General features: G+C 33.7%; 17 protein-coding genes and 1 long non-coding RNA gene across 23 annotated transcripts; 8 read left to right on the top strand and 10 right to left on the bottom strand.

Annotated features, from left to right (window-relative positions):
* Positions 1 to 3,337: 3,337 nt before the first annotated feature.
* Positions 3,338 to 5,026, bottom strand: LOC125577778 (adenylyl-sulfate kinase 1, chloroplastic-like). The gene is made up of 5 exons (XM_048739590.1): positions 4,582 to 5,026; positions 4,107 to 4,397; positions 3,900 to 4,018; positions 3,684 to 3,815; positions 3,338 to 3,604 (listed from the first exon to the last, which is right to left on the bottom strand). The coding sequence occupies exons 1-5, from the start codon at positions 4,763 to 4,765 to the stop codon at positions 3,509 to 3,511; spliced, it is 822 nt and encodes a 273-aa protein (XP_048595547.1). The 5' UTR covers positions 4,766 to 5,026; the 3' UTR covers positions 3,338 to 3,508.
* A 4,928-nt stretch (positions 5,027 to 9,954) lies between these two features.
* Positions 9,955 to 13,411, bottom strand: LOC106366369 (vacuolar-sorting receptor 3). Its single transcript, XM_013805968.3, has 12 exons — positions 12,936 to 13,411; positions 12,069 to 12,761; positions 11,907 to 11,995; positions 11,754 to 11,823; positions 11,603 to 11,686; positions 11,349 to 11,425; positions 11,206 to 11,287; positions 10,964 to 11,046; positions 10,816 to 10,882; positions 10,599 to 10,727; positions 10,404 to 10,513; positions 9,955 to 10,329 (listed from the first exon to the last, which is right to left on the bottom strand). Exons 1-12 carry the CDS (start codon positions 13,225 to 13,227, stop codon positions 10,231 to 10,233), a joined length of 1,875 nt encoding a protein of 624 aa, XP_013661422.2. The 5' UTR covers positions 13,228 to 13,411; the 3' UTR covers positions 9,955 to 10,230.
* A 3,675-nt stretch (positions 13,412 to 17,086) lies between these two features.
* On the bottom strand, positions 17,087 to 19,775 carry LOC106362760 (peroxidase 32). Its single transcript, XM_013802607.3, has 4 exons — positions 19,482 to 19,775; positions 18,363 to 18,554; positions 17,759 to 17,927; positions 17,087 to 17,639 (listed from the first exon to the last, which is right to left on the bottom strand). Exons 1-4 carry the CDS (start codon positions 19,713 to 19,715, stop codon positions 17,170 to 17,172), a joined length of 1,065 nt encoding a protein of 354 aa, XP_013658061.3. The 5' UTR covers positions 19,716 to 19,775; the 3' UTR covers positions 17,087 to 17,169.
* A 4,923-nt stretch (positions 19,776 to 24,698) lies between these two features.
* Positions 24,699 to 28,754, bottom strand: LOC106366368 (probable protein S-acyltransferase 23). Its single transcript, XM_013805967.3, has 13 exons — positions 28,427 to 28,754; positions 28,193 to 28,333; positions 27,923 to 28,035; positions 27,538 to 27,617; positions 27,108 to 27,271; positions 26,544 to 26,682; positions 26,349 to 26,448; positions 26,078 to 26,135; positions 25,815 to 25,889; positions 25,628 to 25,726; positions 25,450 to 25,528; positions 25,214 to 25,362; positions 24,699 to 25,114 (listed from the first exon to the last, which is right to left on the bottom strand). The coding sequence occupies exons 1-13, from the start codon at positions 28,670 to 28,672 to the stop codon at positions 24,938 to 24,940; spliced, it is 1,620 nt and encodes a 539-aa protein (XP_013661421.1). The 5' UTR covers positions 28,673 to 28,754; the 3' UTR covers positions 24,699 to 24,937.
* Positions 28,755 to 30,777: 2,023 nt separating this feature from the next.
* LOC106366366 (methylmalonate-semialdehyde dehydrogenase [acylating], mitochondrial) lies at positions 30,778 to 34,963 on the bottom strand. Its single transcript, XM_013805966.3, has 19 exons — positions 34,759 to 34,963; positions 34,609 to 34,676; positions 34,451 to 34,522; positions 34,093 to 34,254; positions 33,823 to 33,901; positions 33,589 to 33,743; positions 33,435 to 33,498; positions 33,272 to 33,351; positions 32,939 to 33,004; positions 32,722 to 32,772; positions 32,496 to 32,647; positions 32,107 to 32,197; positions 31,939 to 32,019; positions 31,727 to 31,804; positions 31,608 to 31,643; positions 31,469 to 31,512; positions 31,310 to 31,388; positions 31,139 to 31,229; positions 30,778 to 31,057 (listed from the first exon to the last, which is right to left on the bottom strand). Exons 1-19 carry the CDS (start codon positions 34,784 to 34,786, stop codon positions 30,951 to 30,953), a joined length of 1,584 nt encoding a protein of 527 aa, XP_013661420.1. The 5' UTR covers positions 34,787 to 34,963; the 3' UTR covers positions 30,778 to 30,950.
* A 412-nt stretch (positions 34,964 to 35,375) lies between these two features.
* On the bottom strand, positions 35,376 to 46,412 carry LOC106366364 (callose synthase 5). The gene is made up of 40 exons (XM_048739588.1): positions 46,296 to 46,412; positions 46,168 to 46,200; positions 45,663 to 45,861; positions 45,467 to 45,567; positions 45,226 to 45,347; positions 45,020 to 45,116; positions 44,801 to 44,911; positions 44,586 to 44,714; positions 44,394 to 44,486; positions 44,118 to 44,209; positions 43,889 to 44,015; positions 43,640 to 43,777; positions 43,483 to 43,559; positions 43,314 to 43,392; positions 43,101 to 43,226; positions 42,912 to 43,026; positions 42,462 to 42,796; positions 42,098 to 42,150; positions 41,835 to 41,977; positions 41,691 to 41,740; positions 41,524 to 41,610; positions 41,274 to 41,396; positions 41,091 to 41,185; positions 40,931 to 41,015; positions 40,692 to 40,852; positions 40,294 to 40,417; positions 39,861 to 39,955; positions 39,633 to 39,750; positions 39,386 to 39,537; positions 39,006 to 39,115; positions 38,795 to 38,920; positions 38,649 to 38,717; positions 38,351 to 38,540; positions 38,122 to 38,233; positions 37,906 to 38,025; positions 37,702 to 37,817; positions 37,529 to 37,612; positions 37,302 to 37,414; positions 36,981 to 37,210; positions 35,376 to 36,888 (listed from the first exon to the last, which is right to left on the bottom strand). The coding sequence occupies exons 3-40, from the start codon at positions 45,853 to 45,855 to the stop codon at positions 35,608 to 35,610; spliced, it is 5,772 nt and encodes a 1,923-aa protein (XP_048595545.1). The 5' UTR covers positions 45,856 to 45,861; positions 46,168 to 46,200; positions 46,296 to 46,412; the 3' UTR covers positions 35,376 to 35,607.
* Positions 46,413 to 47,085: 673 nt separating this feature from the next.
* LOC106362759 (cation/H(+) antiporter 15-like) lies at positions 47,086 to 50,693 on the bottom strand. The gene is made up of 2 exons (XM_048739586.1): positions 49,824 to 50,693; positions 47,086 to 49,733 (listed from the first exon to the last, which is right to left on the bottom strand). The coding sequence occupies exons 1-2, from the start codon at positions 50,031 to 50,033 to the stop codon at positions 47,499 to 47,501; spliced, it is 2,445 nt and encodes an 814-aa protein (XP_048595543.1). The 5' UTR covers positions 50,034 to 50,693; the 3' UTR covers positions 47,086 to 47,498.
* Positions 50,694 to 51,539: 846 nt separating this feature from the next.
* On the top strand, positions 51,540 to 52,750 carry LOC106364178 (nuclear transcription factor Y subunit B-7). Its single transcript, XM_013803805.3, has one exon. It carries the CDS (start codon positions 52,029 to 52,031, stop codon positions 52,686 to 52,688), a length of 660 nt encoding a protein of 219 aa, XP_013659259.2. The 5' UTR covers positions 51,540 to 52,028; the 3' UTR covers positions 52,689 to 52,750.
* A 282-nt stretch (positions 52,751 to 53,032) lies between these two features.
* On the bottom strand, positions 53,033 to 58,556 carry LOC106366363 (NAD-dependent malic enzyme 1, mitochondrial). The gene is made up of 19 exons (XM_048739587.1): positions 57,846 to 58,556; positions 57,671 to 57,767; positions 57,479 to 57,597; positions 57,228 to 57,395; positions 57,007 to 57,135; positions 56,860 to 56,920; positions 56,257 to 56,360; positions 56,096 to 56,179; positions 55,702 to 55,808; positions 55,317 to 55,428; positions 55,045 to 55,158; positions 54,861 to 54,926; positions 54,540 to 54,612; positions 54,359 to 54,445; positions 54,144 to 54,198; positions 53,971 to 54,042; positions 53,619 to 53,681; positions 53,423 to 53,537; positions 53,033 to 53,259 (listed from the first exon to the last, which is right to left on the bottom strand). The coding sequence occupies exons 1-19, from the start codon at positions 57,999 to 58,001 to the stop codon at positions 53,185 to 53,187; spliced, it is 1,857 nt and encodes a 618-aa protein (XP_048595544.1). The 5' UTR covers positions 58,002 to 58,556; the 3' UTR covers positions 53,033 to 53,184.
* A 3,535-nt stretch (positions 58,557 to 62,091) lies between these two features.
* LOC111200456 (putative defensin-like protein 62) lies at positions 62,092 to 64,560 on the bottom strand. Its single transcript, XM_022691651.2, has 2 exons — positions 64,059 to 64,560; positions 62,092 to 63,869 (listed from the first exon to the last, which is right to left on the bottom strand). Exons 1-2 carry the CDS (start codon positions 64,144 to 64,146, stop codon positions 63,691 to 63,693), a joined length of 267 nt encoding a protein of 88 aa, XP_022547372.1. The 5' UTR covers positions 64,147 to 64,560; the 3' UTR covers positions 62,092 to 63,690.
* A 1,160-nt stretch (positions 64,561 to 65,720) lies between these two features.
* Positions 65,721 to 66,201, top strand: LOC111200486. Its single transcript, XR_007316167.1, has 2 exons — positions 65,721 to 65,874; positions 65,957 to 66,201. It is a non-coding gene; the product is annotated as an uncharacterized LOC111200486 (long non-coding RNA).
* Positions 66,202 to 68,040: 1,839 nt separating this feature from the next.
* LOC106366361 (protein CHROMATIN REMODELING 5) lies at positions 68,041 to 78,751 on the top strand. Its single transcript, XM_013805961.3, has 31 exons — positions 68,041 to 68,275; positions 68,590 to 69,270; positions 69,422 to 69,489; positions 69,704 to 70,123; positions 70,247 to 70,471; positions 70,658 to 70,741; positions 70,991 to 71,050; positions 71,196 to 71,299; positions 71,450 to 71,501; positions 71,913 to 71,976; positions 72,440 to 72,533; positions 72,619 to 72,706; positions 72,827 to 72,961; positions 73,133 to 73,324; positions 73,410 to 73,477; positions 73,731 to 73,824; positions 73,923 to 74,047; positions 74,126 to 74,189; positions 74,365 to 74,571; positions 74,985 to 75,227; positions 75,312 to 75,422; positions 75,604 to 75,690; positions 75,763 to 75,942; positions 76,104 to 76,184; positions 76,277 to 76,519; positions 76,607 to 76,762; positions 76,848 to 77,025; positions 77,108 to 77,289; positions 77,371 to 77,712; positions 77,824 to 77,917; positions 77,994 to 78,751. Exons 2-31 carry the CDS (start codon positions 68,634 to 68,636, stop codon positions 78,362 to 78,364), a joined length of 5,049 nt encoding a protein of 1,682 aa, XP_013661415.1. The 5' UTR covers positions 68,041 to 68,275; positions 68,590 to 68,633; the 3' UTR covers positions 78,365 to 78,751.
* A 1,150-nt stretch (positions 78,752 to 79,901) lies between these two features.
* Positions 79,902 to 82,121, top strand: LOC106366360 (serine--glyoxylate aminotransferase-like). Of its 3 annotated transcripts, none has more exons than XM_013805959.3 (5): positions 79,902 to 80,131; positions 80,390 to 80,910; positions 81,001 to 81,367; positions 81,599 to 81,809; positions 81,881 to 82,121. In XM_013805959.3, the coding sequence occupies exons 2-5, from the start codon at positions 80,421 to 80,423 to the stop codon at positions 82,016 to 82,018; spliced, it is 1,206 nt and encodes a 401-aa protein (XP_013661413.1). In that variant the 5' UTR covers positions 79,902 to 80,131; positions 80,390 to 80,420; the 3' UTR covers positions 82,019 to 82,121. The 3 variants fall into 3 exon arrangements, with proteins under 3 accessions (XP_013661413.1, XP_048595538.1, XP_048595539.1); XM_048739581.1 differs by having other exon boundaries at positions 80,129 to 80,215; XM_048739582.1 differs by lacking the exon at positions 79,902 to 80,131 and adding an exon at positions 80,133 to 80,202.
* A 1,268-nt stretch (positions 82,122 to 83,389) lies between these two features.
* LOC106365199 lies at positions 83,390 to 85,171 on the top strand. Its single transcript, XM_013804648.3, has one exon. The coding sequence runs from the start codon at positions 83,583 to 83,585 to the stop codon at positions 84,804 to 84,806; it is 1,224 nt and encodes a 407-aa protein (XP_013660102.2). The 5' UTR covers positions 83,390 to 83,582; the 3' UTR covers positions 84,807 to 85,171.
* Positions 85,172 to 86,505: 1,334 nt separating this feature from the next.
* Positions 86,506 to 88,251, top strand: LOC106366358 (beta-1,4-mannosyl-glycoprotein 4-beta-N-acetylglucosaminyltransferase). 3 transcript variants are annotated; one of them, XM_048739583.1, is made up of 3 exons: positions 86,506 to 86,748; positions 86,855 to 86,894; positions 87,034 to 88,251. In XM_048739583.1, the coding sequence occupies exon 3, from the start codon at positions 87,039 to 87,041 to the stop codon at positions 88,128 to 88,130; it is 1,092 nt and encodes a 363-aa protein (XP_048595540.1). In that variant the 5' UTR covers positions 86,506 to 86,748; positions 86,855 to 86,894; positions 87,034 to 87,038; the 3' UTR covers positions 88,131 to 88,251. The 3 variants fall into 3 exon arrangements, with proteins under 3 accessions (XP_048595540.1, XP_013661409.1, XP_048595541.1); XM_013805955.3 differs by having other exon boundaries at positions 87,021 to 88,251; XM_048739584.1 differs by lacking the exon at positions 86,855 to 86,894 and having other exon boundaries at positions 86,528 to 86,748.
* Positions 88,252 to 91,712: 3,461 nt separating this feature from the next.
* On the top strand, positions 91,713 to 93,964 carry LOC106364177 (glutathione S-transferase F14). Its single transcript, XM_013803804.3, has 3 exons — positions 91,713 to 91,967; positions 92,071 to 92,119; positions 93,176 to 93,964. The coding sequence occupies exons 1-3, from the start codon at positions 91,812 to 91,814 to the stop codon at positions 93,733 to 93,735; spliced, it is 765 nt and encodes a 254-aa protein (XP_013659258.1). The 5' UTR covers positions 91,713 to 91,811; the 3' UTR covers positions 93,736 to 93,964.
* Positions 93,965 to 98,519: 4,555 nt separating this feature from the next.
* On the bottom strand, positions 98,520 to 106,075 carry LOC106364176 (protein RGF1 INDUCIBLE TRANSCRIPTION FACTOR 1-like). Of its 2 annotated transcripts, none has more exons than XM_048739579.1 (4): positions 103,132 to 106,075; positions 100,408 to 100,644; positions 100,162 to 100,302; positions 98,520 to 99,011 (listed from the first exon to the last, which is right to left on the bottom strand). In XM_048739579.1, exons 1-4 carry the CDS (start codon positions 103,153 to 103,155, stop codon positions 98,652 to 98,654), a joined length of 762 nt encoding a protein of 253 aa, XP_048595536.1. In that variant the 5' UTR covers positions 103,156 to 106,075; the 3' UTR covers positions 98,520 to 98,651. The 2 variants fall into 2 exon arrangements, with proteins under 2 accessions (XP_048595536.1, XP_013659256.2); XM_013803802.3 differs by lacking the exon at positions 103,132 to 106,075 and adding an exon at positions 100,922 to 103,060.
* A 2,928-nt stretch (positions 106,076 to 109,003) lies between these two features.
* On the top strand, positions 109,004 to 111,902 carry LOC106366357 (serine carboxypeptidase-like 42). The gene is given in 12 exon segments (XM_048739578.1): positions 109,004 to 109,394; positions 109,500 to 109,758; positions 109,875 to 109,982; positions 110,069 to 110,161; positions 110,236 to 110,328; positions 110,411 to 110,496; positions 110,584 to 110,844; positions 110,930 to 111,063; positions 111,169 to 111,197; positions 111,200 to 111,242; positions 111,329 to 111,446; positions 111,544 to 111,902. Coding segments are annotated over 11 exon segments (1,389 nt in total). The 5' UTR covers positions 109,004 to 109,394; positions 109,500 to 109,502; the 3' UTR covers positions 111,712 to 111,902.
* Positions 111,903 to 112,152: the final 250 nt, after the last annotated feature.

The raw sequence follows: 112,152 nt of genomic DNA, 5'->3' as shown, positions 1-112,152 counted from the left end.
ATCTATTTCTTTTGGTTGAAATACATTAAATCAAAGTCGATAAAATTAAGAGAAAATTTTGTTAGGTACGTAAATACAACACGTAAAACTAAATAATATTTATTAAAAAATAGATATTAAAAAAACTGATGGTATTGGGATTATAAATTTTATAATTTTTTAAAAACTTCATAAATTTTTGAAGATTTATTTTTTGTAGGAAAAAATTTAAATTATAAAATAAAATCCCTTATATACTAAAGCACAAGTCACTTGACGAATCAAATTTTGACATGTGGCATGTTAAAAAAAATAAAGGAAAAAGATAAAAGCAAAAGAATTTAAATGCAAAAAGAAAACCAGTTTCGTGACTTTTGCGTATTTATCTTTTAACTGTTTTCAATTTTGAAAATTTTCTATATAAACTGTTAATAAAGCATCCCAAATATTTTTCAACTACCCATGATCTCACGATCTTTGAAACTGTTAATGTTTCTTTTTAGAGAAGATTTAACTCACGATACCATTAACAAATTCAACTCAATTTGCTCTGAGAAACTGTGAATTCCTAAATCTTTGTAACAGCTCTTAATTCTCTTGAAAGTGTGGTAAAATTTCAATTTCTGACCAGATAAATCAAAAACTTTTAGTGAGCGTATTCAACTATCGAGTCTACAATTCTGAATTCATAATTGACATAGTCTTTGGGCAAACGGTGGCAAGTGGCAACAATAGTCTTCAGAAAGAAAAAAACACAGATTTGTAGAAGACAGATGGATGGGGCATACTCCAAAGGTGGCAGATGAACGCTAGGTTAGTAACTTTAAAAATGCCCAAACTTTTAATGCTCAAATTATACTTGCGCTATATTGAGTTGTGTTTTCGTAAACCCTTTCCTCTTTTAATTTACATTTAGCTTTTCTGATTTTGCTTTTACAGAAATAAGCAAAAAGCTACATACTGCACGGTAAAATAGATAAACGTAAGCAAAACAAGTTCATAACATTTTCAAAGATTTGCTGGAATATGCTTATTTTGTATGGTAGTTTTTGAAAATAGAGTAACAGAGACTCGCCTTAAAGCACATACTGTTGTAAGATATAAACAACAAAAAAATAATTTTTTTTAGTTTTATTAAGAATAAATTATTATTCTGGGTATATATAATATTAGTTATATATATGAACAATATCCGGTGATGTCGTGCGTAGCACTAGAATGAGACACATCAACATTGTTTAGGCAAGTTATACTAAATGAATTACTAAATGAATTTAGTCAAAGAAACATAAATTGCATGTCACGGTAAAAAATTAGGAAAAAATAATGAAAGCAACAAAAAGTTGTAAAACGGAAAAGCTTTGACTAATATTTATATCAAACTAGCTAACTAAGATCAATGTAAAAAATATTTAAACAAATCTTACTTCATTTTATAGTATGTTTGTTGTTAAATAATGATAAGTGTATTAAATTTTTTTTATATATACACATATCCTTCTGATTTATCAAAGGTAAATAATAAATGTTATTTTTAGTTATATATAATTAAATTTTATTTTATTTGTAAGTAAAAATATTCCCATGCGAAGCATGGGCTCAATACTAGTTAAATAATAAACTGAGTGAAATGTACGAATTTGCAAACATAAGAATCAAAAACTATTTGAAATCAAATTTGTAGATACAACAAACATATGTATATCATATTTTATATCAAAATATGCAAGTTTCACCATGTTCTTCTTGTGTATGTGATTACAATTGCTCTATTTCTTGTAATATTTTCATTTCCATATCAAGAAAATGAACTTTGAGGCGAGAAACCTACTAACCAGCACTAGAAAAACACAAATCAAGTATTGCCACAATTAAACTAGTAATAGTACTACTGTAGTTAAACCGGTTAAACTATTATTGTTATAGTCCAAATACCAAATATTAATGTTTATGTATTTTTTTCAAACTCGTGATGGCTTATGCACTATCTTTTGGCAGATGCAAGCGGGAAAGATTAAACTAGTATAACTATGTACAGACGGTACAACTCAAATACTAGTACAACTATGTTATTTCATCACGATTAAAACAATTATTTGCAAAAAAAAACACAAAAATCATACATCAAACCCAATCTTTTTCTTCTTACCGGTGACTCGCGTTTTTAGAACAATGTTTGAAGAATTTTCTGGCTCTGCATCTAGCTTTTTGGCCTCAAGACCAAAAAGATGAAGATGATCTTTTTCCGAAAATCGTACAACTAGTATAACTAGTACAACTTGTAAACGTATCAATTTCAAATCAAATATTATTAAAAATATACTATTCATATATTTGACACATGCATGCGGGGTAGATTAGACCAATATGTCTTATTGGTTCTACATCATTCTCTTTTCTAGCATCTTCGTATGCCGAAAACAATAAATATATGAAATTATTATACATCTCATAATTAAGTGATGTCATTTCATAATTTCTCAAAGCCATGTCATCTTTTTTTGTGAGAATGAACATGGTGATGATACATAAGAAAATGATTTTTCAAATAATAAATATGACATAATCAATATGTACTAGTTGTACTAATTCGAGTTGTAGAAGTTGTACTAGTTTGAGTTGTACTAGTTGTCCTAGTTTGAGTTGTACTAGTTGTACTAGTAATACTTTTCGTTCTTCATTATTTTGGATATCGGATGGAAAAGATAAAATTTGACTCTGGATATGATATAATTGATTAAACATGATTATGGGTTGATCGATTTGAGATAAGAAAGAGAAAATTAGTGGATGGGGGATAAGAAAATTTTTGATTTTGTATTATGGTGGAAGAACTATGAATGGGGAAGAAATGGGGGAAGAAGAAGGAGATTGGGTCGGATTTTGGGTCTGGATCTGGGTCGGATATTGGGTTGGATAGTAATGGCATAGGTTAGTAAATATGTTTAACTCTTTAGGTTTTTCAGTTATTTAACATAGATTTCTATTTAAATTTAAATGCAAAATAAATAAATAAAGTGATGGGTCTGATTGAGATTTTTTGGAGACCAAGTGGTACATCTCAGCATTTGATCCCCGTTATGAGGAACACGAACCAAAGATTTTAACGAGGAAACGAGTTGTTATATGAAACTTCAGAGTGTCTGAAAGACAACATTCGTTCTTTCCCTCACAAGAAATCATAATTAAAAAAAAAAAAAAGAAATCATAATTATCCGCCGCGAGACTGGGACATGTCTTCAGTGATACTAGAGAGATGAGGCATAAAATTATATTGGAGCCATAACAGTAAATAAAAGTTGAGTAGGATTAGCTCTTCCCTCATAATAGTACAGAGCCATAACCTTGACATTTAAAATACAAAACAGACAAGTGATTATATTTATTTTATTAAACTTTGTGATTCCATAAAAACAGCCATGAATTTGCTTGATTTTGTACTCTTGGCTTGTTAAACAGAAGCTAAAACCATTGGCATAACAACAAATGTGTGCGGTTGAAAAGGTAACCCTTAATCTAAAGTATTTTTTTATGCATTAAGGTAACCCTTGTGTTCTAAGTATGCAACAACTGTTTCCGCCATTTCGATCGGTGAAGTTCCTGTTCCTTCTTGACCTAGAGAAATCTTCATATCACAAAGAAAAACAAGAACATAAGGTCCAGACACGAAAAATCTTCATATTACAATATTATTTAACATTTACCTCGCAATTCAATGGTGGCTCATAAGGGTCATCAATCCCGGTGAAACCTTTGATCTTTCCTGCACGAGCAAGCTTGTAGAGACCCTTTGGATCCCTAGCCTCACAAACCTCGAGCGATACATCCATGTACACCTACTTAACCAAAACACAAATAGCGTGAAAAACTTTCAACAGGCTTAGAGACAACAAAACCAACCCTTGTTTCTTCAAATTTACCTCAACAAAGTCTCCTTCAGGAAGCAAAGTCCGACAAATGTCCCTGTCGACTCTGTAAGGAGAAATTAAACTTGCAATGCAGATGATCCCAGCGTCAGCGAAAAGCTTAGCAACCTCTCCTAAACAAAGCAATCAAAGGAGAGATAGATTCGTTGTTAGTTGTTTAGATACACAGAGAGATATTGGTTCGTTTGTTAAAAAGCTCACCGACTCTACGAATGTTCTCGGCACGATCTTCCGCTTTAAAGCTGAGATCACGGTTTAAACCATGCCTTACGTTATCACCGTCAAGAACATAACAAAGCTTTCCCTTTTGGTACAACTTCTGGTTCAAAGCACAAGCCAAAGTGCTCTTCCCTGAACCACTAAGACCAGTGACCCAAATCACACATCCTTTCTGGTCAAGCAACCTCTGTCTATCAACTTTCTCGACAGGACACTCATGCCACTTTATGTTCGTCGAGTTTCCGACCGTAGACAACGGTCCTTGTTTTTGTCCTAATCCAAAAACAATTTAAAAAAAAAATCAAATACAGAGAAACCCGTAGACAATAGAACATGTTCTTGTCTTAATGCAAAAAAAAAAAGAACATGTTCTTTTGTCTTAATGCAAAAGAATGACAAAGCAAGTCGAGTCCTTTTCCGCAAAACTCGCGACCCATTTTGAGGAATTGAAATTTACCTGTGTGGCCATTAACAGCTTTAAGCTCAGGAATAGATCCGTTTTTGTTATGGCTCATCGTTTGGGATCCTTCCATGGAAACACAAGCACGAAGAACACCGACAGATCTCGAATTGCTGTCGGAAACTCCTTTGGGAGATGCAATTGAAAGACCTAGCATCGATTTAGCTCCGGCAGCAATCATAATGAATATCGGAAATTAGAAGATAGATTGATGAATCGAGAAAAAAGTTTAAAAATCAAGTTTTTTGTTGTTGTTGTGATCGAAGGAAGATTATAATTAAGAAAAGCTTATAAAGAGAAATGATTGGGTAGGTGAACTGGTGAAATGAAAATGTTGTTGGCTCCCCACGTTTTTCTTCAATCGATCTTTCTATAGTTTGGTTATTGCAACGATGTCGTTTTCGTGTTACTGTTAAGCAAATGAACTTGACATCGATTTGCATCTAGATTCTTAAAAAGCTGAAAAGTGTGGTACATATTAAAGAGAGAGAGAGAGAGAGAGAGAGAGAGAGAGAGAGAGAGAGAGAGAGAGAGAGAAAGACGCAACAAATATGTTTATGTTAAGAAAATATATGTTTTTCTTTGATTAATTTGGGTATCGAATATGGAGGGGGTCCAAGCTAATTTTCAAAAAATGTGTATCCAATGAATAGAAACTCCTTTTTGGATATTTGAAAGAGGCTTAAATCCCAATCTTATACTAGGTTAAGATCCGCGCCTTGCGCAGAATGAACATATATATATATATTTTTTCTATATTATATATTTCTAACATATTATGAAAATAAAATATATATATTGAATAATTAAAATGACGGTAACTATTACTTATATAATTAAATTGGTGAGAACATATAAATAAATTTGATTAATCCAAAAAATATTTTTTTCTATTTGATATGGTATATAATTAAATTTAAATGATAGTAACATATATATAGTATATTTTAATATTAATATTTATTAAATGTTAATTTTTGCTCATATATTTTTTTATCATTTGTATGTGTTATAGCAAAAAATTTAAATTACTGATAACAAATTTTCACTGTGAGATTAATAGTTTAAGTGATTTATAATAGTTTTAAAAAATAAGTTGTCAATATTTTTCAAACTTTTTATCAAAAAAAATTGTTCACAGTAAATTTCAAAATTAAGATATTTATATATTTTTATATGGTCATATAATTTAATTTAAAATGATATATATATATCTTTTATTTTTAATACTTATTAAATGAGTCTTTCAAGTTATATGATTTTTTAATTATTTGTATCAAGTCATAACAAAAAATTTAAACCATGGATCACAAAATTTGAATGTGAAATTTTTAACAATTTTAGTAATTTATAATCGCTTTTAAAAATTTAAAATATAACATACAAATAAAAATTTTAATTTTTATTATATGGTTACTATGGTTTTTTAATTTATTTAAATAGTTTAAAATTAAACAAATATAATATAAGACACCCTTATTTTTATCAAATCTTTATTATTCAAAATCATTAACTGTCATATATATTTTAGCCACATTAGGAAATTCCGTAATTTTATTTAAGGAAATAATGAAGCACATTAATAATGTATTTATGGTTAGTTTAATAAAAAGCTTATTATATATTTAGATGGACCAACTTATTTCTCTAAAAATTCTAAGAATCATTCTAGTGATGACACATGGCTACAAAAAAATGTTGTAATGCTTTTCAAATAATATATAGGGGATATGCGTTATAAGGTGAAGTATAGTATGATCACAAGAAATGATATCTTATGTTACCAAATCATTGAACACTTCTCTAATTTTTGAAGTCATAAGATTTATTTTCTTCTCTAGTTTTTACGTCTATAAATAGATGTACTTTGCATAAATATATACACAAGAGAAAAAAAAAAGAATAAAGAAGAAGAAATAGTTTTTTCTCTTTCTTTTTCTCTTTTAGTGGGATATGAATTTGTGGGTGTTAGTGGGATATGAATTTGTAGTGTTACCAAATCTTATAGTATGATCACAAGAAATGATATCTTATGTTACCAAATCATTGAACACTTCTCTAATGGTGATTTAGAATAATTTTATTTTGATGAATTTTAGATTAGTTATGAAAGTCATAATTTTAATTAAAACAGTTAAGAATATTATCCAAAACCATGTATGTTGAATTTTATCCAATTTTAAATAAAACAATCCAAAACACTTTCAAATCACCACAAATCTCTTTAAAGCCATTACTTAAAGCGTTTTTATAACATTAATTTTTAAATTATATTAAACTTACAGTTTAATAACACTAGGTCTTAAAAATATGTTTTCAAATAATGTTTGTATAATATATGGTTTGTTATTTTAATACAAATCTGTTTAAATTACATATACATCTTTTTGTTGTTTTCCTTACTCTTAGAGTTCAAAACAAAAATATTCCATTACTCTCCTCATTTACAACACATTGTTAACATAAGTGTTGTAATTCATTTTTAGATGTATAATTAAATTTTCTTACAAAATTTATTTTAAATATATTTTTATGGACTTGTAAAATTACATCTCCTCTTTATTAGTATGTTTATGCATTTAAGCATCTATAGAGTTAGTGTTTAAACCTCATAGAGTTATGCATTTAAGTTTTCGAAGTTATATGATATTTATATCTAGTGCTGTGAATTTGATTTAAAAATTGTGGGTTCCATCTCTATTTAATCTCTCAATCCACTGCTCCACATCGGATCAAACGAGATACATCTTGCACTTTCTGCTCATATAAATCAAAAGTAATGATTTTAAGTTTCTTCAAATTTGACATGAAAAGTAAGAGCAAAACTTAGCATTTGAATTTTTTTTATAAGATTCCTTTTCATGTTTCCACGTAAAAAAACTTTGCATATAATTAAATGCAGAAATTAAAGAAAATTTACAAAATATAGGAAAGTGGGTAAGATCTGTTCCGCTTGACCCCATGTCCCTCCATCCCTTGCGGAGGGTTTTTTTCCGTCAACAAAAGTTTGATCCGCATAACTAGCTGATAAACTTTAGTATATCCGCATCTGCCCTACTTGAGTTTTGGGTTAACCGCACATTATAATAATCGAAAAAATAACTTATATCTTTTAGCTAAAAAATATATATGTATATAGTTAACATATTTTCTTTCAATTTAGTCAAACTAATTGAAAACTCTAAAATCATCTTCAATGTATTTTGCTATTTTTTCTAAAATAGAAAAATTCTATAATAGAAATATGATTTGCTTCATATAAGATCTGAAAATTAAGAATATAGTCATCAAACAATATTGGGCGATTGATGGGACAATTAGGCCAACAAATTTCTCCTTATTAGGCCAAAAAAATTCAAATTTATATCTAGTGCTGTGAATTTGATTTAAAAACTGTGGATTCCATCTCTATTTAATCTCTCAATCAACTGCTCCACATCGGATCAAACGGGATACATCTTGCACTTTCTGCTCATATAAATCAAAAGTAATGAACTTAAGTTTCTTCAAATTTGACATGAAAAGTAAGAGCAAAACTTAGCATTTGAATTTTTTTATAAGATTCCTTTTCATGTTTCCATGTAAAAAAAATTTGCATATAATTAAATTCAGAAATTATAAAAATAATTAAAGAAAATTTACAAAGTGTAGGAAAGTGGGTAAGATCTGTTCCACTTGACCCCCTTTCCCTCCATCCCTTGCGGAGGATTTTTCTATAATAATCCTCAAATATAAAATAAAATATAGAAAATGTTATTTATTCATCTGTAAATAGAGAGAAAAATAACAATCTATTTTTTAAAAGAAAAAATAGAAATATGTTGAAGATGTTCTAACAACTAGTTACAACATAAAAGCACATCTTAGAAGAGTAATCAGCACAAGTGCACTTCTAGAAGTTGATACCTCATCTTTTTAAAAACTTGAAAGAATGACACATTAATAAATGAAAAAAACTAAGAAAACTAATTAAAATTGTATCTGATGATTATACAGCGTGCGAAATCAGGATCATATGCTCTTCAGGATCATATGCTGTTCAATCTAACCAGATTATTTTGATTCGTTCGTTTTGATAGCAAATCAAGATCCTTTGTAAAGTTTGTCGTGAAATTTAACGGCTCCGTGATTTTTGGTGATGAAAAAAAGTATAGAAAAAAATAGAAAGAAGAAGCACGTGTGTTAGTTGGTAAGAGATGAAGATAATTTTGTATATATTATAGATAATATATAGTATATCATAGCACATACCTTATACTGGTTATGTACTTAATTTATCTTATGCTATGGTCATGTCCCCTAATTTTTCATATAATAAACCAAGATTGTTGACCAAAAAAAAAACTAAACGTGAGACGGAGAATTAAATCAGAATCCTCTTGCATTTCCTCAGTCGACGGTCTATATAACTACAATTCAAAGAGATTATATTATGATTTTAACAGGAATCAACGAAATTGAACAATGATTTTAGTTATAATAAAAATCTAAATATATGCTCTTGAAAACACACAACTTTTTAAAAAATTATCAAAATCAGATGAAAAGTTAATGTAAAAGAGAATTGTTATTATAAAATAATAGTCATTGTATTACTAACTTCAAAAGTTAATAGCAGTTTTTTAGTATAATTTTATTCTAATTTTTAGTACTTAATAGCAATGTTTATATAATATTGATTTTCTCAAAAAAGGTTAACTTATAAATATTTAAATAAGAAAATTATCATTAATATTGATATATTTATTTATTTATAAATTATTATTATATTAAACAATATATATCTAAATTAAAGAATAAATTCTGCGGTGCAGGGGTGATACTTAGTTTAGTCTTAAATTTAGAAAAGGACATCACAAAACGCTCGAAAGTGGGGATAATTGTTTGCGGCTGTAAATGCTCTAGACAGCCAAAATTTAGTCAACTAATCGAATTTTCTTTTCTTTAAAAAACTCACAACAAAAAAAAATCTACAAAATTAAAATATAATTGTAAAGAGCTTTATTTCCATAGCAAGAAAAAGACTACAACAAAATGATCTACATCAAATAAATCTACGGCTACAGCCAAATTCTTTTCTTTTGCTGTGAGTTTTTAAAAAAAAAAAAAATTCGAATAGTTGACTAAATTTTGCCTGTCCAGAGTATTTACAGCCGCAAACAATTCTAATTCTAGAGCCAAAAGCATAAAGGTACATGTCATTCCAATCACCCATGTATCTCATGCACAATAAAAGTGTGCTACAATTTAATCCACTCCTTTTTTCTGGTAGGACTGCAGAAGTTTTGTGGATTCCTAATATATCTGTAGAGTTTCACATTTCACAGAATCGAATGTTTGTAAGGACTAATCTTGGAAAACAAAACCAACAAACTGAACTTTGATTCTATCATCTTTCTTTTCTAAATCTCCAAAGCTAAATCAAGTTTCCCTATTACATAAGTCCCATGGACATAAGTAAAAGACATACGAGTAAAAAAAAAGTATAAGCCATTTAAAGTAAAAGACATCAAGTTTCAGCAAAGACACTATTTAGTAAAAGAGTTACAGAGATACAGAGGCATCAAGGGCCAAAACGGTTAAAAGAACATGTCACCTTGAGCCCTTAACGAGGAATAAATGGATGGATCATCATTCCGCTCTCACTCAGGCACGTTCATCATTCACATGGTTTGGAACCTCCGGTTGGCTGTCCAATGGCATGTACTGTGCCATTATTGCTCTTATCTCTGAGTCCATGTATTGCTGTGAAACAAAGGACACAAGAAAGTTCAAAATAAATTCACCAAGCAATAGAAAGGCACAAGTGTATTGCTTACCCTTAATCTATATTTGTAAACGAGGTACGCCCCACCGGCTGCAAGTCCCAATGATAACATTATAAGCCAAACGGCCGCCCACGCTGATCTCACTTGTGAACCCGTCTTGCCTATATTTCAAACAAAAGAAACTTAAGCGAAACTGCTGAAGTGTATGCTTTAAACTCTACGACTTCCAACGGTACGAAAACTCACTGATGCAAGTGTCATGGTCTCTCATGTAGAGAAGGTCCCCGCTACAAGAGCATTCATAGCTTCCCCAAGTGTTCTTGCAGCTACATTCCGGGCACTGACACGCTTTCTTCTCTTTGCACTCATTGATGTCTGTCGAAAGAAGCATTGAAAATGCTTAAAACAAGGACTAAGGAGTATTATTGTAAATACAAGTTTGACAAAAAAAAAAGAGTCTAACCTTCACACTTCTTAAAACCGTCTCCTTTGAATCCTGGAGGACACTCGCACTTAACACTGTCCTTGTCCTGAAGGCATTATAAGTTGAAACATGGGTTTCTTACTATACAGTGCTAAAAGGTGAAGCAATGTACAGAAGAAAAACTAACCACACAAGCAGAGAACGCATGTCGATCTCTCTCTTCATGCCAACATCCTCCATTGTTGATCGTGCATCTCCCTGGCCCGCTTGCTGCAATGCAAAAAATACCAATTAAGTGTGAAAATGTGACATCCAACAGAAGCACATCAGCAAAACAAGAGAAAGCTCAAAGGAGACGTTTATACTATATTAATTGTTTGCCATACTGAGATAGGTACTGAATAACACAACCGCAAAAATAGCACTCACGTTCACAATGGCTGTATCCATCCCCTTTGAATTGCACACCATCAACTCGAGGACACTCACATACTCTTCCACGGAAGGTATCCTGCAAATTAAGCAGATTATAGTATATAACAGACTAGTACATTATGATTATCACAATATACCTTGCAAGCAGTTATGTTGGCTGATTTATCTTGCCAGCATCCACCATTGTTATCTAAGCACTCGTTTGACTCCACCTCTGTCATCGAAAGGTATTAACCATAATAAACTTAACAGTCAAGTCATAGACTAGTTAGGATCAGCTTTGGCTGGTTAGGATCAGGTGAACCCAAGCTTTGTATACTTCAAACCACAAAGGTTCACCAGATCGGATACAGATTCAACACGTTACAATAAACAAACCAACAATGCATACCTGTGCTAAGGCATATAGCTGGTTCAGTCGTCTCCTCAAAACCAGAACATAGAGCCTTGAGTACTGCACCCTTCTCCAACTTTCCTGCAAAGAAAAACATTTATTTTAACAATTCTAAAGTACATGTCTTGAAAAACACTGCAAGACAAACCTCGGTACTGTCTGTTGTTGACAACCAATGTAGGCAATATGGTAACATCGCCCCTTGACCCCTTGCCAACCTAACACAACCCCAAAACGGATATCATTCGTGTTTCTCAAAGAATATAACCGTAAAGAAAAACACACGCAACTTCTTTTATACCTGTGCATCTTGTTCTTCCTTTAGAACTGGATTGTCCGAATCAGCATTAGGGTCTCCCATACACTTGTCAAGTTTTCTACTATCAATTCCTGCAACAGACATATAGAAATATGACTTAATTCTCCTTGGAAAAAAAAAACAATTTTTCTACAAAAGACTCACCAAGAGATTTGATAACAGAATCAGCACATTCCTTGTTATACTTCTTCTCTTTCATGGGGCATCTAATCTGAAAATCAGTAACATAATCCCACCACACCCAGGGCTTCCCCGTTTCATTCGCCACCTTAAAAACGCAAAGCTGCCTCAAATTCTCCACCACCACATCTTTCCCATCATACCCGGAGCTAAAGTCCTGCTCCGGATCAGGAGCACAATACCTCCCCTTGTTGATACACTGAGACTTACACTGCCTACTCAGCGTAAACGCGTGAGGACAATACCAAGTAATATAATGCGGCCTAAACTGCGTGTACCCTCCCTTCTCAAGAATCTGCGCGGCGCCCTTGAAATCCTTAACAAACTCCATCAACATATCGCACTTAACCCCGCACTCGTCGTTGCTATTGGTCCAGAGCTCGTACTCCACGCGCGCGTCGGGGTGAGGGACGGCTTCTCTCCAGTCGAGGTTCAAGTTGACCATGTCCCCTCCGCTGATAGCCTTCTTCAGCTTCTCGCCGAAGCTTTTGGTGACGAGAGCTGAAGGGATGGTGATGTTCTCAATGTACTTAGCTGACGCAGCGTCCTCTTCAGGAGTGTCCATAGTGATCAAAGGCTCATCGACATTGTCCGCCACTAGGACGGCGGATGCGCCTGCTTTCTGCGCGTTCCATACCTTCAACGCGAAGAAACAATCTACTCACAAAAACCATCGAATCAAATTAGAAATGAGTAGTACGATATCTCAATCAATCAATGGATCAATTGATACCTCAATTGATCCATCAATTAGAAATGAGTAGTATGATATCTCAATCAATTAGAAATGAGTAGTACGATATCTCAATCAATCAATGGATCGATTGATACCTCCGCGATCGACTAAGAGGAAGGTGGGGAGGGCGCCGGGCTGAGACTTGAAGGAGATTGAGAAATCGCTGAACTCTTTGCACGATTTCTGATTCTCTTTGGGGTAAACGACGGTGCCGGCCATGCTTCCGCCGTACTGAGGGATCCCGAAGTTGCCGATTGCGCAGTCGTGGGCGCCCTTTATGCTGTCGGGTGACGTCACTGATAAGCTGTTCTTCTCGACGACGAATCGAGATTCGCAAAGGAAGGGTATGGAGAGAAGGAGAAGGAAACAAAGGAACTGATGCTTCATCTTCGAGATCTCCGCCTCTACACCAGGCAAGGATTAAGCACAAATTGGATTGAAGTAAGGTTGAAATCAGTCCTTGTCTGAGCTTGATTGTGGAAAGGTTTTATGGTGGTTGAAGGGTAAGTAATGCGATTTGCGGGTGTTTCTCGAGAAACAACAGATAAAATTATTAAAAAAATGTTTGTTTTTTTCTTTATAATTTCACGTTTCTGGTGCGATTAGAAGACTATAGGTGACGCCGAGTCAAATAAAACAGATAAACCTTCTTTGGGGGTCAATTGTAACTAGAGCACACCTTGCTTCAATTACAAATCCACTTAAGAGAGTATACTATAGTTGATCCAGAACTCAGTAAACAGATTCTACTAAACAAAATTATTGCTTCATTAATAAAAACAGACTTGTACTAAACATCTTGTTAGACACTATATTGATCATGTTCGTTTACATGTCACTGCGACCTACAACTGGTTGTTTTTTAAAAATTAAAATAAGGTATTCTAAACCTATGGTCTGGAGTATTTCCAATTAGACATATAATTTACAGATAAAAATTTTCTTCGAGTATTCAAATGGATTGTAAATAATGGGCTCATATTCACGTGAACACACTATAGAATTAAGTAAAATGTCTTCGAATCTAAGCTACTTATTAATTCAAAACTCGTCTGCCATTAAAACATCATCATTGGTTGTTTTGTCACAGTTTAATCGGTAATCAATTGGTAATCGAATATGTATTAGTGATATAATAATTTTTCTTTCTATTTTTTTTTAATATTCACTAAAATAATATATGAACTTACCCTCTAAAACGTTTTGAAAATTGTTTACATCTTATAACTCTTATTTGTTTCAACTAAATTTTAACTTTAACTAACTTTTAATCTCTTCCTTTGAGCTTTAGATTTCTTTTTATGAGCTATATTGTTTGATGTTACAAATAAAATTCCAAATGTCAGCAAAAACTTAGCAAAATTTTAAATGATATTTCCAAATATTTAAATCCTTAACTTTAAAAACTTTGTTGAAACCCATCATCACCGAAACTTGCCGCAACTTTCTCTCCTTTGTCATGTGCACAAAAGTAATCGCATGGAAGGTAGATACGCATGGAAGGTAGATACGAAAGAGTGAAACGTGAGAAGATGACACATTCCTTTTTTTTTGTCATCAGTTGTTTTTATATAATAAAATTTCTGAAGTTACGATGTTGGAATCACAGAGATATCCCCTAGTACATCCAGGACACACACTACAGTCTACAGACAAGAGTTAATCCTGAGCTTACAAAAATCACAAAAGACCAGCTCATACATAACCAATAACAAAACTCCTTTGCTTCATCAGAAAATGATACATTCCTAAAATCGTTAATTTCTAGCCACTTCTCGATTTGTATGTGTGTCGTCTTTGGGCCAATATTTCATACGGTTTTCCTATATATTCCCTCTGTTTTATAAGTAGTTTTCGACAAAAAAAAGTTATATAAGTAGTTTTCATATTTTAATGTAATTTTTAAAAGTTATTGGATATTGTGTATCTAATTAAATAATATTTATTTTTATAACTGATTGAATTTATTGATTGAATACTACTTTAAAAAGTATTAATTTTTTTAATACTAGTGTTTTTAGGTTAAATTGGTTACTTTATGAAACAGAGGGAGAGGGAGTAAGTTTCAGATAGTTTCGACTAATGTTTCTGATTACATTCTTTATCAAATAATATGGTATTGGTGACTCCATTTCAGCGAAAAAAAACAATGGACATTGTCACGTGGCGAAAGAGGCAAAAAGAAAAGTATAATAGTTGTCACAGTAAGATATCGATTTTGATCGTCACATGCATTCTGTGAATGTATTTATTACATTAATGACACTGTTCATATAATATACAATCACGCCATTCAGATTAGTAAAATGAACCATTAATCTCCACGACTAAACCCCCCCCCCATAAAAGATACCTTGTTCATATAATATTTTTTTCCCATTCACTATGACGCATTCCTTCCAATTGTATAATAGAGGTGCTAAATCTAAGTTCAACCCTTCTAAAGCTGACAAAAATTTGATGAGTTTATAAGAATTTTCGTTTTATCAAAGTTGGACCTCGGGGGGATACTTAATTTTTATTTTGTTGGTTATAGATGAACTTTATAAGAGTTTTTTATGTATCGTTTGAGAAGAGATTTTCTATGTATATTTTGAGAAGAGTTCAAATTGTTCGTAGTCTCTTTTTTTTTTCTTTTGGGAGCAAATTCGTAGTCTTCTTACAAGAGAATTAGATCATTAGAATGATGAGCTTATGTAGAATTATGTTTTCTCTAAAATATAGAAAGAATAAAATATTTGATGATATGATTTTCCCTTTAGATAACTCCTTATTTATACATGTGTAGGTTGACGGTCTTTTTTTTTTTCTTATAAATCTTTTATTTTGTTTTCTAGTTTGCATTTAACTTATTCATTTTCGAAAAATACAGACTTTTAGCTAATCTAAATAAATAACTAACTTACTTTGATCAAATTGTTACATATTGTAGAGACTATTGTAATAATGTGACACTATAATTGGCTTACTTTTATTTATTATTTAAAGTTTTACATATATAATTAAATAATAATAAATATAATCATGAGAGACTAATGATGCTCTAAACCAGAACGTAAATATGGTCTTGTGCTTGAAGTGTTAAACGGCTTGAAGAGAGAGGAAGGCTTCCGACGCGTGCCGCCTCCGCCGTCCGGCCGGCTCGGCTCGGCGTGGGCGTAAGCGTGAGCTTGGGCTTGGATCTTGGGTCTTGAGTCTTGGTGGAGGGTCCTAATCCCAAATTGATTCCTCACCTCTCTACTCCCTCTCTCTCCCCTCATCAGACCCTAAGTTGAGTCGCCCAAACCTGAAATCGAGTCTCATATAAAAGATTATCCATATATGGAAAGGAAAAAGATGCATGTCCTTCGTCTGAAGGCTAGAGAACCCGAACCTCCACATGTGGTTGAAAGCAATGAAATGGAGGGTCACAAAGAGGAGCATGAACCTGTAACCGGTGATGACTGTGAAGCTGTTGTTGATGATTCTGATAATGAGTTGGTAGAAGAAGTTGAAGAAAATGATGTTGAAAATGAAGAAATTGGCAGCGTTGGGATTGAAGAAGAAATTTGTAAAGTGTTATCCGCACACTTTGGAGATATCGCAAAAAACGATGAAAGAAACGATGATGAGAGCCAAGATAATGATTGTTGGAAGGAGAATATACCTTATCCTCTATCATCTGTTGATGAGGAAGAGGATGCGCAAAGGGAAGCTCATGAGGATGAAGCATCAAGCGATAAAAATCTGGCATTAGGGATGCATTTTCTTCTTCTGGTGAGTTCAAACAAGCTCTTATGAGGTATTCATTGAAAAAAATATACAGCATTGAGCTATACATTTCAACACACCTGAAGCGTGGAGCTGTACTGCTCAGATATTGAGTATGATCATCCTTGGAGAATGTACTCTTAGTATGAGAAGAGGAAGCATAAGCTGCGATAAGGGCTATATGTCAATGAACATGCTTGCGTAAGGTCTGATTACTTGGAAATGTTGAAGATTTCATCAACTGCGCAACTAATTGTTGAAAAATTAAGGTTGAATCCAAAGCTTACAACTAAGGAAATTGGTGAAAAGATCAAACAAACCTATAACTTGACAGTAACTGAAGACCAAAATATCGAAAGGTGAAGACCAAAATTACTAGGGAAAGACAAGCAAGCCATGAAACTTAGGTAAATAATATTGTTATGATTCTTAAATTAGTCATGTGTTCTTTTGTTTTAATTGTACTAACAAAATAAGGGAGAAAAAAAACATGAAATATCTTTAATAAGATTCGGAGAACGTTTTATTATTTGTATCAAACGTACATATTAGTTGCCACATATATTGAGCCAACTATCATTACATAGAGCTGACAAAGTCAACGATTTCAACAACATCATGGAGCAAAGAGTTGGAGTTCACCACCCTACAGTTTTGTCTGATCTGTCCTTGAGATCCTGTGAGAGGTGTAATGTTTCCCATTCTATTCATCGCCGTTATAAACGCATTGAAGAATTTTTGTGTACCATCAGCGTATTCTCTCACCAAGGGGATAGTATCAGTGGCATTAGGGCTTGAGAACAGCTCTTGATCGGTTTGGATAAGTCCTTTGTGCTCTTTCAGATTCACATAATATTTGTTGTCAAAAACTGTCGGTGTACGTAGATCGAAATCGACTAGAACGCTCTGGTTACCATTACGAGGGCATAGTCCACGAAGCGTCTGGAGATAAGTAGTGTTGAGGGTAGGGTCGGGTAAACCAGTGTTGCTGAAGTTGTATAGCCTGTCCATAATAAACTGGCATTGGTTTTTACCAAAAGTGTGACCCCCTAAACAAAAATAACATCGTTAGACTAATTACACCGAATGTGCGGTGTTGTTATTATATATTATATCTAAAGCATTTTTTTTTTGTTGAAAAAGAGCTTACAACTAAATTCATACTTACCGGAGAGAGCAACGAGATCAGACGGAAGGTTAAGCCCAACATTGCTGAAACTGGCTTTAAGTTGTGGAAGCGTGAAGAATGGAGCAGGAAGATTGTTATTAGAAAGATCAAAGAAAGCTTGTAAGCTATCTCGTCTCCCCAAAGGAACCCTCCATGAAGGACCTCCTGCCTAAAATATTTATATTTCAAAATAATTATTTGTTTTGAAAAAATAATGTTGAAGATAAAAAATTGTTGATGGTTGAAAAAGAAAGCCATATCATGAAAATCCAACAACTAAATAACTTAGTAAAAAAGAACAAATTGTCTTATCTTTTTATTATTGCAATAATATATTATCTTCTTGATAATATATATACTGGTCTTTTTGTAAAGAGGACCACGCGTTTCTAATAATTTCTCAACTAATCGTCAATAAATGTCTAATATTTTAAAAGGAGGAAAACAATAAATATAAAATGTCATGTTGTCAAACAACCTTCACTATTCAAGTTCTCTCTTCAATCATGCGTTGCCATGTTTGATAGTATGTTCAGTGACACAATGAAGGAATTTAAAACAGTCTTTGTCATGAATGAATTAAAGAGGGTTCAATAGAGCATACCAACTCGACTGATTGTTGAGCAGCGATAGTTAGAATATCTGCACATGAAACGGTCCTCGGGCAAGCTGCCTCCACTGCTGCTTTCATTCTGTCAACCACTGGAAATCCTCGAGCCGAGTTTGCATTTGGCGCAGCATCTTTTTCCGTTCGAAACGATGTTGTGTTGTCTAACAAGATCGATGCATCGCAACCCTTTTACAAACCAAAAGACTAAGTGAGATTGAGTTATTCATTAACCAAAACAATTTGTTCAAGCAAGACCTGATACATTACACACATATGCAGTTTATTTTACAGTGTATAGATCTTCCAACACCAAATTCACAACGTTATTAAGAAACATCACACGTTATAACAACTCCGCTAACAACACACCATCTGACTCGAGGATTGAAAATTTATTGGAAATAATAAAAATAAAAGATTTTGTGGGTTTTCGGGGTTCATGGTAAATGTGAGATGTCTGAATGTTTTCTAAAATGTTTTTTTTTTCTTTATCAATAATTGACTGATAAAAATTCATTACGTGTTTGGTACGGGTTCAGGTTCTTCATTAATAGTATAATACAAACAATTCATGTTTGGAATCATATTTCTATAAAGTCGTGGTTGACGACAAGAGCTAAGATATTCGACAGTAAGAAAACAAATCTTAGTATGTCATACTTTTTATCGATAATTTTTCTGGATCAAATCCGTTAGCCACGGACTATTATTGTACATAACGTATCGTCTTAACTAATACCACCTATATATATATATATATATATATATATATATATATATATATACAATTAAACATTCTACACAGTATAAACTATAAGGGAAAATACTGCAAGCGACATGTTATGTTGTCTTTGCCGATGTTTATAAGTGACAAAGACGTATTTTGATTTTCTTGAGTGTTTCCAAAACCAGATAAGTTGTTTCAGAAATCAAGTAGGTAAGATACATGTTGACAACAAAATTTAAGAATCAAAAGACTGCTACAAAAAACTAAGAAAGTATTGTAGCAAAACATAGTCATCTTTAAGTAAATTAGTATAGTTCTACGATACTACTGTACACGTAAATATTATGAGTGAAAGTCCACTACTAAATTGAGAATTATTAACTTACATTAACGAAGCAGTCGTGGAAGTGAAGACGAAGGAGGCTCGCGGCAATACGAGGATCCGATCTTAGCTCGTTTACGATGATTCCCCGGACGATGGTAGACACGTTACGGCATGTATTATCGTAGAAAGTAGGAGTTAGTACTTGAGCACTGGAGAAAGATGTATGGAGCATAAGGCATCCCACTGTTATAAGGGTTGTCCAAGTTGACAACGAAGACAAAGAAGAGGAATGCATTTTTTCTCCGAAGAAATTCTCTGATTGATTTTACTAGAGAAAGATGAGGAAACTCCATATCACAAAGAATCCTTTTATAGACAAACGGGGTCTAACTTGTAGGCTTTTATATATATATATATATATATATATATATAATGATTGCTGTGTACATTTTTATGCCAACAACTATATGAAGAATTTCTATACTTTCTCAAATATGTATAAAAATTATCAACTTTTATGGCGACAACAATATATATATATATATATATGAGATAAAACTGTCAAAATTACCATGTGATTTTAATTCGACTAGAATAATATTACAGAAGACGTCTTGAAATTGCATGATCAAATGTTATTGTGAAAATAAGACCATATTATACAACTTTTTATGAGAAGTTCCACAACCTCTTGTTTTTGAACACTGAATAACCTGAAAGTCTCTAATCACTGAAAATATCTGAAAAAAATATGTAAACATGTTGAAAAATTGAAATGAAAATCAAAGATTAAAAACCAAAAAATTAGAATACTGATACATCCCTGTCGAAAATGCGAAGTCTCACTCCTTGTTGATCGAAAAGATGAAAGCCATATCTATCACCACGTCAGTCTCTAGGGGGTGGGGGAGTTCTGGTTAAACTTAAACCTTTAGGACTACAAAGAGCAATTTCATATGCGCCACTTGGCTCTGAAATGTCTTACTGGAATACCAACAATATTTTCATCAAGTAGCCGTGATAAAAAACTAAAAATAACATATATGTACATGGATGGTACCCAAAAAAAAAAAAAAATATGTACATGGATCTGAAAATTTGAGAGCTATAAACATTTTTAAAAAAGATTTATAAAATTGTTTTCCATAATTTGAGGGTCTATAAATAACATATAAAAAATTTGGAAGTCAATGTCAATGTTTCGTTAACCCAGATTCAGCCATGTTTGTATCCAAGCTAATGAGGTATCTTGGAGTCTTGTGCTGCCCTTTGAGGAGCCTAGAGAGAGAAACACTCAATACTACTATATGTTTGCATCTAAGTCTCTCTTGGATCGTATGACTCTAGTATAGAAGAATTTTCAGAAAATACCTCCTAATGTTTCCCAAGGCGTTGATAGTTTTCTTTGGGTACGTGTCCATTTAATTACTTCCCAACAACTGATCCTGATGCCTGCGAATGGCAGGTTTCCAAATATCTACACGAAGACATAAGTAAAAATAGTTATATATATTTTATTTTTTGAAGTTATATTTCTTTCAAAGCATTCCATGAAAAACCTGTGTCAACAATTATATCTCTCCTTGTTTTTCTTTATTAGTCTAGAGATATTCCAAACCTATTAAAAGACTCAAACTATTAAAGGAGGTGGAATATATAAACTTTTTTTGGTATTCAAATGAAAGTTAAAGTATGACGTTATATTCACATGGACATAAAGTAAAATGTAATGGGTGAATTCAAATCTGGATTACTTAGATTCCTAAATTCGCATACTACTACACCATCTTGTGATTATCTCCCCGTTTTTTTTTTCCAGTCTTGGATTACATCTTGAAGCGTAGTTCAGCGCGTAACTTTTAAATTTTGTAAACCAAAAACTGTAAGAGTAATTTTGTTCATTCATATAATACACAATTTAGCCTTTAGTTACTGCTAATAGTTATCATAAACATTTAAAAAGCTTACTTTAGAGTATTTTGGGAGTTTTGTCCAAATCATTAACTCTTTGTAAAAAAGCCTATTGTACATTTTTTAACTATTTATTATTTCATTTTAATTTAAATAATCATCCTTTTAGATTTGCTATTGGGCAGATGGGAAAGTCATAATTTATTATATTTTTGGACATAAGTGGCTTTTGTTTGTTGCTAATGTCCGTGTCCAAATGTTACATAGCCAGTGTCTGGACATTTAGTGTTTGGTTCCAAAGATTGTAAATATCTTTTCTTTTGAAACAAATAGGGTAAATGACTAAGAGATATGACAAATAAATAAAATAATCCAAACCATAAAATAGTTTTTGGTTTTACAGTGTGATCTTTTTTCGGCTGTTTCATGATGCTTCGCATTTCGCACATATGGGTATATTCGGACTGTAAATGACTAAACTGGTCACCAAATTAATAGTTCAAATGTGAACATAGTTTCAAAAGTATTTAAAATATTTCAATGAAGAATTGCAAGTTTCAATTGCTCACTATTTCAAGGAAACTAAAATCAGGAAATAAAATATGTTAACGTGTAGCAAAGAAAACGCTTGTGACATTGACCTTAAGATATTCAATTTTTATTTGATCGAAAAAAAAGATATTCAATTTTCATCGCCCGGACAAACAGGAAATGTACGATTTTAAAAAAAAAATTAATGAAACCGTTCACCTAATTTAATGACTAATGAAATTCAACGATCGCTTGCAGCTGTCTTTTTGGACTCTAATGTAGATTGCTTTATGGTATTAGAAAAATAAAATTGTGTATTACAGTTACAATGTAAAATTACATGTTTGTTCACCAGTTCATGTTTGTGGATGGGGTTCGCTCGCTGCTCGCAAAGAGCAATAGGGCGTCTAGTTGTCGCTGGCCCAAAGCAGTTCGGTTAATAAACTGCAGTTAACCAACTTAGAATAGAGCGGATGAGTGCAAAATCGGAGGAAATAGAGAGAGGAAGCGAGAGGTTGGATCAGTGTAACATTCTAATGTCATCTAGTAGATTGCAGATGAGATGGGTCAAGATGTATCCATACTTGATGAGGAACTCGTAAAATCCTACTGTTCTCAGTTCAGTTTCAAGTCGAAACCTTCACAAGCCTCCACCAAATCCAACACCAATTGATGACGTACATACAGAAAAGTTAACAAGTGGTCTCAAAGTCAAATTAAGGCGAAGAGTTAAGATTCGCATAGACAAGGAAATCCTCTTTTTTTTTTTTTTTTTTTTTTTGTCAACGATTATATTAAAACGAAAAGGTCTAAACGACTACATCCGGAGCTATGCTCAACGGTAACAAGATAATAACCGGAGGGATCCTCCATGGTTTGATGAATAACATAGTGCATAAACAAAACAACATAACAAGAGATACTTGCTCGACAACAGGAGAACCATGGGAAATCATCAAATGCATCTCTGAATAGGTTACTACCACGAGCACGGAATATCGGAATCGACGTTGAATAAACCAAACAGACAAGGAAATCCTCTAGTTTTACCTTTTTGACATTTTCTTTACCTTTTAGGCTTTTACTATGTCTCTAAGAACATCTCCAAAAAACTCTCTATTTTAGAGTTTATAAAATTCTATATTTGAAGTTTCAAAGAATTCTTTTCCAAAAGTGAAACTTCAAATTTAACTTCAAAATTATTTTTAATTTACACTATGGTCTTTATATTTGTCATAATTAATATAAATCCATAAAAGTTTTATAAGTAACTAGCACATATATACAAATATTACAGTAATATTAATTAATAAAATATTATACTAAAATATAAAATTATAAATAGAAATGCATAATTAAATATTAAAATACATGCAAAATACCACATTATTTCATAAAATTATTTCTGTAATGCTTCATCTTCAGTTACACAAAATTTGGTTGGACAATATTTAAAAGTTCCGAAAAACATTTATTCGACTATTAGTGCTGTTATAATATTTAAATTTGTATAATAATTATGTCTTCATGTATTTTTTTTAAAAAAGTTTTAAAAAGTTTCTTTTGTAATATTCTTGTAGTATAATTCTAGTTTCAAATATTATAAATCATATTTAAAAAAAAATATTTAAATTTTATATGTAAAATTTGAATTTTGTAAAATAAATTTAAAATATTTATGACATAAAAAAGTTTTAAAGAATAAAACGATAAATGTGAAAATACTTGAAAATCATAAATGTGATGTGTAATTAATTATAAAGACCAAAATGCAAATAAAAAGATGAAACTTCAAATTTGGAGTTTTGAGTAGTGAGTTTTTGGAGAGAAATCCGACCCGCACAACCCGTGAACAAATAAATTTGTACCCACACCCGTCCCGCTTAATTTTGCGGGTAACCCGCGGGTTATATTTTTATTTTAAAAAATATTTATTTAATTTAATTTTTGTAAAATATAATATAAATAATATATTTATAATTAAAATTTTAAATATTTTAAAATATTTTGATTATTATTTTTTAAAATTCTCATATTTTCATTAAAAAAATATACATTTTTACAAAAAGAAATATATTTTTTAATTTTTTCTTTTGAAATGCGGGTTGGCGGATACCCGCATTTCAAAATCTACCAACCCGCACCCGTCCTGCATAAAATGCTCATAACCCGCATCCGCGAACAAATTTTTCTAAATTGTTCGACCCGCACCCGCTCCGCGGTGGGTCAAACGGGCCGGGTCCCACAGATAAAGACTCATATTCCCAGGCCTATTTGCTAGCAATAACCAAAAAGGAAATTATAATTATTTTTCTTTTCATTGGTTAGATTATCATTCAAACTACATCTGTTTGATTTTGACAAGGTTACAGATTAGAAACCAGATTTACAACATAATTATACCAGCCTTAGAATCAGCATTCGGTTTCAAAAGACCTCCACCAGTTGCAAGCACCCAATGGTCATCATTTTTTACAGAGAAACATACCTAAACAGAGGGATCTCATTCTCGAAAACATGTCATTAGCTACGCCGGAAATAATCTGGCAACCTAAGATTGCCATCTTCTTTCCTTTGTCACACTTTGAGCAATCAGATTAGCTACTCTATTTGCTATCCTCTCCACCATTCTCCTTACCTTGCCACTTGAATGATGGCGCCTTAAATTATACACTGAAACTGTTTTCCACAGTTTCACCTCTTTGTACTTTCTTCGTCCTACATATCATTTATCCACTTTTCAACGACCGGTCATAACATTTTGACCTGTTGAAAGATTTCCATATCTTGCTTTTTCATGCTATGTAATCGGTTTTATATTCTACACGCCGTACGCTCAACCACAAACCCGTCCGATGGACAATTATATCATAAACTGAAACATAACCAACGAATAAGATTGGAGAACAAGGGGTTTAAGTAGCATGTGGTGAAACTGGAAAAATATTGATGGCTTCACAGGATTATAAGGAGAAGGAACTCGCGCCCTCTTGGGAACAATATCAATCGAGGAGAGATCCCATATACACAGTACACTGAATCCAGATGTGTACGCCTATAATAATGTGATGTAATTCAGAGAATTGAAGATGGGACAACCTCGTCGTCTCTGGTGTAGCCATTAACCAAGAAATCAGAGCAGTTTCTTTGCCACCCATGGTTATAAGGGTTGTAGAATCTCCCATCAGGTCCCCGCAAATAACTGAATCTTCTCGTGTTCCACAATTCGTTCGTTGTAATATTCCGAGCTATCTGCATGCACCAGACAACAACAACGACAACAGCTGTTATACAATCTTTTCCCAGAGAGGAGAGAGTAAACTCTTTACTTTGAGGGTGAGAGTTCCTCACCATATACGCCTGTGAGATTGTCAACGTCATTGTCGCAATGAAAATAAGCAAGTCGAAAAACAGAAACACGGCAGCACCGGGATGTTCAATGAGTACATGTTGAATCAATGAGTCACTGGGGTGTATATGTGGGTTGCTTCTCCATATTCCTATTAACAGAAACAGAAGATGCTTTATAATAGAAACATTAAATCTCATTGGCGGAGTTGCGAGAAAGAGTTGTTTCAGTCCATTACTTTGAACAGCAGTAGAGCCACCAACGAATGATGTTAAACCTCCCATGATCACAAAAACTAAGAAGTCCCGTTTATTCTTCTGCGAGATGATTAATATGGTATACGCATTAAGGATGTTTCATTACATTAATTTGCATAACGACTAGTCAGAGAGACGGGTAATGCAGAAAACTCTTACCTTACCAACACAGTTTGAAATCCAAGGGCAGTGATGGTCAAACTGCTCAACGCAGCGCTTGCAGGTAGGACAGTGCTTAGATCGTACCGGTCTAATTACCTGAAGAAAAATGTCATAATGATAGTATGAAAATAGAGTAAATGCCGATTTTCCCGCAAAATAAAGATTGGCTTCTGAGGAAAATAACCTTGCACGTGGGGCAGAGTTGGGACCAGTTTCCTTTCCATGAGGGGCTGTTGAAATTAATATCAATCAAAGGATCCTGCAAACATCAAAAATTTATTGTGAATCAAACCCCTCAGAACAACGTCTAATGACTGTAGAATTGATGTATAATAATTGGTGTTTACTTAAATCAAGTATAGTTCAGGCGAAAAGGAAAAAACTTAAACAAGAAACAGTTACACTCAAAATGTTCGCATTGAAACAAGAGAAGGAAGTTAAACTTACGATGGCAGTGTGATCGCTGTCAACTTCATTGCTTCTTTTAACGTACCCGGGATCTTTGCTGTACAGAGCAAACAACTCATTAACAATTCCAAGAGCATTACAAACAACACACTCAAGACGCTACTAAGAGTATATGAAGGAGTATAAATAATAGTTACAACCTCACAAGTCTACCTCATTTCTAGCATCTGAGTAACTTACACCAAACTAAATATACACCATATGACATAGGCAATGGCTTAACAGAGTATAGTTACAATATTAAGAATACCTGCTACAACGACGGAAAGCTATTAGTGAGCAAACACCACACGAAAGACCGAACCATGCCCACAGTCCAGCCATAGCAGTTATCTTAGGGAGGTTCGAAGCTACATATATAATTGCAAAATGTCAGGTAGAATAATGTAATCATAGTAGGAAAATAAACACATACTCTACCCATTATGTTGCATGAGACATTCACCTGCGACAATGGATGTGAAGAACAGGACCATTTCAGACACTATTAAGCCGAAGAGTAGAGGAGCATAGCTTGTCTCTCCCAATTTTCCACAGAAGAGCTTGTTAACGAAACTACTACTACGAGTTTGCATTGCCTTCGACTGAAATTTATCAAAAAAAAATTGGATTCTAAAAAAGCACATCATATCAAATGGAAACTTTTACAAAAAAACAACAACAGTGGCCGCAAACAACATTTAACACATTCTACCACCAAAGGTATCTCTCATACTGTGAACACTAACATCTACGGTGGCCCTACGATAGAGAGTGGAACATGTTTTACCAAAATGATACTTCACTATATCTGAAAGTCAGAGCCAATTAAGAAAAGGATTGTATAATTACAAATTTACAGAGCTTTCAAAGCATATTTCGAGGGGAACTTCTGCAAATAGCCTCCTTAATCTACTAATCTCTAACTAATTAAAAAAGAACATAAAAATAAGAAGGAGATATTGATTAAAGGAGAAAACCAGCAAGTAAATTTATCAAATGATAGCAAGCAACACTAAACATTACGTACAAGGAAAAGAGTGAGCTGCCTGTGACCTTTATCAGATGCAAGCTTAAGTGGGGTGGCTCCAGTGTTATCCTCCAATATCAGTTCCTCCTTGGTTCCAGCATGAACTAGCAGAGTACAAGCCTCAACATTTTCCTTAATAACGGCCCAGTGCAAAGGTGTGCAACCTGACCAGCAAAGTGATCAGTGTAAGACTTCTGAGTTTTAAAAACTGAAGTAAAATACACATCACCGTATCAAAATTCTACAGATTTTGCTAGTCAGAAACAGTCGGGAATGCGATAACAATCCCTTTGTATACAATTCATCAGCACTCAGTGACCGAAGAAAGTTTTTTCCAGTTTTGCATTTATCTTTACACATTCGGTGGTAAATCATTCTTTTGAAAATCTAGAGCAGACAAATAGATACATCTTAAGAGAAAGTGATTTGCCTGTGTTGTCTTGTCTATTTTGACATGCATCGCGGAAGAGAAGTAACCGGACGGTTTCCGTGAATCCATTATAAGCAGCCCTGAGCCATACCAGGCAAAGTAAAAAAATACAAGTTCACTTGCTACTCTTCTTAAATTGTCAACTCAATGCCAAGTAACAGAGTACCACGTGCAACTAAACAATGATGAGACATACTCAAGATATATAAAAAAGAAAATGATATGTCAAGCATTTGAAATATCATCTTCCATGAATATAAATAACAAACAATGATTAATTATTTCATTCATGTATGTCAAATATCAACAGTTCCTAACAATTCATGCCAATAAAAAGTTTATGCATCTCCAAATCAATTGACCAGTGTTAAAAGGCTATTCATACCAATGTAGCGGGCTCCTCCCTCCATTATCTAGAGCGTTATAGTCAGCTGCATATTCCACAATAAGGTGATTCAAGAAGGCTGTCTGTCCATATTGAGCAGCAACATGCACTGCCTGCACAGAAAAAAACAAAAAAGAAGCAATGTTCATCTAAGCTAACGCAAGCAACTTATAAACAAGTTTTGGCCTAGTGGTAAATGAGTGTCTAGTAGGCACTCCGCCACTCAGGTTCAATTCCCGTTGGGAGAGACTATGAAGAAATGAATTTTACCCTATAACCATTCACATCAACTGCTTCAATTCGAGCCCCACGTTGCAGTAGAAGGTCTGCAACCTCAACGGAGCCCTTAACCGCCGCCCAATGCAATGCTGTCTGTTGCACATTATCCGCCGCATTAACATCACCGCCGTGCTGCAGATAATCAATCCCCAAAAAGATGATCAGATCTAAGACTGAGAGGAAATGGTCTCTAGACACACAACAGACAAAACGACGTAGTAGTACCTCGATGATGTATTGAGCGACGTGGAGGGAGTTGTTGAGCGCAGCCCACTGGAGAGCGTAGTAGCCGTTGGCATCGGGGAGAGAGACGGAGGAGCCGTTGTGCTCGACGAAGCGCTTGAGACGGTTGAGATCGCCGTAGGCAGAAGCGGAGAAGACGTCTGTGATGGCAGGCGGCGATTCGGTGGGGGTTTGGGGAGTGTTGGTGGAATCTAAAGGCACCACTTCGATCTCCGACGAGGAGTCCATCGTCTCTCCGATGAGGGATCTTGTCAAAGTCTTATCTTAGTCTTTTCGCTTCGTCAACATCTTTTCACACGAGTGTTGGTTCTCAAGAGGGGTGTTTAACCGAATTCTTTGAACCGGGGTCTGGTCTGGTCTGGTCTTTGATTAGTTGGTTTGGTTGCCTGTTACACTATATGGAAACAAGCGTTTTCTTGATTTGGCTCACTTCATCAAAACTATTTATAAATTTAAATCGAGAATTCGGCCAAAAAAACCCTCAACTTTTGGACTGACCAAAAAAACACCAAACTTTTATTGGCTTAAGAATTAATTAACAATGTTTTCGCTGACTTGCCAATTTAGCACGCCGTCAACAAATTTAACAGAAATATTTGACGTCGTTTATTGTTGGCGTTAAGTGAAACGACGTCGTTTTCAAATGATAGATCCCTGGATTCGAACCCAAGTTGATTGGTCAAATGGCAAAGTATTTTACCACTGGACTACTAGCACTTTCAATGTACTTACTAACATTTTTATTTTTATTTGGTACATATGAAATATAAAAAATTCTCTAAAAACTTAATAAGATCTTTAAAATTCCAAAAAAATTAAAAAAATAAAGAAGATTTTTCTAAAATTAATTTTGAAATTAAAATTGAAAATAAATTTTATTTTTCTTTTTAAAAATAAAACTCTTCCAAAATTTTCTAAAAAATTAAAACGATCTTTAAATTCCAAAAAATTGAAAAAATAAAGGAAGTTTTTATAAAATTAATTTTGAAATTAAAATTGAAAATAAAATTTTGGAAGAGTTTTTATTTTTTAAAAAGAAAAATAAAATTTTATTTTTAATTTTAATTTCTAAATTAATTTTATAAAAATATTCTTTATTTTTTAATTTTTTTGAAATTTTAAAGATCTTATTAAGTTTTTAGAAAATTTTTTATATTTAATATGTACCAAATAAAAATAAACATGTTAGTAAATACATTAAAAATGCCAGTAGCCCAGTGGTAAAATACCTTGCCGTTTGACCAACTAACCTGGGTTCGAATCCAGGGGTCTACATATTTTTAATTTCAAATCAAGTAAAACGACGTCGTTTCATCTCATTTGAAAACGACATCGTTTCACTTAACGCAAATAATAAACGACATCAAATATTTCTGTTAAATTTGTTGACGGCGTGCTAAATTGGCAAGTCAGCGAAAACATTGTTAATTAATTCTAAAATCAATGAAAGTTTGGTGTTTTTTTGGTCAGCCCAAAAATTCATGTTTCTTTTGGCAATTCGTACAAAGTTGAGGTTTTTTTTGGCCGAATTCTCAATTTAAATCGGTCCATTTAATAAATGAAACTAGGCAATGAATATGAAATAAACGGAGAAAGAAAAACTCATACAAACAAATTTCTTCAATACATGATTTCACTAAAAATTCATTAATTTTTATATTGTCCGCTGTTGAACTGTTTGTAGTATTTCTCATACTTTGTAATAATACAGTCAATATGTTAGAAAAAAAAATCTGAAAGATGAAAAAACTTTTAAGAAAAAGAAAGTTTTGAAAAAAAAAATGAATTTCAACTTTATATAAACTTAAATTTTTTTAAAGACTAAAAAGATCATTCACAAATACACGAAATCCATGAAAAAATTAAAGTATAAATTTATTGTCTAAACATGTTTCTTAACGTTGTTCATCGTGTAAAACCTGATTTCCATACTGTTTTCCTTGTAACTGACTCATATCTTTTAATAAACATCTTCTCTTAACTACATTGTGGTGGTCTAGTGTTTCCACTAGAGCAAAAATTATTCTATTGATCTAAGCTTGGGATCAATCTTCCTCTAATGCAAAATTATTAACTTCCATGCAGCCAAATTTAGATTCAATATAAACTGAACCAAAAAATAGAAACCAAAAATGTTCACAAATATAAACAATTCTCTATACCTAAAACATTAAAACCAAACAAAACCAAAAACCAAATAAGTATCCAAAAAAAAATGAGAACTCTTTTTGCATACAAAAAGACTATAAATTATATTTAGGGTTGAAATAATCAATTACGTGAAAATACTATTTTAAAAATCAAAATACTATTAACAGTTTAATAGTGGAAGATTTAAAAAAATAAAATTTTAATTGGAAATTTTCTTCCAATCTAAAAATAGTGAGGGATCTTAACTTTTACGCATGTGACTACGTAAACGGAAGTGATATTCACTGAAATGGATACAATTCATTTATTACTTCGAGAAATCCAAAATAAAAAGAGCGAGGTTGGGTTTTTTTGTTTATTGCTTTTGCGATGTAGGCATGGCAAGAGATACTGAAGTTGGAATATCCTTCCACTGTTGTGTCACAGTCTTGATCTGAGTGAAAAAGTCTACTCCGGCTTTGCCTGCAACAATTCCACTTGACCTTTTAAGCAAATAGAAACAAAACGCATTCTTCTCTATAAGTTGTGACAAACTTTATTTACCATAGAAATTCAGGTCCCCTGCGAATGAAGCTTTGTTCCCAGTAAAGGAGAAGAACGGTAGCGGAACCGGGATTGGAACGTTTATACCGATCTACGTATAACATAAACAATAACAATAAAAGAAGAGATCGATCATATCTCAAATGCATACAAAAAGTTAGTTCTTCATACCTGTCCTGCTTCTATTTCCATCTGGAACTTTCTTGCCGCTGCGCCTGATGCAGTGAAGATTGCAGCACCGTTTCCATACCTGTTGAAGGCGTAAATAGCAGATTATTGAGAGGAATATATATCAGTATTGTTAAACAAATGTGACAAAAAGGGGTTTACTTGTTTCTGTTCAGTATGTCTATGGCTTCATCAAAGCTGCTTGCCTGTATATCAAACAGTGGCATGTAAATAACACGTATCAGTGGCATCTCTCATATACATTCTGATTGTAATCTATATATTTTATTTTCAATCTGACCTCCATGCATACAAGAACGGGGCCAAATATTTCTTCCTGCAATGTGCCAAAACGAGAGAGGAAAGTAAGTTTCCAAGTAGAATACAGATTGATTAACTTAAGTATCAGAAGAATAATACCTTGTAACACTCCATGTCTGGGGTAACACCAGATAAAATGGTAGGACCGATAAAATTCCCTTTCTCGTATCCAGGAACCTGTTTATTATGAGCGATGAAGTAAACTTCTCAGACCAGTCAATTGTTTCTTTCAAGATTACACGGATTATTAATTCAGCAATGTCAATTTAGCATAAACTTATAAGGTTAATGGTTACTATTCAGTAACTTACCACAATATTTCTTCCGTCAAGCAGCAGTTTAGCGCCATCGTCCACACCAGACTGAATCAAGCGACATATCCGTTCTTTGGCCTAGCCAAATAAAAAATTTAGCAACAAGGTATATATATAACAGAGGGAAATGCAACAGACTAAAAGTGATATGGGCTTTGAAAATACCTGTATACTAATCACAGGACCCAGGTCTGCATCTGGTTCTGTTCCACATGAGACTTTAAGGGCTTTAGCTCGCTCGACGAGTTTATCCTCCCTAGTTAGTATTAGACAAGTTGAAGCTAATCTATCAGTACTATCCAATGAAAATTAACAGGCTTCACAAAGCTTCTCTAGTTACTTTTAACACTAGGACAAGACCATAGTAAATCTATACTAATTAAAAGAAGTGATGTCAGTCATATAAAATCCTATATACGGTTTATGCACATAAGGCTGTGGAGCTCCGAAAGCAGAGGAGAGAAAAAGATTAGAGGCAAAAGAAAAACGAATATATGTAATATTCCACAAAGATTTGGTGTAGTTTGAATATGGAGAAAAGAAGTAAGGGGTACCATGATTTTGAATTGCCAACAAAGACCACAGTACTCAGAGCCATGCATCTCTGTCCAGCGGCACCAAATCCAGCAGCAAGTAGAGCATTTAAAGTAGCATCGACGTTGGCATCAGGCAGGACAACTCCATGATTTTTCGCCCCCATATTTGACTGAAGAGATGTTTTATAAGTATACTGACATCGTTTTGAAATACTAAAGACGAATTTATACAAGATGTTGTTACCTGAATACGTTTTCCTTTCGCTGCTGCTCTTGCATATATATGCATTCCAGCCTTTAACAAAACAATTCAAATTCGGAATACACAAGTTAAAAAATATTTGAGCACAGAGGAAAAAGCATAACATAAACCAAATTTCGTAGACTTTATTTATCACAACAACAAAAGCCAAATTCGCAAGCTTAAAAAAAAAGTAACAAAAAAGTAGATATATACTTACAGTGTTTGAGCCAACAAAGGACACAGCCCTGATATCATCATCATCACAGATAGCATTCACAGTATCCTGCCATGTAAGAGAGATGCATTATTACATACGAATTGTGTATTAGTGATGGGCCTAACTCACACCTAAAAGCTAGCTCATGAGTGGAGGTTTACCCATACACATATATATTACTCCCATTCACTCATATTTTCTCGATGTGGGACTCTAATATTGTGGAATTGGAATCTTTAAGAACTAAATTTTTGGTCACTGTAAATTCTTCAATAAAGCATAACAATTTCAAATCCTAACAAAAAAGTTAAGCAAGAAGATAACTTAACCTACATTGGTACCGTGAACGATATTGAGAACCCCGTCAGGTAATCCAGCTTCCATTGCCAGCTCCGCAAGCATTACAGAAGCACCTGGAGAAAGTAAGTAAAATCAACAAATCGGTTTGGGAGATAACATCTGCATTAACAAAGGCTAGATAAGTGGAGAAGCTTACCAGGATCCTTCTCTGATGGCTTTAAAACAAAGGTATTGCCACATGTCACCGCAATGGGAAACATCTGCATGAACAAACAAAGCATAGATAATCAGAAGAGGATCACAAAAAAAAAAACTAAGGAGATACAAAAGGGATTTTTCGCATTTGTTACCCATAAAGGAATCATTGCAGGAAAGTTGAAAGGACAAATGCCAGCACAGACACCTAATGGCTCTCTAAGACTATACGTATCAACTCCATTCGACACATTGGGGACATATTCACCCATCTGCAGAGTTGCCATTCCACAAGCATGCTCCACAACCTCTGCATAAGTAAATAACCAATCGGCTCAGGACATGCTCTGCTTATTCAACTATATAATCAAGCCTGCGATATAACTGACCTAGCCCACGGAAGATATCACCATGTGCATCCTTTAAGGTCTTTCCTTGCTCGGTCGTAATGCTCAAAGCAAGTTCATCCTAGAGGAAAGATTAAAAAAATATCAGAGAAGAACATGTTTCAAGAAGGAAACCAAGTAAGTAGTTACAAAGCCGAATGAAACATTGGACGTAGGCCGCTAATAAAAACGTTAAACCCCCAAATTTGTAAAAAAAAAAAATTAGTTGAAATCTTTAGTCCCTAAATTTCAGGGCAGGTCCTAAGTAGTTACCATGTTTTTGCGTATAAGCTCTTGAAACTTGAGCATAACACGCTGACGAGTGGTGATGGGTGTGTTTCTCCATGAAGGAAAAGCTTTCTTCGCAGAGGATACTGCCGCCTTAAACTCTTCGTTAGTTGTCAATGGAACTTGAGAAACAACTTCTTGCGTAGCCTATATATCACAATCAAAACCATCATGTCACAAACACAAAAGATAATAGTAAAGAACTAGCAACAGTAAATAGAACCGGTCCTGGTCAAAGCCAAATGAAATATTCGTTTCTAGTCTCCAAATTTTTTGAAGGTTCCTAATTTTTTTCTAAAAAGAAACATTTAAATCTTAGGCAAGGCCCAGAGAGAGAGCTTACAGGGTTGATGACATCGATATGTGATGATGCTTGAGAGTCAACGAAAGATCCTCCAATAAGATTTGGTACTCTCTGAAACATAATAATATGAGATAAATCCGAAACAGTTAAATCAAATAAGATGCAGAACCAAGTGATTTACGAAAAGAAAAACTCACGGGAGGCTGAGTAGATGACATAGTTGATAACAAACAACGGAGGAATCGAGGTCTGAGATTGTTTTTCCCTGCAAGCACCAAACCACTAGCATCGATCGTATCGGAGTCTTAGGGAGTTTGGAAGAAAAAACAAGAGGATTCAGATTATACCTTGCTGGAGAGAAGTTCGGAGAAGCATTGTTCGATTTGATTTGAGTTTTTGTTGTTGTTGATTTTGTTCCTTTTATGCGTTTGCTGGGGATTTGAGTTGCTGAGTGAGTGCTGACTCGAAATGTCGATCCGGAGCCAAGTGATGATCAGATAGATATATACGATGTTAGCTCATCTCTTTGATTTCTACGTGGTTTGATATGGACCGTTTGATCTGTTAATGATTAATGATTCTTTTGTTTGACTATGACCAAACTCTTTTTGGCAGTACGTTAAACGATTTTTTTTTAAAGAGAAAATTAGCAAAATATCGTATTTTAGAGGCCTAATTAAATGCTGAAAAAACTGCACTACAAAAGGTTAGAGAAGAAAATCACATCTACGGTTTATTGTTTAATACATCGTAATAAAGGTGACATATGCATGAAGACTGCAGTAGATGAATGTACCATGAAACTAAAATTATGCTACATTTCGTGGTACATAAAACTGCAGTAGATTAATGTACCATGAAACTAAACTTAACTCTATCATCATTTTCTCAATCTTGTAACTTGGTCTGTCAATAAACGTTATTTTCACTTTGATCTTTGTTTCTACCAGAATTTACGTTTCACTTTATCTGTTCGCTGGTGTAGCCTGTAGAATCTTCTACTTGTAGTAGTAGTAAGTAATAAAATTTGTTTTACATCAACTCTGAAGATTTACTAATAAAAGAAGGTCCACAACAAACAAATTAAGAATCGAGGAAAACAGTAGAAGTAACAGATTTAAGAGGAAGAAGCAATAGAGTCATAAGAAAACCAGAGAATAGTTTTAAAAGAAGAAGACAAGTAGAGGTGAAGTCTCTCACTTCTGTTTCTTACCACCAGCAAGGATACGTTGAATCTGAAGGCCACGGCTAAATGCTTGGTTGAAAAGAAGTCTAGTCTGAAATTCGGAGACGAAGGGGAACCAGGCGAGAATCGTGACTGGCATGAAGATGACAACCCCCATTATGTACTCATACCCTCGAGCCAATGCCTTGACCGAACCCCACATTCCTACAGCCTTCATCAGTGTTCTTCCCACCTGCGAGATCTGAAGCAGAGCCCATCCCGTTGGTAGAAACGCTAAGAAGCTCTGCAGTATATCTCCAACCGTCAGTTTCAGGAAGTGGAATAGCATTCCAACTATCACCACCGATCCTATGAAGAGAAATAGCTTGAGCAATCTGAACATCAGCTGGAAATCCGCGCTAAACTTCTTTCTCCCCATCGACACTATCTTGAGTACGATCATCACTGCAACGATCACCAGCCATGAGAGTCCGTAGACTATGAGGCTTTGCTGTTTTCCGAGTCTACTCTCTTTGGTTAAGTTCAAGTGGTAGACAATTCCGTATTGGTAGATGAAGTAGCGGAGGGAGAGGAAGATCTCCCAGAACTTTCCGAAAAAGCCAGAGTGAAGCAAATGCTCTTGCTCTTCTTCCCACCAGGATTCCCAGCTTTTGACTGCTGGCACTCCAATGCCTCCTCTGCTGCTTATCCATTTGTTCCAATCATCCCAGTCATCTACTATCTTCTGCCACTCGAATCCCGAGGGGTTGAAAAGGAACGGAGAGAACAGCCAGGAAGCAACCAGGAACCAAGTTGATCCCAGAACAAGCATGTACGCTACTGAGTCCTCTGTTGCTTTACCATACAGCCTGTAGCATATCAGAAGAACCATCAACTCCATTCCTTTCACGAAGTGGCTTCTCGAGTACATCCTGTAATTCTCAGCAAACTTCTCGTGCCTCACCACAAAGCCACGACCTGTTGCTCTGTACTTGGCTCCTCCGTGTAGTATGGTTCGTCCGTAGTAATGGACCTTTGTACCAAGCGAGAAGGTAAAGAAGACAGGCGCTAACTGAAGCTGCATTATGATTAGGTCGCACAGTGCAGTTCTGAATCCTCTCTCTAGCCCAATCTCCATTATCATTGGAAGTGTCATAAGCATACCCAGTTGCACAACGGACTGTGAGGCCATCGCTGCCTTGAGTGAACTGTCTCCTTTAGCCGCTGCATACTTTACTATTGCCTCTTCCACTCCACTCAGTGACAGATAGAGTCTTCCATACAAGAATGCATAAACTGTGAGGACAACAATCTGAAATACAGAGAATTTAGCTCAGTTTATGTCAAGCAAATTAATGAGCCAAAGCTAAAATTCAGTTTTGACTTTAGAAGATGAGAAGTTACCATCGAGCTGATGTAAAAGCCTACGGTTGTGAAGTAGCAGGACATCATACGGAAGAAATCGAAGCGATGCCCAAGTCTGTAGAGATCTCTACTCAATGTTTGCTCCCCGTTACCACAAGCAACCTTGGCTTCAAAGAGGGATATCTGGTTCAGTCCAACATCTCTTCCTTTCCCTACTTGGATGTACTCATGATGAGTGATATTACCACGCCTCAGAGTTGAGTTGAAACCTAGATACACATATGAACCATATTTTTAGTAAATAATGAAAGAATATATATAACTGTATTTTCCTTACACAAGTAAGGTTCAGAAACCAACCAGCAAAGATGTCCTCGCTAAGATTTATGCCGCGTGATGCTTTGCTGATGCCACCACGAGTGATGTGGAAGATTCTATCAAAGACATCAGGGTGACCATAGTGAAACCGGACCCTGAAATCAGAAATCAGACATAAGCTTCATATTTTGTATTTATGCTATATTTTGTATTAGAATGAAACAACGGATATTTTGTGTTAGAATGAAACAACGGAGACCAAGACATACTTCAGAGGACTTGCGAGGACTCGCTGACCAATGGTCACAAAGCTTGTCTCTTGGTTCGACATGAACCATGCTAGAGAAGAAACACTGAAAGTAAACACATATACATGTCAGCTAGAAAACTGAAAGAAGTTTTATACTAGTCTTTATAACATAAAAACATAATAACCAAATACCTGCCAGTAAAAATATGTTCTCTGAAACCAAGAATAGTGGGTGCACGAACTCCATGGTCTTCATTGAACTCTTCGAGCAGATTCCTCATTTTCAATGCTTCTTCCAGGTAATGGTCCTATTAATTAGATGCTATGGTAGGTAAGTTACATTTTTTCCAACAAAGAACAGTGCATCATGCTTCCGTTAGGCTAAAACAGTTTCACCTGATTCATGTCAATAGCCTGGAGAGCTTCTCCTCTTGTAAAGATGAGAGCATGATTCTGATTTTCGGGTTTTCCTTCTCCTATTTTTGCTGGACCAGGCAATTTTACCCGATATATTTCCTTAGAAAAGTTACAGTTACAGAGTTAGAAATCTATGAGTTTTTTTACAAGTAGGACACAATAATCTGTTAAGATTTCTAATCATAAAAAAATTACCTGATCAAGATTCTCAACAGCCTTGATAAGCACCGAATAGAACACTTTGTGCACTTTTCCCCCTACACGTTCCTCAACCTCATCAATGTATGCCACACGGAGAGAGGGATTGCTACAGCATAGGATATGATAAATGAGACTCATCAGGGAACCAACCAACGGATGAGAAAGAAGACGAATTTAAAATTTCTGGAATCTATTCAGAAGAAAGGATGGAGGAGAGACTTACTTAACCATTAGATTAAGGATGTCAGTAGCTCTCCGGTCTCCACTTCGCTTCTGATTTCCATAGTTCTGGCAAGTAGCAACGTAAGTAAATTTGAGATCTGCTACTGCCTCTAACTGAGCGTACAATGATCTCTGACTTTTCTTGTCCTCCTCAGTTGGCTCTGAAATGGCTTTGTACCCTTCTAATATTTCTGTAAACCCACAAGACATGTTTTAACAGTTTACTTATTTAAAAATGTATTGATCTCTACTGCTTCAGTATTTTGGATTTCAGCACAAGTTAAGTAACCATGTCTCACCTTTTTCAGTAGCCATGTCAAGAAAAGCCTGAAGCTTCAATGCCCGCCTATAATACATCATGCCTCTAACTGCAAGATACAAATGGCAGTCAGCAATAGATAAAAACCATATAGCAATATAAGTAGGCATGTATGATATAAAGTACCTGTTCTAAACAGAGTCTGCCCCCTTAGAGAAACCCAATGGCGAAGCTGCAATATATTTTCGTCACTCTCCAAAACCGCAGTTTCATCTTTACAACCAAGACGCTCCAAGAAGTTGGTCCACTCATCTGAAATGGTGGACCATATATATCAACTATGAAAGCAATGAGAAGCAATTAGGTCCAACAATAAGAGCTCATCGATAAGACATACCTGGGAAGATCTTCTGCAAATAGTATACAACTGATATACCATCTTCATTCTCCATTTCCAGGTCGTTCTTAGAGTAGACAGTCTCTTCACTATAGTACGGAGTTAGAACACTGTAAATGCAAAAAAGAAAACTCTTATGTTACTAATAAGGTAGACCTCCTCTCTGTTGTAGGAATTCATAATAGTTCCATAGTATCAACTACACTGATTGTATGTTTCACAGTCACTCCAGCCCACCAAAAACAAAACAAAACAAAACGTGAAAATATGGATTTCTACAATTTACAGAAATTCAAAATTTTGAGAAAATAGATAGCAGCAATTGGTATCATCCGAGAAGTATAGATTCTATTAAAAATGGTGATAACTGGATCACATACCTAAAGGAAAGCATATTTCTGACACGAGGAGCTCGAGGCATATCCATAAACAGTGAATTTGAGAAGAAGGCAATCCTTCTTCGCGCTTCAAGGTTTATGGGAACATCCATTGCAGATTCTTTTACAGTCAAGAGTAAATGAAGGCGTCTTATCTACAACAATAAAAGAATCATTATGTTGAAAAGTGTTCAAGGATACAGAGTACCCCTAAAGATTAGCCTTATATTATGTGTTTTTGAGCTTTCACCTGTTCATCCCATTGAGCTGTTGCCACTGGAGGAAATAATATAGCAGGTTTTGCGTCAGTACCAGCAAAAAGTTGCCTTCCGGATTCCTTGTTAGTATGCCCAAGTTCTACCAATTCACTGCAGAAAGGTGCCACTCAAGTTACTCTTGTTTGTGTGGATAATATATATTCACATAGACACTAAACAAACTTTCCAGTACTATAACTATAGAGATACAGTCCACTAACCGGTTTTCATTTTGCATCATATCTCGGGTAGTGACTTCCAACATATCTTGCAGCAACAGCACCACTGTGTCTCTTTTGGATGGATCCGCATCTTTCTGCACCATCATCAGTTACACATAGTTATTTAGTTTCTCAGATAACATTAACATTTCACAAGTATTATCACTTCCATCAAGACTTATCCTTAATCTTCGGGTTTTTTTTTTTACTTTTCCATATCAGTACATCAGTTAGCAATGTACTGAGAAATAAGGAATCTTGAAAAAAGTTCACAACATGATTTCCTACTGAAACTGGCAGCCAGCTTGGCTTATAATCATAAGCAGGCCTATAATAGGGGGCTTGCACTGTCTCTAGCATAGAAAGTATCCACTCCCACGAACAATCTAAAATCAATATCATTGATAAAAAAAAAAAGATGTGATTCACTTACCAAGATTCCGACAAGCTCGACAAATTTACTGCAAAGAGCAGGCAAAGGAGCCATTCTGAAATTCGAAAGGAAGGAATTCTTTGATATGTTGCTCTCCACCTCTTTGATGATGATACCAATGATCCTGTGGTATTATATCTTATCTTAGAATCTATCAAATGAATTTACAAATCAAAGAGGGGACTGAAATCCCAGGTTGAACCGCATATATATGCTAAAGGTGAAACTACTCAATGATCAAAACAGAGGAATGCGGAGGCACATATATATGCAGTCTTAGAGAAGATTTACGAATAGAACTAGTTAGAGAACGTGATTATCCTCAAAAGTATTAATGAATACTCTATAACTGCTTCATGAATGATAATCAAGAACTTGTTTGATGAATAAAGATATACCTTTTCTCATTCTCCCCAATTACCAAAGTATGCAAGACATGTTTGAAAGATTCGTAGCATTCAATAACAGCACATTTCATGTATTCGTCTGCACATATGCGCTTCCAGAGGTCAGAGTCTTTTGTTCGAAACTGAGCTGCCATATCCAATGCTATGGGTATCTGTTCCAAGAAGATAACTTTAACAAGAGTCGAAAAAAAGAACAGAGGTATCTGGAATAACAAACGAAGACCACAAACCTTGCTTGCAAGCAAAAATGGTGGCCATTGAATTAGTTTCAAACTAGGATCTGAAGTATAAGGAACAAGCAACAGATCCATCTCCCTGAACAAACAGTTGGTTTAAGGACATGGAAAATATGGGGATTCATAAAAGGCGGTTTAGTATCTAAGTTATTACCTGTCACTGATGAGATCTTCCTCTCGGAAGCTGCTAATTATTTCATTCCAGAGTTGGGAAAATTTTGCCGCTTCAGTTCTTCTTGCTGCTGTGACCTGCATATAGATAGAATTTGGTACCTTTATAGAATACTAGTACCATTCTTCAAGAAATCACTTTATAGAAGAATCAATCTTGTTTAACCTCTGCAAATCTTTTCGATAGGGAAAACCCTCTTCTCCTTGTTTTATCAGAAGGAACAAGATACGTGTTAAATGCACCAGGCAATGATTGGAACCTGGACCTTAGCATTCCAAGCGTTCGTATCTGGACGTAGAATAGAAATGATTTTGTTAGGAAAAGATATTATCACGTAGGACAACCTTGATTTCATCTTAGTAACACAATAAGGGTTAAATAAGTGAGTAGAATGGATCCAGCAAGAAAGTATTACCTCTCCCAATCTATCAAAGGCCCCAATGACACCACCACATATAGTGGAGAAGATAGCATACCAAATTTGAGTGTCCATAAAATAAACCTGAAGCAAAATTAAGGAACGTGAGATATCCATGGAATTGCTAAAGAATTCATTTCGATAAGTGGTTAAGAAAAATATACCAAAATCACAGGTAACCACAGGGACACCACTGCTCCATAGTTGTGCTCAGCTGCATATGTGATGGGAACAATTAGCTTACCAAAAGTATTAACAGCAAACAGAAAAACAGATTCACAAGCAAAAAGCTAAAGTCGTAATATTACCATCGGGGAAAAACTCATGCCATTTGTACTTCACATGGCGAATGCTCATAATTGCATTTGTTGGCTTCACCAAAAGTTTCACCTGTAGAAAGTAGCTAAATGCGAATTTGCAGCAGAAAAGCAACAGCCAGAAAATCGTATACCTGGAAATTCCAATAAATATATTAGCTCAAAAAAATCTTTGGTCAAATGTTCACATAAATCAGTATATGCGTGAAATTTGTTTGTTTTACAACAGATCTTGTTTGTTTCCATATACTTACTTTATGAGTGAAATTTGACTTTCATGCATCCCCCTTCCAACGTAAATTCTTGGCTGAAGAGAAAAAAAAGCATGGAATGATTCAATAAATGGGAAATCAGACCCCGCATAAGATATTTCCCCGAGCATCATATATTCAGAAACTTAATATCTTTGATATAGCAAGAATAAAAGTCAAACTTTTCTCTTGACTTGCGTATACAAATAACTAACCGGCAATAGGGGAAAATGGATCCTGAGTTGCACAAATAATCTAAACTAACAGAGTTCAGAGCTCTTCTAGCATGCCTAAAGGATTTGCTGACAACAGAATCATAATTTTCATCCAGGATGAAAAGAAAGGAGTCATAAATCCAGCCTCATACCTGTGACCACCACAAAAGCAATCGAATTATATGCCAGTCTGAATTCTCAATCCAGCGTCGAAGCATAGGGAAACTGAACATGATAGCCGCCAGCACATTTGGGAGCAAATAAAGAGCGACAGCCAAGATATAGAGCGGGGGAACCCCTTTAACTCGTGGAAGGAAGGATAGCCATTGCTTCAGCATCCCAGGAGCAAAAGAAACGGACTGGGCATAGCAAAGCGGCAATACCACACACCAAGCGAGACTTACAACGATCTTGAGAATATTTCTCAAAATTTCAGTAAATTTCCACCTGTGGAAACCCGGGAAGTTTAAGATAACGTCCAAGAGACCTAGCATAGAAGCAAAAAACAATGTAATCGTTATTTCCTGGCAAAGTAACCAAATGACGAAAACAGAAGAACTCCAGGCAGGGAAAGTTTTGTCGCAGCATTGAGGGTGGCGTACTCTGAAGCAAGCGTAGAAAAGCTGCTGTAATGAAGATACTGGAGAGAGAATATAAAACATCCTTGTTTAAGATTTCCCTCAGCTCCACTCGTTTAAATGCAAGAATGATCATGGCCTGTAATCAAAATAGAAATGTCACTTCTGACTGTCTCATGTTATTAGGAATATAGCTCGTGCAAGATTGCTTACTTGGAGTGCTAACAAATAGAATGTCCAGAGTCGGTCAAAACTGTGATATATGTGCCAAAATGTTCGAGTCTCGGTGAAATTTGATTTGCCTGTGTTTCCCGCTTTTCTTAAAGACCCTTTCTTCCCCTGTAAATGAATTTAAAAGTGGGAAAAAAAAAACTGATCAGCTCAATGGAGACAGAGAAAGAGCTAAACAAAGCTACAAGGTACTACTTGTGCCATATCACGCGTTGATTTGAAAAAGTCTCCATCATCACGCATTGGCCAGCCCAGAGAGAAACAATCCGGAGACCTATATAACAGTGATGCGCAAATGACACAAGAAAATTAAGATATCCCAACCAAGTAAATACTCTATTTACAGACTTGAGTTCTAATATACCAGAAATATTCATTGAGATCATCATAGTTGGACCAATCTGAGTGAGCAGCCTTGCCATTGGCACTCTTACTTGCTTCCTAAATCACAAAAAGTCAACTATGGTGTAGACAAGGTCAAGATTATCAAGATGTCATCGACATATCATTCTAACATGTACCTTTTCAACTACTCGGTAGATTGGTGTAATGACCTTCCGTAGAAATGCCTCATCATCTCCACCGTAAGAAGGCTTAATGTTTTCTCCAGTAACGATGCTGACATTTCCAGCCAAGAGACCATGAAGTTCATAAGCCATCTGAGCATAAACAGGAGATAAATATTGATGAATTATTGTGTTTGACCAAACATATCAGCCAAAACAGATTAGCAAAAAGGTAAATTAAGAAAATCTGAATGTATTACTGACATTGTGGAAAATATAGCATAAGCATTCTGGCATGAAGCGAATATTTGCAGCTTCACCCCAAATGAGTAGATACAAACCCATATACAGTATCTTCCGCTGTTGTATATCTTCAGCACCTTGAGGAAGCCTTCGCATAAAAATAGATGAGTGAATTTTGATTAAGAGTATAAACATCATTCAGAAACGTGTCACATCCAAGCCATATGTGAAAAAAAATAGTGCCTGGTACCTTAAACTATGTTTACGTCCTAAAAACTTGCACCAGTTCTTGTAGTTCTTAAAGAGCTTTGTCTTGACGGCATCAACGGCTCTATCGTCCAGCTGCATTTATACATTGAATTAATAAAAATTTCATTGCTAAAAAGTGTTTGACATATGAGTATGTATCTTTTATTGATGGATTTTTGAGATAATGCTGTGGTTTTTTACTCATCACTAGTGTCAGCGGGTCTCAGAGCACATGTGCAACTGCTCTATAGGTGAAGAGAGGAAACTACCGAGGTACCTTATTCAGAGGCTCTGGCCTGGGAGTCAACCTTATATGATTATCAGCAAGTAAACAAACCAGATGCTCCCTCTGGTTCCTGACATTGTCTCTCTGTTAAGATCAATGAAATAATAAGAAATATATCTATCTCACAGGTTCAACATGAATTCATTAGATCATCTTGTTACTCTTCTTAGATCAGCAACTTGCCTGGAATCCAAACATAGCTCTTAACCAGTCAAGAAGATCCAGATTTCCGGATTTCTTTTTGTGCTGCTCAAATCCAGATGGCCAGTTCAATCCACGAGTGTTCCCCAAGGCAGCTACAGCGGCTTTGACCTAGTCATGAAGCAGCATTAGGTGTAAAAATAGATACCACACTCATTAGATTAAAGCATTGGGAGACTCATTCAAATAATAAACACCTCCTCAAGCTGCATTACAGACTGCGAGGCTCCAGCAGAATCCAGTGGAAGAATGTTGTACGGTGCATAAATTTCATTCTTTTCTTGAACATCTCTAGCTGCTGCAATAATCTTTTAAGAGACACATATGGAAATAATTCAAACTCCATCCTCAGTAAACTAAATAACTGTTTTATAGCTGTCTTGTTTGCTTTGAAAACGTATATTTTGGACACAAACCTCAGGAGCTACTGCTTCAACTTTTTCGCTCTTGTTTACTGCCATGAGCACTTCAAAGAGCACTCCGGCAGTCTGGTATGCTTTACCAAGCTGAGCTCTGCGAGAGTTGGTTCATAAAATCCGTCAGGATAAGAGCACTATTAAACATCTTCAAAGGCCCGAATTTGATTACATGTAGTTTGTAAAACACACAACGACCATCTTACCTGTCTGCTTGATCCCCTTGGTCAAGTGCCCTGACATAGTGCTCATAATATTGTTGATAGTAGCTCTCAACTTCCCGTCCATCGGTTTTCTTCACCCTAGAAGCAAGACTCGAAGCATTGTCCTGTATCGAAGAAATTGTTATTAGCTCCACTCATGCAATAAGAAAAGTGTAATTAGACAGAATCTGTTATGTATAAGATATGAATCAGCAAGACGGATGAAAAACTAAGAGCAGATCACCCTTTCTAATCGTTGGAAGAGAAGTGTCTTGAACTGCCTAACACCACGGCCGCTGGAGCTTGGATCCAACCTATGAGCTTTCTCGAACGCATAAAATCGACCTTTATACAAACACAGAGAAATTGAAGTTAGCAAACACACAAAATCAAAAAAACGTTTATTTACTCTAAAAGCAAAAAGGCAGATAGAATCATACAGAGGTAGGCAACGCGAGGTCGCTCATGTTCAATCTCAGCAGCAACACGAAGAATGGGGGCAATGGTGCCAAGGGAGGCTGGAACAACCTCATGGTCAAACACTTCGATGGACATAGTAGTGGCGGCACTACGAGATGGCCGCCTCATCAGCCCCTGAGGGCCAGAGTCATGAGATGTACTGCTCTGAGCCATCTCTCCCTAATCACAATTGAGTAAAATATCAGATTACGATGGTTCGTTCGTCTAGAATATGATTATACGGAAACACATTCACAATCAAAACGAAGCTCACACGACGAAAATTAAAATCGAAACGGAAACGATCGATTCCTAAAAAAAAAAAGTACGATCTCTGATAACGAAAGGATGTAACGATCAAATATAGAAGCTACGAAATCGAGAGAAATCGACGTCGTCGGTTGAAGATTCGCTATTCTATCAAAGGAAGCTGAATCGACATGCTAAATTTCTGAAACGAAACGATCAACGGAGAAGAGAACTCACGTCGTTGGATGCAGAGCTGTTAGATCTCCTTCCCTGGAAACGAAAACAAAATACAGAATGAGGTTAAACGAAGGAAGGACGATGATGATATTATACAAATTAATCGCCGGAGAGGAAATCGATTTCACCTGAAGCAGAGACGAGGAAACACGAATTCTCGCGAAGAAGCATGAATCAGAGGAATCAACACGAGAGAGAGAGAGAGGAATCAAAAAGAAAATATCGGGGGAAGGGAGGAAAGTGTTGCTTTACGGTTTTAAGAGGGAGGGAGGGAAACGAGAGGATGTTTTTTCAGTTAGAGAAAAGCCACGTGGCTGCAGAAGAGTGGGTGTTTAAAACTTAAAAATAGCCATGGTTGTGGGAGAGGAGATCAAATCAGATCAAAGCTTTCTCTTTCTCTTTCTCTTTCTTTCTACTGTTTTTTTTTTGTTGAAAATTGGGGAGCGATTCTTCTGCGTCTCACCACTGGACATCCGTTTCTTTCTCCCTTTATTAACGCTTCCTGGTAATAACCAAATGAAAGTACTATTCAGTGCTCCACAAACATTCTTTTAATCGAATAACTTACAAATTATTTATTATTAGTAATAGTTTTATGTTAAGCATATCCAAACTATATAAATATCTAATTATATTTTTTTATGTATAATAAGAGACAATATTATTTGGAAATGTTGTCGGGCTTATGATATTTATAACCATTGTCTTGCATTGCAAGCTCCATCACCGACCATACATACACTCTCGCTTGCTCGTCCAGGTAGCAGGTTCATGGTCTCCATCTTGCTCATGGTCTCCATCTTGCTCATGTACTGGTCTTCCGTATTGATCAAGTTCTGGTCGAACCTCCTTAAGCTTCTTTCCTGGTTCAAGTTGCTCCAAAGCCTCAGTGACAAAAAAAAAAACAAATTGCTCCAAAGCCCTCTCAAGAGTAGATCGTCTCTCTCGGTCCAATAGCTCATGGATCAAGCCAATAAAATTTTGAAAATACCCATTAAGCTGTGTCATGCATCAGTGATCTAGCTAGTTCATGCATTAGTTTCCAGCACTTATTAGTACTCAACCATTGGAACGAAGGTAATACCCTTGCTGTTACAACTAATAATTATTCTCCTACAATACAAGAAGCCAATTTAAAAAACTTCCATTTTAAGATATCAGAAACGATACAGTTTAGAGGTCTGGATATACAAATTACATGTAAAAATCTAAAATAAATAAAACTAATACCCCATATCAAGGGTTTCAGCCAATATATATTTGCTAAAATACATTGTAAGACAGAAAAAAAATATGAAAATGAACAAGAGCACACAAATTCTCAAAGTCAGCTACCGTGGATTCTGTAAACCATATGTGTCCCTTGGATGTTCATGTGAGTGTACCGGACTATCAGGCAAATCCATGTCATCTTCTAGTGCCGATGACCCAACATACTGCTGAACCACAAGGACCGAGACAGTGGCTGCAAAATCTGAAGAGGCAAGCAAATCTCCAATGGCACCGAGCTCAGGGCACTCACTCCAATCAGTTAAACCAGCGGTGAGAGGAGACAACATTCCTTCTCCTCTTCCAACTATAAACAGATCATGAGAACTATCCATTGATCTCACCGCAGCAACCGTCTCCTCTCCATTGCTAACCACTTTGTCGACGTAAAGAATCGTCTCGTGTTCGGCATTCGCTGCTCTGAAGGTATTGATGTACTCATCATCAAGCTGTCGTTGCTTCTTCATGTCCACATTCATATTCCGAGTGGAAGAAGCAGGTTCCGCTACATCTTCATCAGGGATAAAACGCAGCACAGATAAACTAATGCCAGGATGTTCAGCCATCCTCCAAGCATAAGCCAAGGCTTCTCTATCGTCCGGACCGCCGAAAAACAGAACGGCAACTTGGAGAGAGATGTTGTTCGAGGTCAATCTCGTGGCGCCGTTGAGTCCTCTGTCCACGAGAATCCCAACGGAGCAAGGCGAGTTTCCGAGTAGGTTTTGGTTAACCAAACGGTAAGCCGGGTTGGTCGCTTCCATCCCTCCATCCACCGTTTGTTGTTTGTGAAACGGTATGATTATAAAGGAGACACGTTTGTCCTCTGCCAAGCTGCAAACGTCCTCGTGCATCGTCGAGTAAGGCGAAATAGCTGTCAAGGGCTGGACAGCAACAAAGGCAGCATGCTGTTCATAATTCTCGAAGGCGTTAATGATGTGATCTGATTGAGCTTGCGTTCTGTTAAGCGCTGGACGTCCTGATTTTCGAGTGCTGTGGACGATCAGCATCGCAGAAGCTCTACCCGTGAGCTCGACAAGATGGAGAACGTATATGCAAATTGGAGATCTCTTTGTAGCATGTGAAGCTTCGAGAAGGTTTATTATAGTTGGAACGTTACGCGGCGTATGGACGCATACCAGCACTCGAAGCTCACTGTCCGGCTTTGTCTGTTGGATCGTCCGTCTCTTGTACGAAACCGAACGCCTCACCGGTTTGTAAAGAATGGTTACAATAGGAGTTATGACTCCAGTCATAACTAAGGCTATAAGCACCATCGTGGCAAAAGTCTCGTCGTCCAAAACCTTTTGGTCTTTGCCAACATTAAGGACGATCATTTCAACAAGACCTTTGGTGTTTAATAGCAAGCCAATAGTTATCCCTTCACGAACCGGCATTCCGTGGAAAAACGCAACGATGACAGTGCCAATGACTTTTCCAGCACACGCTAGAACGATAACAAGCATCAGAGTTATCCAAGTGGCGGGACCTTCGATGGAAGCTATATTAGTCTTGAGACCACTTATTGCAAAGAAGAGAGGTAGGAGAAGTCCAGAGACAAAATCTTCGAGTTTCTCTATGAGGGTGAGACCAAGAGGTCCGTTGGGGATCACGAGACCAAATACAAAAGCACCAAAGACTGAATGTGTTCCGATTGAATCAGTAATGAAACCGGAGATCATGACTCCTGTCAAGATGAGACATATGTAGAACTCACTAAAGTTCTCGCCTTCAGGGGTTTTGCGTATGATCCAAGAAATGCCCGGTCTAACAACAAACACGCAAGCGGCAATGAAAGCTGCACTAGAGATCATAACCCAAAGAGAGGCAAATGAAGTTTTCTCGCTCTCGGCCAACGCGATGGCTAGGGCCAGGAGAATCCAAGCAAACATGTCGTTGACCAAGGCTGCGGACATGGAGATCCGACCAATCTCGGTGTTGATGAGCTTGAGCTCAGCGAGAATCCTTGCAAGGACGGGGAAGGCGGTAACGGAGAGAGCTACACCGAGGAAGAGTATGTAGGTGCCTTGCCCCAAATGGTCATCAGATCTGTGCATGGAGAAAGAGAAAGCAGCACCAATGAGGAATGGTAAGACCATACCACCAATAGCGATGGTTAGTGCTCGCCTCCCAGTCTTGCGTACAACCATAATGTCCATCTCAACGCCCACCAGGAACAAAAAGTAAAGTAAACCAACGTTAGCCATTGTTTCAAGTACCATCACACTTCTCTGAGGGAACACGGTGTTGGCGAATTTATCGTAGCGCCCAAGCACCGATGGCCCCAGCACTATTCCCCCCTGTACAATTAAGATCTTTAATATACTACAGAAAATTAAATTATATCTACAAGTTTGATATTCTAAGAAATATGTGGGTTAATTACTCACAAGGATCTCGGAGATGACACGAGGTTGGCGAAATGGTTTGAGTACAAAGACAAAGAAACGAGTGACGAGAACGACCAATGTAAGCTGGAGAACAAAGAGAGGCAGGGAGAAATCGAGAGGGTTGTCGCCTTGCCAAACTCCATTGGTGGTAATCATGCTTGGCGCGTAACATATTATGGAGGTGTCCGACGTACTGTTTTCCTCGGCCATTTTTTTTTTGCAACTCCTATCAAACCATGAATAATTGTTTTGAGTGTTTGCTCTGTTAAATTATCAGGAATACATACATACATACACATGCATATGTTTGAAAGCAATAAATCGATTCAAAGTTGGTGGTATTCCGTATCATCCTCTTTCCTCAACGAGTCAAACAACATCATTTCATCTCTATTTTGGGTCTTCTTTCTTTAATTAGATTCACAATTTTTTTCAGGTGTTTAGCTAACTGTTTTTAATTTCTTAAATTAAATAATTAATTTGTTACTAATTTATTTGTTTCCATATGTGTTTTTTTTTTAATTTTCAGGTAACCAAAATCGGAAATGTAAGCCAAAATTGGAAAATAAAATGAAACCTCATGGTAATCCTGTAAATAAATTAAGTATTTTGTGTGTGTGTGTGTGTGATTTATGCGACTAGAATGAGTTTCAATTTTAATAATGAGATGATCATTAAAATTCAACTGATCTCCAAAATTGTATAGCACAAAATAAAGCTGAACCCAATTGATATAAGAGTGAGGTCACCTTACATAACTAGAATAAGTGAAGTCCATTAATATATTGGTTTGATTAAGAATTCATTAATAGTTTTGCACCAAAAAATCGAAGTTTTGAGTCGTGGAAAAGATAAATTATGGAGATTAATGAAACTATATATATATAAAAGATCTTCACCATGGTATAAAAAGTATTGTCAATCGTAGTGCAATTATACTTGAATATTTAGAAATAATTATAATTTTCAATTGTAAAATTATCTATTTAATATTTTCATTATTTTTAATATCATAATTAACCAAAGAATATTCGAGAATTGTATAGTACAAAATAAAGACGAACCTTAGTAAAAAAAATAAAATAAAGACGAACCCATTGATATAAGGATGAGATCACCTGACAACATTATTTAAAGTTTATTTTCAAAATACTTATGTTTGTTTTCTTTCTTTTTCTGATTTGTGTTTTATTCAAGATCTAATCAATATTGTTAATATTATTTGTGTACAATATTTAATATAATATTTTTACCTAGTTGTGTCACGTAGAAAATGTACAATTAAAAGAAGATGACTGAAAAACTTAGGTAAAAATCAAATGATAAGCAAGAATTGTTTTAATATACCATATAATGCTAATAATTCAATAAATTTTAATTTTTCTATGTGCTACATTTTTTTATAAATTCCATATTTAATACGAAATATATTATATATTAATAAATATCAAATTAACTTCAAATATAACTAAATAAATATTTAATAAATAGTTGTCTTTAGTTTTTAGCAACAATTTTAAATTATATATGCATGTATCAGTATTGAATTAAGTTATATAAAATACACAATTAAAATGCTCTGTGTTCATAAAGGTTAAATATGAACCTTAAATTATTTAATTTTAACATTTTATATTATTTGAATTTTAACTAGTTTTATGATAATGTAGATTAATATAATTTAGTTGTAAATGTGTTTATGTAGTTCACATTACAATTTGATATTCAAGTGAAATATTTATTGCTTTTTCACATTATTAAATTTTCTATAAAATTTATGCTTTCTGTATTTATAGAGACAAATGTCGATTGTTGTTCAAAAAAAGAAAAGAAACTATTTGGTCAAATTCGAATAACATTGTAAATGCAAATTTCAATTTCTTTTTTTACATTTAATATGTCTTAGTTCTCTAAAAATTTATATTAAGCAGTCCACATCACAAGTTCTTCAGAGAAAACTGCATCAGTCACCAAAAACAAAGCACAAGGAGCTTGTTCTAATCATGCGACAAAACAACCTCATCCGGTATCGCTAGGCAACAGATACGTTCTTTTGATCATACAACTTTCTAGGAAGTAGCCTTCTAGAAAAATGATAAAAATAAATGCGGGTCGCAAGGAGTTCCAAATTTGGCAAGATATCCATAAATAGGCAATTTGCCTAGTTTCATGCACTAAGCTTAACCATAAAATCATATCCATCACATGCATGTTGTTACATATCACGAAAAACAAGAGATGACTGAGGAGAGCCCAGAGGAAGATCATAAATCTCCTGAAGGAGCCGAAACGAATCTAGGAAGCTCTTCTTTAAAGAACAACAACATCAACAATAAAGAACAAGATCGGTTTCTTCCAATTGCTAATGTCGGAAGGATCATGAAAAAGGTTCTTCCCGGTAACGGTAAGATCTCGAAAGATGCCAAAGAAACCGTTCAAGAATGTGTATCAGAATTCATCAGCTTTGTTACCGGTGAAGCTTCTGACAAGTGTCAAAGAGAGAAGAGGAAAACCATCAATGGAGATGATATCATTTGGGCCATTACCACTTTAGGTTTCGAAGACTATGTGGCTCCATTAAAGATCTATCTCGGGAAATACCGAGAAACTGAAGGAGAGAAAGTCAACAGCCCAAAACAAAGACATCAACAACAACAACCGCAGCATAATCATCATTTTCAGTTTCAAGAACAAGACCATAACAACATTTCATGTACTAGTTACATCTCTCAGCATCATCCTTCTCCATTTTTGCCTGCAGATCATCAACCTTTTCCAAATCTCCCTTTCTCTCCTAAATCGTTGCAAAATCAGTTCCCGCAGCAGAATGATAACACTGATTCCATGGGACAGTGGTCAGTGTAAAACATTTTTTTTTAATTCCTTTTCTTTGTTTTAGATATACATTATATTTTTTGTTTCGAGTAAATTTTGATGCTTATATTCTTGCTATACACACACACTTTTGACATTTTCAGTATGCTTATATTTCGTGTAACAGAATACTTAATATTCTAGTCAGATAAGATAAAATTATCTTAAATTGTATAAGTGCATTAAATAAATATATTTTCTTGGACTGATTATTGCTAAGCTTGTCTATCAAATCTATAAGTGTCCTGTTTACTCTTCTGATCGCAGCAACTATGAATTTTATTGGATAAAAAACAGCCCAATTATTGTTTCAAAAAAAAAAAAAAAAAAAAAAAAAAAAAAAACAGCCCAATTATATTTTTATTTAGTTTTACATATAGATAAGAGAGTAGCAAATACGAATTTGATTGGGTATGAAGCAACCCAATTATATATTTTTTGCACATAGAAAAGAGAAAGCAGACTTATTCAGTCTTTGGAACCAAACTTAGTCGTCTTTGTAGACCAGAGTCGGGTACTCTGGACTCCACATGTTGTTTTCGACGTAAGCCATCAGCTCCTCCTGAGAAACACACAAGCTTAGTCATATCAGCATAACTGACATTTCGGTGTAAAATCTTCTCTCATTTCTTTGTTCTTATTGCCCAACTCAATTCTATTAGATTATTAGACATATAAACCAAACACGTCAGAGAGACCCTTTCTAACTATAGTACAGCGGGTACCTCATTAAGCTTTTTGAGCTCTCGAGCGTCCATTTCCCTATATCCACCAACCAAATCTTCCTCAATAGCTTCCTTAATTACGGCAGCCGCTATTCTTTTTGTTATGTCTCTTATCCTGCAATTTCAAGTCAATTGTCAATTCTATCAGACCATTCCTTCTTATGCCAACACTCAGACCGTTCTTCTCTTGGGTTACCTTGATATTGGAGGGTATATAATCCCCTTTAGCACTTCTTCCTCGCTCATGTATGCTGCTAGGCTGCAATTGTTTAGGGTAACAATGTCATATCCCATATTCACAAAACACGAGACGTTTTTTTCCATAACCTCCTTAATACGAGTTTTACATCGTATCCAACTACATTGGTCGCTGTTTCGATGGTGAAGGCATAGCCCGTGGCATCAGCCAAATATGTTGACTGGCAATATCCAGTATCCAAAATTATTTGAATTTGGTCCGTAGTTATGTTTCATGTCACCCAGTTCAGCTTTAGATGAAATAAATACAATGAAAGATAAATTGCAGTAGGTAAAAGAAAAGAGCTTACCACTCAGCAGCAGCCTGAAGCATCCCGTCAGAGACAATGGGAGTACCAGATAGAAGAACGCCAAGTCCAATACTACATAAAGAAATTTTACAATATAAGAAACTCATTTTTTTTTAATGCATCCAGTGAAGAGTGTATGCAACTCTTTCAGACGATGTATAAGAGGAACTAACCCGGGAAATAGGTACATGTTGTTTCCCTGGTTGCAATGTCCTACATGACCATTCCCTTGCAACAAAAAAAAGCACGTACGAATATATCAAAACAAAGCCTCCGAGAGTAATTATAAATCTAGAACCGTCAATTTAAAACATAAAACTGAAATTACAAAAGCAATCAGGTTTTTCATCTCATATAAAAATGCGTGTAACAAATGATGTAGACATACCAAGATCCACATTCTTGAATGGGCTTCCACTCGCAAATATGATATTGTCGCCTAATATAGAAAATGCCTCTTGAGCCGTGCATTCAGCTGGAATTTTACGCACATGTTACAAATACATCAATTCCCAAAATCACAATAACCGCAAACCATATTTCAGTGCAAACGAAGGGGGACAAATTACCATTTTTGGTGGGGTTTGACATTGCAAAAATAGCTGGTCTGGTCGAGGTTGAACCTTTCATGGCTTCCAAAACCTTAAACACATCCATAAGTCAGGATCATGAAAGTAAGAGGCAGCAAAGCCTCACTAAGAGTTGTGAGTGCTAGATTTTATTTGCTAGCTCATCTAACTAGCAGTTACCATAGAAATCAGATAATGAAAGACATTGGTCACTGAAGAAATTATCGTAATAGACCATACTACTTAGATCACTGATTCTGTAGCATAGCACCAAATCATACTTTTTTCTGCTATGTTTAGGCTTTTGAGAACTTTGTTTACCTCTTTTGAGAATAATCCTCCAACTGCAGACAAACCCAGAAGCACATCAGGTTTAACTTCTCGAACCTAGTCAGATGAAGACAGAGAACTTTTAGTTCCTCGCTTGTATTAAGCAGAACTTTCGGAAAGGGTGAATTTCTATCAACCACAAAACTCAATGCCAACTTAGATTTAGTATACAGACCACTTCAACAAGACTTGCTCCTTCTTTTAATCCTTGACGCTCCATTTCTTTAGTCTTCCTAGCAAACGGCAGAGCCTCTGGGTCAATATTATCTCGTCCTTCAGTAATAAGGCCCTGATTAAATCCAACAAAAAGGGTTAACAACTTCAGCTCCCAAGCTATTGCATAAAACACGCGCCAAAAAGAAAACAGGAAGTGATATGGCTAGTAAAACAACTAGAGGGAAATCCATTTAAAACTTCTCATGAGCTCCCTAAGTTCCCATAACATACCTGAGCATCAACCACCCAAAATTGACTTTGTGCACTTTCAAATGCAGTTTCAGTATTTCCCAACATCCGTGCCATTGTCTTCCTTGCAGTATTTAGAACACCAATTCCCGCACTACAGAAATCATAGATTTTTATAACGAAGCTCAGTATTCAGATATATCTAGTCTTAGCTACTTCATGTTTCTTTGCATAAATGCAATCATATCAACTTAGATTATTGCAGTGATGTAACTGGAAGTTTCCATCGATTGGCTTCAAATCATACTAAAAGAGAAAAAAAAGAATATCGACCAATAAATAAATAAGCCCATCACCATTTTTACCAGTAAAGTTCTCGTGTAAAATAACAGGAAAGACAATCAAATAGAAACAGAGAATGCCTTACCTTCCAGCGCCAGCAACAACGATCTTCATCTTTGGAAAATCAAGCATAGGCCGCCCCTGTGCTCTAACGGCTCCAAGAAGACCAGCAATCGCAACCCCTGCTGTCCCCTAAGGCAGATCACGAAGACGTAATAATATGAAAACCAAGATTTATGTATCAGCATTTAGATTTTCAGTTCCCTTCCTATTGTCTCTATGATGCATCTAAGAATAACTATTGAACGAGATGAGATGCTGGTTTGATCACATACAATATTGTAAACACAGGCACTAATTCAAACGTAGTAGACCTGGATAAAAGTCCAGCAAAATTAACTAACACAATGACGCAATATAAAAGCAAATAACGGCAAGTCATCTTCACAAGAATCTAACTAAGGCGGAAGGCTCATTACCTGGACATCATCGTTAAACATTCGGTAGCGGCTTCTATACCTCTGCAGTAATTTGAAAGCCCACTTGCTCTGGAAATCCTCAAACTGCGGGTAGACAAATAGTAAAAGGTTTCATAATAAGAAACATTTGATATACCAGACATCTATGAAGGATCATTTACCTGCACAATAACATGTGGCCACCTAGTAAACACTGCCTCCATAAATTCATCGATTACTTCAATATATTCGTCATTCTCTAGACGATGTTGTTGCAGACCCAAGTCTGTCAAAAAAGAAAAAAACACAGAAAGAACGCTAACATGACAGATAATAAACTGATCTCAAACATGTCTATGTACTACTGGAAACTCCAAAACAATCAAAGGCAAAAGTAACTAGCAAGTCGTACAACCAAGTTATTTTGCTTCAAGAATCAAGACTTCAAACTAAAAAATGACAGAATAGTATAATAGACTCCGACACAATACTGCAAACCTTTTTATATTAAATAATATATATGTGTATGTATCTATGACTCTATTTATGCATACACTAATATAAAAAAACATTCGCTACGTCCTTATGCAAAGTGATAGATAATCAATATGCTTCCCCCATAGTAAAACCTCAAAACACCAGCAAACAGTTACATTATATGTATTCTGAAAGAAGAAAACCTCTTATTTTTTTGTGCACCAAAGAAAACCATTATTAATCTTTCAAATTCATATTCTAATTATAAACATTGAAACAGGTAACTCAGAGGTGCAAATGAATCTTACACAAGGGGTCCTTGAGTAGCTTTTCATTATTTGTTCCAACATCAATCATGACAGGAAGTACCTAAACAACCATTTCAACACAAGTATGGTATCACATTATCACTAAGAAAAGTGAGGGGAAACTAGGAATAGAGAAGATGCTTATACCCGCTGAGGATTGATTCCAGCTGCGGCGACATATAAATCAAGCTTCCCAACAGAAATTCCAATTCCATGAATCCCTAGATCTCCAAGACCCAAAATCCGGCTTCCATCGGTAACAACAATCATATCAACCTAAACATTACATCAGATTCTTGGTGTAATAGAGACAGAGGATATAGTATGGGTTATCTTTATTAGTCAGCTAACGAAAACAGAAAAGAGACCTGTTCAGCAGGCCAGTTGTAAACCATGGACATCATTTCACCACGATCTTCAGAGCTAAAGTACATTCCTCTAGGCCTCCTAAACAACCCGCTGTAGTTCTGGCATACAAGACCAACCGTAGGCGTGTATACTATTGGCGCATACTCCTCAATATTCGCAATCAAAACCTAAAAACACACACATTTAACAAAAGGTAAATTAGCAGCAAAGGTAAGCGAATCTTGCATCAAAGAGAGACCAATTTGCTGACCTTATAGTACATAGTCTCATTCCTGTCATGCAAACGATTGAGAATTCGCCACTTAGCGAGAGCATTAGGATCAGAAGGTCCATCTCTTGCTTGCTCCTCCAGCCTCTTCAGGTCAGTCACTGTGCAGATCATTTTCAATCAAGGCACAAAGAGACGCTTACATTAATGTTTCTTAAAAGTTAATCAACTCACTGAAACGCTGAATCTGCTGCTCAGAGTCCATGACACTAGGTGGAAGAAGTCCCCTGAGATCGAGACGATCTCGCTCCGTCATCGTGAACGCAGTCCCCTAACAGAGAGAGAGTTTTCGATTTCGATTACGATTACAAAGCAGCTCAATCAGATCCAAAAGGCTTGTGTGTATTACCTTGTTGAACCAAGGGTCGTGGAGGATATCGAGGCTTCGTTTGTGGACGATGGTGGGACGGTGACCTTCCGTCGTGGTGAAAGATCTGGCGGATGAGTAAAGTATTCTTCGGTGGAGCATACGGCTACTCAGCCGGAGTGTGTTGCCTATGCCCATCGCTTCGGGGGGAGGTCTCCGGCGACAGATCTGAGCTCAGACTTTGTTTTTTCGAGTCAGTGTGAATGTGATGATGAATTGATGATTTATCAGAGTCCGCCTTTTTCTTTAATATTAATTTCAACGAATCTGGATCCTTTTTTTTTTCTTTTCTCATTTTCTTTCCATTGTTTAGTCAGAATTAAATATTCCTAAAATCTCCTTTATATGGAAAAAAGTTTATTTTTATTCTCTTCTCAAAACTCACATCAACCACAATAATTAAATAAATATCTCATTTATTAATATATATTATTATTTCATGTTTTTAAAAAAACTAATTTACAAGAGTTTGATCTGCATATCCATGCAGAATTTTTTAATTTTAAAGAATATAGCTTTAATGTTATAGTAAATATTATATATATGATTAATATTTTGGTTTTATGTATTGTATAATTCAATGATTTTATTGTTTATGTCTTGTTCGACATTATTAATATATAATAATGGTTTATATTTTTTACATAATATATTTTGTAACTAATTGTTATTACATACTGATATATTTTCTAATATTTTGGTACAATAAATTCACATTAAAATAATCAAACAGAGATTTATTTTTAAAAATTTTAAAAATCAACTTCTACGGTTTGACTATAATACATATTTAAAATTTATTAGTTATAGTTCTAAAAATCAGGCACCTAGCCGTTTAGGCGCTAGGCGTAACTCATATGCCTCGATTTATACTAAATCGGTCTACAAATCGAATATCCGAACTTTGTCCGCCTAGCCCGTATAGATGACCGTCTAGATGACCGCCTAGGCGGCCGCCTAATCTATTTTTTATTAATTATTTTTACTTAATTTTTCATAATATTTTTATCTATTTATTTGATTTAAATTTTGATAAATATAATTTATATTCATAATTTTAATGAAATTACACTATATTAAGTTTATATATTCTATTTGTGTGTTTATACAGTTCTAAACATAAAAATGTATTAATGTTATACACAATTAAAGATTAACATGTTTTATAACATATTAAACAATCTAAAAATCTCGCCCCTCATAATTTCTCATTAGTTCCTGATTTTCTCTCTAGGCGCTAGGTCCAACCCAGCCACTCGACTAGCGTCTAGCGCATTCCCAAACAGGGGTTATACTATAGTGGTTCCATCGAGGCTCCGGCGTATTCTCCAGCTCCTACACGGCCAATCACTCTGTATCTCTATCATATGTAGCTTCAGTGGACTTTTTTTTTACCTCTCATCGTTTTAACAGCTACAGCCTTGTTTAAGTGTAATTTACAGTACTAAGTTTATCCAAGACCTGGGCACATGTGTTTTGGTAGAGAGATGTTAGTCATTTATGCAATACTAGGTTAAGATCCGCGCCTTGCGCGGAATAAATATTATATATAAATTATTTTTAAGTATTATATATTTTTTACATTTTATGAAATAATAAATATATATTGAATAATTAAAAATTTAGTAACTATTACGTATATAATTAAATTGGTACAAATACTTAAATAAATTTTATAAAATTAAGTTTAAATGATATTAACATAGATATATAGTACATTTTTAATATTGACATATGTTAAAAAATATTTTATACTCATCTTATTTTTGATCGTTTGTATTTCTTTATAACAAAAATTTTAAATCAATGATAATAATAAAAAATTTATGGGATGTTTAATAGTTTTAGTAATTTATAATTTTAAAAACATTCAATGCAAAGTTTAAAATCTAAATATTAAGTTGTCAATAATTGTTCAAAATCTTTATCAAAAAATTTCGAATCAAATTCAAAATTAAAATACTTATGTATTTTATATGGTATATAATTTATTTTTAAAATATTAATATGGATATATATATAATATTTATTAAATGAGACTTCCTACTTATGTAATTTCGTAATCATTTGTATCTTGTTATAATATAAATTTTAAACCATGAATCACAAAAATTTCAGTGTGAGATTTTTAACAACTTTAGTCATTTATATTTGTTTTTTTTTAAATTCATATACGAAAAAATCTAAATTTGTATTATATAGTTAATGTGGTTGTTTAATTAATTTTAAAATAAATTAAAAATGATAGAGAATAGACTGATTTTTATCAAATATTTATTATTCAAAATTATTAATTCTCATATATACTTTATCCACATTAGGTAATTCTGTGATTTTTATTTAAGAAAACAATGAAGAACATTTATGATTAATTTATGGTTAGTTTAATAAAAAGCTTATTATATATTTATATGGACCAACATATTTTTCTAAGGATTCTAAGAATGATTGTGGTGATGACATGTGGCTACAAAAATATGTTGTAATGTTTCTCTTTTAATATATAGGGGATATCAAAATAAATTGACAAAAATACATTACCTAAAACAAATAGTTGACGACAGAAAATATATAACTCACTGTAAGTTTTCAAGAAGATGAGAGGAGGAGAATGTCTAGGTTGCTCTTCATTTACTTTTACATGAAAAAAACTCTAAACTATATAAAGTTTTGTTTCGAATCCATTACTTATAGAAATTAAATGATTAATGTCAAACCACTACACTGCATATATATATTTTTAGAGAAATTACTTGGGATAACCTTTTTTAGTTTATTGTCGCAAAAAGAACTCTGAAGAAGAAAATAATTAAAAGAAGTTTCAATTAAAACTAAATATATTTATACAACTAGGTTTAACTAATCTAGATTTACGGTTTTAGAGTTAAGAGTGGAGTTTTGGGAGTGAGATTTAAAGTATTTTAAAATAAAACTTAAAAATTAAAAATTTTAAAATAATTTTTCGAATTTCAAAAAGAAAATTTGAGAATATAAAAAACCATAATTTTTTGAAAAAAAACTTAATTTGAAAACATATAAAACAAATATAAGAAAATTTATTTTTATTTATTAATTATTTTTATTTTTATATCTATAGTGCAAAGAATATAAAATATTTTACTTGATCCACGCCCGCACGCGGATGTTTGATTTAACTTATGTTCAATGTAAACTCACAAACCGTTGATTTTATAAAAAAATCTCATGCGAGCTTTTTATTTTATTTTCTGTGATTTTTATAGAGTATAATATATTATTTTATAATATATATGTTTGATAATAATTTTTTTTTAATTTGTATATAATATTATATTAATTTTTTTTATAATTTGATGCAGTTTGATGTAATATAGGAAAATATTATATCCCTTTGATACATGCGATTTAGTTAATATTAGTATAATATTAATAATTGTCAATATATGAATATCAATTTGGTTAGATGAGTTTTGAAATTGTAATTAATTAATTTAAATTAATTTTAAATGTAGTGGCAGAATCTGTATATAAAAAGAAATACAAAAAGAAAGTACTTAATTTATTATAAATGCAATGGTTAAATGTGTAAATAAAATGAAATATTAAAAATATTGCTATCAATGTTTTCAAATAATTCTCATTTATACTGTTATCTACGTTTTCAAACAGAATAAAAAGGTATTTCAGTTTTAATAATATATATAGTTTTTGTCATTTTTAAGCTCTTTTGGTAACAAAAAACTTGAAATAAACTATTTGAAATAATCATTTAAAAAAATATAGTTATAATAATTCTAAAACTAGACCTTGATCAATCTCTGTATATTTTCCAATTAATTGGTACTCCATCGGTCAAATGTATGAACACTCCTTGATGAGAATGAATCTTTACGTAGGACAAAGGTTATGTGGGTAGTCGGTGGAAATACCAAAGCAGAGCCTCCTCCTATGTGGCTATCCTACGAAAAGTAGAAATATTGTAAATTGTAATTGTGCTTTGAAGTCTATTTTTCAAGCGCCTCGAGATGCAAGCTCGCATGAGAAACAAATACAAGGTTATTATGCTGACATGCATTAATTGGTAGAATAATTTGGTGAGAAAGAAACTTCTACCTCCTCTCCAAACACTGTCTTCTCTCGAATTTTCCGGCGAGAATAGTATCTCCGGTCGACGGGATGGGCTCCCACAGCCTCCGTCGGTCTGGCTTTTGGTATATTTACTCTCCTTTTTTCTGCGTATTTTATCGTCTTCTTTTTGACTCCAATTTTTTTAATCGGAATTCTGACTCTGGGATGGAGAGACTCCTAAAGCTCCTCCATCGCCAGCTTATGTATCCGAGGGGTGGAGGTATTCTATGCTCTGCGTCGCCGGCTTCGCCAAAAGTTCTACCGTCTTTCTCCTCTAAAAACAAAAGTGGGTGGTTTTGGGGATCTCGGTTTTCTTACAGATTAGTGGTTCGTTCTGGGTTTCTGTGAAATTGGTGGTGTAAAGACTCTTCTTGCTGTGTTTGTTTGCTTAGGGCTTCGGGTGAGATTCGATTGTCGATTGATGCTCTCCGAGGTTTGAAACACAGGTGACAAAGGTGTATGTCTTGAAGATGGGTGGTTCGTTTGATCCTGTTCCCGACAGGTTTCTGGTGGGTGTTGTTTAGTTCTGATGAAGTCTTAATCGGTGAAGATGGTGGAAGTTTCGGCGTAAGCTTTGGCGGTGGAGGCATGGAGAAGAAGTTATGCGTTCGATGCGTGTCCCTTCACTCTCTCCTTAGTGCACATGGTGTTTACGTGTTCCTGGGTGGTGGTTTATGTTTTTTGAGCCTGTTCTAGGCTTTGTAACTCCTCTTTGTTTAATATTAATACTATCAGATGGCAAAAAAAAAAAAAACTTCTACCTCCATAGAAACCCCTGCTCTAAAAATTGGATGCCTAACCGCCTAATCGCTAGGCGTAACTCATCCGTCTCGATTTATACCAAATCGATCTAAAAATCGGATATTCAATTTTTATCCGTCTAGACTGCCTAACCGTCTAGGCGGCCGCCTAATCTATTTTTTTATCATTATTTTATTTTTTAATAATATTTTATCTTTTTAATAATATTATTTATCTATTTATTTGATTTAAATTTTGATAAATATAATTTATATTCATAATTCTGATGAAACTACACTATATTAAGTTTACATATTCTATTTGTGCGTTTATACAGTCTTAAACATAAAAATGTATTAATGTTATACACAATTAAAAATTAATATGTTTTATAACATATTAAACAATCTAAAAATTTCGCCCCGTATAATTTTCGATTAGTCTCCGATTTTCTCTCTATGTGCTAGGCCCAATCCAATCGTCCGACTAACGCTTAGCGCGTTTCCGAACAGGGATCGAAACAGTTATCGTCCACCAATTGTTCTCCTTGGATTAATTGATAGAATAATTAAGATCACATCCTCAGTTATCAGAATATTTATACATTAATATTTCATTATTTCTAAACTGATACAAATGTGGCTTGGACCCAAAACTCCCACCTACTAATTTCAACAACTTGAAGAATATTTCCTCTTCATCAATGGCAGTTGGTATGCATTTTTCACATACACAAATCGATTTATCTGAGATCTCTTTACTGTTGAAATTAATTGGGTCAAGGCCAAAAATTACTGGTGATTTAGGGGAAAAAGACATTGAAACAAAAAATTATATTACTCCATGCGGAAAAACATTAAAGATATATTAATTTATTATATTTTTTTGCAGAACTTTATTTTATTATAATAATAACATCGTGGTATTTTCACCTGTTGTTTGTTAAAAGAAACAAACATAATGCTTAAATCATTGTTATTCAAAAAGTATTATCTTTTATATTATAGTTGTAGCAACAACATTGTGATAGTTTCCCGCCTCTGGTAACATCACATTGTCCTCCAGCAAAGTGGTGATCTGTGCAGTAGTTGTAACATATCCTATTTCCATAAGATCTCGAACACGGCTTAATACATTGATAATTAGCTTTCTTGATTTCTGAAAAATACAAACCAAAATAAAATATAAGAGTTTCGGTTTTAAAATAATATATAACTATGCAATAGCTATTACCAATTATATCCTAGAAAACTATAAAAATAGTTATTACCAATTATATCTTATAAAAATAAAATGTTTTAACCATCACTTCAAATAATCAAAGATACCTAAACAATATCAACCTACCTGGCTTGGCCAAAATACAGTAGCTAGAGAATGAAATCATCAGTACTAATACAAAGAAAATAGTTACTGATGCTTTTGTAGTATCCATTATATTTTGAATATGTATTGATTTCGAGGAAAGTAGTATTGTTGTATTTATATAGATCCTTACAAAAGCTCTATTTATATGAATTTGTCAAGTAAACATTTAACTCTCAACACAATCACTTTAATTATTTACCAATAATAAATAAAATTAATGAATTTTGACTAAACCGTATAATCTACCATGAATTTAAAATTTGACTAAAATAACATTTATGGTATAAAACTGAAAAAATGATAACATTTACACACAACTATTATGCATTTCATTTGAATGAAGAATGAACTTTAGAAAACATGCTTCAGTTATCGAAATAAATGCAAAATATGTTGAAATTATGTTACATGTTTTGTTGTTTTGTAAAAAACAGCACAATTAACACATTTTGACGACATTTACACATAACTATTATGCATTTCATTTGAATGAAGAATGAACTTTAGAAAACATGCTTCAGTTATCGAAATAAATGTAAAATATGTTGAAATTATGTTACTTGTTTTGTTGTTTTGTAAAAAACAACACAATTAACTTTTACCCAAGAAAATATCGCGGATATTAGTTTTTATGTCTAAGATTTTAGAATATTTACATAACTGGAAACAAAACATAAAAGAACTATATTTTCAAATACAAAAAAAAAACTGTATAGTTTAAATATAAGTAGTTAAGTATATTTAAAACAAAGAAGCTATAGCTTTATTTAATGTTATGTAACAAAATATTCTAAAATTAAAGCTTAAACATAGAAACTCATACCCACAATATTTCATGAGTAAAATTTAATTATGCCTTTTTACGACACATGTAACCTAATTTTAACATGTTTTGCATTTATTTTGATAACTAAATCATGTTTTTCAAATTTCATTCTTCATTGAATGCAATGCAATGCATGATATGTTGTGTGTAAATCTGGTCGAATTTATAATTTATTCAGTTTTATACCACAAATGTTATTTTTGGTCAAATTTTATACTCATGGTACCTTTTAGTCAAAACTCATTAATGATATTTATTATTGGTAAAAAAATTAAAGAGATTATATTGAAATTTTTCGAAAAATAAATGCAAAATATGTTGAAATTAGGTTACATGTTTTGTAAAACACAGCAAAATTAACTTTTATCCAAAAAATAATTGTGGGTCTGAGTTCTTCTATGTCTAAGCTTATAGAATACGTTGTTACGAACTGGAAATAAAGCTAGATAAATATTTCTCTAATTTAAATATACTTAACTGCCTGTATTTAAACTATCCAGATTTTTGTATTTGAAAAATAATGTTTTATAATTTTTTTTGTACTTAAAATATTAATGTTTTACACTTAACTAAGGCATCTATATTTTACAAAATAAATCAAATATCTAGGTAAAATAATTAAATTATGTTTTAACATACGTGAAAAAAGGAAAGTGGTGTTAATACAATAAAATAAAAAATTCTAGAAGAAAATAGTTTAAATACAATATTTTAAATACATAAATATGTTAAATATATAAATATGTTTAAATACATAATATTCTGTGAAATATAAACACAATATTTTAAATACATAAATATGTTTCTGGTGGAATGTCAACAGGTGCGGAAGATGAAAACTCATCTGCGATGGAGGTTGACAGTGAGAATGGGAACCCAAAGAAAAGGTCTGAGATTGGTGAGAGACAACAGTGGTGCTTATCAACACTTGGCTATCTCACGGCGTTTACAAGACAATATGCAAAGGAGGTAAAGTAACTTAATAGGGTGTTTTGTTGTTGCAAGAGCTTAAGATTTTTTAATAAAATGAGGAATCTTCACTTTTGTGTAGATATGGCCTCACATGGAGAAGTTGGAGTCGGAGGTGTTCTCTGGAGATGATGTTCATCCTCTCTTTCTTCAAACCATATTCTCTGCACTCCAGTTCCCTTTGCAATAAGTTCTTATCGTTTCATCCAAAAACAAAGAAGAGAGTTAGCTCATCTTTTCTGTATCTTTTAGCCTTTTCCTGCTGATCAAAAAAGACACCACACATTCGCTTCTTCCCTAATCTTTGCAATGCAATCTCTTCCATCAAATGCTTTCCCATAAACTTGTTTCTATTTTTCCATAGTGAACCGCAAAACCCAAGGGAATAAACGTCTGACCTCAAGAGGAACCTTAATATTCTTGTCCATCTGAAACAAGTAATGGATGTTGACTAAAATTGGATCCTCATCAAAACCATTCTGAGGTAAAGGAAAGTGGGATAGAGCCCATATTTACCTATCAACGTGACAAGAGAAAAAAACATGGTTGACCATTTCAGGTTCCATACCACAGTATTGGCAATGTAAATCTGCCTTTATTCCTCTTCCTAATAAGGTCTCAGCTACCGGGATTGCATTACTCAAAGTTAGCCATTAAAATTTTTTGATCTTAGGCTCTGTATGAGTAAGATAGGCTTGTTCCCTTGGACAGTTCACTGATGGTCAGCCTGTAATGCATCTTCAGATTTGACTAGGATGCAAGCCAATACCCTGAATTCATTGTATAAGCTCCACTCCTGTTATGCAACCAACACTAATATTCCTCTTAGTTAGTTAAAGATTTGATTTTCATTATAGCCTTTGCATCCTCCTCAAAGAAAAGTTCAGGGATTAGCGGCGCATTCTAGACACTATTTTCATGGTCCAGGAGGCCACTAACCATAAGGTCAAGATTGATTAAGGGTGTTTTATCCAGGGATTGTATCTACCTCCAAAGTCACAGCACAGGTCAATCCAAACTCTCAAAGACTGTCAACCGCCAATCTCCTTTCTAATCCTTGTGACCAGCAAATCTATACATATATTGGCAAACTACTTTATTAAATTGATATAAAGCTAAAATTTTGATCTAACAAAGAATGTAATACATACACACTAGAACCTCTATAAATTAATAATAATAATCTCTATAAATTAATAAATTACGCCGGTTCCAATTTAGTCAGTTCAAAATTTGACATAAATCAATAAAACAATAAGATAATAATATTTTAGAAAATTCTATGTAAATATATGGTTGCATTAAAATTATATATTAAATAAGAACCTATTATTATATTGTTTGTTTTATATTCACAACGAAATCATCGTTATATTTTCTTAACACTTAACATATTTTGATGAAATTTAGTAAAATTATATCTAAAACTACATTTAAGTTCTATGCAATATATAATATATACACCAAAATAATATAATAAAATTAATATAAATGTCATATTTAAAAATAACAATTAATGTCTATACACTAAAATCAAATATTTTTCTTATTTTAGAATAAATATATCTTAAAATAAGAAACTTTTGTAAATTAATATCTTTATAAATTAATAAAATTTCAAAGTTCTAACATTATTAATTTATAGAGGTTCTATTGTAGATAGTAATATATATCTATCCTGGAGTAGTTCGAGTAGCCCATTAATTTAACTAAGAAAATTTCTATCAAACATAATTTGATTCGGCTTAGTTCAGTTCGGATATCAAGTAGTTATACGAACACTTTAATTTTTTGTTTGGTTTAAAATCGTCAATTAAAACTGTTTAAATTCAGATACTTTTGATTTAGTCGAGTTTGCTAAGTTCTTTGGTGTGAATTAATTTGATTAAATTTAGTGTAATAAGGTTTAAATTTTTGAAAAAATCAATTTGGTTATCCAATACTCGAAATGCTTTGAAAATATTACTGATCAATCTATAATTTGAACAACCAAACAAACCAAAAAAATCAATAAATTAGTTCGGTTCAGTTTGAAAACCTCGGGTTATAAGCTGCAGAAGTTGAAGTAACCCTAAAATAATATCAATGCTTACTGGCAGCCCCGTGGAAAAAATAGACCAAAGTCCAAAAATTAAAAGCACTAAAGAATAATTAGACGAAAGGTTATATACAAATACAACCAAAAGAAAAACCATTAAGCATCCGGTAACCCCAATCTCTATATCTCTAACCAGACACAAGCGAGCACATACATACATACATACGCCTTCTCTTCCCCCATCCAAAACTCGGTAACCGGTCATCGCCTTTCTCCCCCAATCAACGGGACGGCCTCCGAATTTCGATCTACCATCACCAGATTAAAGCTCCGTCGCCTCTTTTCCCCGATTAGATTACCCCGGTGAGATTCCTTCACCGGACTTGTTTGATTTCCCCCAAATCGGCGCCGCCTCGTTGTTTCCTAACCGTCTCTCCTCTTTTATACCTTTGTTTGGCTCATTCCTTGCGATTTTCCGATTTCTAGGGTTCCTTGTTCCTTTTCATCGATTCAAATTGAGTTTGTGAGGGTTTATTGGAGTGTAGACTTGCTTTGATCCCTTTGATTTGAATCTCCTGATATTGATATTGATGTTTGCCTAATTGAATAAGATCTGCTGTGCTGGCAATGATAAAATGTTTAGATTAATATTTTTTTGTTGTTGTTGTTGGCTGCAGGAGAATCAGAGCAGTTTCGGAATTGGTTGCTTTCATGTGAGAAGATGGCTTTCTTTAGGAACTACTCTAACGATACTGTATCGCCTAGTGCTCTCGATGACAATCAGGACGCTGCTACTTTCCAGAGTTCGTCACCTTTACAGCAAGATATGGATGCTTCTTATAATGCCGAAAGAGGCTTTGACATGAACCTGGACGTTCAGTATCAATGCGAAGCAGAACCAGGATCTAGTATTGGGCAGCAAAGCCAGACGGGGGTAGCTGTTTCTTCCGGAAGGAGAACGGGTGTATCTGGGAAGTGGGGTTCCACCTTTTGGAAAGATTGTCAGCCAATGGGACAGAGAGACGGCGCTGGTTCTGCCAAACATTCACTAGATTATCTATCAAACAGTGAAAAATTAGATTCTGAAAATGAAAATGAGGAGGATAAAGGAATGAACAAGCAGCAGAGTGGTCAAGGTGATGTTCCAGCTGAGGAAATGCTCTCTGATGAATATTACGAGCAGGATGAAGATAATCAAAGTGACCATGTCCAGTACAAAGCGTTTGGCGATCCTATAAATTCTAGATCACTGCCCAAGACGGGATCTTCTATCCATAGCAAGTCAAGGACCTCGAGAGCAATTCAAAAGAATATTCACTACGGTGATGCTGATATAGACTATGAAGAGGAGGAAGATGGTAAACTCTTGTAATTTATAGATTCACTGCATTGTTTAATATGTAACGTTACTAGAAATTTGTGTCCATGTTTTTCACTTTTCCTGTGAACACTTCTCATGCTGTATACTTAGTTTGAGCTTCTGTAACATTGTGATCTTATTTTCATCAGAGGATGACCCTGAAGACGCTGACTTTGAGCCCTATGATGCTGCTTCTGGTGGTGATGCAAGCAAGAAGGTTTAATTTCTTACAGTTCTTGTTTTGGGTTACAGTTTTTTTTTTCTTTTTCAGAATGAAGTAGGTACTTTCTGAGCCATTTCTTAACTACGTTTACGATTTGAAAGGAGAACACTTCATTATAGTAAAATGTTGCGTTCTAGTTGCGTTCTAGCGTTTAACTTGTTATAGTTTTGATGAGATTTCTTCCAACCAAGTGATTGTTTGCTTTTAGAATGACCAAGATTGGGACGTTTCTGATGAAGATCCTGACAGTGATGATGATTTCGATCTTCCCGATTCCGAGGATGACTACGACACAAAAAAGCCTAAGGCTAGACAACAAGGTAAAGGTTTCCGGAAGTTGAGCTCTGGACTCGATAGGAAATCAGCCCAGGCTTCTAGTCGTCAAAAGAGGAAACCATCATATCAAGAGGACTTCTCAGAGGATGATTCTGACAATGAAATTGACGAGGGGTTTAGAAGCTTGCCCAGAAGAGGGACAACTCTAGGGAAAAACAATGGAAGGTCTACAAATAATATAGGACAGAGTAGTGAAGTTCGGAGCTCCACCAGATCAGTTCGAAAAGTGTCTTATGTGGAGAGCGAGGACAGTGAAGAAATAGATGATGGGAGAAATCGAAAAACTCAGAAGGTATGAAATGTTGTTTCATTTCAAGGTTATATACTTGACTAGAGCCCTTTTGGAGCGTAGCCCGGATTATGAAGGACTCATATTCTCTATTTTTCCTTTTTGTTTTTGACATATGTTTGTTAGGATGACATTGAAGAGGAGGATTGTGATGCTATTGAAAAAGTGCTTTGGCATCAGCCAAAGGGCATGAGTGGAGATGCTCACACGAATAAAAAATTAACAGTTCCCGTGCTACTAAGCCAACTTTTTGATACTCAACCAGATTGGAATGAAATGGAATTCCTAATAAAATGGAAAGGTCAATCACACTTGCATTGTCAGTGGAAGTCATTGACCGATCTCCAGAATGTATGTTCGAATGACACCTTTTTTATTTTTATTTTTGATCAATGTATTTTTCCCACGATATATCCCGCCACTTTTACAGCTAGGATTAGGAATATCTGCTATGTGAACTGCTTTGAAAATTGTATTGTGATGATGTTGATTTCTTTTCTAAACCATTGTTTCGTTGTGTATGCTGTGTTCCCGCAGCTTAGTGGCTTCAAGAAGGTACTTAACTACACAAAAAAAGTGACCGAGGAGATTAGGTACAGGACAGCACTCTCACGAGAGGAGGTAATGTTTGAATGACGGAAACATTTTCGGAGTTATTGTATCCTTATATCATAAGAGAACACTGAAGGTTCATGTCATGGTTCTATTTCTTATTTTTCCTGTTAAAACATGTGTACCATGTAAGATGATAACTTTTTGTTTATATCTAGGCACCATCGTATTAGACGTGTGCTGCCACAGAATGTATTGGAATGTGTAACGTTGTGATGGTACCTAATATATGAAATTCTTATTTTTTTAACCTTTTAGATTGAGGTCAGTGATGTGAGCAAAGAAATGGATCTGGACATCATTAAGCAGAATTGTCAGGTTAGTTTTATGCAGTACGTCAAATTTGCAGTCTCATTTTACATCTCCCCTCCTCCCCCCCCCCCCCGTTGTTTTGCATCTGTCGTTTTTTGCATTTTGTGTTGGAGTATTCTTCATGTGAGCTAATTTAGTTTCTGTTATTTAGGTCGAAAGAATAATTGCAGATCGAATCAGCAAAGATGATTTAGGTGACGTGGTGCCAGAGTATCTTGTAAAGTGGCAAGGGCTTTCTTATGCTGAAGCTACTTGGTATATTTTTCATCTATCTTCGGAAATAACTTTCCACAACTTTTTATATGGATTGTGTTTTGTTTCATATATTAAGAGTTTTTTTATGAACTAGTAATTCCGTATCCTTCTATCCCCTCAACTATCAATTCTCTTTTGGTGTTTGTATAGGGAGAAGGATGTCGATATAGCATTTGCACAGGCTGCTATCGATGAGTACAAGGTAAGAGTTTTTTTTTTAGATTCAGAATCTGCTTTAACTCTGTCATTTTTATTTATGCAATTCTTTGTCCAACTATGTTTCTTTTCTCCTTCGTTGTAGTAGTAATAAGACGGACATATTCATATTCTGTAGTTATGAGGTCATAGCTGTTAATTATTCGACATATGCAGTTTACATTTTCTCTTGTTTTATAGCACAAGAAAATTTTACATGGAAAAACTCATGCGTATAAAATATTAACCTTTCTAGTCAGTCTAAAGAAGTCTTAGCGTTCTGCCTAATGAAGTTTTCTGTTATACAGTACTTGTCTATCCCTCGTCTACTATACATAGTCCATTTCTGCAAAATCAGATCCATAAAAGAATGTAGGTTGCTCTAATGCTTGAGAATTCATTCCTATCTATGATTCAGGCTCGTGAAGTTTCAATTGCAGTGCAAGGAAAAATGGTGGAACAACAGCGTACAAAAGGGAAAGGTCTGTTACGTAAACTTTATTCCTTTTTTCTTTTCTATTTCCCATATTATGGAGAGCATAGAAGATAAGTTTTTTTATATTGGAGAAACAGCCTTTTTACCTTGTAAACTGGTTCTTGCTTGTTTGGTTTGTTCATTTGTTGCCTCTGGAATTTGAACAGAATGCTCATGTAATTTTGATTAAAAACTGACCAGCGTCTGTCTTTGCTAATTCATAAAAGATGACTTTTTGATGATGCTTTCTTCTGCGGTTCACACGATTGTGTTTCTATTTTCTTCTAAGCAGCTCATGAATGTGAGAAATACCGTGTAATAGAAAAAATGCGAAAACTTTGGTATGTTTATGTTGATTGTGGTAGTTTTCTGTGGTTGCAAAGTTAGGTTTACTCTCTTGTATCTGGGATTATAGGGAAGGTAAATATAATTTTTATAAGATACTTTGTAATGGTTAATGTTCTGTTCAGTAAGTCTGCGGAAGCTTGAGGAGCAGCCTGAGTGGCTAAGCGGAGGTACGCTACGGGACTATCAGCTGCAGGGTTTGAATTTTCTTGTCAACAGGTGTGTCTCTTATCTCATTTCATAATTTCTGTTCATGCTTTACTTGTCTGCTTGGTCTAACGGTTCGCTTCCTTTCATTTTCCAGCTGGCTTAATGACACTAATGTCATTTTGGCTGACGAAATGGGTCTTGGTAAGACTGTTCAGTCCGTTTCAATGCTTGGATTTTTGCAGGTTAGAATTATTTTCAAGTGAGCACTAACGTTTGCTCGTTAGTTGATAATAATCTTGTTCTCAGCATCCCGCTCTTCATGAGTTAACATTTCTCTATTTATCAATTTATTTTTTTGGCAGAATACCCAACAAATACCAGGTCCTTTTCTTGTCGTTGTGCCTTTGTCAACATTAGCTAATTGGGCTAAAGAATTCAGAAAGTGGCTTCCTGACATGAATATAATAGTATATGTTGGCACCCGGGCAAGTCGAGAGGTGAGAAACTAATGAAATGAATATATCTTTTAAAAAGGGTGTTATGAGTCGTTTGGTGTTTGCATTGTCTATCTAATTCTTTTATTCTCGGACCTAATCAACATTTTTTTAATCCAAATTCAACATGTGCTTTGTTATTGAATTTTGATTTGTGTAATCTTCTGGCTTCAGGTTTGTCAGCAATACGAATTTTACAATGAAAAGAATGTTGGCCGGCCCATAAAATTCAATGCTCTGTTGACCACCTATGAGGTGGTTCTTAAGGATAAAGCTGTTCTCTCCAAGATTAAGTGGATTTACTTGATGGTGGATGAAGCACATAGACTGAAAAATAGTGAGGCACAGCTGTACACGGCCCTTTTGGTATGTAATGTTACTTATCCAACAACTTTATATATTTTAAAGATTCCTTTGGTTGTTCAGAACGGTTAGTGCATCTTATCTGCAGGAATTCAGCACGAAGAATAAATTGCTTATTACTGGTACTCCACTACAGAATAGTGTCGAAGAGCTATGGTATGCTTTCTCTCCTTCTTTGTTTACAATCTTTGGGAGTGTTGATTTGTTTATTTTATGTGGTTAATCCACTCTTGTTTGATGCAAGCTATGATCTTGAGAATTATGATGATGCGTTTCTATTGTCACGAACAAGCTTATAATGGATTTTCTTAATGTTCGGACACAATGATTCACTGCCAACACAGTTTCTTCTACTTTTACACCATTGTACTCGGCTCTTTTGATAAATGACTTATTTCTGTTTTTGCAGGGCTCTGCTCCACTTCCTTGATCCTGCCAAGTTTAAGAATAAGGATGAGTTTGTTCAAAACTACAAGAACCTTAGCTCATTTAATGAATCTGAGGTAAGCTTGGCCCATTGCATAATCGCATGCTGTCTTAGTGAAATATAGTTTAGCTATTATTCAGTCGTCCACCAGCTTATACTTCCTTTCGAATTTAGCTCGCCAATCTCCATTTAGAATTGAGACCTCATATTCTACGAAGAGTGATCAAGGATGTTGAAAAGTCTCTGCCTCCAAAAATTGAGCGTATACTAAGAGTTGAGATGTCCCCTCTTCAGAAACAGTAAGCATAACTCCAGCCAAGTTATGTTGACTCGGTACCTTTATTGATGCGTATCATGATTCCATTGTTCTGTTTTAGGTATTACAAGTGGATACTGGAGCGCAACTTCCATGATTTAAATAAAGGGGTGCGCGGTAATCAGGTACGCGACTTTATGATGCACCCAGGCTCACATGTTCATAGTTATGAAATAGTTATTCTCTTTCAATCCCCACTGTAAATTAGGTGGATCACTTAAATGTGCACCCCAGCATTTTTTTTTTGGGTTTGCAGGTATTATAAATGTCAGCTAACGAGCTCTTATTTACCATCAACAGGTTTCACTTTTAAACATCGTGGTGGAGTTGAAGAAGTGCTGCAATCATCCTTTCTTATTTGAAAGTGCAGACCATGGATATGGTGGTGACATTAATGATAACACTAAACTGGATAAGATTATCCTAAGCAGCGGAAAGCTGGTTATCCTAGATAAGCTGCTGGTTAGACTGCGTGAGACTAAGCATCGCGTGCTTATTTTTTCCCAGGTGCGGTTTTAGTGGCCTTTCTTCTTCCTAGTGGTTTACATTCTATTTGCATGAATGTTGTGATTTATCATATCCAATATTCTTCTGCTGTTCCTTTGTTTGTGTGTTTTAGATTAAGTAGTGTGTGCTTGTTGTCCCGCAGGTGCAGTTAATGACATTTATTCTTAACAGTAGTCAGTAGATTTGCTTTTATTGAAAAGAAAACTGTGACAAATGATATTCCATTACTCTCTTGCTATTTCTTGTAGTTATATCTAATTTTTTTTATTGATATGTATGTTACGTCTCACAAATATTTGTATAGAACTTTGCCTTGTCGACAGTTAATTTTTTTTATTAAAAGGCTGGAATTATTTCATCTTGTCGATATTTGGAACTTTATGAATTAATCATGATGCTTGTTTGCTTCACAGATGGTAAGAATGTTAGATATCCTGGCAGAATACCTCTCTCTTAGAGGTTTCCAGTTCCAGAGACTGGATGGTAGTACCAAGGCAGAACTTCGTCAGCAAGCAATGGATCATTTTAATGCTCCTGCTAGTGACGACTTCTGCTTTCTTCTTTCGACCCGAGCTGGTGGTCTGGGAATCAATCTTGCTACTGCTGATACAGTCGTTATATTTGACTCTGACTGGAATCCACAGAACGATCTGCAGGTATCTTCCTTTGGGTTTTAGTTACTCGTTATCACTGTAGGCTTTTAGGCTTTTATAATGGATTCCCAATATTATTAATATCAGGCGATGAGTCGAGCGCACAGAATTGGGCAACAAGAAGTTGTGAACATTTATAGATTTGTCACGAGTAAAAGTGTTGAGGAAGAGATCCTAGAGCGCGCCAAAAGAAAAATGGTACATTCTTTAGCAGCTGCAGTGAAATTCTTAGTCTTTAATTCTCTTCATTTGCGTTGTCACTTATTCATGTTATAAGATCCATGTTTGAAAATGAATTACTTAGGGATGAGATAGCGCTTCTAAAACAAGATTTATATTTCATATCTAGCCCTAACTATTTTGGTCCGCGCTTCTTTAGGTTCTTGATCATTTGGTTATTCAAAAACTAAATGCGGAGGGTAGGTTGGAGAAGCGGGAAACTAAAAAGGGAGCTAACTTTGACAAGGTAAGGAAATCTTTAAAATTTCTGCCAGATTTTCTTTCGATGTTTAACTTGTAACCATTGCTTATATTCTAGAACGAGCTTTCTGCAATATTAAGATTTGGAGCGGAAGAACTTTTTAAAGAGGATAAAAATGATGAAGAAAGCAAAAAGCGGCTGTTAAGTATGGATATTGACGAAATCCTAGAGAGGGCAGAGCAAGTAGAGGAAAAGGATGCTGGCGAATCAGAGCATGAACTGTTGGGTGCTTTCAAGGCAAGTTCATATGTTTATTTTTCCCTCTTTTATTTGTTCGCCAGGATAGCAAAGCAGCCCAAGTCTGCTTTGCAGGCTTCTTGGCATAATTTTTTTGAATCTATTTTTCATTGCTTATGTTTGTAAAATATCTTCCTCTGCTAATTTTTCTGTGCATTCAGGTTGCTAACTTTTGTAACGCTGAAGATGATGGGTCCTTTTGGAGTCGTTGGATAAAACCTGAATCTGTGGTCACAGCTGACGTAAAAGTTCTCTCTTCAATAATAATACGACCTCCTTCCTATGTCATTTTTTGTCTAATTAAAAATCGCCGTTTGTGTTATCGTTTGTACAGGAAGCTCTTGCACCACGGGCTGCTAGGAATACGAAGAGTTATGTGGATCATGATAGGAGCCAACCTGACAGGACCAGTAAAAGAAAAAAGAAAGGATCTGAACCTCCAGATAGAAGTCAAAAGCGCAGAAAAACTGAATATTTTGTCCCCTCAACTCCAATATTAGAGGGGACTACAGCTCAAGTGAGAGGCTGGTCCTATGGAAATCTCCCTAAGAGAGATGCACAACGATTTTATCGAACTGTACGTCGGAAATATATTCTTTATCTATTTTAAGGCTCCTCGAACTGTTGAGCCGCAAATAATTGACATTATTCATTGTACTTGAAGGTCATGAAGTTTGGTAACCATAATCAAATTGCATGTATTGCGGAAGAGGTGGGTGGTGTTGTTGAAGCAGCCCCGGAGGAAGCACAGGTTGAGCTATTTGATGCTTTAATTGACGGTTGTCGGGAATCTGTTGAAACAGAAGACTTTGAATCAAAGGTAAAACATCTGAACTGTGAGGCTCTTTTTTTTGGTTCCACCGAAATAATATCTCCAATCTTTCCTGTTTGCTATTTTAATGCAGGGTCCTGTGTTGGATTTCTTTGGTGTGCCAGTAAAAGCAAACGAACTATTGAAACGTGTGGAAGGACTCCAGCTCTTATCAAAGCGTATTAGTCGATATGACGATCCAATTACACAATTCCGGGTGTTGTCCTACCTTAAACCTTCAAATTGGTCCAAGGGTTGCGGTTGGAATCAGAGTACGTGCGAGAGCGTATTCAATATCTGTCTCGTCTTATGTTCTTTCATTCTAAATCTTGTACATGTTTGGGGTGTTGTCAGTTGATGATGCGAGATTGCTTCTGGGGATACTTTATCATGGTTTTGGGAACTGGGAGAAGATAAGATTAGATGAGAGCCTTGGACTTACAAAGAAGATTGCTCCTGTTGAACTTCAACACCATGAGACTTTTTTACCTCGTGCTCCAAACCTAAAGGAGCGTGCTACTGCTCTTCTGGAAATGGTGAATATTACTTGCTTATAATTTATCTTCTTTTTTTTCAAAGTGTTCTTAATAACATTCGTTGCAAATAACTTTTCGCAGGAACTTTCTGCGGCAGGAGGGAAAAACACAAATGCCAAAGCATCACGTAAAAATTCAAAAAAGGTTGTCATCAATCAATTGAAAGCACCTGCAAGAGACCGAAAAGGGAAATCTGGTCCTGCCAATCTAATAACAATAAAAGATGTTGGACCTCGGAGAACCCAAAAAGCTGAGCCGCTGGTGAAGGAAGAGGGAGAAATGTCTGATGATGAGGAAGTTTACGAGCAGTTTAAGGAGCAGAAATGGATGGAATGGTGTGAGGATGTATTGGCTGGTGAAATCAAAACACTTGAACGTCTACAAAGATTGCAAACAATTAGTGCGGATCTGCCAAAGGAGAAGGTTCAATTAATTCTCTTCTTTATTTAATCCACCATCGTCCATAGTGGTGGGCGTGCTGCGTCTTTTATCTTGATAATCTTACAAAAAATTCCATGTGTGAACCACAAATAGGTGCTTTTCAAAATCCGGAGATATTTGCAAATCCTTGGGAGGAGAATAGATGAAGTTGTTTTAGAACACGAAGAGGATTCGTACAAGCAAGATAGTAAGTACACCTCTCTCTTGCTATAGATGATAGTGGGAAGAGTCCTTTGCTTTGATTTAAAAATCGAAATATGCAGGAATGACAATGAGATTGTGGAACTATGTTTCAACTTTCTCAAATCTGTCGGGGGATCGACTCAATCAGATCTACTCCAAATTGAAGCAGGAGAGAGAGGAAGAAGAAGGGGTTGGACCATCGCAACTCAACGGCTCAACAGCCGGTAGGAGGCAACAAAGATTCAAAACACCAGGACCTCCGCAAGTTCACAAGGGCATTGACACAGCAAAATTTGAAGCATGGAAAAGGAGAAAAAGAACAGAAAATAATGATGTTCATCAATCTGAGCGACCACTGATGAGCAACAACTCTAACTCACTGGGAATACTGGGCCCTGCACCATCTGATAGAAGCCATCGGGCACGCCAAGCTGGATTTCCGCCAAGATAAGTTTACTCTGGTACTAGTAACCATGCAATATGCTCTGAATGTGAACTCTGGATTCTCAGTAGTTCAAAAACATAGATACCCCCGGAAGATTCAATTTCTTTTTCCGAACACTGCAGCAATGTTTGGTTTTCTGGTTGCTCAAATTGGAGATTTGCATGCCCGACCAGCTGATGCGGAATGTTACATATATATGATCTGAGAAACTCACAAATTTTATTATTGAGCCAAGGGATGATAGTACTTCATGCATAGTGCTTTGCTTAGGTGAAATAGCTGTGGATGTTAGTCCGAACTCCATTTCTTTTATATATGTTATTACCCTTGGAATAGAGCAAAATCAAACTGTACATGACCAGTTTTGTTTATTTTAATTTCCATATCCCCTCTCTTATATTTCGCATTTCGAAAGTTGGTTTCTATGAAAAAGGGCAATTGCGCCATGATTTGTATATTTACTTGCTCATATCTTTCGCTTTTGCTGAAGAAAACAATTAGAGTAACTTTGTAAACAAGTTCTGTCGGTATGTAATATGGACTGCTGGGATATGTTCCCAATATTCGTCAAGCTTAATTGGGCTGAAATGCTATAATACATGTAAACTCTATGATAAGAAAAACAAGTGCGGCAAACTTGAGGCAAACTTGAGAGATCATTAGTGTGATCAGAGCAGTGAAATAGGTGGGATATTTGGTAATGAATCTGACAATTTTGAAACTCGGAATGCACATCTGTTACTCTAGTCCTATTACAGCGGTGTCTTTATTATTCATCTCTTCATAGAGAGTTTACTGCCAAAGAAGTAAAAAGCAGAAAAAGTCTAAGATACCTTCCTTGAGCATTTTAGTTTGGGTTTTAAGAAAAAAATAACATAATTTAAAAACTTGCTAAAACCACTAGTTGTAGAAATATTTCTAGTTTATCAAAATTTTTGGTTTGCAAGAATATCAACAAGATCTTGTTGTAGAAATATTTCTAGTTTTCGTCTTTAATTCGGTTAGTTCGGTATCAAAAAAATATTACTGAAGTTTTTGGCTTGCAACTAGCTCAGCTAATTTTTAGTGGTTAGTTTGGTTATTTCGATTCGGATTTCAGATTAGTTTGGTTTGTTAGAAAACCAAAGTTTACCGAACTAAACCCAATCTTCAAACCGAATTAACCAAACACTGAAATTTACGGACCGGTTCGGTTTAGGTAATAACCGCAGGCCTATTTGCGGCCATTGTTTCAAGAATACTCTTGTTTCAAAAACAAGTTGTGTGGCTCGGTCCCATTTATCTCCTTATCTTTCCTCTTCACTTTTCCACCTCAAATCTTCATTATTTTATTCTATTACAATCTCCCTCCCTCATACTTTTCATCCTTTTGTTTTATCCCCCAACTTTTGTCATAGGTCAAAGCCCACCCACCCACCATCTCACAATTATTCTAGAGATGCACTAAATAAGCAAGAAATATTTTTTTTTGTCAAAAATAAGCAAGAAATATAAAATGATAAAGAGTAGAAGAGCAAATATGCAAAGTATTACAAATACATTGTGAACCATACGTACCTAACCTCAAAAGATTTTTCTCCTTGCTCTTATCCGCCACGCGTCTAGAGAGTCCAATAAGCGACGCTACGTGATTGGGATAAACCAAATAACAAAATAAAATACTTTAAAACATGCAAATGACGTTACAAAATATATATATATATATATAAAAGGACGATATATTAAAGGGGTCTGAGAAGAAAAGGCCCTCAGGAGCTTCAGCCTTATTCAGAGGTTAACTTCTTTCTCCTTTTTGATTTTGGCAGAGTTTACGACTTCGACTTCTCCGCTTGTTACTCTATTACGTATATATATATGGTCTCATAACTCTCTGAATCGATCACACATATTTGTTGGTTTATGAAATAGTAATATATGTTTCTGTTATTGCTTATTTGAGTTGATCGTAGTCATGTGTGAATATAAGCTTTAGCTCTTTCCTATGTTTGGGATTAGGTAAATATCAGAATATTTGTAAAATTTATTTTGTAGTGGGGAGAAGGAGAAACAAGGTTAGCAAAAAATGGATTATATGAATGGACCAGGGAGACACCATCTGTTTGTACCAGGACCAGTGAACATACCGGAACAGGTAATCCGGGCGATGAACCGAAACAACGAGGATTACCGCTCACCAGCAATCCCGGCACTTACGAAAACACTGTTGGAGGACGTGAAGAAGATATTCAAGACAACATCTGGGACACCATTTATGTTTCCCACGACCGGGACTGGTGCTTGGGAGAGTGCCTTGACCAACACGCTATCTCCTGGAGACAGGATCGTCTCGTTTCTGATCGGACAGTTTAGCCTGCTTTGGATTGACCAGCAGAAGAGGCTAAATTTCAATGTTGATGTGGTTGAGAGTGAATGGGGACAAGGTGCTAATCTCCAAGTCCTGGCCTCAAAGCTCTCACAAGATCAAAATCATACCATCAAAGCCATTTGCATTGTCCACAATGAGACCGCCACTGGAGTCACCAACGACATCTCTGCTGTCCGAACCATCCTCGGTCATTAAATTTATCACAACCATTTCTTAGTTTTTTTCTTTCTCTGTTATTATTTTTCTTTTACACAGCTTTATACGGGCATACACACAGATCACTACAAGCACCCGGCTTTGCTTCTTGTGGACGGTGTCTCGTCCATATGTGCGCTTGATTTCCGAATGGACGAGTGGGGAGTGGACGTGGCCTTGACTGGCTCGCAAAAAGCCTTATCTCTGCCAACAGGCCTTGGGATTGTGTGCGCCAGTCCAAAAGCCTTGGAAGCAACCAAAACTTCAAAATCTCTCAAAGTCTTCTTTGATTGGAATGACTATCTCAAGTTTTACAAGCTCGGAACATATTGGCCATACACACCTTCCATTCAACTCCTATACGGTCTTAGAGCTGCCCTTGATCTTATCTTTGAGGAAGGACTTGATAATGTCATTGCCCGTCACGCTCGTTTGGGAAAGGCCACCAGGTAATTAAGTTTATAGCTTTGTGACCATATCAATACTATTTAAACAGCAACCCTTTTTTTTCAAAAAATGCTTTTGGTGTGCTTTTAATACTAAGTGTACCATTATGGAAGCAACTGGTAGTTATATGATCTCTGATTACGATGTGAAATAATCTCAAACAAGAGACTTTTAGTACACCAATTGAGCTACAACTAAAAGTTTGTTTGTTAATATGATAATGTTATACGTAGGCTGGCGGTGGAAGCGTGGGGCCTGAAAAACTGTACACAGAAGGAGGAGTGGATAAGTAACACAGTGACAGCAGTCGTTGTGCCACCGAATATAGACAGTACGGAGATTGTGAAAAGGGCGTGGAAGAGGTACAACCTAAGTCTTGGTCTTGGTCTCAACAAAGTGGCTGGAAAGGTTTTCAGAATTGGGCACCTTGGAAACCTTAATGAGGTACGTTTGTTTGTAATACAGTTTTTGATTAATATGATCATACTCTAATCACAGTACCTATTAACACGCAGTTGCAACTTCTTGGGTGTTTGGCTGGAGTGGAGATGATATTAAAGGATGTTGGATACCCGATTGTATTGGGAAGTGGAGTTGCAGCTGCTTCTACTTATCTTCAGCACCACATCCCTCTCATTCCTTCTAGGATCTAATTCTTATCCTGTTTCTCTGTCTTTCTTCTCTCCCTCTCAATGTATAACAAAACTCTTTGTTTTCTCTTTTCTCCACTTCTTTTATATATTACTAAATTATCTATCTTTTATGTGCAATTATGTCCAACAAACTTATTAAAAAGGGTCATATGTATTTCTTATTCACAAATAACTTTATTTCAATACGTTCACTTTAGTGGATACGCTGTTAGTATCCAAACTCGACCACTCCCTCCGTTTGAGTTCTTTCACACCCATTTGGTGCAAAGAAGTCCAGAGGCAGTCATTTAAAAAAAATAGTTGAGATGTTCTATCAGTAAAAACCATTAAACTGTTTAACACTTTTATTATCACTTAAGCATTGTTTAGAATTCTCATAATCTAATTATAAGCCTTTAAAACTAATTTATAAATCTTTATACATTATTTTATAAAACTAATTTATAAATCCTAAATTAGTTATCTTCTACACTACCTTAAATTTAACATAACTTAGAATATTAAACTTAATATAACTTAGAAATCTTAAATTGTTTGATTTGGCAATAGTGATATAAGAAAACTTGTGTCTTATATTTCTATTGCCAAATATTTTTAATTTATATTATGTTTTAAGTAATGTTGAAGATAATTAATTCATGAAGTCAATTTTTCTATTTAGAATAGAACGCCAACTGTTTTTTCATGCTTACACGATTTTTGGCTTTCGCATCATACTTTCCTCCTACTTCCTAGAAAATAATGATAGGTTATTCTTCTTCTCCTTGATTTAAGATATAATATGTTGTACTCATATCATATTGATCAATAAAACAATATCTTTCATTTATACTTTTTGCTTTATTGTTTTACTTTATGTTTCCATAATATCACAAATAATCCTACATTATCTTACCCCAACAAGTAGCATGAACTATAAAAGCTTATAAAATCACAGTTAAGTTTTATTAATCATTTGTGAAAGTATGCAAATATTTATAAAGCTCTATAAACCAGTTATAAGACTGATAAAAGCAATGTATAAAATTTTATAAATTAGTTTTATATGCTTATAAATCGATTATAAGAGTTTTAAGCAATGCATATGTGATGATGAATGTTTTAAAATATTTGATGATTTTTAGTGATAAACCCCATCAACTATTTTTCAATCGGAAGAAAACTTCTCAAATAAGTTTTTAACATTATAAATAATCAGAAAGTAGCAATGAAAATACCATAAACCTCAAAAGATAATAGAATAGAAATCTAAAAATATCGCAAGAAGATTAATGAAAAAATAGTAGTCAACGGAAAGTGACCCAATTGATTCGGTGTTCAAAAATAACAAAACCAAAACAAAAAATTAATAAACAAAAAGGAAAAAAAAAGTCTTTTTTTGCTTATCATTATTTTTGGGTGCCTTTGTCAAATATTTGCTTTTCCATTTTCACCTTCATGCATTGCTTTCCTTCGTCGTCCCCTCCAAGGACGACGACGGATCTGTCTTTGCATCCACCGAAATAATAAATTTCATCTTCTCCATTTCCTTTGGTTTTACAGATATAGTTTTACCAAGGAAAAAATGTCTTTTCTTGCGCCTTGTCAAATTTTGGAGATGAATATTATATCGGCCCAAGAATTGGCGCCGGTGGCACGGTGTATGAAAACATATGCGGTAGCTTGGATTGACCCGGAGCGTAAACTAACGACTCGGGTAGACAATACGGGCGGAACAAGCCCTACATGGAATGACAAGTTTGTGTTTCGCCTAGATGAGGAAGCACTCTACGATGGGACATCAATAGTTGTTATAGAAATCTACGCATTGCATTGGTTCAAAGATATTCATGTTGGTACGGTACAAACGTTGATCAGCGATCTTGTGAACCCTTCTTCCGGTATGAGATTCGTTACCCTTGAGGTTCTCCGTGCGTCAGGCCGCCCTCACGGCCTCCTAAACATTGCTGTTGGGCTCATCGATAACTCGGGCCAAAGCATGCCTCTTTTGTTCGAAGAAGATTTGATGTTCCACAAGACAAACATAACTTCGAAACCTGTAGGGCTTCGACGTTCCAAAAGTGATACAAGCTCAATGGTGGAATCACCAAGAAAGAAGGTGACACAACAACAAACCACCCGTGTGAGTTCTACTACAAACTCAGGTTTTGAGAAAGATGAGTTTTCATCTGACTCTCAGATGGTTGTGTATGAGCCACAAAGAAAAACGCCAAATACAATGTCGAGGCAAACAAAACATATCGTGCATGGGACACCGATGAGGCCAAGGAACACGAATGCATTTACTCCCAAAAGGAACAGTATTGAATATGGGACACCAATGAGGTCGAGGTCGAGGCCGGTTGTAATTACAGAGTCTGATTTGGGACCTTCAGCCTCAGTGGTTGCCGCTCAAATAGCAAAAGAGAAGGCTTTGACAGGGAGAGATGCAGAGAGTACTGTGATAAGCGTTGGCGAACGAAGCGTTGAGGGTCTCCGTTCTAAGCTAGAGAGGTGGCAAGCGAATTTACCGGTCGTTTTAGACGTTGGTTCAAGTTATCAACCAAGTTCTGACTACAAAACAAGCTCTAACTTCAAACCTAAATCAAGTTACAAGCCCAATGAAACTGTCCCACGAAATCAACAGATGATTGTAGCTCCTGTTCCAAAGCAGGGTGGGAGGAAGAAGAAAGGAGGTGATAATGGATTGTTTTCATGTTTTGGTAACATTTGTGGCATCGAGTGTTCTATTGTTTGTGGTGGGTCTAGTGGACAAAAAGCATCCAAGAAGAAGAAGAAAAAGAAGTGAAAATTTTCAAAACCTTATTTCTCTGTTATCGATGACTATATATTCCCATTATGTTTCTATTTCTGATCAAGCTTGTCGGTTTTGCTACTCAATAATCTAAATCATAATAGTAAGACAGGGACAACGGTATATTATCTCATTATTATTTTTATAGTAAAGAAGAAACTTTGTTTAAGCCATTCTCATTTCAAAAATATCAAAATGTTTATATCAAGCATTTTTCTGTTGGTTAAGAAAAAGAAACGTTGAATTGCCTTCAGAAGAAAAACAGAGAAATAAGATTTCAGAAACCTATTATTATTTTTGATAGAATCTAATTAGACCTCACGCCTTTCCAACTGTGTTGCTTGAAAAGTTTTGGCAAATCTAACGCTTCTTTGGTGACAGTCAAATTGTGTTTCTTTCAGTGTTCTGATTAAGAGTTTTTATTTTTGGAGCTGCTTACATGATAAGCCAAACATAACCCAAACATAACCCCATCCATATGCACGAGATAATTTCAGACCGTGATGCGAAAGTTTCGCTGATGGATCTACATGATGTATTGTCCTTGTTCACATGGTGTATCAAGAGAGAAGAATGACATAGAAAAACTTGATAGAATATGTTCAAGTCACCTTTTGTGTAAATTTATCTTAAAACAAAAGTTGTAAGTTCTTGAAAGCCATTTAAGTATATTTTTATTTTAGACCTAGAAGAAGACTTCATTCTTACAGTACACAATTTTTAGAGAGAAACATAGTTGATAATCATCAACATCATCTAGATTCAGATTTGCAATAGATCAAACGAGAAATCTAAAGAAGATTCAATTAAAACAAAATAATCTAACAAAGAAAACAAAGGAAGCAAAAACCGCATACGAAAAGGTAGGATAAGGTAGCTGAATTAAACGAGAAGTTTTAAGACAGACATCACAACTGCATTTGTAGTACATAAACAGAAACATGATTAATTTTTTTTTTTGACGAAACAGAAACATCATTGATTACTATGTGTATATGAACACAAAAATTGTGGATCTATTTTCTGACTCTTTTTTATATATTTAATTTTGGAGCAGTGTCAAAAAAATTAAATTTAACTATCAAAAAGATTATCTAATCATGTTACAAATATTTAGTACTATATCTACCATTAATTCATTATAAAAAATTACAAAATTTGATTATTTTACTTAATTAGTGTTTATACATTTTTCTATTTCTTAATTTTAATTTATATTATTAAAAAAATTTGGATAACAACATAATATATATAGGAATTAATATTAATTTTAAACATGTCTTTAATTTTTGGCCATTATATATATATTAATTTATAAACAATTATTTAATAAAAATTTAATTATTTAATATTTATTAAGTGTATAAACCATATTAACCACCGTAAATTTTAATTCACAAAAGTAAAATTGCAAATAATAGTATAGATTTTCGAAATATTTTTAAATCCAAAGTAGTTAATAATAAAATTAAAGAATAAATGAAGTTGATTTGGAATTTACCTTTCTGGCCGCATTGAAATTTACGTTTAAAGATTCTTTTTTCTTTCATTTTTTCCTTTTAAATTTTACGTTTAATTTTTACCAAAATATTATCTTGGAAAATGTTAAACTAATGGTATTCTGAGAAGTTTCATAAAAGGAAGAAGAAAAAAGCAGACCAGTGTTAGAGTTGTCCTATTATTAGTTTCTCATTTTGAATAATATATTAAATTTACCATATTATCTGTGGCGCAGGTTGGGAGTGTTGAGTTGTCGTTTTACAGTCTTTAAGCGTGAGAGCTGCAAGAAACGCCATCAGATTCCTTCTAAAGTTTATTTGCCAAAATATCCATTGAGCTAAATAGATCACCGCTTCATCTCTCCTCTAAATTACTTCAATCTCGTAGCTAATTTTGTTGTGATGAAAATCTGAAACCTCGATAAATCTGGAATAAGGTATCTTCCTTTCCCTTCTGTTAATCTTATGTAGTGGATTTCAAGATTCTGTCGAGTTTCTTGTTTCACTTAAAGAATTCTATTTTTTTCAATTTGATCATATTAGTTTCTGTTTGATCTGAAGAAAAAGGGAATCTTCCTTAAGGGTATGCAGATTCTGACTTTACTTTCCCAAATCTGAACATTGACTGTGTACTTAAACTTGATGTATCTTGTCTAGAACCCAACCTTGTCTGTTGAGGTTTGATAAAGAGTTTTTAGCTATTGTCTTGTTTTCTATGCAGGGAGAAATGAAAATCAGATCGTTGCGTCAACCGCCACCTAAACTTGTTCTATTGCCAACTCTTGTTATTATCGTTTCCTCAACATGTTTGTTTGGTATCCTCACAAACCTCCAAACCTTATCATATCTTCTCCGTCCTCTCTGGGACAAACCGCCACCACCTTTCAGACGAATCCCTCATTACTACGCCGAGAACGTCTCCATGGCCCACCTCTGCAATCTCCACGGATGGACTCCCAGGACGGAACCAAGGCGAGTCTTCGACGCCATCATCTTCAGCAACGAGCTCGACCTCCTAGAGCTCAGGTGGCAGGAGCTAGGACCATACGTTTCAAAATTCGTAATTCTTGAATCCAATACCACCTTCACAGGCATCCCTAAGCCTCTCTTCTTCGACTCCAACAAGGAGAGGTTCGCCTTCGCCGAGGGTAAGATAGTGCACGGAGTCTTCCCCGGGAAGAAGCGTTTGCACCACGACCAACAACAAGAAGACCCTTTCTTGCTCGAAGGCCAGCAGCGCGTGGCTATGAACTGGCTCCTCAGGGAAGCTAATGTATCCGATGGAGACGCGGTGATAATGTCGGATGCAGATGAGATCCCCAGCCCTCACACCGTGAAGTTCTTACAGTGGTGCGACGGGATACCGGATGTGATGCATCTGGAGATGAGGGATTACATGTATTCCTTCGAGTTCCCGGTCGATTACAGCAGCTGGAGAGCGTCTGTGCATATATACAGCAGGAAATGGACTCACTACCGCCACTCACGACAGACGGACTTGATACTGTCCGACGCCGGGTGGCATTGCAGCTTCTGTTTCAGACGTCTCAGCGAGTTCGTTTTCAAGATGAAAGGGTATAGCCATGCGGATAGAGTGAAGCGCAAGGAGTTTTTGGACTACTCCAGGATACAGAAACATATATGTAAAGGATATGATCTCTTTGACATGCTTCCTGAAGAGTACAGCTTCAAAGATTTGATTAGCAAAATCGGACCCATCCCTCCTTCTACATCCGCTGTACATCTGCCTGCGTTTTTGATTCAGAATGCTGCCCGCTTTCGCTTTCTCCTACCAGGAGGCTGTCTCAGAGAGCCTTAGCTAAAGTGAGGATCTTAGTACAAATAGAGAAGCAATGGTTTCTTGTAAAAAAAAAAGAGATTTTTGGCGTCAAACCAACATAATCCCAAAAACAAAAAATAAATAGATCGTTATTACACCATCATCAGTCCCACTCTTGTACCAATTTATTTCGACCTAGCGAGAAGCAAAACTGAATTTAACGCAATCACCTTATAATAAAGAGAAAGTTAGAATTTTGAAGAGGCAAGCAAGCCGCACACCTTATATAAGAGACTCAAAATACGATGAAACAGTGAAGGTTGCACTCACCATTGTTTAAAAGGCAACCGACTCATTATATAACTTGGAAACTTATTCAAAGTAATTTGGTTCATAGTGTACGAAATGTTTGTGTATTTGCTTAATTGTTCATATATCCATTATGATCATTTTACCGATTTTAAGTTTATAGATGATATACTTTTGGGAAACTTAAAAAAAATGCCATTAAATGAGATTAAATTTTGGAAACTACACCATATTTCTTACATGTTATTTTTTAAATGATTATAAATTACTAAAAATAATAAAAGTCTCACATTAAAAAATTTCTGATCAATGGTTTAACTCTTTTTGTTCAAACAAGATACAAATGATCATAAATCGTATGAATATGAAGTCTCATTAGTAGATAATCAAATTATATATATTAATATTATTTAAATTAAATTATATACTATATAAAATATATAAATATGTTAATTTCAAAATTTGCAGTGGAAAATTATTGAGATTTTAATATTTTAATTTTAAAATTTTGTATTGAAAAATCTCACATTAAAAGTTTTGTGATTATCGGTTTAAATTTTTGTTACAGAAAATATACAAATATTAATAGAATCATATGAGTAGGAAGTATCAATAATAAATATTTACATTAAAATATACTATATATATATCTATGCCAGTATCACTAAATTTTAGTTATATACTTTATAAAGTAAATAAAATGATTGTTTTGATTTATTTACCAAAATATTATTGTAAATTAACAAAAAAGTATTGGTTTTTATTTATATGCTTACTGTAATGTATATACTTTTATATATACAAATTATTTTTTAAATATGTGGTTTCTAATTTGTTATTTGATCCTTACAATTCCAGAAAAACACGTCTTCAAATCGAAGTAATTTTTAATATTGGAAGCATTATATATATACATTAGGTAATAATCCGCGCCTTGCGTGGAATGTGATTATTAGTTTCATTATTTTTTTAATAAGGAGATTAATCTGTTTAATCTGGATATCAGTTTGGTTTTGGGTTGTTTTTTTTTGTTTTTAATCTCTTAAAATATAACTATCATTTTAAATCAATATTTATTTGGTTTGTTCGGTTAAAATGTTTGATGTTTTTGGTTTTTTTTCCTGTGATAATCAAATATTACTATTATTTGTTTGTTTTTATGTTATGAATTTTAGATAGTCGTGATGTCGAACCAATGGTTTCATATTATAGTTTCTAAACCGATAATATTTTAAAAAGAAAATAAAATTATTAAGACAAATCATTTTACTACAATTTGATAGATAATGAAAGAAACATTAAAAAAAATATATTTTAACTTCGAAAAAATTAGATATTTCAGTTGTGGTAAATACTTAGTTATAAGATGTCTACGTCAATGTGCACATGTATGTGTATGTAAAAGTATATAAAGATGATTGATAAATATATAAAGATACTGTTAATTAATATTAAATGACATTATTTTCAAAATAATACATGAAAAAAAAATTCTTAAACTAAAATTATTTAAAAATAAAAATATTGTAAAATTTATATAAACTATAATATATAACTTATATATAATTCTTTAATATATGTATATATATATATATGCATATTACGGATCAAATTGGATATTTGTTCATATAAATATTGATATTTGTGATTTGTTTTTTTTTTTACGAATATTGCAGTTTAGTATTTAATTTATTTCGTAGAGTAACGGATATCCGGATTTTTTTGTTCGAATCAAAATGAATAACAAATCAAATCAAAATTTATGAATAATTTATCCAGGTCTATTTGTAAACAGGAAAAATAACGTAAAGAAAAACCATGCATGTGAGTTTTATATTAAAAAAAAAAATAAAGTATTATGTAGAGTTTGACTGAGAAGTTCTGTACATGTGACCTGTGTCCATTTTAGTCTGAACGCATTTATTACAATGCTTCTATACGTGACATGTGTCTACTTTAGTATGAACGCATTTATTACAATGTTTCTCCTTTAATATATAAGGGATATATACATATATATATATATATTATTTCATTCAGATTAAATAATTTAGTCTTGATATTTCTTCCTAAAAATCTTTTAATGAAATATCATGATAAGATTCCAATTACTTCCTTTCGATTTTGTTCGAAGAATGAGAGATTGAATTATTCGTCTAATGTTTTTTCTCTATAATACCTATCTAGGTATTATAATTGTAAGAATGAGAGATTTAAACTATTTATTATAATTTTTCTGGTTTATCGTTTAATAAACCAAACAATTTTTAGTTTATACATAGTTTACATATACGAGAATGGTAAAGTATTATATATATATATATATATATATATATATTTATCAGTATACTCACTAAACCTCAAAAGCGTAGATTAATAAAATAAGTAATTTGTTTTGTTGTTCTAGAATTATATGATTTTTAGACCGAACTGGTAAAATATATACTAGACATACATTTATATTTCGAGTTTGCACTTAAATTCTATAATAGTTTGATATATTAGATTTGAACACTAACCTGAGAATATATTTTGCCGGTGATTTTCTTCAACAATTTGTTTCTTAGATATGCATCTCAAGTTGAACTAATTTTTATAGATGTCCATATTTTTAAACTGACACTTATGTAATTTACTGAATTCATAGAAGACGTTAAAAAGAAACAAAAATCATATCAATAAAACATAAACAAGAACAAAAACACAATTTTATAGAGGTAAGAAATGAAATCATCCATGGAAAGTCAATAGTATACAAATCGAGAGCTGAAAACCTAATCTCATTTCGTCATTTTGCAGTCAATATTGTTTATCTGGTTTTGGTGATTTGTGTCAGCCACAAAACTTAATTTCTTTTAGTGCATATGAAATATTAAAAATAATTAAAAGGAGTGATACATTTAAGAGACCAGTATTTGAATTCTTTATTTTACAATCATAAAGATTGTAATGTTGCAAAATTGTAAAACCATTTAGTGAACAAACATTAGTATAAAAACTCATCTCCCGCATGCGCGTAGGTTCATCTAGTAAGACAGGTACTTGGTAACTAATTTCAATTATGCACGACCGCTTAGAATCTCGAAAGGTTGCCTCTTATTGATATATTTGCAAGTCAATGGACGGAAATTAGTTTCTCGTACCTATAAATACGGAGGCCATGACAAACGAACTCAATCATTAATCAAGTTGATATATACTACATTATATTTACTTCTTTCAATGATCACAACCAATGAGACAGGTACTTTAGTACCTTATTTCAATTATACACGAACTCTTACGATCCCGAAAGGTTATCTGAATTGATTTATTGCAAAGTCAATGAATGAAAACTAAATACTCGTACCTATAAATACGGAGATAGTCAAGCTGGATCATTATATCAAGTGAATTGACAAAGAAACCAGCATGGAAGATCAGAAGATGAAGCTCCACTGTGGCTTTATCTTTTCTAATTGGACAGCTATGTTTGGTCTCCATGAAAAAAGTCTTGACTTCGAACTTGTCTTCGTAGATTGGGTTGCTGGTGAAGCCAGAACCAAAACGTTTCTCTCTAATCTCAACGTACAACTCTCCAAACTCTCTTTAAAATGAATGTATCTTTGCTATTTTCTAATCTATCATTTATGACTACATATATTTTTGTTTGTATGACTATCTTCTTCAGCCATTTGGTCAAGTCCCGGTTCTTGAAGACGGGGATCTTAAACTTTTTGGTATTAATCACGTCTTTACATCCTACAACTTCATTTATATTCTAGATTTGATCACTGGCGAATGACCACTGAGAATTAACATCTTTACTTTTAGAGAACTTTTTTATAAAAATATTCCAACTAAATTTAGTTAATTTTTTTATACTCAAATTATTTAAATACCAAATTTAATACTTCAATTAATTATTTTGTTCATTTTAATACACTAACTTTAAAATTAAACTCATTTTAATACTCAATATGTGTATTTTAATCAAAATATTAATAAATTTCAAACGAATTTAAAAAAAAATTCCCAAATTCAAAATCAAATTTATAAATCTCTGATTTTATTTTAAGTTATAGGAATGAAAGAAATTGTTCATAACAATAAAATTTTTGTTTTCACTTTTTTTCAATATTATATTTAATTTATCTTTTGGAACTTAATACTAATTTATTTAATTTTTATTCAAAATTAAAGTTTATAAAATTTAAAATTTTATCTAAAATTTAGTTCTTTTTATTCCTAAAATTTAAAATGAAATTAGAATTTTTATGATTTATTTCTTGACTTTGAGAGATTATTAAATTTTGTTTGAAACATCATTATTTTGACTAAAATAAACATAATTTGAGTATCAAAATGATCACAATTTTAAAGTTAGTGTATTAAATGAAAAAAATAATTAGTTGAGTTAATATATCCTGTTGAATTTTTTTAGATATATTATAAAGCGTAACAAAATTTAGTTGGAGTATGTTTTATGTCATTTAATAAAAATGATAATTTTTTCACTAAAAACAAATAGTTCATAACCCTATATATATATATATATATATATAAAGTTTTGTATGTGTGGGGAAAAAGATGAAACATAATCACTTATAGAAGATTAATCAATTTATAGTGTGTCAATAGTTGATTGACTCATTTAAAAAATAGATCGATCATGGTTCGAATATTTCCACTTTGATTTCAATCATGATTGCCATGCACTATGGATGTTTTAAGTACCAAAAAGTATTCATTATTACACGAATTTAGAGATTTAACGTGTTTTAATTTTAATATAGAATCAAAGGCGATCACACGTTACCTAGCAGAACAATACAAAGACGTTGGAACAGACCTATTACCAAATGATGCCAAAGAGAGAGCAATCGTATCCATGTGGATGGAAATAGATACAAATCAGTTTCTTCCTTTAGCATCAACTCTCATCAGAGAACTCGTCACAAAACCATATCAAGGGTTAGCCACTGATTTTACGTCGGTTCAGGAAAACAAAGAGAAGCTATCAGAAGTCCTAAACATCTATGAGGCTCGTTTAGGCGAGTCTTGTTATTTAGCCGGAGAAAGCTTCACGTTAGCTGATCTTCATCATCTCCCACCGATTCACTACATGTTAAAAATGGAAGAAGAAGGCGTGAAAGACTTGATATATTCACGTCCCAACGTAACCGCATGGGTTGAGAAGATGCAGTCGAGACCCGCTTGGCTAAAAACAGTCGTCAAAGGTGATCATATCTTTGAGTTGATGAAACAACGCCGTATGCCTATGCAGTTAGATTCGCCATGTCAAGAGGTGACCGGTCTGGCTCAGAAAACTGCGATGGTGACTGAGAACACTTAAGTAAAGAGTGAATCCTCATGGTCCATTGTACGGTCCATTTTGTGTGTTTTCTTTTTATCCAAAAATATCATCATGTGTTTGTATTTCTAATAAGAATCCACCTTGTGATGTAAGTTTTTATTAGTATGTGATTGTATTAAATATAATAACTCACCTTGTGATTTAAGTTTGTAACTATTGTACTTTAGCAAAAACCTAGTATATATTAAAATTAAGAAATATTCATCTATATCTTTAGATAATAAAATTTTTTATTTTCTCTTGAAAATCTTAGATATTATAATATTTTCTCTTTTCTTAGAGTTAGTAAGATTTCTTTTTAGCTAAACTAATTATCTAAGCTTAAGGAAGATTTTTATTTATCTTTAGGCAAGAGGAAGCCGGAGGCTGGTAGGATCTTAGGTTATTTCCAACAGTTTGTTTCTTCATAGGGCTTCTTGAGTTGTGCCATGGCAGCATGTTCCTTGTAGGCAGAACTGGCTTTTAACGTGTGCTCATGGAGCGATTGCACAGGGCCCACAATTTTTTTTTGCAAATTTGTTTTATACATGAGGGTCCTAGAGTTTAGATTTATTGCAAGAAAATTCCCTAAATTTTTTATTTGTGCAAGAAAAAGTCTTAAATTTTTTGATTATGCACTGGACCCATATATGTTTTGAGCCGGGCCTGCTTGTAGGCTTGTGTTGTCTCGTCTATAATAGAAGATGCCAAGGACTGTCCCGTCAAACTGACTTGCTGGTAGTGTTTCAGTGTATGGGCAGTGGCCTAAAAGGGGACTCATAACCAGAATGGAGATATATAACCTGGAGAATGAATGAGAATTTGTAGTGTGAGATACTATTCAATATGCCCATGGGCCTGATGTGGTGCGGGCATGATTATGACAGGTGATTACTCAGGAGGTAAATAAAATGTCTATGAGTTTGATCAAGCTGAAAGCCCCACTATGAAAAGGAAGGCTTGTCACGATTGATTAGTGTAAACAAGGTTTGAGTACATTGTCCATCAAAATGCAGAGACTAGTACACATGTGGCGTCTGCCTCAAGAACGTTAAGCTTGGGGGCTCCTCAACATGTGATGTAGTATCATTGATCAAGCTTTCAGATTGCGGAGACACATCTCTTGAAAACTATGCTCCACGGGGAGAAATCATCAATGCTGAAGATGAAAAAGAAGATGAAGACAATGAGTAAAGATCAGTGATTGGTTGTATTTTGCTAAATGTTCATTTACTTATGCGAGATATGAACTTATGGTCGTGTCGGATGTCTTGGTTAATTTTTTTTTTTGATTTCAAGACGATTGTTGGTTGTTTCAAAACCTTAAATCAGTTTATATAATGTGATCCAGTTTTCTTTTAGAATTTTTTGTGGTTTGCATTTGTTTTATGTGTTGTGACTGCAGGTGCCAGGATGAGATGAGATGTATCATTCAGACAAAAAGAGAGAGATTGTAATCTAAAAAATATTGGAGCTTGAAGCAATTGGTTTGTGAGAGATATCTGGTGTGAGACGCAACGTTTCTTGTGTGAGAAATCCTTGAGTAGTTTCGAATGTGTCAGTGGTGAAACATGTGTGTGTGTTGTCACATAAACTTCAGATCAAACCTTGCAATATTGTTCAAGAGATTTCTAATAAAAGATATCGATTGTGGAATTGCCCTTTGCCTGAAATATTTCATAAACCATCGTTCTATGTTTTTCAGGTATCATTTGTTTTTGATGGTCCTTCCTCTTTGGAATGTTGGTCTTTATTGGTTCAAAGGCTTGCCTCTCATGCAATCCCAAGGTCGTGGTATGGTGTGTTTTAATGGCTGATCTCTTCACATGATAAGAGCATCACTTCTCTTGCTATTTTACAGGATTGGAACGCAATAGTTTATGAAATTTGGAAGGAGCGTAATAGTGTTTCCTCAATGGTGTTACCATTTCGGGGGATGTTTTGGTTCAGAAAATCATTCGGTGCTTAAGGAGAAACCTTTGGCACTTAAGAACTGTTGGTGAAGATCTAGTGCGATTATGTTATGGTCTTTAATTGTAGTAGCTCTCTGTTTCTTTCTTTCATCTTTTGTGTCTTCTCTTCCGTTGTTGCTTCACATGTTATTGTTTCGAGGTGGCTCTTTTCTTACCTTTATATTAAAACATTTTCCTTGTAATGCTCATTTCGTTTTTAATACGAAAAACTTTTATAACAAATTAAAAACAATAATAAAAGGAGATAATGTTTTATGTGAGAGATTTAATTACACATAGACCATATATTTTCTGCACTGTTTTAATAAAATAAAAACAAAAATCATATTATAATGTTAATATTTATTTTTAGAAATAAGTCAGTTTTTTAATGGTCTACATGTTATTTTATACATAAACACTAAACTTAAAGCAAATATAATATGCTATAAATAATTATTTTTCTATAGAATTTTTGAACAAAATAAATTCGATTTTTGGCAACTATCTAATGATTGACATTGAATTTCCTACCACATTTTAACCATATTTTGGTAGAAAATGTTTTGAAATTTTTTGATAATCACATAAAATACTTAAATCAAGGCTAGGAATATTTTTGACCGCTATAAAGGTTGGAAATGAGGTCCGAGTTTGCTTTGTACATAGGAAAACATCCTTCTATTTTCATATTCATGCCAAAACGTGTTCAGCCTGTTTGGTTCATAATTTTTAATAACAATAATTTTTTCTGGGCATAATAACAATAATTAATGAACGCTAATTTTATAACCACAGAATACTGTTCAACCTAACAATCGTTGTTCTTTTAATACTGAAAACACTCAACTCAAAACAGACAAAAATATCTGTTTATTCAGCGTAAACTCACATAAGTCAGAACCGACCAATTCGGTAAAAGTACATGGCACGTGGACTCAAACTTTAACCATACAATTTTACGAACCCCAAAAAGGAGATAAACAATTAAAAGAAAACAACAAATGTATGACAAGCAAAACACTGGACTAGGCCCGGTACTTCTTTTGTTATCTTTCATCCTTTCAATAGAAGAATCTTTAAAAAATGGAAATGTAGGACAATGTAAAATGAAAGAGGGAAAAGATCAATGGATCAGTGCCTCACGTGCAACGCAGAGGATCCGATGTCATCACCTTCTCCTTTGTATTCTGCCACAATATTCTTTACATTTTAATCCCGTCTGAAAATTCAGAATTTTTAAGCTCCTGATGAAAAAGAAGTTTACGCATTGAGGATCAAATAGATTGAGTGAAACAAAAGTAGATAAATGGATCAAATAGATCTAATGGTACAAATGTGGATTAAGCAAATCTAACAGTCAAAAATATATGTGAATGTGAAAATGGATAAAAATAATCCAAAATACTATACAAATTAAAAATAAGCTTATAAAACGTTATATTATTAGCTATTTTCATAATAAAAGTATTTTTAGTAATTTATAAATGTAATAAAATATAAAATTTATATACATATTATTATAATTTATATAACTATTATTATAAATTGTGTTAAGTTAATTTATTATTTACTCATATTTAGTATCTTATTTATATACATATTATTATATATTTATATAACTATTATTATAAATTTATGTACACATACACAAACTGAATACAAACATAAATATTATAACATATTGCACAACCTTCCATTCAATCAAACACTTAATGTTTATTTTAGAGTTCTGATATTAATCTTATTTGAGATAAAATAATTCAAATACTATGTTTTGGTGATTTCTGAATCAGCCACAGGTATCTAGTATCGATAGAATAAGTAACCGATGTAAGATTGGTGTGTCTTAAAAGGGATAAGTGCTGACTTCATGTTGGAGTGTTTCGGAATATATGTGGGTTTTGTATGGCGGCATATGTAGAGAGAATTTCAAAAAATATTTTGCTAAAATGTTTTGATTGTCGTCATTGGAGTTAAAAATTTGAATAGCTAATATCAGTATTCAAAAACTAGCCAGGTAGTAGCTAAACAAGTTATAGAAGATTATTGATTTCGCCGATGCCTATACTAATTTACTAAATACTTAGACCGACTTTTTGAAAGAAAAAAACTGTTTAAAAATTATTTTGTTTAGGTCCTACGACGTCTTTAACGCTACCTATACCAATTTTTAGAAAACTGGCTAATATACATCATCTTTCAGTCTGCTACGACATTCTAGAACTATTTCTTATTGCTTAGTACCATTGCCATGGAACTGAAAATTCCAAGTGCATTCATCAAGAGTAGAACCTACTTTCAACGAGCAGAAACATATTGAACTTACACCATTTTTTGAAGAAATCCGAACACTATGTCAATCCAAAAATATATAAAATTATATTGACCGAGCCAAACTAAATTGGGAAAAATGTAATAAAAACCTCAACGTTTACATTTGGACCATTTAATGCATCAACTTTCTCGTAGACAATTTAAAACATCAAATTGTTTTTTGACTTTCATCTTAAATCCTAAACTATTGTTGACTTACCAAATTAGACATGTTGTTAAGTAAATTAACATATCTTAAAATGGAGTTAATTAGTCGCTAAAAACCATGGTTGAACCAAATGACGTCATTTTGCTTATTATGGTATGAAAAAGAGGAAATATTCATAAAAGCATGAACTTTTAAAATTTCGGCTATTAACAAGAAGACAAGTATAGTAGTAACTGGGAAGGTGAATCCTTTATTCACTGACCAACTGTTAATTAATTAATTCATTTCTCACCTTTTTCCTTTTAAGATGTGCTAAAGTACCCTATACGTAATCAAACTTATCAACGTAACAATAAATGAGTGATTATAAACTTTATTAGATTGAGAGACAGCAATCCATACATGTAACACGAGACTATATGGTGAAAATAAACTAAAAAGAGATTTTAAAAAACAAAAGCAAAACTTAAAAGAGAACTTTAACAGAGAGGAGATCGTTGAGGAATGCCTTTGCGCCGATTGATGCAATTGGAAATATCGTCAGGATCCTCCGAAACTATTTTATAACTATTAGCCGATTTGGCACAGAAGCAGAAACCAGTTCGCTTTTTCCTAACGACATGGGTGGTGGTCGCAGCATCTCCTAGTTCGGAGGAAGTCGACGACCAGCCCATGGAATCATCACCGTCTACGACCGTTGATCGTGGAGTCTCGTAGGCAGCCATATTATCATCTGCGTGTAAGTCTTGTGGGATGATGTAGTCAGGACCTAGGGTAAGAGTGTGACATGGCTTTATGAATGGAGTTATATCCCTGTAACGTTTCATCACGAACTCCACCTACATGTATATTAAACAAGATCTTTTACTATAAATAATACATGTTTTGAACTTTTATATCTTTTAAATTCTATGCATGCTCGAAAAGCTTATATGTGTACGATAATCAAATTGTGTATATATATATGTTGTATGAATGTATGTGTGTGCTTGTGCATTCACGGTAATTTTTTATAACATGATATATTACAAAGTGGAACATAACAGGGATTTGAGAGCATCAGCATTGGAGGTTCACTAGGGGGGTTCACACGTTTTTCAAAAAAAAAAAAATATTATAATATGTAACAGTGATGATCCTGGCTCTCCAAACCTCTTCTGTATGAACCTGGGTCATAACTGTTCAGCGGGCCCCACGCCACGTGGCGGCCCGCTATTGGTCAATTTTTTTTTTTTTTTTTTTTTTTTAAAAAAAAAAAAAACAAACGAAAAAAAAAAAATAATAATAAAATATTCAAATTATGAACCCCAACCAGGGGTTCATCAATGCGGATGGTCTGAAGGACGGTTGTGTCCTAAAAATCTTTGTACCAAACATAAGTTCTAACGGTAAGGTGTGAGTGAACAAATTATAAAGTTATCAAAATATTTGAAATAAATAATAGCCAACTAATTACGGATTTTCTTGATGTTTTTAAACTAATACATATTTCAAAGAAAAGATTTCGAAATCCAAAATATATTTATATATTTAAATTTAATATTTTACTATAATTAGATTATTTTAGTTCTCCTATATATATTTTTTAATCCTTTCACAATCTTTTTTGTTAAAAATAGTAGAGCATCATCTCTGGAAACTAACAAAATTGGCGGATTTAAAATACTTAAACCGATGGTCCGTACTTTAGCTTAATTACATTTAGATAATCTGAAAAACAAAACTCGATTCAGGAAAAGATCGAACCAATTTTCATTTCATACATAGAAATGAATCAACTCGTTTTCTAAAAAATATCAGAAACTAAACTCTAAAGTCAGACTGACATACTTATGTAAGTATTTAAACATAGGCATCAGAACAAAATAGTTTTGCAAGGTGAGAGGTGATGAGAAATAAATAGTTTTGCTTAGTGAGAATTGACGAGAATCATAAAATGAGCAGAATTGAGTCGAATATTAAATAGAACTAAAGGTTAGATGAAATAACCTTACAGCCCAATGAGCAATGTATAAAAGGTTCTTGAAGACTTCGGTCACATGAAGTGCAGTAGTTACCAGCTCCTTTGAATTGTCGATTCTGTGGTCTCTTCTTGATGAACACCACTTTGGCACTATTTATTGTATAAGCCTGTCCAGTTCATCCCCAAATCGAATTTTTATAATCGATATAAATATATATGAGCGGAAATACACACACATGTATATGTACTAAGATTAAGAATACATCGCTTACTTGAACGTTAGAGCAGTCGATGAGTTTCTGAAGATCTTCAAGCCGAATAACCTCGTGATACACATAGCGGCGAACCTGAAGGAGTCTGTGATATCTATGTGAGGGTACACAGTGAGGACAGAGACTGATGCAACAATCAAGACAACACACGTTCTTCTCGTTTTTCTTTGCCGTCTCATGGTACGGACATCCCACGAAGAATTTCTCTGCGTAAAGCGCATCCAACCATGCCGGTTTCTGAATTCCGCAACAGACAGAATTTATTTAATTACCCCAGATATAAACAAAATAACACAATTTCATACCATAATTCCATTTTTTCCTTTACCCATCATTAATATCTATAGAAAGTACCAGTGATTTTAAACATGCACAAGGAGCCAAGATGGGGTTAAAGCCACAATTATAAGAAATTGGGTATGAACGTATAGTGAATCAACGAAGATGAAAGTGAGAGATTCACTACTTAAGCTGATATATAATTGAAGGAACAAGAGTAGAAAAGTTAACCTACCATGAGAACACACTCAAAGTAAGCTTTGGGAGATGGGAATTTGGCCACTACTCAAAGAGTAATATTATGAAGAGAGAAAGGTAAGTGTGATTAGAGATGATAGGATTTATGGAGGATCACAGGAGAGAACACGAAAATTATATGTTTAATTATTCCTCGAAGATATAACTCTTTTAACATTTTAATTTTCATATAAATTTAGTTTGTTGTTCATTAGTGCGGGTAAGATGAGAGAAGAGGGGAACGTGAGAGCTGTTTCCGTGTCTCCTACTTTAACATATATTTATTTGACCTTCTCCTTGGATTAAGAGCTCAACTAGGTTAAACCCTCCTTGAAGAAGCTGCTCTCCTTTCAATTTTTAATTAACCATTCTTATCTTATAATTCTCCTAATTAAGATTTTCCAAATAGAGGATAGAAGTGAATGAACCCTCCAATTATATGTTATAAGACCGATTTTTGATGATCGTTAGTTAATCGACGTACAAACAAACTACTATGAAGTATCATCGGTCGAAGCATAAATACCGAATTGAATATATGTTGTGTTTCTCTATATATAGTTAGATATGCATGATATATATATGCATATAATTTTAGTCATTCTTAAATTTAAAGAATAATGTATCAAACAACATTAAATATTGTTTGACTAGTCAAATTATTGCCTAGCAAAAATATTTTAATATAAGTAGTGTTCAAAATAGAATCTATGCCATCTAGTTGGGCTGATTAAATAAAATATTATGAACCAAATATATCTTTGTATTGCAATCTCTTTGTTCAGAACCAAATAGGCGTTGCAAAAACCATGTTTATTGGAGAGTTCTTAAAATGAGATTTTTAGCGTAATATATGAACCGTCTCTTAACTTTAACTAAGAAAAACTTGAATGGTTTCTTAAAACTCTTATTTAAGGGTCGTTTGGAGTATATTTTAAAAGGAAATCGTTTGCTAAAATTATGGAAGATCGTTTGGAGTATATTTTAAAAAATTTCTTTTCGTAATTTTGAATGTGATCTACTTTAAAATTTTAACCGTTAGTTCTTGAAAAACTATACTTCCTATAAGCACAAACAATAAAACAATTGACAATAGTAGTTTCACACAGTGATCTGAATATTTAAAGCTTTAACTTCTATACTCTCCAAAAATTTATTGACTTCTATTTAAATTTGGGTAAATACCTTAGAGAGTATATTTTTGTGCATACTTGCCAAATAATAAGTAACAAATCGTATAAAATGGTGGAACTTAATTAGATGTATCATGTAGTCCTGGGCATTCGGTTCTCATTTCGATTCTTTCGGTTGTTCTCATTTCGATTCTTTCAGTTATTTTAGTGGTTCAGTTATTTTAGTATCCAGTTTGGATAGCAAAGTTGGGGGAGTCAGCTAATAACAAAAGTAATTTTGGATTATATTCGGTTCCGGTTCGCTTCTGGTTTTTGGTTAATTCGGGTTAAACAGTCTGAAAATTCGGATATTTTTGAATAAATATCAGACATTCGAGTTTTCGGATAAAAATTTGGAAAATCGAATAATTTTAAACATTTCTGATAATAAATATTTTAGTAATTCTGCTTTGTTGCGTATTTTGATTTATAAAGAATATTTTTAAATTATTTGATTATTTTGAAAACTAAATATAGTTAATATTTATAAGTATATACTATATTATAGAATTTCGGATACCTATTCAGTTTTCAGTTTGATTACAGTTCGGTTTTAATTTTTCGGTTCTAAAGATATAAGATCCGCTCGGATAATTTATAAGATTCAAACCCGAACCGAACCTCGTTTTTTGGTCCGGTTCAATTTGGTTCTTCAGTTCCGGATAAATGTACCCATGTCTAGTATCATGTAATTTGATCAAACAGCACGCAAAAATAACACGATAGCTTACTTGTTTCAAATTGGTCAAGTCGTTTTTCCTTCGTTAATTGTGCTTTGAGTTGGTTTTAGTTTGGTATGTTTCTAGGACTCTTTGTTCTCTATAAGTTTTTGTTGCTGTTGAGAGGGCTCATGGTCTAGAATATATTTTCTGATCCTCTTTTGCCACAGTAGGCCATGAGATTCCCAATGGAGCTATGGGGTTATTCTCTATTTTAGATTGACACTAAACAATCGAAAGAAAAATAGAACACTACACGAAAATTAAGAATTCTTTAGCTCGGATTGACTCAGGCGAGAGTGGATAGAAGACCTTACCAAGTTGTGAGTTTTAATTTTCATCTTTGATGTGAAGATTGTCTTGTGCAATGAATGAGTAGCTAAAGAGAGGTTTTGTTGAGTTTATTGCAGGACGAGATAGTGGAATCTGTGTGTTGTTGAGACTCATGATGTCTATGACCATCCACATATCAATGATGTAGCTTACATGGCTGCTAATAAAGATGGCCGGTTTGATATCAATTTCCTACTTGGAAGAATCTTTAGTCCCAAAAAATGTGAAGAAGGTATTCCTCTCGATGAGGACCATTTAATTAATCTAAATACTACATCCACAAATATATACACACATATATATAAATCGTTGAAATTTAATATTCAAGACTTCAAGTGACAATTTTACTTTCTTTTTCGTAAGTTATGTTCGACAACCTTCCAAAATTTACTTAAACTATAGAAACATAAAATTACTGAAAAAAAACGAACTCAAAATAGTTTTTGTTTTATAGTTCAGAACTTTTTGTTAATTTAAATGAACCAAAATTTCGAAAATTAAAACAGAACCATTTAGTTAGTTTCTACAACAATAGTTATGATGTGAATGTTAATATAAATTTGTGTTTTAAAATATTATGTTTACAATACGTGCAAATGATTTAATTTAATTTAATAAAAATAAAAATAAATCTTATAAATAAACAAAAATATATAAAAAAACCGCAGCGCAGATAATGATCTAGTTTTATATAGAATAAATATATTCGAAAACATATTGATCGCATTTGTTTTCACTATTTTCTTCATAATATTTAATGCTCTTGTTCCCCGGACACTTAAATAATATCAGTTTACTATTTACCTTTACTTATACTCACGTCTTAATCATTTTATAATTTTAACACTGCAATAATCTGATTTAAAATAGATTTGGAGTAAAACTTTTTTTGAACACCTTTATAATCTTTTTTTTTACATCTTCATACTTTTTTTTTGGAATAAAACAAAACTACAAAAAATGCTACGATCCGTGTAATCAAGGATCACATGATGTAAGAGGTTTTGTGGAGTTATAAACATTTAGTTAGTTGGCAAATGTATTTCTGATATATGTTGTTGTATGTCAAAAAGGCCAAACTGACATTATTATACATTTTGTACTAATTACAAGATATTAATAAAGATCCATAAAACATTAGGAAACCCAAGTTATTTTGATAAAACTTGACAAAATCCTTGTTCAAAGATAACAAAATATTAATTCAATATATAAGATACTTAAATGTGAAATATCAAGATAACTAGTCATTCAAGTTTTCATATACTCTAATGGTAAATTCAATATCATTTTGGATGTCTAGAAGATGATCTTTTATGAATTTATATTTTCCGACACAAAGCCTTTGATTCTATGTTTTAATTGGTTGTAAAAAACTGGCTTTGATAGATTAGATTTGTTAAGGATAGCATTGGGGAGTACGGTTTTGGCCGTAATCTTGTAGCTGAAACACCATTTGTTTGTTTTTGAAGCAACTATATGTATTTTCTTTTTCCACGCAGTTTATCTCAAGATATTAAAAATATACTATACCCGTAATTATTTATATGAAACTAAAATCAAAAGTTTTTCCTTATATACTATATATGAATCAGTTTTACACTAAACAATAAGTGTAGTTCATGTCCATAATTAAATATTTGTTACCTACTTTTTCTGTATATTTCACATCTCATATTTATTGTACAATTTCTTATATACGTGTTGATATTACAAGAGCAAATAATAATATAATTTTTTTATAGAACAGAACAACCATACACATATTTTAGTATAAAACATATTGCATATGATGTTTTAGGATTTTATTAATCTAAAACTGATTATAATAAATTTAAAATCTAAATAAAATAGGTTTGACACTACAAATTGAAACAAAAAATTCCCAGTAAATTATAAATAGCAAATGAATGCATTAGTATAAACCATAAAAAATAAAGTTCTAAAGTTCTATTACACTAAAAAAAATTATTTACATGTGTGAGAAACCTCATATTACGAGTTTATTATTAAAAAACTTTTGGATTCATCTAATAAAAATATAAGTTAATAAAATTTATAAAACATGAAATAAAATAAATATCATTTATTAAGTTATTTTCACTAAGACTAATGAATATTCAGTCATAATAATAATCTATATTTATAACCAATAAACACTGAAAAGACAGTATGAAATAGCAAACAATATTTTGACAAGATATTTTCCAAAAAGAAATAACATTTGACACCAATGATAAAATATTATCTGGTAAGGAATACATTTTGATATGATTTTGATCGTAATTTTGTACTTGAAACACCATTTATTTGTTTTCAAGAAACTATATGTATTTATTTGTACTTAAAGCTTATATCAAAATATTAAAATGGTTAGACAAAACATATACTGACTATAAATGAACAATAAAATGTTTTATTGTTAACATATGTTCTTAAAGTAACCCATAAGTATTTAGATGAAACTATAATCAAAGATTGTACTTATACATCTACATATGTATTATTTTACACTAAAACTATGTGTTTTTTTCATATAAATATTTACAAAGTAAATAAATTATTAATTATTTTTTTTTAAATTATTTTAATTTATATTGTAATTAATATTCATGATTTATTTTAACAATATTATTTATTTAATTAGATGTATGATTTTTAATATATAATATCTTGTCTGTTTAGTTATTATTTGAATATATTGGATAACATCTACTTTTCTTATTCAAGCATAGTATTTTTGTTCTATAGATTAAATCTGATTAATTTTTTATCTGCATATATTTGATTTTATCTTAGGTTTGTAAATATATTTTAGTACGATTATATATAATTTAATATACGTTATTTTTAGAGTCAAATAGTAAAAATAAACTAAAGTTGATCGGTTCAAAGTTAAATAAACTCGATGTATATGTCTCGATATATATATATATATATATATATATATATATATATGAATATATATATATATTATACAAAATAAGTTAATCGTAAGATTTTAGTTAAAATCTCTTAAAATTATTTGAAAATTTTAATTTTTTTTATTAATATGTTGAGTTGTTCAATAATTTTTATATATATATTACTATTATAAATAGTATTTTATTATTATATTTAGTTAAATTTTTTTATTTTGGACATAAGAATTGAGATTGGTCCAATTACTCATTTTGTGGGTATTTTGTATTACATATATTCATTCAAATCAAAATACAACTATTTAATCTAATTCGGTCAAACCAAATTAATAGTATTCAGTGTATTAGTTTAGTTCTTCATTAGATGTGTAACTATTTTTTTAATTTTTAATAATTTGATATAATGTTGATTTGCAAACATAAAATAAGAAAAAAGAAAGTGATGATCGGTACAAAATTGTATAAAAACTTAATCAATACATTTAAAAGGGGATATTATTTCTCTACTCTGATATCAAGATCATTTTTGTAAACTTATTTTTCATGAAATAAGATCATATTTAAAACAATATTTTTTCTTTTTACATTTTGTAAAATTATATATGTTCTTTTGAAACATACATACAAAAATAAAAAGATATTTTTTTATCCATTATAGTTTATGCTATTTATTTTTTGTAATAATTTGAGTAATATTATTCATTTAAATAAAATACTTATTATTTTAATATATATATTATGTTTCTTAAGATTATATTTTATAAGAAAATATATATTCGTTCTTTTTTATTTAGGTTTATTTTTTCCTTTTATTTTCCAAATAACCTATATGATAAGGAACATTTATAAAAAAATAAAACGAAAATATACTTTTATATAATGTGATTCAGAAAAAAAACTTCACAAAATATAGATATATTTAATTCATTAAGAGTACACTGTAATTAATTATCGTAAGAAACGAATAAAATATATTCTGGTAAATTTATTTTGGGTATTTTGATTTATAAACAGTATTTTAAAATTATTTGATTATTTTAAAACTAAATATAATTAATATTTATAAGTATATAAATTATATTATAGAAATTTATGTATCTAATCGATTTTTAGTTTGGTCTAACTTGGTTTTGGTTCTATAGGATAACTATATGATCCGCTAGGGTAATTGGTAGCGTCCAAATCAAACCAAACTTCTTTTTTTTTGTTTAGTTCTGTTCTTTAGTTCCAGATAAATGTGTTGATGCTTATGTTTATTTAGAAGTGATCTAATTTTATGTAGATATTAAAAATTAATTAAATAACTGAATTGCATTATTATCTAATTAAAAATTAGAGAATTCACCAATGCCTCTAACGATAATGCCGACAATAATTACTTCATGTGTTTAAGATTGTACACATAACTTATAGGTGGGGATCAGAACCCTTTTTTGGGCACGTGTCAGAACCTTTTATAACTATTATATTTGTATGTGTGTGTATATTAGATAATTTGATTTCATAGTGTTTATTTGTTTTACTATTTAATGAAAATAAAATAAAATTGTATACGTATTATGATGTTTTTAATAAAAATATTTATATATTAACCATAGCCATTTTATTTTCAAATTGAGAAATAAGTGATACACCAATTTCTATAAAAAAAATCTAATACTCTCACCGTTTCGCAAAAAAGTGTCACTTTAATATTTTCGCAAAAATTAAAAAAAAGATTGAATATATTAATGTACTTATTAATTAAAAATACTCAACCAGTAATTTTTTAGATAAATAAATTTATTTATAAAATCAATGCATTTATAATTAAAATTAAATTAAAAAAGTATTGAAATTCTAAAATAAACTTTTTTTGATAAAAGAAATGTTAAAAATGGCACTCATTCAAAAACAGATTGATTCTATAGTGTATTAGGAAGCATCAATTTATCATTTTTCAAAAAAAAAAAAAATCATCAATGTATCATTCAGTACTAAATGAAGCCCAATATTTTGACGGTCCGTGATAAATATGAGAAGAAGCACTTTAAATAAGAGAAAATCGCATAAAAAACCTTGAAAGTGTCACTTACTAGCACTTTAAACCTTGAAGTTTTTTCACTAACACTTTTAACCTTCAAAATGACATTTTTATCATAAAAAACCTCCAAAGAAGAAAAATGACCTGCTGAACAGGTTAAAAACAGTTTTTTTTTCAAAAAATAATTATTTAATTAATAAATAAACAAAAAAAAAAAATCGAAAAATTTAACAAAAAAACTCATAAATTAAAAAAAGTGAGAAAAATAAATAAAGATTTAGAAAATTAAATAAAAAATAACTAAAAATTAAAAAATAAATAAGATCAAATTAAAATACAGAAAAAATAATAATAAATTTCAAAAATTGAAAATTCAAAAAGTTTTTTTTTTATTTTCAAATATAATGTCGGAAATTATCATTGGAGATATGTGTTGATAAAAAAAAAAGACTAAGATAACACCAAACCATGTTTTTGTTCTCAAACTAGTATTCAAGGCTCAAAGTCACAAAAATAAGTTTCATTAAAGAGGTAAATATACACTTATACCCCTTGGGTTAATTAATCCAAACTTTAGAGTTTAGAGTTAAGAGGTGAGGTTTTGGAATTAGGGTTTAAAATTTTATAAAATAAAAAATAAATACTAAAAAATTAAAAATAAAAATTTAAAAAACAGTTTCAAAAAATTTCACTTTTTTTTTAAATTTATGATTTTTTTATTTTTCTCCATTTTAATTTGATCTTATTTATTTTTTGATTTTTTTGTTATTTTTTATTTAATTTTTAAATATTTATTTATTTTTCTCATTTTTTTAATTTGTGAGTTTTTTGTTAAATTTTTCGATTTTTATTAATTTTTTTGTTTATTTTATTAATTAAATAATTATTTTTTCAAAAAAAAAACTGTTTTTAACCTGTTCAACCGGTCATTTTTCTTGTTTGGAGGTTTTTTATGATAAAAATGTCACTTTGAAGGTTAAAAATGCTAGCGAAAAAACTTCAAAGTTTAAAGTGCTAGTAAGTGACACTTTCAAGGTTTTTTATGCGATTTTCCCCTTTAAATAAGAAGAAAAGGAAAGAATTGTTCTTTTCAAAAGGGAAAGTGTTTATTGGCTGAATTCAAAAAGCGAGGAAGCGACGAGTCTGGAGAAGACGAAAGCTGTTAAAAAAAAAATGATTTCATCTTCTTCTCCGATAAGAGACTTTAGCTTTTAAATCTTCTAGAATCCTTCAGCTTCCTTCTCACTATCGATTTGTGGTCTCTCGCAGAACTATTACAAGCAGATAAAGACACAAAATCAAGGTAAAGCTCGTCTTCTACTTCTATGTTCTGCATTGTATTTCCATGGCTCGTGAATGATCTGTTACGTTGTATAGATTGTACTTAATTTATAACTTGTTCTTTCAGATCATGGTATCGTACAGTGCCTTTGCTGTGACAATGTTGGTGGCCATGCTTACAGTGCAGTGGTTGGGTTGCAATTTTGCAGGAGGATATCCTGAAGAAGACCTAGTGGTGAGGCTTCCTGGTCAACCAAAAGTCTTATTTAGACAGTATGCAGGTTATGTGGATGTTGACTCCGAAACATGCCGCAGTCTCTTCTACTACTTTGTGGAAGCAGACACACAACCGGAGACCAAACCCTTAACCCTTTGGCTTAACAGAGGTTTGGTTTTGTCCTGTAACTTTTGGTCTTTTGTATAATGGTTAAGATCTTAATTAAACTTATCTTGCTTGTTTCTGACATTTGAGTGTCTTATGAAATTGAGGTTGGTCTTGCAGGTCCAGGTTGTTCATCAGTTGGTGGAGGTGCTTTCACCGAGTTGGGTCCATTTTACCCAACAGGAGATGACCGTGGCCTCCGCATTAACTCTATGTCGTGGAACAAAGGTTGGTTTTTCTTTTATAATATTTACGTAAATAGAAGGGAAACTATTTGATTCTACCTACCTATGATGCTAACTTAAAATGTGTAGCCTCGAACCTGCTTTTTGTGGATTCTCCAGCCGGAGTTGGTTGGTCTTACTCCAACACAAGCTCTGATTACAACACCGGGGACGAAACTACTGGTGAAATTCAAGATCGCATTTTCAGCTTATAATAGAATTCTGTTTATTGACGACATGTTTATACATTTCAACAGCTAGCGATATGCTTGTGTTCCTGTTGAGATGGTTCAACAAGTTCCCAGAGTTGAAAGCTCGTCACTTGTTTCTCACTGGGGAAAGCTACGCAGGTTTGTTTGATCATGTTGCTGATTTCTGATTTCATCAGAAATTACTTTATTAGTGTCTTCTGTTGACCACAATCTCTTGCAGGACATTACATACCTCAACTGGCTGATGCTATACACAGCTATAATAGACAGTCAAGTGGGTTCAAGATCAATGTCAAAGGAATTGCAGTAAGCAAACGAATCTTCTTCTTGACACTCTTTTAGCTCTTTTCTAATTCCTTACATGTTTTTTTTTTTTTTTTTAATTCTGATCAGATTGGGAATCCACTTCTGAAGCTTGACACTGACACGTCAGCTTCTTACGACTTCATATGGTCTCACGGGATTATTTCTGATGAACGTAGACACGCAATCATCAGGCAATGTGACTTTACCAGTCTCCCAAACATAAGCAAGGAATGCATCGAGGCTCTCACTGAAGTCAGCTTGGCGAATATATATGTAAATGTCTATGACGTTCTCCTCGACGTATGCTTCCCATCTATTATCGAGCAAGAGTTGAGGCTCAAGAAAATGGTTAAGTCCCCTTTTTCCTCCTTTTCTTAATTACCAACAAAATATTTTTTTGATCTGTGTGTTAACTTTAAAAAAGGGGTTTCAGGCTACACAGATGAGCATGGGGGTGGATGTTTGTATGAAACACGAAAGACAGTTATATTTCAATCTCCCAGCGGTGCAACACGCTCTTCACGCGAACCGCACTCGTCTACCTTACCAATGGTCTATGTGCAGCACGTAACGATTTTATCCTCTTTCATTTTAGTTTGATTGATCGCAACAGTAAAAGAACTTTTTCTTATAACTGATTGGTATTGGCTTTTCACTTTACCCATGTCATAGCCTGGTAAATTACAGTGGCATGGACGGGAACATAAGAGAATTATACAGAACAAAACTTCTGTTTGGATCTTCAGGTAATAATTCTATTAAAGATCCCTTTATTTTATGAGTTATTCTAATGTATTTTGCAAGCTAAACACCCAGCTTGTCGACATTGCAGTGGAGATCAAGATTCTGTAGTTCCACTTCTTGGTTCTAGAACTCTCGTACGAGAACTTGCTCATGATCTCAACTTCAGTACCACACTTCCCTATGGACCTTGGTTCCACAAAAACCAGGTAAGTTCTCTTCTCCGTTGTAGCTAAAATCAACAGAAGCCAATTTTCCCTCTTGCCAATTGCAAACTTGTGGATTTTTGGGTTGTGATGTGACTAGGTTGGTGGCTGGGTCACCGAGTATGGAAAGATATTGACGTTTGCAACGGTGAGAGGAGCGGCTCATATGGTGCCCTATGCGCAGCCCTCACGAGCTCTGCATATATTCAGTAGCTTTGTGCGTGGCCGGAGATTGCCCAACAGCACCCATTATTCTCCTGATGAATGAAACAGAGAGATCTCTTTATTAGATATATTCAGCTAGGAGTAGTATTAAATGGTGAGCTTGTAAACCACCTTGCAATGAAAGCTTATATTCACTGGCAGAACCTTGCCTAATGATCCGCTTATTATCTATAGATAAGATGATGTTGTCTTCTTGGACTGTTAACTGCAAGTCGATATCAATTGCCTTGATCTTCTTTTCTGAGTCTGCTTGCACGATATGAAAAGGATCGAATGCTCAAATACTCCTCACCAGAATTCTTTATTCCTAAATGTTTGTCTATTTTTCTATTTTCTTAAATATTTATTTAAATCAAGAAAAGAAGTAAAAAGATAGAAAAACTTAGCCGAACTTTATTATTTACACAAGATACAGGTCTTGTTTGATTTTAATTTAATAAAAATAGCAAAATAATAAATCATTTTATTATAGTTTTATGATTGT

This window comes from Brassica napus, chromosome A9 (assembly GCF_020379485.1).
Source record: "Brassica napus cultivar Da-Ae chromosome A9, Da-Ae, whole genome shotgun sequence".
Lineage (NCBI taxonomy): Eukaryota > Viridiplantae > Streptophyta > Magnoliopsida > Brassicales > Brassicaceae > Brassica > Brassica napus.
Note: the sequence above shows the minus strand (reverse complement) of the source record. Positions and strands in the feature narration are given on the sequence as shown.

Coding starts and splice junctions, on each gene's coding strand:
- LOC125577778 (XM_048739590.1), bottom strand. CDS start 4,765: ATGATTGCTGCCGGAGCTAAATCGATGCTAGGTCTTTCAATTGCATCT. Junction 3,816..3,899: donor CTGAAGGAGACTTTGTTGAG/GTAAATTTGAAG, acceptor TTGGTTAAGTAG/GTGTACATGGATGTATCGCT. Junction 3,605..3,683: donor AGCCACCATTGAATTGCGAG/GTAAATGTTAAA, acceptor TGTGATATGAAG/ATTTCTCTAGGTCAAGAAGG.
- LOC106366369 (XM_013805968.3), bottom strand. CDS start 13,227: ATGAAGCATCAGTTCCTTTGTTTCCTTCTCCTTCTCTCCATACCCTTC. Junction 11,996..12,068: donor TTCTGTTATCAAATCTCTTG/GTGAGTCTTTTG, acceptor TGTCTGTTGCAG/GAATTGATAGTAGAAAACTT. Junction 11,687..11,753: donor CAACAACAGACAGTACCGAG/GTTTGTCTTGCA, acceptor TTTTCTTTGCAG/GAAAGTTGGAGAAGGGTGCA.
- LOC106362760 (XM_013802607.3), bottom strand. CDS start 19,715: ATGCATTCCTCTTCTTTGTCTTCGTTGTCAACTTGGACAACCCTTATA. Junction 17,928..18,362: donor CTCAACAATCAGTCGAGTTG/GTATGCTCTATT, acceptor TAAATATTTTAG/GCAGGAGGTCCTTCATGGAG. Junction 17,640..17,758: donor TGATCTCGTTGCTCTCTCCG/GTAAGTATGAAT, acceptor ATTTTTGTTTAG/GGGGTCACACTTTTGGTAAA.
- LOC106366368 (XM_013805967.3), bottom strand. CDS start 28,672: ATGGACTCCTCGTCGGAGATCGAAGTGGTGCCTTTAGATTCCACCAAC. Junction 27,618..27,922: donor GGGAGGAGCCCGCTACATTG/GTATGAATAGCC, acceptor GGTATGGCTCAG/GGCTGCTTATAATGGATTCA. Junction 27,272..27,537: donor AAATAGACAAGACAACACAG/GCAAATCACTTT, acceptor TTTGCTGGTCAG/GTTGCACACCTTTGCACTGG.
- LOC106366366 (XM_013805966.3), bottom strand. CDS start 34,786: ATGCTTCTCCGAACTTCTCTCCAGCAAG. Junction 33,902..34,092: donor AGCTTATACGCAAAAACATG/GTAACTACTTAG, acceptor TCTTTCCTCTAG/GATGAACTTGCTTTGAGCAT. Junction 33,744..33,822: donor TGATATCTTCCGTGGGCTAG/GTCAGTTATATC, acceptor TTACTTATGCAG/AGGTTGTGGAGCATGCTTGT.
- LOC106366364 (XM_048739588.1), bottom strand. CDS start 45,855: ATGGCTCAGAGCAGTACATCTCATGACTCTGGCCCTCAGGGGCTGATG. Junction 39,751..39,860: donor ATGATGCAAAATGAAAACCG/GTTAGTGGACTG, acceptor ACCTTTCTGCAG/TGAATTGGTAGAACTTGGGC. Junction 36,889..36,980: donor GCTTTTACATCAGCTCGATG/GTAACTTCTCAT, acceptor TCTGTATTTCAG/ATTGTTGTCCTCACAGTTTA.
- LOC106362759 (XM_048739586.1), bottom strand. CDS start 50,033: ATGGCCGAGGAAAACAGTACGTCGGACACCTCCATAATATGTTACGCG. Junction 49,734..49,823: donor GTGTCATCTCCGAGATCCTT/GTGAGTAATTAA, acceptor TTAATTGTACAG/GGGGGAATAGTGCTGGGGCC.
- LOC106364178 (XM_013803805.3), top strand. CDS start 52,029: ATGCATGTTGTTACATATCACGAAAAACAAGAGATGACTGAGGAGAGC.
- LOC106366363 (XM_048739587.1), bottom strand. CDS start 58,001: ATGGGCATAGGCAACACACTCCGGCTGAGTAGCCGTATGCTCCACCGA. Junction 56,180..56,256: donor GGCCACATGTTATTGTGCAG/GTAAATGATCCT, acceptor GTCTACCCGCAG/TTTGAGGATTTCCAGAGCAA. Junction 54,446..54,539: donor GTCAAACCCCACCAAAAATG/GTAATTTGTCCC, acceptor GTAAAATTCCAG/CTGAATGCACGGCTCAAGAG.
- LOC111200456 (XM_022691651.2), bottom strand. CDS start 64,146: ATGGATACTACAAAAGCATCAGTAACTATTTTCTTTGTATTAGTACTG. Junction 63,870..64,058: donor CTGTATTTTGGCCAAGCCAG/GTAGGTTGATAT, acceptor TGTATTTTTCAG/AAATCAAGAAAGCTAATTAT.
- LOC106366361 (XM_013805961.3), top strand. CDS start 68,634: ATGGCTTTCTTTAGGAACTACTCTAACGATACTGTATCGCCTAGTGCT. Junction 71,300..71,449: donor TCTTATGCTGAAGCTACTTG/GTATATTTTTCA, acceptor GTGTTTGTATAG/GGAGAAGGATGTCGATATAG. Junction 77,026..77,107: donor GGGTTGCGGTTGGAATCAGA/GTACGTGCGAGA, acceptor GGGTGTTGTCAG/TTGATGATGCGAGATTGCTT.
- LOC106366360 (XM_013805959.3), top strand. CDS start 80,421: ATGGATTATATGAATGGACCAGGGAGACACCATCTGTTTGTACCAGGA. Junction 80,911..81,000: donor TGCTGTCCGAACCATCCTCG/GTCATTAAATTT, acceptor GCATACACACAG/ATCACTACAAGCACCCGGCT. Junction 81,810..81,880: donor ACCTTGGAAACCTTAATGAG/GTACGTTTGTTT, acceptor ATTAACACGCAG/TTGCAACTTCTTGGGTGTTT.
- LOC106365199 (XM_013804648.3), top strand. CDS start 83,583: ATGTCTTTTCTTGCGCCTTGTCAAATTTTGGAGATGAATATTATATCG.
- LOC106366358 (XM_013805955.3), top strand. CDS start 87,027: ATGCAGGGAGAAATGAAAATCAGATCGTTGCGTCAACCGCCACCTAAA.
- LOC106364177 (XM_013803804.3), top strand. CDS start 91,812: ATGGAAGATCAGAAGATGAAGCTCCACTGTGGCTTTATCTTTTCTAAT. Junction 91,968..92,070: donor CGTTTCTCTCTAATCTCAAC/GTACAACTCTCC, acceptor TATCTTCTTCAG/CCATTTGGTCAAGTCCCGGT. Junction 92,120..93,175: donor CGGGGATCTTAAACTTTTTG/GTATTAATCACG, acceptor ATTTTAATATAG/AATCAAAGGCGATCACACGT.
- LOC106364176 (XM_048739579.1), bottom strand. CDS start 103,155: ATGAAAATTAAAACTCACAACTTG. Junction 100,303..100,407: donor TCGACTGCTCTAACGTTCAA/GTAAGCGATGTA, acceptor TGAACTGGACAG/GCTTATACAATAAATAGTGC. Junction 99,012..100,161: donor ATTGCTCATTGGGCTGTAAG/GTTATTTCATCT, acceptor ATATACATGTAG/GTGGAGTTCGTGATGAAACG.